Source organism: Amphiura filiformis, chromosome 7 (assembly GCF_039555335.1).
Source record: "Amphiura filiformis chromosome 7, Afil_fr2py, whole genome shotgun sequence".
Classification (NCBI taxonomy): domain Eukaryota; kingdom Metazoa; phylum Echinodermata; class Ophiuroidea; order Amphilepidida; family Amphiuridae; genus Amphiura; species Amphiura filiformis.
In genome coordinates this window covers 30,391,496-30,497,684 of record NC_092634.1, presented here as the reverse complement: position 1 = coordinate 30,497,684, position 106,189 = coordinate 30,391,496, and the positions used below count along the sequence as shown (strand labels likewise).

The 106,189-nt window shown below is 37.1% G+C and overlaps 3 protein-coding genes across 5 annotated transcripts; 1 reads left to right on the top strand and 2 right to left on the bottom strand.

Moving 5' to 3' along the window:
• Positions 1-7,534: 7,534 nt before the first annotated feature.
• On the bottom strand, positions 7,535-8,568 carry LOC140157786 (uncharacterized). The gene is made up of 2 exons (XM_072181034.1): positions 8,369-8,568; positions 7,535-8,321 (listed from the first exon to the last, which is right to left on the bottom strand). Exons 1-2 carry the CDS (start codon positions 8,566-8,568, stop codon positions 7,535-7,537), a joined length of 987 nt encoding a protein of 328 aa, XP_072037135.1.
• A 1,972-nt stretch (positions 8,569-10,540) lies between these two features.
• LOC140157006 (oxygen-dependent coproporphyrinogen-III oxidase-like) lies at positions 10,541-43,476 on the top strand. The gene is made up of 13 exons (XM_072180061.1): positions 10,541-10,669; positions 18,737-18,800; positions 19,372-19,518; positions 22,632-22,706; positions 25,085-25,203; positions 25,738-25,807; positions 31,366-31,488; positions 33,366-33,477; positions 34,246-34,325; positions 35,349-35,428; positions 36,055-36,081; positions 37,167-37,269; positions 37,967-43,476. Exons 1-13 carry the CDS (start codon positions 10,647-10,649, stop codon positions 38,051-38,053), a joined length of 1,110 nt encoding a protein of 369 aa, XP_072036162.1. The 5' UTR covers positions 10,541-10,646; the 3' UTR covers positions 38,054-43,476.
• Positions 43,477-45,653: 2,177 nt separating this feature from the next.
• Positions 45,654-86,230, bottom strand: LOC140157005 (palmitoleoyl-protein carboxylesterase notum1'-like). Of its 3 annotated transcripts, XM_072180057.1 has the most exons (15): positions 85,549-86,227; positions 75,488-75,792; positions 69,590-69,642; positions 63,358-63,453; positions 61,662-61,722; positions 61,158-61,216; positions 59,892-59,994; positions 59,143-59,337; positions 56,864-56,964; positions 56,225-56,369; positions 54,811-54,858; positions 52,898-53,043; positions 50,043-50,309; positions 48,826-49,041; positions 45,654-48,310 (listed from the first exon to the last, which is right to left on the bottom strand). In XM_072180057.1, exons 2-15 carry the CDS (start codon positions 75,772-75,774, stop codon positions 48,159-48,161), a joined length of 1,929 nt encoding a protein of 642 aa, XP_072036158.1. In that variant the 5' UTR covers positions 75,775-75,792; positions 85,549-86,227; the 3' UTR covers positions 45,654-48,158. The 3 variants fall into 3 exon arrangements, with proteins under 3 accessions (XP_072036158.1, XP_072036160.1, XP_072036159.1); XM_072180059.1 differs by lacking the exon at positions 50,043-50,309 and having other exon boundaries at positions 85,549-86,230; XM_072180058.1 differs by lacking the exons at positions 75,488-75,792; positions 85,549-86,227 and adding an exon at positions 74,730-74,785.
• Positions 86,231-106,189: the final 19,959 nt, after the last annotated feature.

Sequence of the window (106,189 nt, the reverse complement as noted above, 5' to 3'; positions counted from 1 at the left end):
TTTTTTCTTTTTTAATAGCGTGGCATTAGGCCAAATGCCGATTTTTTTAAATCGCGCAGAGTAGCCGTGCATTGATTTTTTTCGCTATAGGGCCTATCTACTGAAGATAGCATTTAGAATCTAACCCTGATTCATTGCATCTTTCTACTCTGGAAGTAACGTTTTACATCATTTTCTCTAAATTTAAAGCGATATAAGAAAAAATGTACACTCCAAATTTCAAGGGTTTAAAATAAATCCTAAAGTATTGTGAGCAGGGACCAATCAAGTATTCGATTTAAAATTAAATCTTAGGCCTACAGATTTAAAATTATTTTTTTAAATCTATTTTTACCTCTTCCTCTCCCCCCCCCCCTTTTTTTTTCTTTTTAATAGCGTGGCATTAGGCCGAATGTCGATTTTTTTAAATCGCGCAGAGTAGCCGTTGATTTTTTTCGCCATAGGGCCTATCTTCTGAAGATAACATTTAGAATCTCATCCCTAGTCATTGCATCTTTCTACTCTAGAAGTAACATTTTACATATATTTGTCTAAATTTTTACTTCATCATGTAGCGGCGAATTTTTTCTTTCTAATACATCAGTCCCGATCAGAAAGTTCAAAGCGACATTACATATTCATCACTTTCCGCATCTGCCTGTTTCTCTATTTTTACCTCTTTTTCCTCCCTTTTTTTTTATAGTGCGCCGAATGACGATTTTTTTAAAAATCACGCAGAGTAGCCGTACGCGTTTTAGGATTTTTGTTCGTTATAGCCTATCTACTGAAGATAGCATTTAGAACCTAACCCTGATTCATTGCATCTTTCTACTCTGGAAGTAACGTTTTACATCATTTCTCTAAATTTAAAGCGATATAAGAAAAAATGTACACTCTAAATTTTAAGGGTTTAAAATAAATCCTAAAGTATTGTGAGCAGGGACCAATCAAGTATTATATTTAAATTAAATCTTAGGCCTACAGATTTAAAATTATTTTTAAAATCTATTTTTACCTCTTCTTCCCCCCATGTTTTTTTCTTTTTTAATAGCGTGGCTGCCGATTTTTTTTTTTTTCGCGCAGAGTAGCCGTGCGTTGATTTTTTTCGCTATAGGGCCTATCTTCTGAAGATAGCATTTAGAATCTCATCCCTAGTCATTGCATCTTTCTGCTCTAGAAGTAACGTTTTACATTTATTTGTCTAAATTTTTACTTCATCATGTAGCGGCGAATTTTTTCTTTCTAATACATTAGTTCCGATCAGAAAGTTCAAAGCGACATTACATATTCATCACTTTCCGCATCTGCCTGTTTCTCTATTTTTACCTCTTTTCCTCTCTTTTTTAATAGCGCGCCTAATGACGATTTTTTTTTAAATCACGCAGAGTAGCCGTACGCGTTTGAGGATTTTTGTTCGTTAAAGGCCTATCTACTGAAGATAGCATTTAGAATCTAACCCTGATTCATTGCATCTTTCTACTCTGGAAGTAACGTTTTACATCATTTTCTCTAAATTTAAAGCGATCTAAGAAAAAATGTACATTAATTTTCAAGGGTTTAAAATAAATCCCAAAGTATTGTGAGCAGGGACCAATCAAGTATTAGATTTAAAATTAAATCCTAGGCCTACAGATTTAAAATTATTTTTTAAAATCTATTTTTACCTCTTCCTCTCCCCACCCCCCCCCACCCCCCCTTTTTTTCTTTTTTAATAGCGTGGCATTAGGCAGAATGCCGAATTTTTTTAATCGCGCAGAGTAGCCGTGCGTTGATTTTTTTCGCTATAGGGCCTATCTGCTGAAGATAGCATTTAGAATCTCATCCCTAGTCATTGCATCTTTCTACTCTAGAAGTAACGTTTTACATATATTTGTCTACATTTTTACTTCATCATGTAGCGGCGAATTTTTTCTTTCTAATACATCAGTCCCGATCAGAAAGTTCAAAGCGACATTACATATTCATCACTTTCCGCATCTGTCTGTTTCTCACCTCTTTTTCCTCCCTTTTTTAATAGCGCACCGAATGACGATTTTTTTTAAAATCACGCAGAGTAGCCGTAGGCCTACGCGTTTTACGATTTTTGTTCGTTATAGGCCTATCTACTGAAGATAGCATTTAGAATCTAACCCTGATTCATTGCATCTTTCTACTCTGTAAGTAACGTTTACATCATTTTCTCTAAATTTAAAGCGATATAAGAAAAAATGTACACTCTAAATTTCAAGGGTTTAAAATAAATCCTAAAGTATTGTGAGCAGGGACCAATCAAGTATTAGATTTAAAATTAGATCTTAGGCCTAAAGATTTAAAATTATTTTTTTAAATCTATTTTTACCTCTTCTTCCCCCCATGTTTTTTCTTTTTTTAATAGCGCACCGAATGACGATTTTTTTTAAAATCACGCAGAGTAGCCGTAGGCCTACGCGTTTTACGATTTTTGTTCGTTATAGGCCTATCTACTGAAGATAGCATTTAGAATCTAACCCTGATTCATTGCATCTTTCTACTCTGTAAGTAACGTTTTACATCATTTTCTCTAAATTTAAAGCGATATAAGAAAAAATGTACACTCTAAATTTCAAGGGTTTAAAATAAATCCTAAAGTATTGTGAGCAGGGACCAATCAAGTATTAGATTTAAAATTAGATCTTAGGCCTAAAGATTTAAAATTATTTTTTAAATCTATTTTTACCTCTTCCTCTCCCCCCCCCCTTTTTTTTTCTTTTTTTTAATAGCGTGGCATTAGGCCGAATGCCGATTTTTTTTTTATCGCGCAGAGTAGCCGTGCGTTGATGTTTTTCGCCATAGGGAAAAAGAGATTATCATCTGCCTGTTTCTCTATTTTCACCTCTTTTTTTTCCTTTTTTTTTATAGGCCGAATGCCGATTTTTTAATTCGGGCAGAGTAACCGTGCGCGTTTTAGGATTTTTTCGCTATATCTACTGAAGTTAGCATTTAGAACCTCATCCCGATTCATTGCATCTTTCTACTCTAGAAGTAATGTTTTACATTATTTTCTCTAAATTTTTACTTCATCATGTAGCGGCGAGTTTTCTCTTTGTAATACATCAGTCCCGATCAGAAAGTTTAAAGCGATATTACAGACTGGTCACTTTCCGCATCTGCCTGTTTCTCTATTTTTACCTCTTTCCACACCCTTTTTTCTTTTTAATAGCGTGGCATTAGGCCGAATGCCGATTTTTTTTAATCGCGCAGAGTAGCCGTGCGTTGATTTTTTTCGCCATAGGGCCTTATAAAACAGAGATTATCATCTGCCTGTTTCTCTATTTTCACCTCTTTTTTTTCCCTATTTTTATAGGCCGAATGCCGATTTTTTAATTCGGGCAGAGTAAGCGTGCGCGTTTTAGGATTTTTTCGCTATATCTACTGAAGATAGCATTTAGAACCTCATGCCGATTCATTGCATCTTTCTACTCTAGAAGTAATGTTTTACATTATTTTCTCTAAATTTTTACTTCATCGTGTAGCGGCGAGTTTTCTCTTTGTAATACATCAGTCCCGATCAGAAAGTTTAAAGCGATATTACAGACTGGTCACTTTCCGCATCTGCCTGTTTCTCTATTTTTACCTCTTTCCACACCCTTTTTTTTCAATAGCGCGGCATAGGCCGAATGCCGATTTTTTTTATTCGCGCAGAGTAATCGATCGTGCGTGCGCGCGTTTTAGGATTTTTCGCTATATCTAGGCCTACTGAAGATAGCATTTAGAATCTCATCCCGATTCATTGCATCTTTCTACTCTAGAAGTAATGTTTTACATTATTTTCTCTAAATTTTTACTTCATCATGTAGCGGCGAGTTTTCTCTTTGTAATACATCAGTCCCGATCAGAAAGTTTAAAGCGATATTACAGACTGGTCACTTTCCGCATCTGCCTGTTTCTCTATTTTTACCTCTTTCCACACCCCTTTTTTTCAATAGCGGGGCATATAGGCCGAATGCCGATTTTTTTTTATTCACGCAGAGTAACCGTGCGAGTTTTAGTATTTTTTACGCTATAGGCCTATCTACTGAAGATAGGCCTATCTGTATCTGTATCTGTAGCAATACTGCTCAACGCTTCAGGTGAAGCCAGACGAACAGGAAATGGTTGTGCACATGCGGAATGCTATTTATTGTAGTTGCTTTAGGTGGTTGGTTGCTTGATTCTTGAATTCTTAGCATTTAGGATCTCTTATAGCATTTAGGATCTCTTATAGTCCAAAATTAACGCCTATAGTCCGAAATTAAACCAAAACAAAATATCGCAATATTTGACATTTTGATTTGATTCTTAGTAGATATAGGGCCTAGCACCAGTAGGCCTAATTCGATTCGAAAATATACCCCGGTAGGCCTATATCTCGCGCAGGGGACAATGAAAACATAGGCCTGCATTTTATTTCAGCTATAGGCTACTAGTATTCAGTATAGGTAGAACAAAAAACTACATGCAATTAAAATTATAAACCAAAACAAAATGTAACAACATTTGAAATCTTAATTTGATCTTCAGAAGATAGCACACCAGTAACCTTCTATAAAATATCGCTTTAAGCTGAATTTATACTCGATCGCCGAGCGATGCGATTAATCGCTTTTGAAAAAGCGATTTGCAATCGCCGAATTTTGCGATGCATCGCCCGTCGCTTTTGCATTTATACTTATCACGGCGATAGCGATTGCAGACGACAATTAAAATATTCTAAATGCCACAAAATACATTTTTAAAACATCAGTTGCTGTCAATAATTATTGCTTTGAATTAATTCATGATCAAAAGTTAAAAATCGAGAAAGGTAAATTAATTAGCAAAATAATAGATCCAGTTGGTTGTATATGATTGGTTGACGCATTCACGTGTCAAGCGATATCGCTGGGAAGTTGAGATTTCTTCAACTTGCAAAAGCGACGTCGTTTTTGCCTCCGCGATTTGAATCGATTGATCGGCTTGACGCTCTGGAAATGTAAGTAAACATTGAGCATGCGTGAAAAAAATCGCTTTTCTGCAAAAGCGATTGAGTATAAATTCAGCTTTAGGGTTCATATACCATTAAATCCGCCTGTGAAGCGGTTTCCGGTAAAAGTTTATCACGCCATATATAGTCCCAAACTTTGCATAAAAATTTTAGAAAATCGGTACAATATTAACAATTTTAGTGTTGAAAATCGTGTTTTACTGGAACTTGTGAATGTGATCTCTACAAATATGATAAGAAAATGCGAAAATTTGAGTGATATTTACGATTATGTGCGCATGATGAACAAACGAGGTCAGAACGCGGTTAGCAGTCAGATGTAAACACGCGGAAAATATGGTCTTTTTATAGCACTAATTTTCTCAGTCGGACCTAAAATGTGTAGTCTTTTTTCAGAAATGTTATGCAGAATTTTGTTCTAGTTAAGATGATATTAAATATATATTTCAAAGTTGGACGTAACTAGACTTATGTCCAAAACGCGACCCATATTTAGCACATAAAGTCTATGGAAAGCTTTTTTGTGGTATGTACCCTCTATCTCATTCAGCAGACAAAAACGACAACCAACGGGCATTTAAATTTTAGCTATCTGCAGTTGATAGCAATATCACACGAATCCGACAAACACCAAAATGACATAAAACAATATAGAGAAACGTAAAAGCTTTATTTCAAAGTTTGTTTCAGCGTCATACGGTATTCGGTTCTTGAGATATTTCAATGTTAATATTACCCATGTAAATCAATGCAGGAGCTCTATAGACACCGGCACCAGAATCGAGCAAATTACGGCATGTCTCGTCACATTTTCTTTTAGTATAAAAATCGGCACTAGGCAGAATGCAAAGCTATAAAGAAATGTTAAAATGACGAAGCTGACCAAAAATTGCTATCTTCAGAAGATAGCAAGCAAAAAAAAAAAAATAATAATAATAATATTTAAAAAGAAAAGAAAAAAACATTGCCTAGCACGCGTTGTAGATGATGATTCAGTACGGCGCGAAACGGCAAAACTGCATTGAACGGGGTTCATTACAGAATGAATTTGGAGAAACCTTCTGATAATTACAAACACTCGCTGAGCAGCAAGACCTTCCCTCTAAGCTTTTAATCCGATAAGCTGATTATCTATTTGTTTTCATGAATTGGAAGACATTCTTTGATGTATATTACTGAGCTCAATCATCTGAAATTACTGGAGCGTGAGCTCAGCATAGTATTTTATTAACAGAAGGTTTTCTCCCATGAGATTTTCTCGGAATGAGATATTAAATGATATTATTACATTAAAAGAACATATTTTACAATAATGCATCATTTATATTGGAGCATTTGGGCATTATTAACAGAATTATACAAATAATAATAATAATAATAGGCCTACTATCATTATGGTTATTAATTTCATCTGAATAGGCCTACACGAGGCAGACCTTTTTTCATATTTTCTTGGTTTTTAGTGACAAAACCCAAAAAAAAACACGATTTGCGATTTTCAGTCACAAAATCAAAAATCAAGTCATTAAACAGGCGTGTTCAGTATTAATTTAATTTTTGAGCTCGTTGACGTCATTACCGGGCGTCATTATAATGCAATTTAACTTAGTAATTTTGCTACTTTTTGTTTCAAAAATTAACTTCAAGAACCACTGTCCCACCTACCCCAAGTGGATGGGGGTAAGTGGGACACCCTACCGGTACTAAATAGGCTCTAATTGGCTCATTTACCGTCATTTTGCATAATTTCATCACTGATTTTCTGATCAGGCTTGTAAAAGGCATTCTTTTTTGTGTATGAATAGTATCTCTCAATTTTTCCATAATTCTCAACAAATATTTGATAATAAATAAGTATACCCCGGGGGGCACTCCAACTTTGGAGGTGACGCGTATGTAGGGCTGTTAAGACCCCCCTTTTCAGCATCGCTGTCACCCAAAGACCCCATATTTTTTACGAACACATGCTCTGTCACCCGAAGACCCCTTATTTTTCAATTTGATCTGTCACCCAAAGACCCTTACAAGTTCAATTTGAACAGCAACTTTCATTTTTCACTGAATTTGTTACTTATTTTGAAAAAACAATGAAATTTGAAGCCGTTTAGAACTAGAAATTCGCTTTTCGAGGTTTTGTGGCGCTGTTTCGGCTCTCACCCAAAGATTCCATTTAAAAAAAGGTCATGTTCTCACCCAATGACCCCCATATTTTTTACATTTTGCTCTCACCGAATGCCAATGACCCCATATTTTTTACATTTTGCTCTCACCAAATGCCCCTTAGTGCGAAAGTGCCAGCCCTGCACCTAGGCCTAGGGCCCTATATCCATTTCATATTAAAGTGCCCCCCCCCCCGGAAGTATAAAGTTGTTCGCACGCCTGCGCCACATCAAGGTAGTGTTGGTCTCAAGCATCTCCCGCAGCTCAAATACCAAATTAACTCCAATATTGGGCAGTGAAACTATAATATACACATTGGTAGAGTTTAAACCTATACACACAATTAAAATTGTTCACTTACGTGAGCTTTCGACACGACGACTCTGTGTCTTTTTCAAACTGATGGTGATTGAGTTATTGATCTGGGATGTCACATGACGAGCTGACGATGTCATGTGACAGAACAGGTTCATAGACCGGAGGTAGCTGGTGGCGGCCTTTGTCCTTGTTGAGTGAACTGGGGTGGCGTCTGATGTTGATGGCTTCCCTTACACCACGATTAAACCAGTTGGAATCCTGATCGAGCACTTTCACGTCCTTCCACGCGATGGTGTGTTTCGCGGCTTGAGCGTGTTGAGCGACCGGCGAGGAGGCATTGCTCTTGCGTTTATGTTCCGTCAGCCTAGTGCTAAGCGTGCGTTCAGATTCACCCACATATGCAGCGGGGCAATTTTCACATGAAATGTGATAAACAGTTCCGGAGCGTTGCTCAGTTGCTGTCTTGTCCTTGGGAGCGACGAGGTTCTGACGAACGGAGTTAACCGGCTTGTAGTGTGTGCGAATGCCCTTGGCTTGGAATAGGCGAGCAACAGTCTCGGAGACCCCCTGTATGTAGGGGATCACCACACTACCTTTGGCCGGTGGTCTGTTTTGATACTTAGCTTTCTGTTTGTCCTTTTCTTTGTTATCACTGACAGCGAAAACCCATGGCTCATAACCACACTGGTGGAGACACTGTTTGATGTGGTTCAACTCATGTTGTATGTCTTCGTCGCGGGTAATGATCGTGTTGGCTCTGTGGGTCAAAGTCCTGACAACACCCAACTTATGTTGCAAGGGGTGGTGTGAACCAAAGTTAAGATATTGGTCCGTGTGGGTAGGTTTACGGTATACACCACACGTCAAGGACCCATCTGGCTGTCTAGTGATTAGAGTGTCTACATAGGGATACAGTTATTAACTTCCGACTCTGTGGTGAATTTGATGGCACCATTGATGCTGTTAATGTGATGCGTAAACTCGTCTACATGCGCACGCTTCATGATGCAGAAACTGTCATCCACGTAGCGGTACCAGATCTTGGGTGGATGGGGCGCTGTCTTGATGGCACGCTCTTCAAAATCCTCCATGAAGAGGTTGGCAACAATGGGTGAGACGGGGGAGCCCATGGCCGCCCCCTCACGTTGGCGATAAAGACACTCGTTAAACTGAAAGTATGTTGTCTTTAAACAGAAAGTCAAGAGTTCAATGACCTGGTCCGGGTTCAGGTTTGAGCGTTCGTAGAGAGAGTCATCATCTTCTAACAAAGCACGAATGATGTCAATAGATTGATCGACTGGCGTGCTGGTGAATAAAGCCGACACATCGTATGAAATTAAAACCTCATCCTCCTCAATCGTGACTGTGCTCAGCTTTTCAACTAACTCCTGAGAGTTCTTGAGGTGGTACGGGGTGTTCCCTATAATATACACATTTGCAATGGGGGGTAAGTTACCATTCGGTATCGTATTGGTGGATTTAGTGCTGAAATGAAAAGTGTGAGTAAGTATCCCACTTACCCCACTGTCCCACTTACCCCATCTTACCCTAGATAGCGACAAAAACATAGGCCTAACAAAAATCAAAATTTAGACTTTCCTAGCACGCGTTCGCTCTGCGCGAATTAATAAATAAAAATATAGAGACAGTAATCATGAGTAATGTATACTCATGATGCAGTCATGTCTACAGTAGAATTCATCTCGACCTTTGCAGGACTTAACCCCATTAAAAGCTATTAAACCAAGATAACACTCATTGAAACAGCTCAACTGATTAAATCGGATCTTCTCTGGTTGTGCACAAGTGACTGTTTTCATGTGCGATATCGCAATAAAGATGGTATTCATAGCTTCAGTTGGGTAACCGATTATAAAGGAAACGAAAGGAAACAATGTTATGTGTGGCTTTGTTCACGAAATCAGACAATGTCGTGCTTTTTGTAAACCAGCATTCTTGAAAATGAGCAACATAATGATTTTTGACTTAACACGGTTTAGAAATAATTTCTTCATATTTTTGGTGTTATCTGTCGTTTACATATCCTTCCTAAAACACCAAAGTACGAGTATTTCCAAACATCTAAATTTGCTAAAAATTTAGGACATGTTACAAAACTATATTGTCTAGAATTTTAGAAGAGTACTTTTAATATTGGCCGGTTATTTTTCACACAGCGACGTTAACTAGGCAATGTACTATTACCTATAACATTAACTAAAACACCAAAGTACGAATATTTCCAAACATCTAAATTAGCTAAAATTTAGGACATGTTAAAAACTATATTTTCTAGAACTTTAGAAGAGTACTTTTAATATTGGCCGGTTATTTTTCACACAGCGACGTTAACTAGTCATATCCCCATACTGTTAACGTAGGGCTATTTGTAAAGGTCACGCGTCAATGGGAAAGAGCACTGTGTATTGTGTATAGGAAAACGGACAGTAACTGCAGTATGTTTGATCAGCTCGTAATCGGCGGTAATTATTAGGCTACGCCGGAATGTAGACCCACGTTAAGAGTGATGTAGGCCTATGTAGGCCTACCGTAGTTGATCTGCCTGATCAATATTTTGAGTGTTAAAGAAAATAGACAAAGTAGGCCTAGGACTTCAATTAAAAATTCGTAATACTTCTGGCGAGATGTCACAAGACAATTCTCCAAATAATATTGATATTAATCCGCGATGTTATAAGGCCCGCCGATTAATATGAGCTGATCAAACTATAAAACGTGCGCGCATTTAAAAAAAAAACCGTTTGGCCTAAATGTCGAGCTATTAAAAAAAGGTAAAAAAAAAAAGAAACACGTCCTAGATTTCTTTATCTAGTTTTTAGAAATGAATACAAATTTTACGTGGTCCGAAAATTTTGCGGCAACCCCCCGTTTTTTGGGACCATTCAATCAATCAATCAATCAATCAATCAATCAATTAATCAATCAATCAATCGATCAATCAATTAAATCATTCAAATGCAAACGAAACACAAACGATTAAACAAACAAATCCAAACAAACAAAATACAATAATATTACAAAGTAGGTCAAAAGTTTGAAGTTGGCGGGACTTTTCTCTCGACCCGGAAGACGACGAGCTGTCAATAGAATCGAAAAGAAAATTGGATGATTGGATCAGCTGTTGCCTGTTGAGCGAAAATTTTGTCTTGAAACAAGAAAATACATGAAGTAGGCAGTCAAGAAAATCATGAATGCGTTCGTCAAGCTGAGGTAAGAATTCAGAACTGGCCATACACACGCCATGTAGGGCCTACGCTTGTAAACATTGCAGGGTCAGGGTGACTTCTATCCAGTGCATGATTATGATAAAAATTGTATTGCTATGGCTATGCCCGGTGGGTTCAGTTTGTATTTTAAAAGGTAGGACGTATGACCGTTCCAGGATTTGAAAATGACCCCTATTTCACGGAGAATCAAGGAAATTTGCAGCAATTTTACCCCTATTTTGCGCGAAATCAAGGAAAATTTGCCCCCCAAATACCTCCCCTATTTTTATCATTTTGAGGACACATTTTCATTTCACCCCCTTATCACGAGGAATCAAGGACATTTTTCCAAAATAAATACCCCTATTTTTACCATTTCAAGGACGCTTTTGAATTTCCCCCCTATTTCACGGGGAAATGAGGACAATTTTATCGGAAAAAATACCCTATCAATTTTTTGTGTGGAACTACTAAAAAACGGACAGAAAAAATACAAAAAACGAAAACTGTAGTGGTAAAACGTGGATGAAAGTCCTAGAAATGCACCCTATTTTTCATTTCAAGGACAATTTTGCTCCAAAACACCCCTAATTTGGACAATCGCGAACAATTTTGTCCTCGAAAATTCCGCGGACATTTCTTGAAAAGTACCCCTAATTGGAACCATCATGCGTACACATTGTCAGTGAAGACTGAACCCACCGGGATGTCATGTCAGTCACAGTGGCAGTGCACTGACTGCAGAATTTGGCAGTCTTGTTGTATCATTCATGTACAGTATCATTCGTATGTATTGAGGTACGTACGTTCCGACGTACGTAGACATAATATATTTACTATATGAAACATGTTTAAGGGCATGTCATACTAGGTATAAATCGCTAGGAGTACAATCGGATCACGTCACATTCACATTGCATCGGCAATCGCTTTTCTGAACTTACTGAAGAAGGCAGGGCCCAGGGACAGATGTACCCTGAGTAAAGATAAACACTTGTGCTGAGCATCAAATTGGTCACTTATCGCTCACTGTTCAAAATGTGACATCTACACCAATTACAGTAGGTATCCCAGGCAAACCTTAGTTAACACATTTGCTAGTCAGCCAAATTCGCCGACAATGTCAATGCATATTTACATAGAAATTTAAAACAACTGGCCGAAGAAGGAAAGCTACATAAATATGTTTTCTATACTTCACTTGACCCAAATATATGATTTTTTATGGTGATAAGACAATCGCACATGGAATTTTAGAGGGATTTTGATAGCAGTTCCATTAAAAAAAACTGCTATCATGATGAGACTAAGATCTAGAAACACTCCTGAAATGCCGTTTTGGGGAATTTTGCTAGCTGAATCTTTTTGATGAAAGTCAATCTTTGACAAGATGTATATATTTCAGGTATATTTTATTAAATGTCATAGCAGTATTAAAACACTGAATTGCGACACAATTTACAATTTATAAACATCAAAATTTACACATTAAATAATACACAACATAAAAATATATATCTATGTACAATTTCAAAGTAATATATTACTACATCAAAAAAAAACATATTTAAAAGAAAAAGGAATTATAAAAACACAATTTAAATCAAATTCATAAAAAGAGGTAAGAGTAGTGCACTGGTAGGGAGCTCAATTATTGCACACAAAAAACAACTTTCATATTGATTGAATTTTATAATGATACATGAATATTGCACACTGTTTTGGTGAAAGGTTTTTACTGAGAATATACAAGCTATTAAACTGCACTTTAATAAAAGTTAAAGGACACGGATGAAAATAATGCAGCTAGCACAACAAAAATTAGTAATTTAGGAAGTATAGGAGGGTAGTTCATTTAAAAGACTGGTAAGATAGGGCAGTGGGCTGTTCTTGAATCGGTCAGTTTTGAATCGGTATGGTTTGAATTTTGCTTGTTTCGGAGTTGCATACTTGATCTGAACTTAGAGCAGGGAACCACCTTGAGAATCTTTCAGAGCTGCTAGCTTTGATAGCAAATTCCTTGCAGATATGAATTCTGCGGTCCACAAGAGATTGAAGGTTGAGGACTTCCAATGCATCAGAGTAGGTTGTATAATCTGATGAAAGGATGCAACGGCATACACGCTTCTGAATCTTCTCAAGGTGGTTCACCTGCTGCTGAGTGAGGCCAGCACTCCAGAGTGGTGCAGCATACTCTAGACATGGGCGGACATAACCTTTGTAAACGGTAAGGAGATCTTCTTTGTCAAGCCCGGCTCCTTTCAGTTTTCTGAGCATGAACAGCTTTCTGTTGGCCTTAGTGTACATTGTATTTACCTGACCTCCCATTTCAAATCCTTATCAATGATAACTCCAAGTAGTTTGACCTTATCAACAACCACAAGATTCTGACTAGAAATACGGACTTCCATGTTGGGAGCAGGTTTTCTACCAAAATGGACTTGCATGACCTGACATTTTGTAGGATTGAGCATCATCTTTGCTACGGAAAGTGCTATGAAAAAAAGGTTTTCAGTTTTGGCTTTGTTTACTCAAGGGCTTTAATTTGATATTTATAAAATGATGCAGTTTGATGGCAAATTTGAATTCACCTAGCATACCTAATTACAGTCCCCGAAACTGTCTACTTTTTAGCCGACCGCAATTCCGAAACATTTAGTGATAGTTAAAAATGCGATCCCCAACCCTTTGGTTACCGTTGGACGAATTTGCAGAAATCTCCGCGGAGTCTCCGTGTCTGAAATTCCCTGACGTACAAACATCGAAAATGTCGCATTTCTCAGTCCCGGTGATGATACTATATCCGCATCGCTGTTTTCATACATGAATATGCATATCTCTTACCCCTGTAAGGTCAAAAACGTGGCGTTAATTTCAACCAATCCGATCCACCGATTGTGACCTTTTCATGAATATTTAATAAGCAGCTTGATACTGACGTCATATCTGAGGTGACAGGAGGCAGCAGATACCATCAGGCCCGCGACACTCCGGCACTTGTTGGAAGACATATGGTACAGCAGACAGTACATGTACAATGTGATTCTCTCATTTATAATTAGGATTACGTCATTGCCAGAGCTTGTTTATTTGTTCATTAGAATGATTGACAGCGGTGGGCGGACTTATACTCTAAAAATGTGATTGTCGGATAAATTATAGGTCACTAGGTCAATTCGGACCGTCTCTTCCTCAGATCTCTATGTAGGACTCTATGGTATCTTCTCATTACACGATCGTAGTACAATGTAAGACTTGGCGGCGCATTTACGCTTGCGTAATTGCCTGTCTTCAGCTGCGGTATAGCACGGTATAGGCAGTTTGCAGAGAGTGTCGCTTCTCTATCTATTTTTCTCGGATACCATTTTGGTCAACTGAACTCGACTCGTGCGGTCTTTTGGTTGACATAAATCGAACATAATTTTCAATAACGGGTAATAGTAGGATTTCAATTTTTTATTAATGAAGTTACTTGTAGTTTTGAGGAATGACAAAGTTGTTTTTGGAAACTTAGATGTTTGTTTCAACTGATGATATAGGATCGCAAGGTGAGTGAATTCGTGAAGAGATTTGCTTGTTTGAGTGATAGTAGGATACAGGATGTAGGCTAGTCCTCTGTGTTTGACCGGCTCCGACGTCTCAATTCACGCGGCATTATTCGTACCTGCTAACCAGACAGCAATACTGCGTATTGCTGTATGGAACCAGACATAGGACAGATGATGTTACGGCCCCGGTGGGGTTACGGCACAAAAAATGCTACCGGCCCGGTCAAAACCGATAAATCTGCAGTATTTTCAAAAAATCGTGTCGCACACATTGAATTATAATTTTCACGAATGCTTTTAGTTTAACTTCCATTGTTAATTTCTTTACAAACAACCAGACACTCAGAAAAATGGTAACGTTTTTTAAAGCCTTAATTAATGTACGATCTTTTTAAATTTTTAGATTTTTCTTTTTTTCTTCCAAAATGATATATGCAATCAATCATTATGAAAGTTCCCAATACATTTGGACGCGAAAAACATTGGGAATTTGCAAAGAAATAACATCATATAAACTTCACCTCTATCACTCGAAACATCTCGCACTATTTGGATTAGGACAGCGAGTGCGGCCTCAGAGTTAGTCTCCTACGCGGCCAGTAGTGGTATACGCTCCCTCCGCATGTGGAGGGAGTGTTACCAAACTAGTTTTGTTGGAGACTGCGGTTTGCGATCGTGGCCGACATAAAATCATAATCTAAAAAATTATGGTTTGATCCCGTTTTACTACAAATAGGGCGAATTTGACAGTTTGCTCATAGATTTAAGTTAGAACATGTGTAAGTATTACAAATATGCCAAAAAATCGGGTTTGAAAAAAATAAAGGTAAATTCTGAAAAAAGATCGTACATGGCTTTAATCCTTTTATAAACCACGGCAGGTTGTTTGCGGGATTTATGGTCAAAACACTGTGTCGCAGGTGAAATATTTTTAATATTTAATGTTGCTCATTCTTAACCAGACGTACATTCAGTTGGAACATGCTCGTATTTGAAGTAACATTGATCTATACTGATACAAACCAGCAAAAATTTCAGGTTTTGTGAAACCCAGATGTGGCGTTGCCAGGAGTACAGCTGACCCCTGTGTGAGAAGTCTTTTCCCTTCTTGCCCCCCCGTGAGAGACCTTTTTTGTAATTTTTAGCCCATTTTTGACCATTTACATCAAAGTTTCCGCTGGAAATTTGACTTTCCCCCTCCCCCTTTGCCCCCTCTGAAAAAGCCCTGTGTACGCCACTGTGTGATGACAATGCATTGAGGCAGCTGTTTTGCATGCGCATCTAGATCCAGTGTTTTTATGAGCGAATGCTAGCAACTTAAAACTGCACCCAATGAAATGCACTGATGTCACTGTGCAGTGCCATGACAGTGTGATAAATGGTATATAGTTCCAAGGGGTTTTTTTTTTTGGGGTGGGATGGTGGGAACAAAACCAAATGTTGAAAATGCACTAATTCCCCCTCCTGGTGTTGCCAATTATTTGTACACACATATCATACAGGGTGTCCCATAAAAAGATTTCATGTAGGAAATGAATCACATTTTTTTCGAAGGTACAACAAAACACCGTCATTTATTTAGGGATTACTTATTCATCCTCTTGTAATTGTCCTCAAAGTTTCAATTCCGCATCTTAAAAGCAACTTAACTTATGAGCGCAAGATGACAGGGGTGCCAAGAGTGACTAACCATCCAAATATCGTAACAACGAAAATTGAACACAAGCACATCTTTTATTTCATATTTAGTCTAATTACCTTTTTTTTCCTCTTATTGTTTTCATGGTTGAAAAACTTATTGCACTAAAGAACCATATTGACAAATTAAATATTGCACATTATAGAGCTTCTTGACTCTTGGTGGTATAAAGAATAAAGCAAGATGGTCATTAGAGAGGAATTTTTTATGTTGACGGCATTTCTGCACGGTATCTCCTGCCATCAACATAATGGCTCGGTTTGGGTTTTGCTGAGTTGAAATCGCTGAGCACTGTGTTATATGCTGTAAAAATATTGTCCATTTTCTCACTTAACTCTTTGAAATAAAATTGAACAAGGATCTACATGTATCGGTGTAGAAATTTTCAGAAAAAAAAGGGGATCATTCGGTGTGGCTTTTGTCTAACACACGCGTTGCGTCACGTCACGTCACGTGGCGTCGCGTCACGTCACGTCACGTTGATATCTTCTTAAAAGTTACAAACAAGTCATCAGTTCACGATTTCGTTTAGTTTTTCCCGGGGTGTTTCCGCATCGAACCCGTCATTAACCCAGGCCCACAGTGAAATGGTTATCGGCGTGCGCGTGGCGATTGCTGACGGCCGCACACCACCAAATAAGCCCCATCGAAATGCACGTAAAAGGGCAAACAGATTCGCGATTTTACCTTCCATGAATTTCCAGACACGATCATTTATTTAAAAATGACTTTTTTCTATGGCAAAATATTTACTTGTATTTGTATGAAAAAATATTCCTTTATTTGACCTTTGGCCCCTCAACGGTAGATTGCACATCGGGTCACCGTGGAAACATTTTTGGTAACATTTATTGTTGACCTCTGTTTTCAGGTCAAAAGTCATACGTGGGTCAAGGTCATTCAACATGTCAGGTCAAGGTCAAGGTTAATTAATTCGGACTAGGTTTGGATCAAATCCATTGAGTCTGGAGTGAGATCAAACTTTTAACACAAATGACCCCTCAATGACCTTTGACCTTGAAGCCATATAGGAAACTTAGTAGCCACTTACCCACTTGTGCTTCCCACAAGGTTTGTGGCATGTGAAAAAAATGTCGTGAAATCACATTTTGGCCATATTAAAGGTCAAATTAGGGTCATGGTCACACAACATTAATGGGGGTGGTCAGTGATTATTGTGACCAAGCCTGGTCAAAATCCGATGTAGTATACGGGTGCTAGACTCATTTTGAAATGTTGCCAGAAAGAAGAAAATGACCTTTGACCCCTTATTTGTGTACATCCTATATGAAGCATGGGTAGGGGATTCTTCTAAAATATTTTGGTGGAAATCGGCTTAATCGTCTAGAAGCCTTAGTATTTTTTTTTGATAAAAATCACATTTTCAACTATATAATCAAGGTCAAAGGTCAAATTGGGGTACAAACCATAAATGGAAGTGGTCAGTGGTCATTCTGACCAAGTTTGGTTAAAATCAAACTTAGTATGTGGATGTTATAGCGATTTGAAATGTTGCCAGAAGAAAGAAATGCGGGTGAAAGAAAGCATTCGGCAACATTTGTTGCCAAATGCAAAAAGGAGCAAAAGACAACCGAGACGAGAGCAAATATCCCCTACTGCGAATTATATGACCAGCTATTTACACCGCCATCAAAGAAGACCAAATAATACCGCATCATATACCTCACAGATTCAGCAAAAATGGCTAACATGTTTTATAAGTCTGAAACACGCGAATGAGGTAGCTTATTTTGTTTTGATAGGCCATTTTCACGTGTGTTTCAGTGGGAGCATTATTTAGTGGTGTGCGCACTGTACATAGCCTCCGTCGCAGGCTACTCGTGTTTTTATCACACTCATAGTTTGAGAAAAGCGAAAACGCACCGCCTGCAAAAGAGGCTACACTAAACTAGGATACGGGCTGTGGTTTAAAAGTAGTTCCAGCAATCCCGATTATTTTATTCATTGAAGCTTTGCTGTGCTTTGCGGCATTGATGAAAAGCTGGAATTCCATGGACTATTTCACGGACTATTTATCACGTGGGGAGATAAGGGTAATTGTGGAGTTAATAATTTATTATGAACTTTTGATAACATTTCAACGTGACGCGACGTGACGTGACGCGACGTGACGTGACGCGACGCGACGCGTGTGTTAGACAAAAGCCTTCGGTGTTGGCAACATCAAAAATGCGGTGATTTTATATGTGAGCGCCCAAAATTTCACATCATTGACAATCAAAAATACCCTTTTACCCAATTTTACAGTACAAAGTAGACAAAACTTGTTGTTCAAAAAGTGTAGGCTGCTGAAAAAACGGGGTCTTTGGGTGTAGGATTTGCCAAAAATACTGGGGTCTTTTCATGGGCACATGACGTATGTCAATATATGGGTGTACCCCGGGTTATTATCTGTTCAACAGAATAATATACTGCGCCTGCCATGCTATGGCTGGCCGCTGGACCTACTCAAATGATCCGCCAAATACACTGTGCATTTTGTACGGACAGGGAACCTCATGTTGCATAAATGTCACATACATGGTAAACAGCTTGCTCAGGAATATTGCATGGAATGCAGGCTAAATATGCATGTTTCACACTAGTAGAGGGTACATAGATTATGTTATGAAAAGGACATAATATTTGTTAACATTAACTTCTACATATGTTGACTCCCGGTACTTGTAGCCTTGTCTCACAACCCAGAGGTTTTTGTCAGAGTACCTCAGATTATTTAAATATCTACACTGGATAGTCGTGAAGTGTGAAATGTATTCAAGGTATTTTTTTAATAGTTATATTTTTTTTTTTCATTTGCCAGGACTTTGTCTGTGGGTGCAGTGACTGTTGGTGGGATCTTTGCATGTGGTGTCTATAATCATCAGGTAAGGGTGTACCATTGGCGTAACTGGGGGGATGGCAAGAGAAAAAGTTAAGGAGCTTTCCAAATTTTCAAGTTTGAGACTTTTCATACAGGTCTGTTTTCAGGCTTCTTTTTTATCTGTGGTCACTCATACCCCTGATCCTATCAACCTAGAGAATTAAAGGCCCATTCAGTGAGTGATCCCAGCATAAGGGTAACAAAATTAAAAGTGTTTATAAATTGTCTAAAAGTGAAGGATAATTCATTCAAGTTTTCATTCTAAGGTCTTTCTGAAATGAATAATTTGGCAAAAAAACAAAGGAAACAGCAATATTGACAAAGTTGAAGCCCCATTCAAATACCTGTAGCTAATAATTACAGATTTGTTTAAAATGTCTCATCTATGACAGTAACAAAGGTTCCAAAACCTTAATTTTGATAATTTTTATGATCCTCCTGATGAGTAAATCACTGTATGGACCTCTAAGTATAATAATTTCATTCAGAGAATCTATTCTTGCAACAATTTAAGGAAAACACAAAATAAAAAATAACATTTCTAATGCATTCCTTATATTTTGTTTCATCCAAAGTCCAAGAAAAATGTAGTGATAGCAAAAACAGTGGAGGCCAGGAATGATACTGGAAAGTATATGGCTGAGCCTGTCACCCCAATGGCTAAACTAGCAGCAGATAGCAGTATGCAGTCTTCAATGGAATTGTTTATAATGGGAGTACAGGTAAGCTAGTACATGTACTTTGGGGTCTGTCAAAATGCACAATTCGTCGGGTGCATTACATAGTGACGGATGTTGATTTTTGTCATTTTTATGAAAATTGACCAATGTATTTTAAATAGTGAGTAGTATAATATTACCAAGATTGGAAGCTCAAGTTTGCATAATTAATTAGTTAAATAATTATGCAAATGACGGATGTTGATATATTACATTACCCGACGTTTTACATAGTGACGTATCGAAACATCCGTCACTAATGTAAAACGCCGTTTACTCGGAATAACAACTAAATTGTATGGCGTATCTGTCACATCCGTCACTATGTAAAAACATTATTTTTCAATTTGAACGTACGTAATTCAATATTGTTCATTGAAACCTACATGATTTCTTGACGGATGTTGATAACTGGGTATAAACCAAAAACGTTTACGTAGAGCAGATATTCAATGGATCATTATTTTAGTAAAATATCACTTTTAATAAATTTTTAATGGTTTGAGTTGATTTAACAATTATTTAGAGACATTATTTCAAAGCTTTACAATATAAAAGGGATGATTAAGTAATAAAAAATGAAAATATGATCCTTTTTAATGAGTAGGTTATTGAAAGATGATCAAAATATGTTTGAGGTGTTTAGAGGCGGCTCCAAATTGACAGATAATACAGTGTAAATTGGTAAAAACTGAATACAATCATTGGCGTTTTGTAAAAAGAAGTTACAGCTTGTGTGATTAGCTATATCATGAGAGTGAGAACTAGTAAGATCAGGAGTAAATACTCAAATACAATATGCCATGTATGTCGTGGGCACTCTTGACGAGTCGGTTTTATCATGAAAAAAGCGTTTAATAATAAGCGTAAAGAACCGACGGATGCTTGAAGTCCTTCCTTGATCCGACTTTTATGCGCAAGACATAGTGACGGATGTGTGACGGATGTCCATAGATCAACACGAGAGACCAGATAAGTGTGCGCGATATTGGCGCAAGACATAGTGACGGATGTTAGGGTGCAACGTTTTCACGTTTTTACATACTGGCGTATAACTTTGTAATCATTTTACTGATTTAATAGCGAATAATTCTTCATGTGATAGATGTTTCAAGATACTTTAGATACTAGTTTTTTAAAATACAGCAACTTTTGGAGGATTTTACTTGTTAGTGTTCTGCTATGGTTGATCACAAATCGGCGTACTCTTTGATCATGTCTAACTCAAAAACTTTTTTTCTGGCGAAGTTTAACATCCGTCACTATGTAATACACCAGACGAATTTTAGAGGCCAAAAACATACCCAGATTAAAAAAAAAAAGTGTGATATCCCACCAAAACCACGCATATGAAAATTATTTCCCTCCCAATGTCAAAAACGTATTTGGAGCCAAAAAACTAGGATTTCTTCTTCTTCCTTATTAGTGCCTCCCTCATATGTATGAGTATTATCGCACTGCGTACAGACAAGCTGTACTTATTTTTTACTCTGGAACCTAGAGTAGATGAGTATATTTTTGATGTACAGTCAACAGAACCGGGATGATCCCCTGCTCTTGTCGAATAGCATGTGATGTTCTTTAATAAATGTCAGAAATACATGTACACGGGACCGGCAGCTTAAAGTGCCCTCCGAAGCACTAAGCAAGTAGAGTGAAGTGCCTTGCTCAAGGACACAAAGAGCCAGCCGAGCTCAGTCGGACCTGGGATTCGAACCCTCAACCCTCGACCCTTGGATTCACAATCTAATGCCTTAACCGCTAGGCCACGCTCCCCTCAATGGATTTGTGCCACAAATAATGCAATTGTCTATTTTTTTCCCACCACATTATTTTTAGAATTATCCATCATACACAGAATAAAGCACAGCTTATACATATATGTGCCATATCTGATTGTAAAGCCTAGACCGCTGCTGTTTAATGCGCTGTGTGCTAGCCATAGGCTTCAACATGAAAAATTTTGAGATATTTTCTCAAAATATCAAGACCTATCTCAAGAACCACTGAACCAATACTTGGCTTGTTTGTACTTATTTTTAAGCATTTTTCATGCTCATTCCAAATATGGTCATGAAAATGTACAATTCTGAAATTTTTGAATTTCTAAAGAAATTTGGAACTTGTCGTGTGCAGTCGACACCCGTGTGGAGAGAGTTAACTGGAGTGTGACGTTGTGTGACAATGCTTTCAATATCATGGAATAAAAGTGTGACCTTGATGCAACATCATTCAAGCAGTACAATTTAGGTTCCATTGAAAAGCATTGTGACACATTTTGGTAGTCCTGTATAAACCTTATTTAAGAGTTTTCAATTTGCCAATACAGCTGACTGATTTTAGTTTATTTTGAAAAAAAAGTGCAGTGATTTAATATAATGTGCTAGGCATAGACCCAAGCCTCAGCACACTTTACAGGAATTCTCTCACCACTGTGGCCCACGGCACACCATATAAACCATCAACAATCAGGGAATTGCAGCTAAGAAGTGCATGCCTTATTTAAACCACAATAAACCATCACAGCCAGGATCAGCTCTCAGGAGTTCTCATACGGGTCACCAAGACAATTAAGCAGTTCCTTGCCCAAGGGAATTATCAGTTTAGCTTAATTATTGCACAAGAATAAACAGAGACTGCACAAGGGGTAGAACTCGCACCATTACGCATCAGTGCACCGGAGTCTACAGTTTGATCAGCTCGTAATCGGCGGGCCTTATAACATCGCGGATTAATATCAATATATTTTATTTTGAGAATTGCCTTGTGACATCTCGCCAGAATCATCACAAACTGTTAATTGAAATCCTATACTTAGTCTACTTTCTTTAAAACGCAAAATATAGACAGGTCAACTATATCACTCTTAACAGTAGGTCTACTTTTCGGTGTAGTGGTAAAAGCCTAACAATACCTGCCGATTATGGGCTGATCAAAGTATAATGCCTTACCAATTGAGCTAACACCTTACCAATTGAACTTCTTTAAAGACAGGAATTCCACAGTTATTGCTAATACAGTTTTGCCCACAAGTACACATCAAAGTCCTGCCACAATAGAGTTGATAATGAGCTTTTTGATCGTTTAAATCTTCTTTTTTTTGATAATATCTGCAGGCTGATTTGTGTCGTGCTCTGGAAGAAATAGAAGGCAAGAGACAATTCACAGTAGACAGATGGGAGAGAAAAGAGGTAAGCTTTTGTTAGAATTAATGATGGATATACAACTTCCAAATGTTAATCCTCTGTGTGTTGCCCATAGGCTTCAACATAAAAAAGTCCCAAGTTTTGAGATATTTTCTCTAAATACCAAGAGCTATCTCAAGAGCTACTGAACCAATACTAGGCTTGTTTGTACTCATTTTGATGCATTTTTCATGCTGATTACAAATATGGTCATACAAGTGTACGATTCTGAAATTGTTGAATTTTTAAGGGGGTATACCCCTGACCAATTTTGGGCCTATTTTTGGATTTTTTCTCAAAAATTATAGCACATTGGTGACAAGTAAGATATACATATTATAGGGGCAAGGACTACTGCACTAAAAATTCAGCAACTCAAGGTAAGTAGATATTGATTTATTGATCAAATATTGGTTTCCCTCATTTTTGACTGTAACTCCACAACTGTTGTCTGTGCTGAAATAAAATTTCCAGTGCAGTAGTTGTAGTCCTTGCCCCTATAATATACATATCTTACTTGTAACCAATGTTCTATCATTTTTGAGAAAAATGCAAAAATAGGCACAAAATTGGGCAGGAGTGTAGTACCCCTTAAAGAAAATTTGAATCTTGTCGTCTGCAATCGACACCTGCGTGGAGAGGGTTAAGTGGAAAAATTACATTTATTTTGCCTGACCCAGGAGCAAACTGGATGTCTGCTATCAAAGGCACTGGTATCAAATGCTTCTAACCAATATCTGACAGGAAATGGGGCAGTCATATTAATAATGTCACAAACAGCTGCAAAAAGGTGCTTCGGGTTGTCCACAGGCAGGGTTCGGTTTTTGCCGGCAAAAACCTGTTTTTGCCGGCAAAGTGGCAAAAACCTGGCAAAAACTGTTTTTGCCAGTTTTTGCCTGGTTTAAACCGGCAAAAATGGCAAAAACTGGCAAAAACTCACATATAGTCACTCAAATATTAAAAAGTGACACAGGAAGCTCATAAACAGTAACACACAACTTTTAACGAATCATTCAACATATTTTTTGTCTCATTAAGTCCTTAAAATGAAAAAGTTTTGAATTTGATACATGCCACATTTCGGTTAATTGCACTTGAGCAATGAAAACGCATGCCTTAATTTCTTAATATATTGCTTATAATTACAAAATCTGGCCTTGTTACACTCGGGAACTTATTTTTGTAACTTAATTTTGCCATTTTTGCCGGCAAAAACTGGCAAAAACTGTTTTTGCCAAGTGGTTAAAACCGCGGTTAAAATCGCGGTTTTTTCCACCTGCGGCAAAAACCTGCGAACCCTGTCCACAGGAATATTTAGGTCCTACTCTTGTGATATAAAGTCAAAATTGTACCTTTCCTTGGTACAACCCAAGTATGACTCTGCCACATGTCATCTTATCACAAAACTAGATTCTCAAAGACTAAATATGTGACTCCTCGCATACAACTGAGCCCGGATGTAGCCAATCATCATTTTTGAGATATTCAACCAAAATATTCTGCTTGAAATTAGCTTTAAAATGATGTATATCATGTCTATAGTACTTGACATTTAAGTAGTGAAAATCAATAAAACAGTCAATAAATCCTTTCTTTCCTATTGTTTATTGTTAAGTTCGATGGAGCATATCTCAATAGTGGCACTGGCGACATCCGGGCTCAGTTGTGGCAGGAGTCACATATGATCCAACGGTCTGCAGCTAGGATGTGTATGAATGACTATTCAAGGGAGTCAAGCGTCACTGAAATGCTGAATGATTTGAAGTGGAAGACACGCAATCATGCAACTGATCTGGATAGTTGAAATTTCCCACAATCTTGTAGATATTGTGTGGCAAGAACACCTCACCAAACCTCAATGTTTACTCAAAAACACACAAGAACTCGCATCCACTAACTAAGTTTCTTCCCATGGACCACCAAAGCCTTGAATGACTTGCCCCTTGGCATATTGGCTTCAACAAAACTAACCAGTTTTAAGACCGAACTTGTCAAAGTCTTGGACAATCAATTCATAGCCCACAATTAGCCCAGTCATTCTAAACACTAAGGTCAATTGGGTCAATCTCTGATGTGATGCAGTAACCTGTTTAACCCCCTGAGCATTACCTACCAATCTAACATTGCCTTTGATTGGTCAATTACATGATATCTTCATTTTAATCTCCAATCAGAATGGAGCTTTGCAAATTATTCACCCTAAATTTTTGGTTTGGTAAAATAATTCAAACAATGTTGCTGATTGGTTCAATTAATAATAAAAACTTCCTTTTTGACCAATAGGCAGGTAGTTCTCATGGGGTTAATTTGAGCAAAAGATCCAGATCTTAAAATCTCTCACAATAATACGTTCAGATAACATATACAGTTTATTCTCTCCCCAGGGTGGCGGAGGCATCACATGTATCATGGACGATGGCAAAGTGTTTGAGAGAGCCGGTGTCAACATCTCAGTTGTCAAGGGCAACCTACCACCGAAAGCTGTTGAGCAGATGAGAGCTAGGTATGTGGGATCAAAGGTCGACAGGAAATGCATATGTATAGGTTCCTGTGTACAGTCATCTCAAAACAAGGCTCTACTTGCTTGGTGCATGCTATTTATTTGCGTACCTTTCATATGTATGCCATAAAAGATGATTGCAACGAAATTTTTTTGTACCTCGCATTGAAGCCTAATAATCTGATTCCCAAGTTTTGATTTAATTGCACCAGTGGTTTTGATATGAGAAATAAAAAAATGTTTTATACATTTTGTAACGGCCCATATAAAAATATGGGTGAACATTTAAATGAAATATATTTCAGACCTAAGTTTGACTGGAATTATGAGAAAAATATGAGCTTTTTTTCTTATTCCATTTTGATATGATAAAATGGGGGATGCATCTGTAGATCTTTTTACACCACTTTAAATGCATCAAAAACACCCTTCCCATCTCGCCATGATGTAATAAAGACAGTTATTTTGAGGAGCATTTGGAGAGAAATGCTTGGAAAAGTTACAAAATGTATGTTCTGTTTATTGTTCCATTTCCAGAGGAAGAAAACTGGAGCAGGGTAAGACATTACCATTTTTCGCAGCAGGAGTAAGCTGTGTCATTCACCCGGTAAGGATTATAATGATATAGGGTAATTTCGGGTATCTCATACCTGCCAACTACTCCGATTTTTTTTATTGATTTTTTTATTTAATTTTAATTTTATTTCTTTTCGTAAGTTTTCGGCGACTTTGGAGAACCACTGGACCTATTCTGAAGTGCTAGGATCATTCACAGTTAATTTGAAAAAAATTAGAAAAAAATTAGAAAAAATTACAGTTTGTTATCCTTAATATGCAAACCACTAATTAATGTTTACCTCTTCATCTAGCACATATTATAAATGCATGGAAAACCAATGCCTTGTTCACTATGTTCTTTATGGATGTTTTTCTATAAAATATGTCTTCTGTGAAGGGGCTTATAAGGGTTTTTACAGTGTAGAAACTCTCTAGCTTCAGGGGGCTTGGCCCCCTCAACCCCCACCGGGCTGTTGCCCCTGGACCCCACCAGGGGCTCTTAAGCAGGCCCCTGGACCCCCGCCATTGGCAGGTATGGTCGCTACAACATAGTTGCGTTAGACAAATTTCAGCTGAGAAAATTTAGTTCAATGGAGCCACACAGCATCGTCTTGTTCCTAGGGATGCCATACTTTCAATGAAGGTATCTGATTGGTCAAAACACATCTTCATCCCTCTAAGTTGGTTAAAAAAGACAAAATTCCACCAATACTTTTTTGGATAAGATCACTACCCGTTGGGTATTTTCGTCACCCAGAATATGACACGCCCTCTGCTGTCAAGTCAATGTGAGTGACAGTTGGGTATAAAGGCGCTTATAATAAACATGGTTGATTCACTGCAAGAAAATTTGATATTTTAACACATAAATAAGTCAAGGTGGAGATGAAAACTTTTACTTTCTCATGTTGACAAGTTTTTATTCAAAGGTAGTGTCGTTTATGTGCATTTTTATTTTAATACACAGGGTAACGAGCATACCCGAAGCGAACGTTCTGGTGCGGTTGCTATCTTGTCAATACTAAATTACTTTGTGTATAAAGCAGTATCAGGTACGGTCGTTAACTTTGACGTGTTTATGAAATAATTTCATCCAGGACATTCGCAATAAAATCCCCAGAACTCAACAAATAAACGATGTTATGTCGGGTACGTTCGCTACCTTTCACGGTTTTAAAAAAATACACAGACAGGGCAAAAAGTCCTGTGTTACCAACTACATTTTTCCTTCCTTTCTCTCCTCTGTCTTCGAACATTCTAAATAAAAACCAACATTTATGTGCTTTTTACCTTATACACATGACCATTGGCTTCAAATGATAACAACACTGATCTTAAGGGTTCACGACACCGCATGGACATTAACAACACTGATCTTAAGGAGGTACGACACTGCATGGACCTTATTTGAATACATAATGCTATTCAGGTTACATTTAGGTAATATTGGGTGAAATAATGTATGGATCTGACTATAAATGTTCCAAAAATAACATTCTGTGGCAATGGATCAGTTGGCTCAATCACTCTGCTAGCTACAACCACTTGGTTGTCAGTTCCACCTCCATTATGTTGTAATAGTGCAACAGGGTTAGTTTTTGATGTGCTTGCAGTTGTATCTGCTGCATCTGGAGACGCCAGTGGCCTATTTAAGGCGCATGAAAGTCGATTCCGAGTTTATCGTCCCCCGCCCACGTCACTTTTTGGAAACCAAAAATACCCTCGTCAAATTTTCAAAAATGCCAAAATAATTCATTATTTTCAAAGTATCAGTGTTTTCACCAGTTTTAGCAATTGGAAACATATATTTTTGTTTGTAAAACATATATTCATAACTTGGAAGCAAAACCAGGCTCTTTTCCAACTTTTCTAGTCCTTACCCATATGAAAAACATGTTTATAAATCACATAAATGAGTTTGGCTTTAAATCAACACACATTTTAGGTCAATAATGAAATCTGGTGAAATAATGAAAAATGAAAAATGAAAAAGTCACCTCACCAACCTGGCAAAAAAAAGTGACGATAAACTCGGAATTGACTTTCATGGGCCTAAGCACATGGCTGGTGATAGTGTCTTGTCCTTTAAAATGTCGCTTAAAGTCAGTCTCTTGAATGGTGCGATTCCAATCCTACAATGTAATGAAACCATTTGACACTGTTCCTAGATTGGCTGCTTGATTCCACGCTTCTTTGAAGATCTGAGCAAACGTATGCTTGGTCACAAACTTTCCGTTGTTGTTTCGACAATATTCTTCGTTTACTCTGTCCCACTTGGATTTCAATGATTTAAGGAAGCTCACATCTAGTGGCTGAAGCAAGTTAGTTGTGTTTGGTGGGAGGCAAATAATTTGAATATTATTTGCCACTCCTAGCTCCAAGGTGTATAGTGTTTTGTGAGATTTGTGGCCGTCTAACAATAGTACAACTTTAAAGTCGAGGCATGTTACTGGTCTGACATCGAGTGTTGATGTAAGGAATAAAATGGTGTTCAAACCATTGCTCAGATAATACACTGTTGATCCACCCGCTCGCACTAAATTTAACCATCCAACCCTCTGGTGTGGATGCTGTTAAGTAGTGGTTGATCCTTTTTCTCTTATAAATTACTATTGGGTCCATCATAACTCCACTAGCAGAGCCACATCCGACCCATGATGGTAATATTTGTTTTGTCACCTGAGTTTGTAGACCATATTGATCTTTGCTTTCTGCTGGCGACCACTTTGTGTGGTCTTAAAGGTACCCCGCATTCGTCACAGTTCCAAACAAGGTTGATTGACTTTCCCTGAAGATAGGGATTCAATACATCATAGAAATTGTTCAGTATGCTTTCATTGGTCATTTTTGCTCTACTTTTAGACAATTTCTTGGGGTTCTTAAACTGAGTTCACGATGTCTGGTCATGAAGGCGTAGTACCAACTATTACCAGCAGCCTGTTTTGTTAACCTTTCAGCATGATGACTCCTACTGGGGTCCCTGTAGATACACATAGGCCAACTCCTTCACCTGTTCTCTTGACTTGCCCACTCCAAGCTCAGCGCATGAGATTAAATATTGTTTTAATCTCAGTTCCTCAGTACCAGAAAGACATTCTATTTCAATCGGCCCTGATGTGCGGTCCCACAGTGTTGAGTAAGAGATTTTATATATTTTTGATGCTCTATTAATAGACTGTGAACCAGATAGGATTTTTTCAATTGCTATTGGTATTTTTGATCTATCATACTGACAGTTTATTCCCTTGCTAACTCTTGGCATCCTGCAGTTACTTATGTTACTTATAAACACATCAAAAGAAATAAGTTCCCCTCTGAAAATTTTGTCATAACATCGTAAAGTAAAACTTAGTACCAATAAAACTTACTTAGAAATAATTATATGATTGTTTACTAAGTGTTTTGTGAAAATGAAAGATGTCCATGACTTCATGGCTGAATGAACCCAAATTGAAGACAAACTGCCCTTTCCAAAAGTCACAAAATAGGCCTATGCTTGTTAATTGCGAGGCGTATTGGGACAAGGAATGGAACTGGCCATCTTACAACTCACTGTGCTGAACTCTGCACCAAGGGGATTTGCATGGCTGAATGCTCAAGAATTGGTACACATTACAGTAAATGTTCACTTGGTGAGGATTTTAAATTGCACTCAAACACATGGGGTTTTCCATTAGTAACAAGCCATGAATCAACTTTTGTGACAAGCATAGGCCTACTTTGTGACTTTTGAAAAGGGCAGTTTTTGTCTTCAATTTAGGCTCATTCAGCCCTGAAGTCATGGAAATCTCTCATTTTTACACAGCACTTAGTAACCAGTCATATAATTATTTCAAAGTTAGTTTTATTGGTACAAAACGAAACCTTACAATGTTATGACGACATGTTCAGAGGGGGACTTATTTCTTTTGATGTGTTTATATCAGTAAAATCTACATGAAAAAAAAATTAAGCCAAGGCCGGGATCATTGGTCATTAAGCACGCTCTAAAGTCCAAAAACAATTGGCGTAGCTCAAAGATATCAATCAATCCAAGTCTGAACAGATTGGAAACAATGACCAAGGATGTCAGTAATTCTTGGAAATCTTCTTCATCGCCATCTAGACATAGTTGATCAATGGGGGAGCTCTTCCGTAATCTTCATTCTGTCTCCTGATCAAATCCCTGTTTGTTTAAGTAGAAAAATGACAATTTGCTAACTTTTGTAGAAGCAAAAAAACAAACAAACAAACAACATTTTGTATCATTGCAGTGTTTTTAGTACAAATGTTTTAGATGTGTATACCACTAAGGCCTAAAAAAATCCCGACCTACCCTAAAAGTAGGCCCGACCCTAACTTTTTTTTTTTTTTTTGCAAAAAAAATAATAAAATTAAAAAAATAAATAAAAATAGATAAATTAAAAAAAAAAAGAAGAAAAAAAGTTCCAAAGACTTTATCAAACGAAATTTACAGCTTAAAAAGTAAAAAAAAAAATTCCAACCTACTTACCCTAAATTTTTTTTAATGTTATGCCAATCAAACAATTTTTCTTTTTTAGGCCTAATTCTAAGACAGTCATGGTCATCATTTGTCAACACTGTGCGGTGATTTAACCATGTCAACTATTGCAATATATATGCTTGGCTATACCCTCAAAAATGGAAGCACATGGTCGTTTACATTTCATCGCTTCATGCTTATGACATGTTTGAAAGATATTAATCCGCGATGTTATAAGGCCCGCCAATTACGAGCTGATCAAAGTATAGTTGATGCGATCTGATTCTGATGATTCACCAGCAGTGAAATTACAGCACTTTGAAACCTCTGTAAAAATGGGCTGTATAAATGCAAAATTTATTCATTAGTTTTTATTTATACTAACTACAGATTAATAGGGTGTGCTTCAGAAAATTATACAATATATTTTGTAGAATGAATTTTAACTTAGGCACGAATAATTTTCTGACTATAATTCTAACAAATTGAGTATTCAGATGTGATTTAATATTTTTGTGCAGTGTTTGGAGCATACTTTATGCAGATCAGGCCTTGCCGTTTGAGGCAAGCGATCGCTCTTGCTCGCCCATACTCGATTTGTAGTGAGCGTTTTTCCACTCGCCATAGGCACTAAATATCACTCGCTGCGAATCTCCCAAAATCAGCCATCGAATCAGCCAATTCAGCATTTAATCGATTCTGTACCCCTCCAAGCAGAGAAAGTCATAAATTTTGGCGCGCTTCGTGCGCACTTCAACATAAATATACATCGATACCGTTTTAAGACGGAAGCTCTACTTGATTACTAGTAGGCCTATACCTAAATAAGTGGTGAAAATTCGACCTCTCGCCTAGCATCATGCTAGCGAGTGATTAACTACTCGCCTTTAAAATCTAGATGACAAGGCCTGCAGATTATGCATTGTTATCAAAGTGATGTGTAAAAAGCCTACTATGGATTAATGCTGGTACCCTCTATCACACTAGTTTACATCTGAACTATTGTTACTCTTACATACATATCTGTGCTTTGCTCGAAACACTTGTAGCAGGTTAATTTTTCAACAGCTCTTTTAAGAGCCACCAGATTTTCAAATCTTCTCTCACTACTGTTTTACTTTCAGAGAAATCCTATGATTCCCACAATGCATTTTAATTACCGCTATTTTGAAGTGGAGCAGGATGGGAAGAAGATATGGTGGTTTGGGGGAGGAACTGATTTGACTCCATACTATTTAGACAAAACGGTAAGTGGCTAAAAGTGCACTTGTGCACATACATATACACCCCTAATACAGACAGTCTGTGATTCCCAGCACAGATAGCAGATGTCTGTGTGTATGCTATCAACACAAGGATGTCTGAATCAACATTCACACCAACATTTGCTTCACCAAAGACCAAAATGGTTTGTTTTTAAGCTGTGGATTTTCTGAGCAAGTTGAAATTCTTGATTTTTGTTTAATTTTCAGGTCCTGCTCTTTTGCAATATGACCATACATCTTGCCAGAGGTGGGATCAGTATTAATTTGTGGGTGTTTTTTTTTGGGTGGGCATTGGGGGTCAATGTGAATTTAAGGGGGAATCAACAAATATTGCACAAAATTGGTGCAAAAAGTGGAAAAGTTTGCTAATTTGGGGTTTTTACTTTGGCGGGAGTAAGAGTTCTGAGGGGGGGGGGATCATTTTCCCCATGCCCCTTGCACACCGACATCACCTGGCTAATAATTACTTGATACAGCAGAGATACTAAAATCAATACCCGGGATCGATACATGTGAATGTGCTATGCACGATTTGATATTCAGACGATAAATCTTTGGATACCGGGGTAGAAAATGATGAATATCTCCCATAATTTATTTATTCTAAAGAAGCCAGATTTTGTTCCTTGCACTTGAATATATGTGTTGAACGGATATGATAGTCGTTAGCTTGCGTCTTGAGAAAGAACTGTGCGTCTTGAACTAAAAAACTGACAAAAATTCTGATTTTATATGTGCCGAACTATAGCGCAGCGTAGGCTAGCTGCACTCACTCTTGGAGGCAATCAGACGACCTCATGGCGTATACATGCTCACTCACACACAGAGAGGTCAATTACCAGGCTATTGTCAGTAGTCTTAGTCGGATGTCCCTCGGCTCATTATGCGTCTCAAAACTATTAAACAGGTCGGAACAAAATGGCCATGCGTAGCTGTGGATTCAACCTACCATTGCGATTTCTGCCATGAAGATATCGGGCGATGACACTGTGCCTTGTGGCACTGCCACTGCATCTTGCTTTTTTAGTTTTTAGTCATAGAAACTGCACAGGCATGCAAACATTTAAGGTTGGTCTGAACCCTGGAATTATGAAAACTTTCGGGCCTCATAACTGCTAAATTGTTAGTCTAAAGAATATAAAAGTATACATTTTTAGAATGGAAATGACTTGATGAATTCATCTGTGAGGTCAAATTTGGGCCAAAATGCTCATTTTTGGAGAAAATCCCCAAAAGCGGGTTTTTTTAAATTTTTTTTTAGTAACGTAACAAAAAAATTGTGTGGCCAAAATTTTTTTTTTATTAATTTTTAAAAACTAGATAAAAATATCTAGGGACTGTTTTTTCATTTTTTTGAATTTTGACCAACTTCACCAAAAATATTTGAAATTTGGGTGAAAATCAGACTTTTTTATGATTTTTTTGAAAATTTTGCATTTTTTGACCATTTTTGTTGGTCAAAATTCAAAAAAAATAAAAAACCGTCCCTAGATATTTTTATCTAGTTTTTAAAAATTAATAAAAACATTTTTTGGCCAAACAATTTTTTTGTTACTTTACAGCGAAAAAATTTGGGCCAAAAAACCCGTTTTTTCGGATTTTCTCCAAAAATGAGCATTTTGGCCCAAATTGGACCTCACAGATGAATTCAACAAGTCATTTCCAGTCTAAAATGTATACTTTTATATTCTTTAGACTAATAATTTAGCAGTTATGAAGCCCGAAAGTTTCCATAATTCCAGGGTTAAGACCACCCTTAAAGGACATGGAATTAGCAAGCGGTATGCCACCTCAATTTACTATGACTTGTGTTATAAATTAGATTTTTCATCATTATGTATATTTCTTTCTGTTTGCAGGATGTAACACATTTCCATAGAACACTAAAGAGAGCCTGTGATACACATAATCTTAGCTACTATGGTAAATTCAAGAAATGGTGTGATGACTACTTTGTCATCCAATTTAGAGGTAAGTTTAGCAGCCAATTTAAATTGCTCAGTCACTCGGGTACCAGACTCGGGTATGTCTCACTCACTCACTCAGGTACCAGACTCATCATGGGGGTGGGTCGCAGCCAGTTTTGTGATGAGCCTCCATTTGCATCTGTCTTGTGCGGCTTGGGACGCAGTGTATGTGGTCATTCCCATTCAGGATTTGATGTTTGATTCCCATGATGTACGTGGACGTCCGCATCATCTGCCTTGACATCCTTTGCCTTGGTTGCCTTTTGTTGATCCAAGCAGCAGGGTTCTAGCAAGATATCATGCACTGCCCCTTGCTATGTGACCAAAGTACTGGAGATTGTGTTTTCTTACAGTTGCCAAGAGTCTTAATTTTGGATCAATCTGTGCAATGACCCATTCATTAGTGTGTTTTTCTTGCCAAGTGACACACAAGATGCAACGGTAGCACCATAGTTCAAAGGCTGTGATTTTTTTGGTGTCTGTATTCTTCAGAGTCCAGGCTTCACAGCATAGGTTAATATGGGGAATATGAGTCATATTGAAGTCATATTCCGCCGATCAATGCTGAATCAATACAATCGAAAATTATTCAAATTATACTCACACATGGTAGCTCCTTCTCAGCCAGCTCATACTTCAGTCAGCGAGCAACACAAAATAGCGCAATAAACTTCAGTGTGCTCGCAAAATAATGCTTAATTGTTGTGCCATATTACTTGGTCGTCATCTCTGAATAGTGATATCTGGTATTTGTGTTTTCAAATTTGTTTAGGAGAGCGTCGTGGAGTTGGTGGTATTTTCTTTGATGATTTGGACACACCGTCACAAGAGGAAGCATTTGCATTTGTAAAGGTAGGTCATGGAAATGATTGTAGCATATAACTGGTATATAAAATTCGTTAAAACAAGATTTGATAATTAATTTTGTTAACTAACTCATTTGACGAACAAATTTTAATTGTATCAACTCAGAGAACTAAGTAAATGTGTTCTGATCAGGACATGATTTCCGTTGCTTGGGAATATCAAATTTAACAAAGATAATTCAGATGAGCTGCTGTGTGAACCCACATCACAGGCTCACAGACTCACAGTCCACTTGTGTAAAGAAAGACTGCACTTGAAAAACAGTGGCTTTTTTTGACGGGAATAAGCAAACTATGATGCATTTTTATCATGTTATGTCCCTGTAGAGTGAGGACGGCTCTATTTACGCTTGTCAAGCCCGAGCCACATTGGGATGACTTGCGCGAAGGAGGTATGGTTAAGTGACCGCTTATAGGTTGAATTCCCAGTCTGCCTATTCATGAAGCTCCCGTGGTTAAGGCGCTGGTCTCGTAAACCAGAGGTCCTGGGTTCAATTCCCGGGCTGGATCACTTTTCCTATTTCCTCCTTTAATCATTGCTCGATGGCGAAACTGATAAAATTACATCATAGAAGACTGCACTTGTTTACATTTTGATAGCGTGCATAGCGTGAATATGGAAGTGGGGTTCTGATCGGCTGATTCAGTTGTCTGACCATCAAAACAGCGAACCGATAATCTGATTGGCCAATTACACGTAAAAGCGTTGGTTGGCGCTCTTGAAGGGAACACAAAGCTCCGCGTATGTTGCTTATTAACAGGGCGCTCGCATCAACATCAATCAGAGTAAAAAACTCCTGTACTTCACTGAAAGCTAGTGTAGTCAAGATAGCTGAGTAATAAAATGCTAGACTGTGGTGCATTAATGAGTCGACCCCCGGTAGTGTTGTTAGTCTGCATGTGTGGAAAAAATACCCCCAATTTTCTCCCCATAGCTGATGGCGCGATTGTATGTGGCAGTATAGGGAGTCCCGGTTCTCCTTCTTTAATTCTGAGGTTATCTTTGCAGGAATGTGCCAATGCAGTGGCTCCATGCTACCTTCCTATTGTCCTCAAACACAAAGATGATGGATATGGATATGCTGAAAGGTAAATAGATCATCGATCAGCAGACGACCCAATCTTGTATTGTCTCCTAGTGGTATTCACATAATTTACAGCCTAATTTTCATAACTGGTTGGCTGCATGGTTGGCTGGTCTGTTCAGCCGGGCAGAAGCAAAACCATTAATCCACTCTGTACTTTAAACACAATGACCGATCAACATCAAACTTGGAATGGTGATAGTAAATGGTGGCCTGATGTGCTGTATAGTTTTGTGTCATGTTATTTGCATATTTATGAATATTAATGAGCTTATTTGCATATTCCATTTTATATGTATTTTCAAACCTTACCTTATGAACCTTGTTATTTATATACCATTGTGTAGAGACCACCTTAATTATGAACCGCATAATTCTAGTCATAAATTGAGTTTCTTGAACTATTTTGCTTAAACTGAAACTGTATAAACATCTTTGCATTCAATTGTAAAATTTTCATTTGGAGAAACTGAATTTTGAAATGACACCTTGGATTGAAAAATTAAGATATACAATACAAATTATTAAATTATTATTATTTCTATTTCCATTTTTTTTTCTGTAAATTTTGCAATATGTTGTAACCGTGTTGTAACCTCAATAGCTATCTTTTTATACTTTGTTTTTCAGACAGTGGCAACTTTTGCGGAGAGGAAGGTATGTGTCAAACTTTGAATCCAATGTCACAATAAAGGTGTTGAGCCTCCTGTTCTGTAGGCCTATATCTGAGGCTAATTTGTATGTGACTCATTTAGCCAGTGCCCAGGGTCTTAGCTAGAAATTGAGGTTTGCCCATCAATTGAATAACATTGCCTGTCCTAATTTGACCTTTAAACTTAAAACATTTACCAGACTTCTGCAGAACATCGGGGGTTCAAAGAGTTCAAATATGTGTTGCAAATCTGGTCCACTAAGAAGGTCAACAGCCTTTCTCAACACCTACAATTAGAATGTTGCATCTGTCAAAAGGCATTCACTTTGCCCGTCCCAGGAGCAAAGTCCCCGTCTAAAATGACGGGCAGACAGGTGGCTAGCTAAGACACTGCCAGTGTAATGTACAAAATGGTCTGTAGACCCACCACCTCTTAAGCCTTTAGTTTACCGATCGGACCTTATACCAAAAGGCCAGTTCCACTACAATATTTTCATCAAAAAGTGTGATCCATAAATTGATTTATTTAAGCCAAATGTGACCATCCACCAGAAATGGGCCCAGAAGTTGGAAAATGTGATTTTGAGCTACAGTGCAAAATATCCAAAAATTTCATATTTTGAGAAAAATTAGATTTTCACAGATTTGAAATATTTCATACTTCTCATACAGCTGCAGAGTGACACAGCTATACAAAACTAAAAAATAATTAAATATTGACATTTTATGGAGCTGGTTAAACAGAAATCACAGAATTTTGATAACTATAAGTGCAGTTTTTTCAGTGTTGTGCTCTGTTGTAAGGCAAATTTTGAAGAAATGTAACTTCATTTCAGGATATCATACAAAGTTAGTCGAAGTGCCATTTTGAAGCTTCGGGTGTGGTCTTTTCGAATCTGTAAAAATCTAAACTTTATGAAGGGCCGACTTCTGGGCTCATTTGCGGTGGACGGTCACAAATAAGAATGCATTCAGACTTAAATGATGGTAAAGGATAAAATTGTTGCCCCCAGATTGCCACATAGCATTCAGTGTTCAATTGTTTGATGTGTACAAAGATATACTCTGTTTCTGTTTGATCTCTTTTTAGATATGTTGAATTCAACCTAGTTTATGACAGAGGTACCAAATTTGGATTATTTACACCTGGAGCCAGAATAGAAAGTATACTCATGTCACTACCGAGTTCAGCAGTAAGTATACCGTGTCTCATCTCAAGTTGAGAGTAACGCCATGTTGGATTTTGCAGTGGTAGATTCAAGTTAGTGTGTTTACATGGGTGCATCACCAGCGTGCATATAAATCACCCTTCTGCGCATGTGTTAGGTTAGCACACATGACTATAGTATGGATATGGGAGAGGGCGTGGGTGTGTGGGGGGGGGGCAAGCCCTGTGTAAATCATGCATAATCAATCTAGACAATTTGTTACGGAGTATTATTAGTGAAAATTAAGGGAAAAACACTGATTAAAAAGTGACAGAACTCCGAGAAGACTTGGTTTTTTGTTATCATAGGAACATTATACCACACGGTAGACTGTAAAATCGCACCAGCTAAATTTGCACGCTACAGAGCCTGAAAAAAAGATCCTGCGAACCACAAATTGCTGCCATGGGGTGCTAATGGGTGCTGGGGTGCTAATGAACGCGTCGCCAGCACAAGCATCCAACGCGATCAATAACGCATATAGGGCGCATACAAGTGCGCCTACGCGGCCGGTAGTTCCAGGGTCAATGGCCGCTTCCACGCAGTAACACACTTCTGAACTGAGTGTCAGGGCCCTGATAGGTGATGTATTCTGTAGGTTTAAGAAATCCAGTATAAATCCCAGGGTACAAATAAGCTGTTTTTATGTTACAATGTTTTGTTTCATTCAATCTTATTTCAGAAATGGGCATACAAGCATACACCAAAGGAAGGCAGCAAAGAGCACGAGCTGCTACAGGTATTGAAGAATCCAAAAGACTGGGTCTAAAAAAGTGCTACATCTCATCACCATGGAATGGTATCCTTTACCTAGTAAGGGGTGAATTGGACATTTCACACAACAATATGGATCTGCTAACCTATCCAAACTATGTTCAGACACTATTCTCATGATAGTGACATTAACAGGTTGAACTGTCACACATCACATATATACATAGATGGGAACTGACAATGAAGTCTTTGTTATGGGCTGTATCAGCCTATCTATTCAAGGGGAATTGCTAAGAGAGTGATAACTGCAGAGAGTCAGCATAATTATGGTTTCTATGTAGCTGTCGTTCATGCATATTCATGAGTGCTGAGTGTTCTATTGCTCAACAAATTCCCCATGGCATCCAGTGTTCCTGCACTTATACTGTAATGTTTATGGTACACTTTGGAACTCAAGTTTGGTAGTGATGTAGATGTGTATTTCGCTGGCTGCAGTATCATATTGCACAAGTTAAGTTAATGGCGAAGAGAGTGCACACATATGTGATGCGATCAAGCCAAATCAGTCGGAACTTGGAAATATCGATTTTGAGATATAGCTAAAGGTAATATTTCCTTTTTTTTTCTTGTTTTGGAAACTCTTAAGTTGCTCATATCTTTGGAATTGGTTGCTCAATTTAAATGGGGTTTTCTGCACAATGCATCTTTGTAAATGATGTTAACTAGCATATAAGAAAATCAAAATTTAATATTTCTGAGGTCCAACTGATTTTGCTTGATCGCATCACATATGTGTACAAGGGCAGTTTGTTGAGAAGCCTGCGTTGCAACCATGGTAAAGCATTGGGTCACTGCCGAACTTGAGATGAACCAAAGCATAGAGACAGTGAATTTTGCAGTAGGCCTATGTATCATACACTTCATGGGAAGATATAGACCCTCATTGACATGACTTTGTGGTCTATTTCTACCTTTTTATTATCTCTGGATAAATTAATACTTTTGTGTATGGTATATATAGACCAAGACCGAGTGACTACTCTCTCTTTCTCCGTCGCATCACATTAGAACCCAGTAAATTGCTAGTGTGATCTTGTACATGGATGGGAACTGTTAGGGGAATCTTTGTTATGGGCTTTATCAGCCCAGCTATTCAAGTGGAATTGCACAGGATCATACTAGCAATGCAGACTTGTTTTACATTAATCCCAGGTCTGTTTTACAAAGTACCTTGTACTCATCCTTACAGCCGCTATCAGTGATTCATGACCGCAAAATCAAACAAGTAGACCGCCTAACGTGTCTTACACTATTTTGCGTGCTTAGTATTTCAAGGAGATCACTGGCTTGTGCAATACTATGTTGTGCAGTTTGTATTGGAAGGAGATAGGTGGCTTGGTGATTATCTTGGGGAATAGAAGGTATTATATTATTGTAGGCCTGATAGTGCTAAGAATACGCAATTCCATTATTTGCAGTGCAAATCGTGTATTTTGACTCCAAATACATTGCAATTTTTTTTTCTGCGGATCTGGAGAGTCCCAAAAATAATGAATTTATGTTGGTACATAAACATATGCTGCATATATTTAAAAAAAAACATGAACAAATAATCAGTGCCTCATCAGTGTAAAAAAGACATTAAAATGTCTTTTTTATACATATTTAGAATATGTGCCTCATTGTTGCAATGATAATTTTATTCATAAATCTTCTTCAATGTATTATTATTTTTACTCAATTTTTAAGACCAAAGAGAAGAATAATTTGTTTCTTTGTTATCCCTTATATAGTACTAGATATGATGAGTTTTCTGTGTATGAAAATATTTGTCATTCTTATTCAGTGGGAGTGGTCTACTTCATAGGAACATAATGTGATTGGACAATCGCATGATATCAGGTGTTGTCTATCAAGCTGCAGATGAACCTAATGTCATCAAGAATATTGATAACGCATAACACACTTGCAGAGGTGTGCATATATAGTGCATTGGATGCGTAGACTTAGTTTGTAATACTCACTTGCAGTATACGCAACTGAAGCCGTAAAGTTGTAAGCAAGTTTCTTTCATTTTAGAATAAGGGGAGTTTTTATATTGATAACTTTTTTTGCTCTATGAAATAATTTATAGTTATTGAAATAATATTTAACTGACTAAGAATGAGAATAAACGATATAAATTTTTGATAAAAATATAAATTTTTGTTTTTGTTGTCCTCTACCGTGTGATAGACGACAGGTAGGTCCAATTATTTATAACAGTGGATACTACACAAAATATTGGACCTGCTTATGGTCTGTCACATGGTAGAGGATAATAAAAACATTTATTGTCTAAAATTTATTTTTTAAGTAGAAAACCATAAATAATAGTGTTGTTTTATCACCCATAAAATGGGAATGCTGTAAATTAAGCAGTGTATAGTAATGTTGAATATGATGTACTATAGTCCATTTGGCTTCCAAAAGACAGCGACCGTGTGTGATACACACACGATCAAAGGCGGTGTATCTGCTGGGCGCAGTCACTCTGCGCCATATTGCTTGCTACAGATGCACCCCTTTTGATTTCGCACAGTGGCGTAGCGTCATAGGTGCACATGGGAGGGAAACTTGCCCCTCAGTCAATATGAAAATTTAGAAAATCCCATAGGAAAATTGCCGAAGAAAATGGTTTATGCTCCCCCTATCAGGGCCGGTGCCCCCAATCATGGTCGGTGCCCCCCAAACACTATGGCACATGTGTAACACATGGACGCTACACTAGTGTAACAGTAAAGTCTTAAGGAAGCCAAGTTGACTAAATGCCTGTTTTGACATGTACTACCATCTACTTGTATGTTATGATCATGTGGAATTATTTGATATACCAGTCTATGTCTATTTGCTATTATAATATTGGGTGTATATGCAAGTATTTTATAGTAGGAACATTAGTGATTTACCAAAGTGAAAGGATAAGTGTCAAAATAAAAATGGCATGAAATATTGTGTTATTATCCAACGCCTCCGCTCCTGTTGAGGGACTGTTGTTCGGCTCGTACCCACACTGCTTCTTTGAGTCCCCGTTCAAACCAATTCAAAATGACAATGTTGTCAATGTTATACTTTGATCAGCTCGTAATCGGCGGGCCTTATAACATCACGGATTAATATCAAAATATTTAATTTTGAGAATTCTCTTATGACATCTCGCCAGAAGCATCACAAATTATTAATTGAAGTCCTGTACTTTCTTTAGCACACTAAATATAGGCCAGACAGGTCACTGATAGCACCCTTAACGTGGGTCTACTTTTCGGCGTAGTGGCAAAAGCCTAACATTTCCCGCCTATTAAGAGCTGATCAAACTATAGAGTTAATCAATCACATGGTTGGGATCGGGTCATCAAGATAAACTTCCTTGCTGGTTGACCTCGGACAACTAGGTCATCCACCCAGCTGAAGGCCTAAGGTTTTGGCTGCAACATCAGTGATTTAATCTAATCAATAAGTGAGTTTTCTAGTTGACCAGATTTAGTTAATCGCAATTTGAACCTTTCGCAGATGACTGTACAGTACATGTACATCATTATAGTCACCGGCAGAGATAAACTCAGAATGCTGGTATCTGATGTCATCCATGAGGGGCGTTGCAAGTTTTGCACTTGAAGGATACCACACGTATGGTAACCCAGATTCCAATTTATGTATCAAGCAAGACAGAAAATTATAGCATGTTTCTACTTTGAGTGGGATGGGATGTCAGATACAACAAAGTTATCTCTGCTGGCGAGTATAGTTTTAACCCTAATGCCCCAGGCCTATTTTGGCAAGGGGAGAGAAAGAAGGAAGGAAGAAAGAAAGAAGAAGAGAAAACTTTTTTTTTTGGGTGCAATTTTGAACCAGGGACCCCTCGGGTGCCAGATACGCGCACGGCTATACCTTACAACAGGGTCTACCTTGGCCAACCAAGCTTTCCATGCCCAAATGACTGTTTGCATGATGATGCAATCGCATCACTTGGGATACCCGCGCTTGCGGGTGCTTTGTGAGTTTAGCTGTTGCATTCCTCTTTTTTTAACACCCTGTTTTTTATAGTTTGAATTATTTCTTAAGTGCCTAATATATGATTATATGCTAATGAGACCAAATTTATATAAAATTATAACAAAGAAATCAAAAACACTATAAAACAATTGAATTCAATACTGTTAATCTTAATACTTTAATTTGTAAAATCTTAACCAAGTACACTGTACAACAGTTACGTACACTTAAATAAACAAAATAACTTTAAGCTTAAATCTGCGAACAAAATATGTATATGATGCTTTTTTATAACCAGTTGATACACTTATAATATAACAAATAAATATCAACACCAAATATTTGGTGGTGGAAGTAATTTTAATTGACAGGTATTTTGGTTGTGTGATTTATGCAAAGAAGTTAGACAGGAGAGGTTTTGTCTCCTCCGCAGTCAGTTTGATTCTGCTCACTCTCCATACAAATTTGAGTGTGGAGCCAGCGGAATCAAACTGGCTGCAGAGGAGACTAGGAGAACTTGGGACTCGATATAGCCCCTATGCAGGAGGCTATGGCCCCTATGCAGGAGGCTATGGCAAGTTCTTTGTCTTGTATTGTCACTCATGGGACCAAAAGATTTACCTCTGGTATATTCCACTAAAGGCTATAATCAAACGATTTAGTATCTTGAAACAGTGTTTGTAAGGTTTTATTTATATTGTTTAGTGCATGATATTAGCACATAACAATTTTGGGAAAAGTCAATGTTTGCTATAGTCTATCTCGTCTCAAGTCACGAGTAACTCTATGTTGGATTTTGCAGTGGCAGATTCAAATTGCGCACTTACCTAATCCCGCAGGGCATATACACATAATTATGTAAAGGGCGATTTGTCCATACCCTGGCCACACAACCATATAAATGCACGGATTCTAATATAATATGCCACTGTGAAATCCAACAGGTCATTATTCTAAACTTGAGGCGAGACACTATAGGCACATGGCAATACAGAGATACACTACATTCTCCTCCAAAGGTAACTTTGGATTTCATGGCCTCCCAGTCTACTTCTGTGACAAAATTTGATTTGTGTCATTTTCTCTGGTAATTGACAAACATTTACACTTCCCAGAAGTGTAATATTTTGAAATGTTCAAGCAATATTGGTCTGTGTTTAGTAGGAAGTCCATTTTCACTTTTATTTATTACCCAAGCTAATAATTATGCAGAAATCAACAGTAGTTTTGGTTCCTGAGATGTATGATTGATGCTGAAAATTGTCAATGGGGCTATTCCATTTGAAATCAACACCCCCTGTGGAAGATATCAATGCTATCTCAATTGCTGTTGAAAGATAACTTCGAAAATCATGTTTGTATATTTTGTCTGTATAATACAATCCTGTATTGTCATATGAGTGTGAGAAAGTTGTGATTCTAATGGCTGCCTTTATAAAGTTCAATTTGAATATATATGACATCATTTGCATGTTGCAAAACATTAAAATCTTAAAGGCAGCTATTTATGCTACTAATTTTCTAACATTCACATGGCAATTTGTCTTAGTCCATGTCTGCACCCAAAACCTTGCTCTTAAACCAAGTAACCAGCAGCTATAATAGGTCTTACATTTGTAATTTGTCGTAGTCCTTATATGCGCCCAAACTTTGCCTTGCTCTAATACCAAAATAACCCAGCACTTTTAGCAGACTGTACATTGTAATATATGATGTTTTAGTACATGTGTGCACCCAAAACCTTGATTCTTTACCAAATAACCAAGAAAATGTAATAATTATGTACACATAGGTGCCAATATGTCTTGAAATGTGTGTGTGTGGGGGGAGGGGGAACATGTGACCTTTCAGTCAAAAAGTGACTTAAAAGAACAAAAAAAATGGGTTATTTTGCCAAAAGGTGTGAGGGACACATTCCCTCTCCAGGATTGACGCCCATGGATGTACATACTGTAATATGTCTCTTTCCATTTGTCAGGCATAAGAATGTTCAGGTTTAGTCTGAATTAGGCTATTTTGCATTTTTACGCATTTTTAAAGCCCATTTTGGGAATTTTAAGCTTGAATTCACACACTTTTTCTGGTTATTTAAAAAAAGCCATTCTCATGCCTGATATGTGCACCAAAACCTTCTCTTAAATACCAACTAACCCGTCAATCATTATAAGGCTGTACATGACAACATGTGACCTAATCTATTCCACTCCTGCTGATGTCAGATAACTTCATCAGCTTTGAGTTACTTATCATTCATCATAAAGTCTTGAAATTTCATTTTAAGGCTTAAAATCCAAATGAATTTTTGTATTGTATATTTGGTGAAATTTATACACTGGAAAGAAGATGTCTTTGAAGTTGTTTCAACTAATATATTTTATCAACATAATATCATTGTCAACATCAGACTGAGTAGAGTAAGTGAGGTCACATATACAGAACATGTAGCATGCCAGTCAATGTCATAGTACCAGTGGCCCATTCCAGTTGAAATCTATACACCCCCTATGGAAGACATGACCTTAATCTCCGACACAGGGAGTGTGAAATTCAAATGGGATTACCTGAATGGATGACTCTTTTTGAAATTTACACTCCCTGTGTGGGAAATGAAGATCATGTCTTCCATAGAGGGTGTATGGATTTCAACTGAAATAGCCTTTTGTTTTCACCAAAACCCAGTTTATTTGTACAACTTTTAATCATTCCAATTTGTGCAAATTTGTGACATTTTGTTGATATCAGTTATATAGCTCACAAGCCAATATCCCAAAGACTCAAAATACATGGGAAGAAAATGTATTCCCATGTATTATAAAAAACAATGAAAACTTCTGACCAATTGAATACCTGAATACAAAACCCACCCAAGCCAATACTTTGGCCAATTGAGTTAAGCATGGGAAATCGTTGCTTATACATAGACCTATTATATGCATAAAAGTTGAATCCAAATCCACCTTCTATGTGCGTCTACTGAGCATGTGAAACCCAGCATGTATGATGCACATGTTTTTTTTAGTTTTCTCGAAAATCACTTTCCATGGACTTGGGTGGGTTTTGTATTCAGGTATTCAATTGCTTGATCGCATGATGTCACCTCATCTGGTCCCATAAACTTTGAGTCTATAAATCTGAATGTGTACTATTATCTATTATCCAACTTCAGTTTAACCTCATGCATAATTATAGTCAAATTAAGTATTTCTTGGCCAAACTGGAACATGTGTGTTGCGTCCATGTAGTGTACTAAGCGTGTACGCAGTGTAAGGCGCGTGTATACTTTCTTCTGCACCGCGCTATATTAGTGTGTGTTTATCGCGGAGCCACTAGCGTTCACAGTGTTCCAATTTGGCCAAGAAATACTTAATTTGATTATAGTACAAATGACCATACAGGGACATGCCGCAAACATGGGTAGCAATTTCAGCCTTTTGGTATATCAAGGATCCCCCTTTCAAGCCCAATTTTGGTATATGGATCATCGGTGTCCTTTTTTCAAAATTTTCTCAATTTTTTTTTCCAAAAACACTAAAATAGCCCTATTTTGACTTACTGTAGCCAAAAAAATATGAAATTTCAGGGAAAAGTTGTAAAAAATCAAGACAATTTATGTTACTTTAGCCGAAAAATTAGTATATTGATGGGTCCTCTTTCAAATTATCAGTGGCACACCACCCCAGGGGGTTCATTTGTCTGTTTTTGACCAATGAATTAGTCAGTACATCCAGGGAAGATGCATCTTCTCTGGTACATCAGTATGTGGATGAGTCATGATCACCACGTAGACCTATGCTTTTTGTGCATATGTACATATTTACAGTATTTGTCATAATTTACAGTGCAACATTTACAAAATTGACATAAAAAATGTTTGATCTTACCATGATCAAATGTTTCATTTTGGGCTATTCCATTTGAAATTCACTATCCCCCTGTTGAAGATTTGGCTAAAGTCTTCCATAGAAACAGTATGGGTTTCAAATAAAATACACAAAATGGGTAACTTCCATTTGAAGCCATGATACATAGGGAGTAAGGGCCTCAAAATAATTAACCATAGATAACTTCATTTGAAAAGCATACCCCCTCTGTGTGGAAGATTTTCTTAAATCTTTCACAGGGGTATGACTGATTTCAAATGGAAGAGCCCATTTCCTTCCCTTGGTAAAGTTTGTTCGGTTTATATAAGGCAGAAAATATAAGACTCATAACACTGTGTATTGATATAGAATGGCATGCACGCAGCTGGGCACCATTGAAAATCTACAGTGGTAGGGTATTCCAAAAGAAATGTGTTTACTAATGGTTGAATGAGGTAAAATTTTATGTATATTCTACACAACTTGATATTACCAAAAAATCATAAAATACTGGTCCCATGATATCGTTATCTTATTTCTTACAGTCACAGAAAAGTCACTATGGACCACAATAGCCTCATCCCAATGTCATAGTCCAATAACCTCAATTACATAATCATAGTGCAAAATGTGACCTCAAGTTGCAGAGTATGAGTTTTTGTACCCAAATTTTCTAAGGTCATTCAATGAATGTACAAATGTATTGGGGTTTAAGAACTGTGCCCCTGATAGATGAGCATGTTGTGGATCCTAGTGAGTGGCAAACTTCAGCAGCTGAGTGAATACTTTCAGTGGTAAGCTTAAAATTGTTTTCTTTGTTTATGTATAAATAATATTAATGATTTTATAAGATAAATATAACATCATATTTTTGCATTTCAAAACAAGGCACATAACTTTCCAAAGTTGCCCTGAGTAAAATATATACAGATTGAATACAAAACAAATATTATTACAAACTACAAAAACAAAATTCACAACACTTTCTTCTCTTATCATGTACTGACAAGATCTCTTTTAAATTAACCCCATGAGAACTACCTGCCGATTGGTCAAAATGAATATTGTGTCCAATTTTGAACCAATCAAGGAGGGTATTAATAAGATCATCTGCAAATGCAAGTTTGACAATAAATAATTTAAAGCCTAGTCATAATTGGCAATTTAAATGAGTATTTCAAGTTATCCACCAATCAGAAATGCTGTTAGATGACCAGTAGTGTCCAGGGGGTCAACAGTTTCTTTACAAAATATATCAGATAAATATTTTCAAAGAAATGTTGAGTTCTTGTTAACTTAGTTTGTAAGAGTCTTTGTAAAGAGTACATAACTCTTTTGTGAATTGGATGTACATTCGCCTAAGCATGATTAAAGATTACTTTGCTCTTAAAAATTAAGGCTATGAACACATTTTTTTTCTACTCCTTTAAAAGTAACTCCTAGAGCATGGAAACAAATGTTGGTAATTTTATTGTTAATTTTGTTAAAAAATACAGATGGATTTTTTTGGTCAATACAAAAATAAGCTATTTGTATGCCAAGGTTTTATTTTGTTTACCTTGAAAATAAGTGTAAGGGAACAAACCAAATATTCGATGGCATCCTGTAAGGGAAAGTGGATTTGGTCAGGTAAGGAGGCTGACCCCCTCCCTGTAACATAATATTGTTGGACAGGAAAAACCTATGTGATTGTGGCCCCTGAACATGTTTAAAACAAAACTGCCAAAAGGTTACATAGGAGGTTTTGCTTTAAACATGTTCAGGGGCCAATGACACATAGGAGGTTTTGAAATGTTGAAAATTCCAACCGGAAAGATCAACCGTAACTGTTGGGCTATTCCAGTTGAAATCCATACACCCCCTATTGAAACATGTTCTTATATCTTCCACACAGGGAGTGTGAATATCAAATGGGGTTCCTTGAATGGGTGATTTGAAATCTACACTCGCTGTGTGGGAGATTAATTTCATATATTCTATAAGGGGTATATGCCCATTTTTCGAATAGTGCAATCTTAACCCCCTGAGCACTACCTGCCGATCTTACATTGCCTCTGATTAGTCAATTACATGATATCTTCATTTTAATCACCAATCAGAATGGAGCTTTGCAAATAATTCACCCCAATTTTTTTGAGTGGTGAAATTATTCTAACGATGTTGCTGATTGGTCCAATTGATAATGAAAACTTCTTTTTGGCCAATCGGCAGGTAGTTCTCATGGGGTTAATAAACAAAATAATAATAACTCTGTATTTATCCCTGATTTCATGGTCCCCTTACAGCTGCTGCTAATAGTTCCATCGCTGCTGCTGGATCAAGGAGAGCTAATGACTGTTCATCTAGACCCATCTGTGCTGCAATGGCACCTAGATCAAGCCCAAAGAGTCTCATGAACGATAAGAACTCCATATCTTCACCTGCAAATCAAGTGGATATGAACAAATGTGAGTAGAAAAGTTTATATTCTTTGGAAAGAAACTAAGGTGATTTTTGATGAGGGGAAGGAAAGAAGGAAGGAAGGAAGAAAGAAAGAAAGAAGAAGACCAGGAATACCTTGCCATGGAGGTGTCTATATGACTGTTCACATGATGATGCAATCGAAACGTAGGATATCTGGGCTTGTAGATGCTTGTGAATTGAGCTTTTGTAAAGTTAAGTTCCAGGGATGTAAATGGGCAACATATCCATTTCCTGAAAATCCATCTGGTCCTTGGACAGGTGGCTGTTGGCTTGCGCGCGGTATGGAACATTTTTTACATTTCCGAAATTTTTGTTTTTTATGGCCAAATTTCCGAATTCCAGAAGATTTACCTCCCTGTAGTTCGGTTAGGATTAGTGAGGGGGAAAGAAAGAAGTAAGGAGGAAAGAAAAAAGGTTCATCCCTTTGGTATTTCTAGATAGTATTTTAGGTGTTTCTAGATATAATACATACCTGTGAATGGATTTGTAAGCTTTGGACACGTAGGATTACAGTGTGGACATGTGGCATGATCTACTAAACGGAATTGACATTTCAGTTTCCCAGAATTCCTCCTGTCTGGTTCATCCCCTTGTAAATTTGTTTGTCGTCTGCTATTTGATTGTCGTCTGCTGCTGCTGCGACGAGATTTCTTCCTTCTGTTTTTCTTCTGAGCTTTTACTGTTGAATCTATGGTTTGCAGGAAAAAATATTTATGATTAAGTAAAATAGACCACTCTCATAAATGACATAAATAAGATTTACTTTATAGTGTATAAATAATCAAACATTTGGGCACAGTTCAGTAAAACATCTTTTGAACTGAAGGGTTAAATTTTGATGAAGTTATCACTATTATGGATAAACTGAAAATTGATTTTGCTAAATAAGGAACATATTATGTTCTGAAAGTATTATTACATTTGTCTTGACTTTAAATTTCAGATGATGGGAGTCTTAAAGGAAACTTTACAAATGTCAGTGATTTTTAGGTTTGTTTGTTGTTATGCTTTAAAGGACTCTTCTCACAAAACTAGAACTAAGACACCCATAAATTGATAGTGTATTTTCTCTTTTTAAAGTGTATGCTGCACAAGTTTCTGAACCAAGGACTTAAAAAAATGGATAAACTGCACGGCCTATGGATCTGGTATCTTAACCAGAAACCTGATTTTTAGGTGTGTGAGTATAATATAATGGCTTTGAAAAAACAAAATGAAATATAATCATGAAGGAAATTTTGAAAGCAAGAATATATGGTGATAAAAATGTTATTTCATCATGCATTATCAGCACATGAGGGTAGTATAAACTAGATTCATGATCAGTACAGCACATCAGAAACATGCACAGCATGATTATATATAACTGAAGTTGGAGTTAGGGTAAGGGATCTGTTATTGAGTTAAATTCTCAGGAGGTACGTGTTATGGATTGAAATGAAAGCAATAAAAAAAATACAATGCTGTTATCTAAAACATGCAAATGTCACTATATACTCTAGATTAGTATCAAAATGCAAACTAAAATTATAGTAAAATTATAACTATGCTAATGTTTTATGTGGGGTATTTTGGTTCCAGCTTGATGCCATATATATCTGCATCTTGTTCAAACCTTTTGTCACCCTCTTTAAGTAATAGTTGTTGCACCTCTTTTAGACACCAATGACCTTCGACCTCTTAACTCACCAGAACTTCGTTTCCATGGCCACCACCATGCCTGACCTGGATCTTGCGTTTGAGCTTGTGCGTTTTCATCCAGGGTTGCGGTGGCCATTGTGCCATCATCTTGTGCTCGAAAATCATCCTCATCATCGTCCCATTCATCATGAAACACACTACTTCCTAAACCGTCCATTTCAAGATCATACTGACTCCCATCAGACATCAGCATGGAGTCCTCATCATGATCATAAGCCCGCATCTCTTCAGCAGGCTTCAACATTGGAGGAAAAACTGGAGTATGATTTGAAAATGATGGAAATAACAGCAAAGAGCAAAGGAAAGGCAAGAGGATTGATCGGGCTATTGCAGGTCAAATGCATACACCGTCTATATATGATATGATCTTCATCTCCCACACAGGGGTGTAGATTTTAAATGGAGTCACCCATTCAGGTAACCACATTTGAAATTCATACTGAAATTAAGCTCATATCTTCCATAGGGGGTGTGTGGATTTCAACTGGAATAGTCCCTTGTAAAGCAAGTACCATAAAAACTCGATAGTTAGCACATGTGCTTACTGTCGAGCGCTTTTGAAAACATGAAATTGTACCAAAGTCCGGCGCTTTATCCCAACTGAGCTAATGGGGTTGAGGCACACATTTGCAGGTTTACTTGTTCGTATATAACTAGGTGTATCGATGATTTGCTCAAAACCCTTCACAGCTTTGTGGATGGGGCTTTTCATGTTTGCATATTTTAAAAGCACTCGATAGTAAGCACACATGCTAACTATCGAGTTTTTACGGTATCATGTAGTATCAGGAGATGATTGAGACTAAAAGATTTGATGGTTTGCATTCCTTCGTACATCAGCTACACTCCAGAGATGGTGATCAAGGCATCAAGTCCAGAAAAATCATGATGCTGCTTCCTCCTCACGATAAACTCTTTCTCTGTATAAAGCATGCTTGTTGTGGGAATTATTATTGAATTAATTCATGCTAGGTTGTTTCTATTAGCTACGGGTAGGAAGGAATGCAAAGCAGGGTGGATACTATTTAAGAATTGTAACTATTTCTAGTATTTATGTAAAATTAATTATATAAATAAAACTTGCACTAAAACTAGAGGCAGTGAGTGACATCATCAGTGTAGAGTATGAGATGGCTTCAAAACATAGACTTGGGGATGCGAACAATAGAATACGGCTAAACTGTCTGTTCTGCCAGGAAGTTGGTGGTTGACCAGCAATTTAGTTTTGATACCATCCCTAACAGTAACACAAGTGTATAAGTGAAACGATCTGGTCCATGGCATTTTTGAAAATTGGGTTACTATAATTAATAACCTATACAAACATCATGCTATAATATACTGAAAACACCAAAGGTCTAGCATTCTTGATTATAAGTTTTGTGATGTATTTTCTTAGTTATTTCATTGGTTTTTTACTCCATATTTTTTGCTTTTATCTCAATTTCATATTTGGTGCCTTTGACCTCCATAGACCAGATCATGTCACATATTATGAGCTTTTTAGAAAATGCAACTACCTCACCTCGATCAAGCTAAAAGCTCTGTAAATTTTATTATATATTATGTGTTTAATCATAACACTTCAATCTTGCTAATAAATATTGCTAGTGGAAGTTACACATGCATATTCAGATCACATCATTCACTCTTATATTCTAATATAGAGGTTATCCACTTCACTCATGTGTGACGTCTAACAAAAGGCGCTGGTTCCCATAGTATTCCTCATTCAAAAGGAGTTACCTGCATGACTTTGGCGGGCTATTTTGAAACAGTCATGGTTGCACAAGCATGTACTTCTTTTGAAAGTCTTAAACAAGGTATACGCCGTAGAAGTGACGTAGTAAATCGGATTAATTACCATAGCAATAGATGAATACAATTTTGGCTATATCGCCCCGCACTACAACGTTCATGCGGTACCGATGCATTGAACCATAGATTGCACCTGTAAGATTAGTCTATTTGAAAAGAGCGGTATTGTATTCAATCTATTATATGATTGAATACAGGTGATGAGTGCAACCTGCTGCAGTGCAGCGCGGTATATTCAAAAATTGTATTCATCTATTGCTATGGTAGTTAATCCGATTATGACGTCACTTCTACGGCGTATAGCAGTCGTTGATAGGATATGCAGCTTATAGAACATGGATAACCTCTATTAACAGGGTCTTGAGGATGACATGCATATTATGGGGCGAAATTCTTGTAACAATATCCTGAGTTATATCTTAAACAGGCTGTATCATGGAGGTAGGAGATGCTCTTATATATGTGTAAATCTGTGACATCTTGGTAGCTGTCATTATCTTACGATGCATACGCTGGGCGAGTCTTTGAATATTTGTATGGGGATGTGCCACACAGACTTTTGGATGCTGGCTTTCTCTATACCTACTTTTTGCTGTTTTTGCCACCCATTAGTGTACCAATTTTTCACAAAAAGTGCTCAAATTTCCCCTAATTGGGCATTTTTAACCAAATGCGCCCAATTGCGCACATTGGTCTATACTGAAAACCCACCCATCAATATACCGAAATTGCTGAAAAGGTACCCCAAATCCATGGCACATCCCCATATACCTTCAGCCAGGAAGAACCTCCCCCATGGTATCCGCATTGGCCTGGATCACAGTTACACAACGGCAATGCGACCACACAGTACATGGAGGTTTATACATAGCTATACAAGCCTCTAAGGTATAAGTTAGGATATTGTTACGAGAATCTCCCCCAGGTTGCTATCTATTATAATAAGGTTATCCACATGGTAGTGGTGATTCCAGATCAATATGCAAACTTCTTTAGTCTGGATCAAAATTTGTGTCATGACTTACTTGTATGTGTATTTCCATTACTTTGAGGTATTTCAGTACTTGTTTCTTCTTCATCTTTTTCTAGTGCTAGTGCTTTTTGACTTTTCAGCCAACATCTGAGGGCTTTGTGTAACTTGACATTCCGTACTTGTATTTGTGTCCACTCACTGAATTACATGGGTATCAAAAGATAGGGAGTTGGTAAAACATCAGTGATTCTATTAGAACTTTTTGGTCACATTTTAAAGAGGAAGCCCTGCCAGAGCAATTCTTCTGGGGTGAACCAAACCTGTCTGGTTATCAAATTAATCAGTGGCAAGGTTATCTCTGAATTTAACAGGTGATAACTGCTAATTGATGCAATAACATTAAAACATCAATTAGCACCTGTCAAATTCAGAGATAACCTTGTCAGTGATTAATTTGATAACCAGGCAGGTTTGGTTCACCCCAGAAGAACTGATCTGGCAGGGCTTCCTCTTTGACAAATTATGTTCACAAAAGGGGACCTTTTGGAAGATGGGAGGACCCTGGCTATGGACCTGTCTTCACTTCAAGACAATAGATTGAGTATTTCAGGACAACGAGGACTAGTGTCTGTAAAGGACAAAATATGTTTCCGAGAAAACATGTTTAAAGGATATGTTACTAATAACGGAGTTGATTCTCTTTCACCTTGTAATGTCTATGAATGAAACTGGCATACTGCCCTCATACATTTAGTTAAAGCAATAATAATAAAAAAACAGTTAAAGGTTACCAAGATGGCGATCATGATGTAGAAACTGCGACATGATTGTGTGAATTTATATCCCCAAACATTGGGCTTTGGAGCTCTCATCCAAACCCCAAAACATACACTGTTACCTCTCGGTGGCCCGATTCCATTTGAAATTGATGTTTAAGGTTCAAATTATTAAACTGTATCATTACTAGTTAAAAAGCTAGCTCTAAACTTATACGTCACTATGTGAAACAGTGAAAATTTGGAAAAATCACTCTACACCACTATGTGTTGCGACTGACAAATTACTTGGACTTGGACTTATTGCTTTCCTCCCTCGGATCCTGGGAACCTTGGAGCTAGCAGCCGTTTCACCATGGAAGTCCATATGCCTCTGTTTGTGACCATACTCCTTGCATTGTAGATTGATGTAATCCCAAGTTCTTGGCAGCTGCTTTTTATGTTGTCAAGCCAGTGCTTTGGGGGTCTACTTCTAGGCCTGTGTCCAGGTATTCTACCTTCAAGGGCATGTTTAGGGTATCTGTCCTTTGGCATCCGTACGATGTGTCCAAATTACAATGAATCAAAATTCTGCTATCATTTAAGCATATTGACTTACTAAGTATAATATTCTCCTGACTTCCTGAGAGCAAAAGTGTTTTTTAAAACAAAAATTACCTTTTATTATTTAGAGGTTAATAACTGCGCATCGGTTATTTGGAGGGCATTGTGAAAAATCTAAACATTTTGCCTTTGGAACCGAGGAATATTCCGAGGGGCTATGCTCCGAGGGATATTCCGAGGTCCAAAGCAAAATGTTTAGATTTTTCACAATGCCCGACATATTACTGATGCAAAGTTATTAACCTCATTCATAACCGTCACTTTAATCTCTTCACCTTACAAAATAACGCAAAAATTGATAAAAATAGATGATTTTTACATCTTCCCTATCCAAAATTCGATCAGGCTAAAACAGGACGACCAATAACAAAAGTGCGATCACAATCCGTGCAAATATGGTAGCGCGCAATCCAAATACGGCAGCCAGCGCGCGCGCAGTTTGTTCGACGAAACAACCACACGCAAACGCCGGTCAATTGTGTGCGACATTGGAACATCGCATTTATTATTGAGGTTATGAATATCTTTTAATAACTTTAGTTTATAAAAACAAATGAACTAGGATTTCTATATAATTGTGACATACCTTGTTGTGAGTACCAAATGTGAATAGCATGCTGGAGCAAAAACAACCCTGCAAATGAATTTGAAAAAAAAAATGTATTTATAGACCAGTGCTGATCCATGTAAAGTTATGTACACACCATGAGTTACATCTTATATTTCAAATCTAAATAATATAGATTTTTCTCTCATCAATGTGTAATCCAACTTAACAAGATAAGTTACATGTAATTTGCCAAATTAGAAACAAAATACTATAACCAGGGACCAGGCTTTGCAGGATCTTCCCCGTCGTTTGTCACGTGACCAATCAGATGCCTGATGAAGTTCGGAGTTACCGGACGCAACTGTCGCATGTAAGTTGCAAATTTTATTTCCAGAATTCGATTTAACTTTACCTTATATTTATAAAATACTATAAGCTTAGGTTGTTGAACATACTTGTCGGCAATTCATGACTATTCAAAAACTGGTTCAATTTGGAAAATGTTATTAATAAATGGGTGACTGTTAAAATGAGAGTCAAACCAGTGTTCTAATAAGAACTTCCTTGTATGCTAAGGATAAAATTATGGGAATATTTTACTGATAGGAGGCGGAAGTAATAAAGTGAAACAAAACAAACAAAGAGATGAGGTGGAAATTTACCATTAAGAGTGAAAATGCTAGGATATTTTCTTGTTTTGATTTCCATGCAATTCATCAACAACAAAACTACTCTCTTAATGTAAAAGAGTGAAAATTCACTCTTTTAGAGTGAATTCTTCACTCTTACAAAGAGTGACTCTAGGGACCAGTCCTTGAAGAGTGAAAATCACTCTTTGTAAAGAGCGAAAATATTTCACTCTCAAAAGAGTGCTTTCTCACTCTTAAAAAGACTCTCAAAAGAGTGGAAATGAAATGACTATCACTCCAAAAAAGTGGTAATTCACTCGTAATTGAGTGAAAACTAATCAATCTTTTAGAGTGAATTATATTACTCTCTTGTCACTCGAAAAGGAGCCAATTTTACTTGATAAGAGTGAAAATCAGTTCACTCTTGACAGGGAGTGAAAATTTCACTCTTTTACATTTAGAGAGTACACCTCGCTAAAGCAGTTTGCTTTAAAGGAAAAGGTTCATTTTGTTAATGTAAAGACAGGGTTGTTTCATTTAAGTGGGTGTAAAACATAAAAAATAGGGGTATTTAAAAAAAACCAATTTTTCCCTGGTTTTGTGTAAAATGCAAGTAAAAAGTGAAAATGTGTTTAAAATGTTCTTGAAATGCATTGAAATTTTTATAGAATGATCAGTACATCATGCTCATGCAACCTTGAATTTGCAAGACTTTGCCCCCCCCAAAAAAAAAATTCCCCTCCCTGAATCCCTATGGAAACCAGTCATTGTGCCACCACTGATATTACTGTAAGCATTGGTAAGAATTTGTGTCTACTTACGATGCATTCCGTAACGACGCCCTCATATCTCTGCCAGTTTTTTGCATAAAATTCCAATGTTGTAAATTGATTGGTGGACTTGCCATACCGCTACCAACTGTTAATTGTGCTTCATCATATAACCATTGAAATAAAAATATAGGAGCTGAAAGCAGAGAGTGAAATGAAAAACACCTGTTAGTCATGAAAATATACAAATGAATACCGTTCATACTTACCATAACATTTTGTGATTCTTATTTCATCAAAATAATAACCAAAAAAAATAGCAAGTGATATGGACTAGATAATGCATGCAAAGTACCTGTATATTTAACCAAATTATGGCAGGTTTGGCAGATTTCTTTCATTTTGTGATTAACCCTAACCGTACTAAACCTGAGACGAATATTCGTCTCAGTACTAAACAACACAAAACCACAGTTCAGAAAGCATGGGCAGGTATCCCATTCGATTGCATCATTATGCGAATAGTCATATGGTCACGGAAAGCTTGGCCGGGCAAGCTACACCCCGTGGCAAGGTAGGCTTGTGCATGTGTCTGGCAGCAGAGGGGTTGGTGGTTCGAAACCGCACCCAATCGCTTTCCACCATATCAGTAATAATAGCACTTTAGTTTGACCTTTAGCTAGCACTTACATTTTATACTTTCATAAATTCTGAATCCAAAAAAGCATCTCCATCTTTCATTGACGCTGTATGATTCCCTGCAAGACTTAGGCACATTACTGTTCCATAATCTGTTGAGTGGAAGTAACATAAAAATAAGGTAATTGTTAATGATGATGAAATCAACACAAATATTATGGTAATGGTAATAGGCTCTGTTGGTCTGTAGTACTGAGGAAAATATTATAGACCACTTGCCATCATTGTTTATCAACAAAGGCAAGGGACTGGTCTATCAATATGCTTAAAAAACGAACCGCTACACTGTTCAATGGCTTTCTTGCACTATATGAAATGTGGTGGACGATTTAAAATGCACATGCCCTAAGCAAACTATGATGCATACACACACTGCAGGGCAAAGAATGGTATGCATAATTATTTACATGTTGATTTATGAATTATCCGAAGTTGTAGCTCATCCAGTCTTATGAAGTGTCACATATAAGTGGACCAGTATAACATTACATAATACATGGATGTGTCAGTTAGGCCTAAAAGTGGAAATTTGTGTGTGAGAAATTTTTCACACTTTGCCAATTTTCAACCATTTCCCATGTTTTTAAATTCGCGATTCTAAGTTTCCTTACATTTACCTAAACACAAGAGGAATATATTCGTTATTTTCGTGGTAGAAGCTTGGAACGCAAATGCATGAAAATAATTTTCCACTTTTACAGCAAGTTCAGGTCCGTACAAATTGATGAGGGCTCATAGATTTCAAAACCTAAGGGCCTTAATAGCCATTGAAAATGTTGACTTATTTCTAACACTGAATAAGGGCAAAGGTAAAAGGTCTTGGCTTAAAACTGATGAAAATGAGGATCAAAGGACATTGCGGGTCATTGTTGGGCAAAAGCATTTATAATTCAGTGGCTGTGACAATAATGACATAACTAACATGAACCTTGCACCTTACAGTAGAGTGTGGAATCATGCATTTTTGCACCATTGGAATCTCTTATTTTGTGTGCACCAGTGGCGTGAGCATCATAGAGGCACGGGGGGCAAATCCCATAGGAAAATTGATGAAAAACAGTTTGTACCCCAAGCAGACATGGTGCCCCCCAATCATGGATGGTGCATCCCCCATATGATGACCTATCTTAAGATCTTAAGGGATATTTAAACGGTCACATCAACATCATTATAAAGTTATATGCATGTCTTTTTTAAAGATGGTTCTTGTTTGAAATCAGTTTATATCTAACATTGGCCTAACTGCTAACTCGGTCAATCCATATCCCATGGCAGGGTAGTTAGTACTCAAAATATTCAGTTTAAAAAGTCATTCACTCAGTCAGTTCCTTGAAATAAGTTTCTTAGTTATCTTTTTCCTGCCATTTGTTAACTTTTCTGAGACTTAAACAATATTTAGCCTATAAACCATAATTAAAGTTGAAGATTGCACCACATGTTAAGTATTGAAACCATATGACTGTTATACATTCTCTCTTAAAGTATTTGAGATTATTCATCCAGTAGCTCTGTGAGTTGCCAAATTATATTTCCACTATTTAATTCAATTCCACAATAATATCCCCATGAGCAAACACTACCTGTCTAATTATTGGTCTGTTCGGCCTCTAAAATTATTTGACTGGTTACAAAGAGGGGTATTTACCCATTGCATGATTCTGCCATGTGCGAGGAGAGCCTCGATCTGGCAGCATGCATGAATGGAAATTGAACTAGTCATATAACATTGCGTAAAGTTATGCAATTCTTCCTTTCATGTCATTCCAGGTTGAGGCTCTCCTTGCATCATATCATGGCGGAACCGTGCAATAGGCGAATATCATGTATTAAGCCAATCAGAGATATGGTAAGAATAGTCAGTAGGGCTAAAAGCGATCAGGCCAAAAAAAAAAGTTTACAGTTATTAAAATAATACTTGACTGACTAAGAATGAGAATAAACGATAAGAATTTTTGTTTTTACTATCCTCTACCTATGATAGACGACAGGCAGGTCCAATATTTTTGTCGTAGTAGATACCGGTTGCGCCTGCATCCACTTCTGACAATATTGGCCCTGCCTCACATCTAGACTATCACAGGGTAGAGGACAGTAAAAACAAAAATTCTGTTTATTCTCCAAGCAAACAATCTTTTTTTTTTGGCCTTTTAAGAGTTCTAAAAGCTCTATTTTGATTGGTCACTCAGATGATTATATCACATAATTAACCAATCAGGGGTACTTTTAGAAAAACAGTGGTGCCCATGGGGATATAAATCTTAGTCACTTACTTAGTTCCCATTTGTATGGCTACAGAAGGGTTGCAGTAAAATGCGTTGCTACAGTCGGTCTGTTGCGATACAATTTGTGGTGTTTCTAGAAACCAGCCTGAATCGGCCAACCCCAGTACTCGTGCTTTGCTACCGGCCGCTGCCATGAACTCTGATATTCTGTCTAAATTCATCAGTACTGCAGTTCCTCCTGCGCTGTTTGGTACAAAAAAGAAATTAGATGAATTTCTGTAGTTCTTATTTATCCTTTTTATTTTACCATAATTGTTTTATTTTTTCATGTTCTTAAAAGGGTATTTCATGATCCACAGCCTCATTCGCCACATTTCTCAAAAGTTGAGTTTTTACCACTTGAAACCTCAGGCTACATCTTTATGCGCAAAAAATTTCTGGCAGATTAATTATTTTAGCAAAGACATTGTCAAATTTGAATTACGTTCTGGTGTACCAGAACGAAAGTACTACAGTGGCCTATGGAGCAGTGTAATACACATAATCATACATAATTTGTAAATGCACAATCGGAATGAACTATTATTTTCGGAATAAGCTATATTTGTGGATATCTACTGTAAAATATCATAAAAAGTGGATGCTAGGATCACAAAATACTTCTTTAATAAGTTGCACATAAAACTATAATTTATAGTTTTGCTCTTGCAACATATAACATTGAAACGAAAATGAAAAAAAAAATTCTGCTAGTGACTCAAACCCAGGACCTGTGGTTTTCTTGACTTGTTATTTACCTGCTTCCTGCTAGAACCATCTCTTTAGCAGACATCAAGCCTACACTCATCAACTCTTGTAATACTTCTTGAATGATTAATGCACCCATAAATGCATAACTACCTGCAAAATAAACAAAAGAAAGAAATGTTTTAGTTCTATTCTGCCTCTTAAAGTTGTATACATGTGTACATCAGTGTTACAGGACTCAAACTTGAGTCCGCTTTGCAGTGGACTCGGACTTGACTTGGATTCGGACTTGATTGACCCCAACACTGATTAAAATCACACTGTGGATTATTGCTTGCTTGCTTGAATGTGTACTTACTTGCTTGCTTACTTATTTTCGCTGATCTTTTTTTCATATCTTTATAGTTTGCCTGGACTTAACTATATATGAGGGCATGATAAAACATGCAGATAAGCAAATGTTATGGTAACGTGGTATTTGTGACGAAATACAGGTGAGTCGATAATTTGGTTCATCTCGAGTTCGGTAGTGACGTACGTGCGTATTTTGCTAGCCGCAGTATTGAATCGCGCACGTAAAGTTACACGCCCTGAGTGTACGCGCGTACAGGGGCGGTTTGTCGGCACGCTTGTGCCTCAACCGCGAAAGAGCATTGATGTCACTACCGAACTTGAGGTGAACCAAATTATATGTGATAGGGTAAGGATTGATGCTTAGCCCATGTACTCAAGTTTGATTTGGGTAAGGAATAAGGATGTGCCTCAGAGAATCTGAAAGTACAAATGTAGACCCATATTTATAACAATTTTTCCAAAAAAATTGGTGAAGGAGGGTGTATTCATGTATACACTAAAATTATAGAGTGCATGTGATTTAAAAGGTAAAGGTGTGTGATTACTGTCCCAACAGCCATTGTATTTGTAAGTCAAGCCTTAAGTCTGATTCTTACTCCCCATCGCTGCAACGATGCTGCGATGCTTTTAGAACATCGCAGCATCGTGCTATGAAATGAAAATGTACATTTTAATTTCATCGCGCGATGCTGTGATGTTTTAAAAGCATGTGGGGTCTGCATCTCCTTTTATGGTCATTCTGCCAACCTTGATTTTCCAGCAGCCAATCAGAAGCGTGCACGGCTGCGATATCGCAGCGCGATGCTATAAAGTTGAACAAAATCCAACTCCATCGTGGACCGAAATTTCCATCACACGATCAGAATTTTCACCGCTGAGCTCGTAAAAACCTGGCTCAGATTACAGTTTTTATAGCATCGCACCGCGCTGCGATGTGGAGTAAGAACAGACTTTAAACATACCCGTATCAGATGCAGAAGCTGTACCACTCCACACATCACTGGAACAATATGGAATATATCTGAAAAGAAAAATGGATAACAAATATATTTACAAATAAATAAACTAATAAATCAATAACTTGAAGAAAGGAAGGATGAAAAGAACAAAAGAAAGATGGAAAAAAGAAAGAAAGAAAAAAGAAAGAAAGTAAAGAAGGAAAGAAAGAAAGAAAGAAAGAAAAAAAAAGAAAGAAAGTAAAGAAGGAAAGAAAGAAAGAAAGAAAGAAAGAAAGAAAAGGCAAAAAGAAAAAAAGAAAGAAAGAAGGAAGGAAAGAAAAGGAAGAAAGAAAAAAAAGAAAGAAAGAAAGAGAAAGAAAAGGCAAATACAACAACATGTAAAGAGAAGAATTTTGAAACACATACAACTGAAGGAAAATATGTTAGAATAAATAATATTTGTATTCAGAATTGAAAAATAACTGTAGAAAGACCTTACATTTCTAAATAATTGTTTGAAACACTTACACTACATTAGCTTTCCACCAAACCCTATTTTCTTCAGGATCTGCTGATAAGACACCACTGCCTGTGTGAAAATATAGTGAAGAAATAAATATGTTATCAAATCAGGGCAAATGTTGAAGATGTACATTGTAGGATGGTGCATAAAATTAATGAGCATGCATCAGTTTGTGAAAAACAGAAAAAAAATTACCAAGTCACTTTTCACTTGTGTCTCGATCAGGGGAGACTAAAATTTTTTTGACTGTAAACATGCAATTTTCCAGTAATCATCGTCCTGCACTTTGTTACAGTTGATGGCTGTTATCCACAGGAAGTATAATTCATTTCCCACAATCCCTTGTGACATTTAGTACTGGTTAAAACATACATGTGTATCATTGCTTGAGAAGAGGTATTTAACTATAGAGGTGACGGACATGTGTAATAATATTGGTTTCACCCATGACCTCCTTTTCATTCATTCATCAATTTTAAGTATTTCCTTTTGGTCTAAAATTTTACAAAATGCAATAAACTTGAAGAAATTAACAAAAGATACAAAAGATTGACAATCTGACAGATATTCTGGTATCATACCTAATAGCTACCTGATGGGTATTTTTTATTATCAGTGTTGGTCTATCCAGTAGCATAGCTAGGATTTTAGTTTTAGTGTGAGGGGGCAAAGCCAAATTGTTCTCATTTGTCAATTTTTTTTCCTTTACTTTTTGCCATCCCCATTTCATCTTGAAAAAAATCGGGGGGGGGGGGAGGGATCAGACCCCCCCTGGCTACGCCCCTGGGTCTATCCAGTTGAGCTCATAAGTCGAACCTGCTGTTTGCACAAGTTACTCTTAACAAACACAAAAATGTTTTTAAACATTTTGTTTCGTTTTTGGACAAAATGTTTGATGTATGAACGCTACAACAACATTTTCAAAAGTTTAATATTTTTGTGCAAACATTTTTGCTAAGTATTTTTGAACACTTTTAAGTGTTCAAAAATACTTGAACACTTTTAAGTGTTCAAAAATACTTAGCAAAACTGTTTAAAAATAACATTATGTTCAAATGTTATGCAGCAAGTTTTGCAGCAAATCTTTTTGAATGTTATTAAAGGTTTTTTTTATTCCTATATACCCTTAAAACCTACTATAGAAAAATTATCAAATTCGTGTACATCGTGGAACATACTCTTTGCATGGCTGTGCGTAGTAAGCAGTTGTACGCACGTGTAGTTAGCATGATTAGTCACGGAGTAACAAGCGTAGTTGAATGTTCCATGATGTACACAAATTTAATTTTTTCTATAGTAACATTGTGAATGTGTTCAGAAACGTTTTGTGTTTGCTGGGTATACCAGATCATGAAATACAAATTATATCGCCGTTGGGCAGGAAAAATCTCTTAAGTGTCATTGACCCCTGAACATGTTTAAAGCAAAACCTCCTATGTAACCTGTTGGCAGTTTTGTTTTAAACATGTTCAGGGGCCACAAGCACATATTGTCATTGGGCAGGAAAAACCTATGTATCATTGGCACTTGAACATGCTTAAAGCAAAACCTCCTATAGATATAACCTGTTGGCACTTTTGTGTTAAACATGTTCAGAGGCCACAAGCACATAGGAGGTTTTTCCTGCCCAACAATGATATGAGGTTTGCAAAGCATTCTGGGATATGTGTAAACAATGTCTAGTTTGTACATGTATCTCACCTGTTTTTGTTTTGGGCCATTCTGTTGAGCTCATAAGTCTACTACTAGATGCCCATCTTGCCCTGCAGCTTGGTTCATTGTAGCAGTACCATCCACCTGGTAAAGTGACAAATGCAGAGGAAAACAAGATGCAAGTTTCATCAAAATAGGATTGTCAAGTCAATGAAATTGAATTTTTTGTAGCAATCCAAAGAAGTAAACATACAACAAACTTTGAGGGTTCAGTAGAACACTAAAGTTTGTTCGACTTATATAAGGCGAAAAAAATAAAGATTCATGACACCGTATATTGATATAGAATGGCGTGCACGCAGTTGGGCACAGTGCTTTAGCTAATTGTGGGATGCGTAATGCGTAACTAGCACACGCTTACGTTAATTTACGCAAGTGTGAGTTGAGTTGGGACTTTATTGATGTGCGCAGTAATAAAAGCCTAAAAAGAATAATTTTTGCCTTATAAGCCGAACAAACTTTACCTCATCTCTCTTTTTTGGTGAAAATGAGATTTTGGTACCAAATTTTCTAGAAAATAATGGGCTTTTAAGCAATGACAAATACTTATCTCCATTACAAGTGTCAATAAAAGCAAGTCATGGACCATGCAGTCAAACTTAGCCTTATATATATAAAGCCCTATGAGACCCAACTTGATCCCCGATGATGGTGTTTCCCTGATGTCATCAGGTGTTTCCATGTTGCTTTCCAAGTTCAAGTTTGATCAGTTTTATAAGCAACATGTTTGATTTGATTTCTCAAAATACATTTTTCAAATAGGTCTGCTATCTAGTTTACATGTCATAAGCATCTCTCAAAAGCTTCCCATCTGTCAAGAGGAACAGTAGAAGAAGAGGAAGCCCGAGAGAGGAAGATCAAGGCAACATTGGTGTAAGGAGCCATTGTACCCACTACCATCAGAAGTGTAGCATAAGTCATTTGATGGGGGCACCAAGCCTGATTGAGGGGCACCGACACAGCTGATCTACCCTGCTTCGATACCCATACATGGTTATACATGTAAGAAGAAATTTGAAGAATACAAAGTATGTGAAGTAAAGTAATATGTTTGTGTCAAAGTCCTCATTAATTTTATTGGCATGGATGTTAATTCTAATGTTACCTGCAATAGGTCTGCATTAAGCAATTTTATTTGTGTAGCAAAAATGCTCACCAAATTTGGGAGCGAATGCTTATGAATGGTACAAAATTGCTACACATTCCAAAATTGTGTAGCAAATGATGAAAATTGTGTAGCATTTTGCTACTGCTAGTCTGCTATACACTTATTGCAGACACTGATAGGCTATTCCAGTTAAAATACATACCCCCTATGGAAGACATGACCTACCTTAAAGTTAATCTCCCACACAGGATCTAGGATGTGTATTTCAAATGGAGTCACCCATTGAAGTAACCCCATTTGAAATTCACACTCTCTGTGTAAGATTAAAGTCAAGTCTTCCATATGGGGTGTAGGCCTACAGTGTAAGGATCTCAACTGCAATAGCCCAATAGATTTCATTATAAGCTATTAAACACATAATTATTTGATTCTTGGAATATGACATGCAAATCGGTTTTCAGATCTTATTCCACATTATTGCCTGCCGGGGGCATAGGATTCAATCTTCTTTTAACATCATTGCCAGCCAGCCGGCAGGGCGGACATCATTGCATCAAAGCTAAGTCAATGGCTTTACACAATGGCATGTTATTCTTAACATTCTCAAAGTACACACTGTTAGTTTGTGTAAGCATTATCCTGACATTAGTGGAGGAATCTCACTGAAGTTTTATCAACAAACATTGAGCACTTGAATCCATGAAGTATATATTCAGGGTTGCCATATCCCTGATTTAGTAGCTCAATTGGGTGACTTTTGAAGATTTCCCCACAACTTTTGACTATTACCCGTCCCATAGAAGCTAATGGTTAAAACAAAAATTGTGTGACTTTTTCAACATTGGCTCCTGCATCATCTGGTACTTTCCTGTTACATAAAAACCAATGGTTAAGAGGAAAAATTGGGTGACTTTTGGATGATTTTACCCGTGATTTGGGCTGAGCTTTTTTGGCAACGCTGAGTATATCATGAGATCCGATGTTGGATAAGGGATTTCTGGTAGTTGGTGACCTTTTGTGATGGATGGGTAATCCCCGCTAGTATAAACAGGGAAATAGTTTTTCAACCATTTGGCCTTTGTTGGAATTCTAAGTGAATGAAGTTTTAATGAGTGTACTTGGTTCTTTTTATGGAAGGTTCAAGTTAAGTGCATATTCGTTCATCAGGTTTAGTTTAAGCTTACATGTATTTACTAAAGCTGTTTTCAGACAGGGTTGAAGTTATGAACCTCCAAGGTTTTGCATCTGTGTAGAAATGAAACACTAAAGATACTCTGAGTTGTGCTCAGTTGTCAGTTGAACCCCCTGAGCCAATCTTAAAGGGATGTGAGCCGATCAAAAGCCTCTACCCCCATTTTTCTTCATCAAAAACTGATTTTGGTATTAGAAGAAAGCATTTTTTTATTACCCCAGTAAAATTTAACACCCCAATGTAAACATGGTGAATTGCGGTAACCATACCAGAAATGTATGTACTATCATTTTGGTGCATTAATTGTTAATATACACGTTTTTGCTTCTCAAAACCACTGCAGCTATACAACTCAAAATTTGGAAATATATTGTTTTAATGGCACACACCGACATCGCCTGGCTAATAATTATTTGGTGCAGCAGTGACATTAAAATGAATACACGGGATCGATACACGTGAATTGCTATGCACGATTTTGATATCAGACGAAAATCTTCGGATACTGAGTTAGAAAATGATGAATATCTCCCGTAAATGAATTTTCTCAAGAAACCAGATGTGGTCTCATACACTTGAAAATACGTGTTGAACAGATATTATAGTCTTTAGCGTGCGCTTTGAAAATTGGCCGTGCGCTTTGAACTCACAATTTGACCAAAACTCTCAATTTTATATTGCGTTGGTCCTATATGGACTACAGCGCGCAGCAGGCTATAGCGGCACTCACTCAAGTGGAGAGAGTATAACCATTGACCGCAATGTCGTATACAAGCTTGCTCACAGAGCGAGAAATCAATTACCCGCTTTGTCAGTAGCCTTAGTCAGGTCACTTAAGCTAATAATATGCATCTCATAAGGTCCGAATAAAATGGTCATGGGTGGCTGTGGATTCAACCTACCATGGCGATTTCTACTATGAAGATATCGGGGCGATGTCACTGTGTGGCAGGCCTCAATGTAAAATAGACAACAATCATACACATACATGTTAGAATGAAATTTTGAATGAAACCTGAACTTGTCCACATGGCACAGTGTCATCGCCCCGATATCTTCATGGCAGAAATCGCCATGGTAGGTTGAATCCACAGCCACGCATGGCCATTTTGTTCCGACCTGTTTAATAGTTTTGAGACACATAATGGGCCGAGGGACACCCGACTAAGGCTATTGACATAGCCTGGTCACTGACCTCTGTAGATGTTAGTGAGCATGGTATACGCCATGAGGTCATCTGCTTTTAGACTGCTTCCACATGTGGCCTACGCTGCGCTATAGTTCGGATATAGTTTAGATATAAAATCAGAATTTTTGTCAGTTTTTGAGCTCAATACGCACGGTTCTTTCTCAATACGCAAGCTAACAACTATCATGTCCTTTCAACACATATATTCAAGTGCAAGCATCAAAGTATAAAAAAGTTACGGGAGATATTCATCATTTTCTACCCCGGTATCCAAAGATTTATCGTCTGAATATCATATCGTGCATAGCACATTCACGTGTATCGATCCCGGGTGTTGATTTTAGTGTCTCTGCTGTACAATGTAATTATTAACCAGGCAATGTCGGTGTGCATGGCACAAACCTCCAAGTTTAAGGTTCAATGAGACACCCTAAATATTGGTGTTCTGTTGGTTTTTTGGAGGGGGGGGCAGTTTGAAGTAGTTCAAAGCTCTAAGTTTCCCTAAGTGTGTCAAACCTCTGCAGTGTGTTTGCACAGGCAAAATTTCAAGGGTTCTGCATTTCTGCTTATTGTGTGGATAGCTTAGAAGTAGCAGGAAGGAGGCTGGATCAATTGGTTATACTGAAGCCAAGGTTTATTGTAATTGTTGGAAGTTCTTCATTATTTTAGGCAAATTTAATGGGCATGTGCAAATCAATGATGCTTGTGATCATCCAGCACAGACCCTAGAATTAGTAAGGGTCTGTGCATCCATACTGGGCCATCCTGTATATTATAAGACTGAAAATACATACATAGGGTTCACATTATTCTGAAGGGTCATCACACATGTAATCGCCTACAATAATAAAGGAGGCATGAACAAAATGACACTTCCATCTGATGAAGACAAAAAAGGGATGTTCATAAATGGATGATGGGATTCAAAGGATGAGCAGAAGCCTTACAGAGAGCCCCTGATTGGTCTAAAAGAGATTAAGTTAGGGTTTAGGAAATTTTATGTTAGGATTAGGGTTAGGAATAAGGTAGGGTTTATAGCATAAAAGTTACAGTGAGTGTTAGGGATAGGGTTAGGGTAATTGTTTAGGATTAGAGTTATGGATATGTTTTGTTTAGGGTTATGAAAATATGATTAGGGCTTAGGTTATAGGTTAGGGTTAGTGCAAAGTTTAGGATAAGGGTTAGGGTAGAGTCCGAAGTTTTCCGTTTTACGGAAAACGGAAGAAAATCACGGAATCGAAGGTACAACACGGAAAATGACATTTTTGTATGATGTGACAAAATTGTTAAAAGATAAGATAAATAAATGTTAAAAACAATCATGAGTTGTGTATGTCAAATTTTATGATAAAAATATTGTTTAATAATACCGAAATATAGGTATATTATCAAGGCATGAACCCCTATATCCTTGCAAACATCGCAATAGTCGGCCTATTATTGTGAGGATATTCCAATCAGTGCATATTGATCGCGATATTGAACACTTTATTGTAACATTAATATCATTGTTTATACATTTTAAGCTTTATTCATGACACAGATTTACAAATTTTACAACACGGATTACAACACGGAAAATGGATTTTAGAAAACGGTAAACTTCGGACTCTAGGTTAGGGTTTATAGCTAAGTTAATGGGTTTTCAAACTAAAGTAATGACTCTCGGGATATGAACCTGTAATCAGTTAAGGTAATGCAAAAATTAAAGATTGGAGTCATACAGTCAGAATTATGTTATCATCTCCATCATTGAGGTTTTGTAGACAATATTTTGATGAAAGTGGGATGTAGGAATTTGAAAACAACATTCAAAATCAAAATTGCAACTCAGAAGAAAACAATCTAGTTCCATGAAAACAACAGGTGTTTATTATAGTAAATCACAATTATTTTGCTACAGTTTCTGGTGGTGGTTACTCTTAATTTTTATGACCATATAGTGCAACCTGTTTATTTTCTCACTTTTCTTTCAGCTGTTTATTTTAATTCAACACATTTTAATATTAATTTTGAAGTACATGTAAGTATAGTTTGAGAATTACCTTAAAAGATAAAACAGTCACTTGCACAAAACTATAGCATCCTGATTCATCAGGTTTAACTGTTTCAAGATTGTTGAGGACATCAGCAATATTATGATCTATCAGATCGAAAGCCTTAGTACAATCAGTATAGCAGCAAGGTACTAATAATATGCACTAAAGGCCAGTTTGTTTGTTTCTTTGTTTAAACGGTCGCTCCGTATGGAGACACGCTTGGGTCCTGGTGGGACAGTTTAACATTTTTTAACAGGAAAACATCTTCTTTTTTTAAAATCTTAATGGGACAAGTATCAAATTAAAAAGAATTCTTCTAGTCAAAGTGCTATATATACAAGTGGAAAATCATGGTTGAACTGAATCACTGTTTTGTGATAAAACACCAAAAGATTGAGTAAATTACTTTTTTCTTTTTTTTTTTCCCTGTGCTTGGAACTGATGGAGGGAGAAAAGACATACATAATGAGCCATCAGTTCCCAACGATCATGAACAATAATTACATAATCAAAATATTCTTTTTGAGCAACAGGTACAAAGAGAGACAGACGAGACAAAGACTATGGACGAAGACAACGAACACTCACACTCATACAAAACATACAAAAAGACAAACAAGAATAAAAAGGATTCATATTCTACTCACACACTTAAAAAAAAAAAAAAAAAAAAAGATTGAGTAAATTCCTACCTTCTAAATATACCAGCCACTTTTTGCTTCCATATGACTTTCTTAAGTAGTAGCTGAAATTAAAAACAGAAATGAAGATTAATACTTTGTAATCATGACATAATGATGAAACTTTGTAGTGATGTTTCTGTTTTACAATCATGATCATGTAACTAGTATTATACTATACTATTGTGTGCAATTATGTGCAGAATTATTATCATCATCTAATCTGCATCATACAAAATACAGTATTTTAAAGGTATGTAAGAAATATTACTGCATCATGGAAGTTGCTTTTCTTGTTTCTGATTTATTTGCAGCAGAAATAAAAAATAATGCCATTCCTCACTTACCGTACACACGTAATCTCTTATTTTCTCTAAACCCCACTCCACACACATTCTCATCTTTTTTCATTTTTATCCTCAATTTCAAACACTTGTAGTTGTACATTGTGATCAATCACATGATAATTATGATTATTATGATGTCCTATATAAAATGAGCAGACCCGGTTCATGTTCATTTGCTCATATAGTTCAAACATAGAAGATAGATTGTCATTGGTAAATCAAACCACAGATCACAGAAATAACGTGAAATCATTAGATATGTAGTGTTTAAATGTTTTATCATTGCATACTTAATAATGTAAACATTGATTCAAGACAATTTGTTGGCATGAGGTGTTTCAAAAGTGTAATGTGTACATGTAGAGATTGTCAGTTTGAGCACAGAGGACAACCAATTAGCAGATGACCTTGTCCTCCAGTGAGGTGAACCAACCTCAGCACAGCTTCAGGCGCACAACATTCATATCATATTGCCAGCAGTGCTTCAATAATATATCTCTCTAGTCATCTTGTGTGCTACAAATTGTATATCGTAGAGTGTCATTACCAATCAAATTTTATGTCTGAACAATGCTTTAAGTAATATATACATTGTCTATACAATCATTTAATTTTGACACCGGAAACATACATGTAAGACCAACTAATGCCAAGTTGTGATTTAAAAACCAGACCCTGCTACAGTCATCTTCATATTATTATCAAATGAAAATAATGAAATGATCTATTTTGCTGGCAAAATGACTGTAAACACATTTAGTACTTGTTAATGAAACTTCTGCAATATTTATGTATATTTGAATTTATAGCAACATCCCTCTAAACATCAGCGTAACCTCACTTTACATGTAGATAGTTTCAAGAGTAACCTAAAAACTCACCTGTACTGATTGCTGCTGTATATATTACTATATAGACCTTTTAGTTTTTGTTTTTTTCACAATTCAGGTATTCTGTTTTGTATATATTTTGTATTTTTGTAAAGTGCTGTACATTACAGTAAGATGTTTATTATTATTATTATTATTATTATTATTATTATCATCATCACTATCATCTGTATTATTTAGTATTAAACTCATCACCCTGCTTTTTGTATTCTCTATTTCCTCACACATGCAGAGTTATCGCTGTTCAGTTTCAACCCCTGGTTTCAACATAGTGGTGAGTTATGATAACAACTGTTTAACAACATCCAAAAATGATATTTTAATGTGTTTTACTGTTTACCTATAAAAACTGTAGTTTATTGCTGTAATGAATTGAAACGCAACATAGTTAGTGGTCCCTTCTGACTTCCTTACTGTAACTGTTTTGGATGGTTAAAAGTTCAAATCAAAAGTTGTGAAATAATGATAAGATGAAAAGCCTTTTCCTTTTAAAAATCTTTTTGACTTAAAATAATCTCACTTTCTACATAAACGATTGTTTTTTTTTTTCAACTAACAAGGTATTAAGGGGTGGGTTATGAACGTTAGGGCAGTATTTTTTGTGTGACATGAGAGCACATCAGACATCGAATCGCATTCTGAATACGAAGAATGTCAGGAAATTAGAACACTTTGGCTACGTTTCTGACCAAAATTAATCAAGAATAAGAGGAATGTTCTTCTCATATCAAATAATTTTGATTTTTTGAAATTCGCGATATAATACATATTTTATGGCAAATGATTAAAATAAAAATTGATGTTTTGATATTTAACAGTCCTCAAGTAAAATTTATAAATCTGATGATATGTACTTAAAGTGTATGTAGCTCGGATGAAAAACCGACGATCAGTTGAAAATTTTGACCTTTCGTATTGAAGATATGGATTTTTTTCTCCAAAACACCAACAAAATTGAGGTCTTTTTGGGAAAAAAATACGGTATATCTTTAAAATGAAAGGTCAAAATTTTCAATTGACCGTCGGCTTTTCCTCCCAGCTACATACACTTTAAGTATATACCATTAGAAAAAGTTTACTTCAATGACTTAAATATCAAAATTTAGAAAATATCAAATTTTAATAATTTGTCATAAAATTTGTATTACATCGCGAATTTCAAAAAATCCAAATTATTTGATATCAGAAGAACATTCCTCGTATTCAAAATGCAATTCCATATGTCTGGTGTACTCTCAGGTCCCACAGAAAATACGTGAAAACGTCGATAAACGTTAATATCAGATCCCTTAATCGTTTTTGTTAAATAGATTAAGTTTACATGACGTTTCTCTGAACTTATTCTTGATTAATTTTGGTCAGAAACGTAGCCAAAGTGTTCTAATTTCCTGACTGACTGAACCTTTGAATATGCCTTAATAAGTTATGAACAGTAAAGAAAAATAATATATTCATGCGTAGTCGTCATGTTAAAGCTGCGGTTTATATAAAGGGCTTTATGATATATCTAATTTGGTAAATGGTAATAAAATGTGTAGATTTTATAAAATAATAAATGTCAAAGCCAGTTTCAATTTGAACATTACACAGTCTTCCTATGTTTTCTGCCCTGTGTGGTAAAGTGGCCCAACTTTAAACTGAAATTTTGTTTAAATTGTAACATAAATATGTGAATCTGGGTCATTCGGTAGAGAAATTATGTCAGTATGTCATTAGGTTAACAACATTAAACGTCATCTGCAAATTCTTTAATTATTGTCGGCACTTCTTTTATCCATGTGACAGTTAATACTGCAACTTCTCAGAGCACTTCGGATGCAACTGAAGTGCTGCAGATGAAAATATTTTGTTGACAATTTCATGATTTTAAAAGCCCAGGAATCATATCAAGTCATTTAACTTTATCCAAGTCTTATAGTGGGTTGAGGATGTACTGTTTTGTACTCTACAAGAAAATACTGCATGTACGGGCTCTGGACAAATTTGTCCAGAAAAAACGAGTCGATAGCAATCTGTTGCATTTGTTTAAACTAATCTAAATACCCATCAGATGTGTTTGATTTGTACACACTGACAGTGACACGTTCCAATATGTTTTAATAGTCTTCTTTGGAAACATTTATCCTGACATCTGTAGTATTTTCTCGGACAAGCAATATCATTGTCCACAACGATAAAGTCAAATAATAACTTGATATTATTCCTGGCCTTACAATGTACATGTACTCATGAAATTGCAATTTTAATCTTGAGCACACACCCAAAACGGGTCTGAGGTGTTCTGAGATTTTTTAGTTCATTTTGCTTTCCATAGCATAACACCAAAGGGGTATATAATATATTCTACTTTGCATATAAGGCCATCTTAATTAAATCTTGTGTCTCAAAGCTGCCGAGCGTGTTGAAAATCAAGAAATTTAATTTTTTATCTCTTTTTATTTTATTTTTACAAAAAGGCGAAAAATATAACTCAAAATTCGTATTTGATTTCAAGTTTTCGATTTTTTCGCTAACTTTGGACACGAAAATAATAAAAGAGAAGAATCTTAGTTTGTAGCAGTGACTTTTTTGTTTGCTATTCCAACATTTGTAACATTGGATATTTTTTGTAAATTGTACAAAATGCTTGTCCGAAATCTTGTACTGACAGTCTGACACATAAAAAAATAAATAAAAAAAACAATAAAAAACACCGCATTCTGCATTAGGTTTTCAATTTCTCACAAGCTTTGAGACACAGGATTTAATTGAGATGGCCTAACATGAAATGACATCCATCTGAAAGCTAGAAACTATTATCAAGCAAAATGGATCAAGAAACGCACTGTGAATAATAAGCAGAAACATGAATGGCGACAAGGGCACATACAATCTGAACATCAATGATCACCAAAAGCACTAAACATATAAGCATCTTTAATTCTTGATCTTTCCAAAGCATTTGACACAATTGCACGACATTATCATCACTAGAATACTTACCCTGCCAGAGAACCATCATTACAAGTTACTGATCTATTCCTAAGTGATATATAGCGTCATCATCAAAGCACTAATTAATAAATACCATGATGAGCATCTTTCTAGATCTGTCCAAAGCATTTGATACCATTGCATGACATTATCATCACTAAAACAAAAACTTACCCTGCCGGAGAACCGTCATTACAAGTTACTGATCTATTCCTAAGTAATATATAGCGTCATCATCAAAGCACTAATTAATAAATACCATGATGAGCATCTTTCTAGATCTGTCCAAAGCATTTGATACCATTGCATGACATTATCATCACTAAAACAAAAACTTACCCTGCCGGAGAACCGTCATTACAAGTTACTGATCTATTCCTAAGTAATATATAGCGTCATCACTATAAGCACTAATTAATAAACACCATGATAACCATATTTCTCGATCTTTCTAAAGTATTTGATACCATTGCACGACAATATCATCACTAAAACAAAAACTTACCCTGCCAGAGAACCGTCATTACAAGTTACTGATCTATTAATTCCTAAGTGATATATAGCGTCATCACCATACGCACTAATTAATAAACACTAGAATACTTACCCTGCCTGAGAACCATTATTACAAGTTACTGATGTATTAATTCCCAAGTAATATATAACGTCATCACCATAAGCACTAATTAATAAACACCATGATAAGCATATTTCTTGGTCTTTCTAAAGCATTTGACACCATTGCACGACATTATCATCACTAGAATACTTTACCCTGCCTGAGAACCATTATTACAAGTTACTGATCTATTAATTCCCAAGTAAAATATAACGTCATCGCCATAAGCACTAATTAATAAACACCATGATGAGCATCTTTCTTGATATTTCCAAAGCATTTGACACCATTGCACGAATATCATCACTAAAACAGAAACTTACCCTGCCGGAGAACCATCATTACAAGTTACTGATCTATTCATAAGTGATATATGAAGAGCTTTGTTTCAAAACCCCTTACATCCACTTGCCCATTTTTGAGAACACATCAAAAAAAGTCATCAAAATATCTTGGGGTTTGCAACAAAAGCAGTTTTTGGCGGGATGCTTGGGTAGGATGAGCATCCTGCCAAAAACTGATTTTGTTGAAAAACACCTTGTATCAGTGATTATCTTGATGATTTTTGGATGTGTTCTCAAAATTGGGCAAGTGGATGTAAGGGGTTTTGAAACAAATTTCTTCATATACATGTAATAGTGTCATCACTATAGTATAAGCACTAATTAATAAACACCATGATGAACATCTTTCTTGATATTTCCAAAGCATTTGACACAATTGCACGACATTATCATCACTACTTATACCCTGGAGAACCATCCTTACAAGTTATTGTTTATTCCTAAGTGATATATACATGTAATAGCGTCATCACTATAAGCACTAATTAATAAACACCATGCATGATAAGCATATTTCTCGATCTTTCCAAAGCTTTGACACCATTGCACGAAATTATCATCACTAGAACAAAATACTATACCCTGCCGGAGAACCGTCATTACAAGTTACTGATCTATTCCTAAGTAATATATAGCGTCATCACCATAAGCCCTAATTAATAAACACAATGATAAGCATATTTCTTGATCTTTCTAAAGCATTTGACACAATTGCACGACATTTCATCACTACTTACCCTGCCGGAGAACCATCATTACAAGTTACTGATCTATTCCTGAGGTGATATAGCGACATCTGCTGTAATTCTCCATTAAAACCACACGTTTCTAGTGCTGAAGCAAGGTGTCTTATATGGTCCATTAAATTATCAGGGTCCGCATTTAATTTATTCAAGTCTAATTCATATTCATTTTGATTAGCTGCTCTTCTTCCTGATGCAAAATGTTGTGATTCACTGCAGAGTACTAGTATAAAGTATAACGTGGATATTATGTGTGCGGTGATGTTCATAGTTCTATTCATTGTGGTTCTGAGATAGATCTGCGGAGAGAGAAAAGAAGATTCACAGTGCAATATTAATGAGCATAATAAACGGATACAGATGCGTCAATTGTTGGCTGTCACCAATAAGGGGTGCTTTGTCCAACACTCATACACTCTGTCACACACCCCCTTGCAATACGCATATTTCCGAGGACCATTAAAATGATGAGTCCAAAAGTCCTCTGTATGTCAGTGTGTTTGGGTATCATCAAACAATCGGTATAATACTGCAGGTCCTCACGACGTAAACGCTCAGAGGACGTTAGCTAATGGGATAAACTGCCGGGATAATAGGACTTGTTTTTCGACGTCGCCGAGGACGTACGTTTGGAGGTCCTCGTTATGTCCGTTGGTAAGACTAAGATTCCTTGGAAGTAATGTAATGCAAACATACACGTACACAATATACACAGACTTAAATCTTGCATCTGTGGTCTTACACGTCTTGTTTTTAGTCGCTAGAAAGTTAGTGAAAGAAACCCCCTAGTAAAACTTACAGCAATTACAATTTGCCGTCGCGACGTCACCGCAAAAGAGAATGTTGCAATAGTAGCTCAAAATGTTAGGACAAAATGGCGCGAATGTTATACTATAGCCTTTTGATTGGGAGCAGCCGGTAGAATGTTCTTACAGTTCTACCTGTTGCTGATATCAGGACTGCTGAAGCCTGAATCTCAGGATAATTGTTCCATCATGATCATGATCGACACCTGCAACCACGTGAATGGTCGTCGTATTTGAAGAAGATAACCACTTAAGTTAAGTTTATATCATACTTTTCATTTCAAATGTATGTTCCACCTGCAAGAGGCCCCATGACACAAGGGAAAAAGCGGTAAAACGAGCAAAATCGCTAAGATCGCCAAAATTTTCCACAATTTCTGTTAAGTAAGCTTATAATGTGAAAAAAGAGGAGAGATTCTGCAAATAATGTGAAATAATGTGCGATTTACCGCTTTTTCCCTTGTGACATGGGGGCTTGCAAGTGCGCCAATGATCATGATCGTTGCATCGGGAATTCACTAATCAGGTCTTGAGGATATACATTAATTGGAAGGTGAGCTGAGACCTACTTCCTCCTCTCTTCTGACAAATCGGTGAAGATGAAAAGCTGAAATACCATGAGGGTGAAATCAAACATGTAGATATTACCTTACCAGGGCGGGTTGTGTTAACGTCGGAACGAATTGCCCGGGCTAAATTCTCGACGTCGGGCTCCTAATAGTACGAGTAAAGATACCCTGTCTCGTTTTGTTGCTTCAGCTGCGACATACGTTCGGCGTAGGTCACCCCTCGGGTCTTTTCGTAAACCGTGGGGGACTTTATCAAGTAAACATTAAAAACTACATCATTTTCAAATCAACTTTGCGGACCGCAAGAAAAACTATTGGATTTAGTGTACTTCCCATTGGTTCAAGGAATTAAGAGGTTTCGGATCATTTGTTGTATGTGATCTGAAAATGTGATGATTGGTTCAAATGATTTCAGCAGACCGGTGATTTTATTTGTGGTGTAGAATGGTTGAGTACCCACTTTGAATCAGAATGTATGGGTACTTCATTTGGAAATTAAACTTTCGTTCCAATGACTGCTCACTTTGCAATACTACTTAGTATTAACGAATTGCATGGCATTGCTGTAACCATGGTAACAAAAGGTTTATACTAAGATCTTTTAAGAACTTGTAATACTACCAAATGCCATAGAAATTTACACTTTTGTAATTCCATCACCCTTAACTCCTTTTCCCATGATATTTATTAAGGAGAACGTGAAATTCAATACAATATTATTTCACAAAGTTGATGTATATTTACAGAATTTGTAAGTAAGCGGCTATTTAGTGTTTTGGTATGATGATTCTAGCCTCGCAATATACACGTGGTCAACTGTGCTCCAGTAGGCTTCAAATGTGCCGCTTCTAAGCGGTCCCTTTTGATCAAGCGGCCCGACGTTTAGCAGAACCATGCGCCGCTAGGCAGGTGTGCTTGCCTAGATCGGACCGCTGACTTTACAGTGGTCCCCGACCCGACACTCTGGACAGTGGGGGGAGGGAGGCTGGAAAAATGGAAAGAAAAGTCCGTAGGAGTCTGAAAAGAACCCGTCTGTCCGACCACAGCTTGTCCCGGATACATCACCAGCATGTCATCGTGACCAATCCCTATAGAAGACGTAATTAGGAGTGACATTAAAATGGGTCCTTTTGTTTTTTGGTGCGTCCAGGTGATGCCCGGTGGCGGGAGGTATGCCGCAGCAAATCAAATAGATGCCGTATGAGAACCTCTCACCTAGTCATAAATGAAATAAGTGTACATGATGTTAAGTTATTTATTATAGCTACTGCTTGATGACGAGCAGTTTTTGTTTTTTATTAGATGGATTATGAATTCTTAGAAGCAGAGGTACATGACTCCACGATTCTGAAAATTTACGGCAACTTGAAGTGCGCATAAAAAGCGCTATGAAACTTTTAAAAGTTCTTGGAGACTTGAGCATCCGGTTTCCTCTTTTACGTGAAGCACCGATAAGCCACGGCGCCGACACGGCAATATAATATTGTTGGACAATAATCAAACTATTATGGTCATTAACATGATTAACAGCATAAAGAAGATGTGATCATAACACAGAAAAAAAAAAGCTTGCTGTTAAATCGCGATACACTTAATTTTTTATTAGCAATAGCATCGTATGTTTTATAGTTGGATAATTTGTTTGAATGTTTCTAGGACCTACATGTATGTATGTAAAATAATACTTTTTTTTTTTTTTTTGAACTTTGAGGTTTGATATTAATCATGCATCGTGATCCACTTTGTCAGGAAGATTGGCGTGGCAAATTAACAAACGAATCTCGGCACCGAGTAAATAAAAATTCCTTTTAAAAGGAATAGGGCGAGCAAATGAGCTCAAATGAACTGTCACGATAAATGTGTAGTACAGTGTTATACTTCGATTTTCATTTGGAGTAAAAAAAGGTTCTTGTGAAAGCTTTTGAAGTGGAAGTTATGGGCAATGTTTCTGCACATTTCTAGCTCTATATGTCTGCATGCATGCATGCAGTTTAACTTCAACTTGACAGTGGCCGGCAGGATCTATTTTCATCCACCTATATCATAGCTCTCATTACACATCACAGCTGCTTAAAGTGAATGAGATCCCGTTTTGTAAAAGAGGCACCCTTGTGAGATGAAATAGCGATATGTCGTGGTTAACTTATTGAAGTTATTGGCGCCGCGTTATTAACGAGAATTGACACTTATGATGAAGTTCTCACACAGGTATGGTTTTATCAAAGCCGCTCACGCAGACTATGTAAAAATATACATGTAAATAAAATATAGGCCTGCATGTACATGTTTTTATAAATTCTGCTTAATTCTTTACGTATTAGACATGTATACTATAAGTTTAGCCCGAAACACTCCCGGCCCGAGGTCTTCTTTACTACGATTTCCACTGACATCTCCGATATGAAGGATAGGAGAGGAATGATACTGTGATAGTTTCGGACCTGTAAAGTACATGTACAATGTATATCGACTTCCCACTGCCAGAAGTGGGTAAGTGCAATAGCTGCCATGTGTAGATGAGTACAATATACTGTGTGTAAGTTGCCAAATGTTCACAGGGCAGCTATTGCACTTACCCAATTTTGCAGTCTGCACTGATGAGCATTCGGTATACATAAGTACAAGCTCAGTTCATCAAATCAGAACCATGTTAAAGGTTGAAGTCCTTTTATCATGTTTATCAGCGTGAGAACTCTTCTTCACCGTGACCAACTGAGACTAAAAACAGCAATTCTTTTGATTTCTTGGGAGTTGCTATGTACATGCTACATTGGGACTTTCCGCAGGGGGGGGGGGGGCTGTAATGTAATCACGAATACAGCGATTAAACTGCCGGTATTTATACTCCGGATGACGGATCTATAATAGTGCTTCGGGAGGAAAAGAAACGGATACTTGGGGAAGGGGCATTCTACAAAATAAAAGAAGAGCGATAGTAAATGCGCTTCTAAACCATCAGAATAAGATTCACAGCTTCCGATGTACGAAATCGTGTCCCCGACTGTGTCCTACAATAGGGCCTGTTGTGTCATACATGTCCTATATACTCAATACATGAAGTAGCCATGATGTAGCTCATCTGAACTTCAATAATTATAAAGAGAGCCTTACAATTGAGTTTGAAGGGCAATGGTGAAGTACAAGGGCTCTAGGCCCCGTGATGTGAAACAGAGATCTCCTATCTGCCATCGCCAGATCGTTTCGTTTACCTGCACATGTATAGGCCTTTTATAGACGTAATTGGCAATTACCGATAATTACCGGTGTTTACCTTTTGTATGTAAAAGGTGTCAAATATTAAGGTAGCATTATCAGGTCACATTTAAATCAATTTAAATCAATTAGTGCAAAAACACCGATGCTCACCGTAAATGAAAGGCCATGAATATTGGCCATGAACTTTTTAAGGCAAACGTCTTAAAAAGTCAAAATGCCTTAATTTGTACACCTGTATAGTCTACATGTACAAAAAATGTGTTTTGATTCGATTTGTTCGGGTTTTGACAACCCTGGATAGCCCAAGAAAGCCTCTATTGAAGCTTTCCATTGGGGTCCATTTGAACACTGGGACGTGTTGGGAACGGTCCGGGGGAACAGTCAGGGGTTAACACCCTTTGACGGTTTGACCCTACTCTTTTCGAAACTGGCTGCGAGATACATGTACGTATGGCTCTCTGTACACGGGACCGACGGCTTAACGTCCCCTCCGAAGGACGAAGTATACTTTTATGATTGATTTACCCAATTCTAAATGAACCATCAGAGTGAAAGTCTGAATTTAATCTACAGCCTGAGGTTGCCAATTAATTTGAAACATTTCCCCCAAGCCAATATCCCATCCAATCTCCACCGCCGGGAATTGGACCAGGGAGTTGAAACCTATGATCAGAAATAGCCTAAAAATGTCCCATATAGAGCGTAGTTCATGACCGTTTTTTTTCTTTGAAAATGAAAAGACGTCGCAGTTCTCAAATTATGCTAATTATAAACTTTTCAAATAAACTTTATGGCAAGGAGCTGCGCGTTATGTCCGAACACTGCCGAAACTATGGACGATTTTGACGAAGGGCTTTTCTGAAAGTTCTTCGAGTTAAACCAGAGAAGAAGATCTCCCGCTTATATATAGCCTATACAAATGAGAAACGTTAAAGAGCGGGCATTTCTTATGTCCTAATAAAAAGGACATTCGCCATAATGACCTAAAAACTGTTTGTCAATACCACTACCAGACCATACAGACCAGTCCATCCCAGACTCTGAGTCCATCCATTGGTATTGGCATTGGTATTTCGACCTTATTTTCCCGATGTTACCATGACACAGATACACTCGGCTCTGATCAAAGGAATCCTATAGGTAAACGTAGGAGGACATCCTCCATCCACAAGTATCTTAAACACGCTCATCCCCATGACTCAGTTCCATAACCTCGGTATATTTCTTCATTCAGGTAATGACCTTTGAATGTGTTGAAGACTATTTCTGATTCCCCACAACTCGAGGTCAAGTTTGAGCTGTGTCTTATTGAGTGGGGGTTAATGAACTGCGTCGTTGTACATGATACTATTGTGGCTGATATAGCGCAAAGTTTTTTATGTGCAATTTGATAGGGCCCTTTGGGTGTATTTGAGGACACGGCGCACGCGACCCCCGCCTGCCAACCGCGATCTAATCACTCCAGAGTCCTTGAGCGCCGGTTGGGAATCCAATGCGTTGGTTTCATTCATCACCAATACCAACTACACGAGTTGGTCATGATAAAAGTTAAAATAATTATTTCCACTTCAAGTCACTTCAGTTCAATGTCATTTCTCGACTCGTCCAACTTCAAAAGAATTATGTGATTGTTGTAATGCGTTGTGGATCATCAGCATGCAAAAACGCGGTTTACAAATACGGGCCTACAATCGATCATGGTTCAAACCTTACCCCGGGGGTGGGGATAGTCCTACTCAGTATAAATCAGTATTAGTATAATACTTATAATAGTGAAGAGTGCTGTTTTGGTATCAAAAATGTCTTGATTTTGTAGCCCAATTGAGCGACTTTTGAAGAGTTTCTCGCTATACCTGATTTTTTAAAGCCACACTAGGTTCTGTGTACATCATGATGAAGGTAGTAGACCAAATCACTTGGATGAACCGCGAAAGTCCACCAACCGCGAAACCCGAGGAAAACTAAGTTCCTCGGGTTTCGCGGTTAACCGTTGGTGAACTTGAGCGGTTCATCTTTATTGAGCAAAATAGATGGTCTGTGGCTTAAAAAAATCAGGTCCTACTGGTCAGACTACCGATCGACAAGAAAACTTTTCACGTAACTACTACCAGGCACTATGGACCACAATAGCCTCATCCCAATGGCATAGTCCAATAACCTCAATTACATAATCATAGGGCAAAATTTGACCTCATGTTGCAGAGTATATGAGTTTTTGTACCCAAATTTTCGAAGGTCATTCAATGAATGTACAAACGTAATGGGGTTTAAGAACTGTGCCCCTGATAGATGAGCATGTTGTGGATCCTAGTGAGGGGTCAATTATGTTTCAGGTCAAAATATACAGGTCATGACACAAAATATTGAAAAAAAGTTTCTTTAACTCAAGTCGTTTTATGCTACCCCGGTATGCTACATACATGTACAGTTTCACGTAAACTAAACTGACATGTTAGCACATCTATAAAGACTCTGCTATATATACTAACAATTAAAGGGTGAAAAAAAAATGAGTTTTGATAATTTTTAAATCGCAGAATGATTTCAAATAGCTGAATGGGCTTTTAATAAGAGAAAAATTGTGCGACTTTAAATGATTTGACCCACGATTCGAACTGAAAATGATTGTCAGTGGTCAAATAGGGTTGTGTTGTGAGGAGTGAGAGTTTATAACCCTTTTGGTTCGACCTTTGATCACGTCCGTCATGTTGACTTAAAAAAACAAGAGAATTACAACACGACAATAAGTATGCCTTTTCATCACTTGTTTGAAATGTACTAAATATGAATAGAGCATGTCAACACTTCACAACACAAAACATTACAAAAGAAGTTTAAACAATCTTCGAACGTAAAATACCGCTATATCAATATCTCTTGTTTTGCTGAATGACTTATATAATAGATTAAGGAATAAAATTATACAGTTATACTGTGCACCTGTATCGCCGATCGAACTTGTAAAGGAAGTTATAAAACTTTACGAGTATGACTTCCGAAATTGAAATAAATAAAATCATTTTAGTGATTGCTACAACTGTTGGCATGGTTGGTGAGAAAATTATTGATGTTTCTAATTATGTGGAAATAAATACTAACCACTCAAGCTTATAATTTAGATTAACTCGAGCAATTTTGTGTGATGAAATTAAATAAAATTGATAAAAAATGGTTATTTTCCTGTATGGTTAAATCAGAAACAGAATTAAACTGCTTTTTAAGTCCTTCGGCATATTCCTTTGACGCTCTAACGTTTTTGACACACCGCTAACAAGTGTAACGAGTCAGTGTTATCATTTCTTTACGCACTCGATGAATAGAGACCCTTTTGAAATCGGACAAGTGGTTCATAACCGATTCATCGTTTAACTCTTTATTGTAGACTCTATCGAGCATGAAAGCAGTTATTATTCAGTCTTTTGTGTCGGCATTTCTTTACCTCGTTGTAGTCGGTATCGAGTTAATTCATAATACGTTTTGTACAGGGGATGGAAGCGCACGCTACACTGACGGATTGGTAAAACATGTGTTGCAAAATGTTGAATGATTTTCAATACTAGATGATAAATTGGAAAAATTAATGTGCAAATTGGCTAATTTTACGAAATTAGCTTTTCTAATTTAATGATACACAAGAGACAAGTGTTATTTTTTCAGTAACTTTCAATAATAAAATGTGTAGGCCCATATTAAATTTAATAAGGGACTATAGGGCTTATATTTAAAGTATCTTAGGCCTACTTGGAATAAAGGTTTGTGTTTACTTAAAGCACCGCGGTATTTTGCTATTTTGTTATTAAATATTTTGCTTTTGCCATATAGCTTCAGGTTTTCCAAAAATCCTGAACTTGAACAAACACTAAACGCGACGAGAAGAATACATGATGTTGTTATACTAATATACTATAGATATCTGTGATACACGGTATACATACTCCCAGGCGGCATAATAAAGGAGAGTGTATAATTGAGGAACTATCTGATAATCAAAAATAACCACGGTGTCATCTACATAACGACGACCGATCTGAGAAAATTTTGCACATTCGATTATTATACGGCAAATCTGTTATTAAATTTTAGCTTTAGTACATTTTGATATGAATTTATAGCTCCTAAAAGTTTCAGTACAGCTTGAACTTGCCCCTTCACCTTTGAGAAACTCCAGAAACTATTCGAACTGCTCTTGTCGCGTGTCAAAAGTTGTGCCCTTGTCCGAGGACGGTAAAATTAATGAGAATTTAATTGCGAATGACCATGAGTTTCTTTTGCGTTGGTCGGCTGGTCGATCGACCTGACGTCTGTGCTCACTTTACAAGACTCGTTAATAACCGAATAAAACTTGAACTTGGGCGAAGTGACATTTGTGTGTAGCTGGCGGTTGATATTAAACAGAGAACAGTGCAGGCTGCAGGCAGTCCTTCAAGCATCTAATCACCGTGGGTCACATCAATGTCGCTAGTAATCGTGGGTTACATGGTTCAAATATAGGGTATTCCCCAGCCTGGCCACGCGTGAAGTATACCTACTCACTGTGCCTTTGAAATTCTACCGAACACGCTGATAATAAAAGCACACCGTGTGTATACCGATATCATAATTTTGGCAGTTCTTATAAACAGATTAAAGTTGTGTTGGTTTAAAACCGTGGTCTTGATGGCGAACCGATGTCAGAGCCGGCGCCGGCCAATATAATGAATATTCAGGAAAATAAAATTGTTGAACATGTGGACTTCAATTCAAATCACCATTTTCCCCTCCCCTACTCAAAACTTGCCTTTTTCTGGGCCTGAAGTTCCCCTCCACCCCACAAGATATTGTCTTTTGGCTTTGCTCGCCTCTTTCGATATCTGGACTCTCTACATGTATGTCGTATGCTTGTTTCAAATGGTAGGCCTATTTCAAAATATTGATCACCAGATCATTAATTATTCATAAAGAAGCCGATTTTGATGACTGCCATGCCATAAAATAATTTTATCCTCAAAAGCAAAATAACACAACAAAGAATGTTTACGGAAGTCAAAGTCATAAAAGTAGATGAATGGAATCGTCGAGCATGTGTAGACTTCCGATATGCGATATGCAATTCGTAGAAAAGATGACGAAAATGCCTTTGGTTTAAAACTTTAAACAAGCACTTGGGAATCTAAATCAATAATTTATTGTAAATTATTATTATTAGTATACGGATGAGAAAATGTGAGTTACATTTATTATTTTGGGCCACATGTTATGATATGTTACAGTTGAACTCCCTATGACAGGTCATGCTAGATGAGCAAAATCTTCGGATTTAAACAAAACATATACTTTGCAGCTGCTGAAACTTGACTTTGACTTTGGTTATTTGACATTTATAAAAGCAATTCATGTTGAAATTTTAAGAACCCTACACACAAAAAGAAAAAGCAGTAATTTCTTTCCAAATTTCAAATTGGATTTTAATTAAAAAATCTCTTACCGTTTTTGGTCTTTTTATGCAGGCAGCCTGGCAGATAGGAGATGATGGGATGTTGAATTGCACGGATAAATAAAGCTGTTGATGTGCTATGCTCCAAGTTTAATTCATGACGTAGTATAAGTCATCCATGATGAGGACTTGAGATTTCACAAATATATTCAGGATAAACACTAGTGATGGAAGATAAATGATGACGACGGGTCCGGTGACAAGGGACTATATACTATTAATCCAATTGAGAGAAAACTATGGCCTAGATGACATCATGGTGCTCCGCGTTAAAGTATAACTTTATAGACGGTGAAAGGAAATAAATAATTCCCAAATGCTGTAAATGAGTAATTCCACAGTACTGATGTTGACGTTGGAGAAACTCCTGTGTGCTAAAATCAAAACAGTCGTTGTTAAATGTCAGCGAATTGTCAAAATTATCGGCAGAAGAGATGTAAGCTTCAAAACTGTCGTCTGCTAGCTTTTATCAACTCCTCTCAGTGCAAATTACAGAGAAATTTTGCGGAAAAAAATAATTAAGTAAACTGTTCTAGCGAGAAAGGAGTCCGTTGTCACGTGCAGATTTGTCGTGGAGTAAGATCAAAGGCAGCGCCACTTGTTTGAGTATGTAAGCAAACTGAACTGATTGTCATAAGCGCCCTATCATTGGCCTACTACCGACCCACTAGTGTCAACCGCGGCAAGATCAAGGCAAACTTTTAGCTGGTACTCGTTGTCTTCTTGCATATCGGTGTATGGGGTGTTGATGTCGAATTAGTGACATGGAACCGAAATGAATATGTATTAGGGTTGTACCATTCTTTAAATGGGTAGTGTGGGTAGTGATATTTGCATATTAAACTTTTTGGAAACAAGCAATGTCTTTAAAAATGACATACCGATGAAAACTGTTGCTCAAAAAGTGATAATTATATTAACACTTTTTAGAGTGTATACGGGCAGGCAGGGCAAGTTGTTTTCGGTCCTTACTCCGAAACTATTCCCAAATAATATTTAAAACCTTTATATTAGCAGATAGGCGAGATCTGCTTGTTCTCTGTTGACAAGGGGCAGTCTTCAGTGAACGACTCTTTTCAGAGTCATCAGTAGACAAGGGGCGGTCTACATGTTTCATTCTTAGGTACTTTTGTCCTGAAGAAGTCAGAGCTACTCCTGACGAAAGCTTGACAGTTCTAAACTTGTCCGACGGCGAACCCGCTAAAAACCCACTAATTAATATTTATCCAACGGTTTCAATAATTATTCCAACAGGTTCGCCTTCTATGGAGCATTGGTCCAAAAATATCATAATTAGGGTTGCTCTTCCGAAAAATAAATGAGGTTCTTTGGAAAATACCCCAGAAATGCGTGAGGGAAATTACCGATTGGGGCCAAAACCCTCCCTCTGGAAGACGCTGTCGAAGAAATGCCTCTTCAGAGAGAGAGAGAAAAACCTTTTGGGAGTAAAAACAATATCTTTTCGAAACAATGAAATTCGGCATAAGAATTCTTAAGGGTACTGAAGTTCTAAGTCCCGTAAGACTTTAAAAAATAAATCGTCTATTTTGTATGGAATAATTTAGTGAGTTACAAAATAATATTGGTAGCCTACAGTTTTATATCTGGTTCAATAAACCATAATTAGGCCTATAAAACAGGGAAATCTGTTCCAACTGACCAGCGGGGAACCAAAGGATGGATCCAAAAGGATACAACAGTGTCACACTAGCAAAAAGAAAAGTTTTGTCTTTTCGAAACGTCGGATTTTAACTTTGTTTATATGTTTTGTGTTACCCCCCCATTGGATGTTGTGTCATATGTTCCCTGTTTTTAATCAATAACAGGCCATGTCAGCAGCTTTAGTTGCTTCTCATTATGTAAGAAAATGAGATGCAGTTTTGAATGTTGCACTTCCATCATTGCTCTGTGAGTTTAATTGTACCGAAAAATATACATTTTCTAGTTTTCCACCCTACCTATAGCCTTTATCGTAATAGGTTTAGGTCTATTTTTAAGATAACATGTAAATTTAATATTTATGATTAAAGTTCTATTATTTTTGTGCTCTATAATTCTATAAAGTATGATGATGATTGCCTTAGATACATAATGTAGGTGTCATTTAATAAATGACTTCAAATCCGCTGAGATGAAAAGATTATACCGTCAGAAAAATTCATTTGCCCAGGTCTCCAGGAAAATTAAATGCCTTGACAGCTAATAGCTGATTCACAGCTATGTTGCATCCCCAGCGGAAAGTATCAATGTGTTTATGCTGCCAAAACTCACGCTGCTTGAAAAGGGTTTTAAAAAGTCATGACCGTTTTAAATTCCGTGCATTTAATGTGACCGTGAATCGCAAGGGACAATAGTTATTATATTCATTACATGTTTAGTGGTGACCAACATTTTCACTCATGCAATGGGCTATTCCAGAAAATAAACGGCCACCCCCTAATATAGGGCAAATCTGTGTTTAGAAAGATTCCAGAGCACATTTTCAAAATTAGTCTGAAATTCCAGTGGTTTCTGTTTCGCGAGTCGTTTCGCGGCTCGTACTCGCCGCTTCGCGGCTCATCGCGGCTTCGCCGCTCACCCCCCCCCCCCTTGATCGCGAGTCCGACACTATCGCGAGTCAGTCTTTGACAAAGACTATCTATACTAGGGGTGGTCGTTTATTTTCTAGAATAGCCCAATATAACCCTGACCTGCTTTTGAAAGTTTTTGAGCAGAGGAGATGTCTTGCCGGGGATGTCTTACACTTCCCATAATGCATTGCTTCTATTTCAATGTTCTCTACTGATTTGCAATCCAGTTCAACATGATGAGTTGATAGTGACTAAAGGTACCTCAATGAATAGAGTACATCCAGATCTTGGAAAATGTGTTTATTTCATGACTATGTCGACCCATTTAGTTATAGGCTATCTACTTGAGCATTTTGAAAGCAAATGGAACATGTTCAACGGTAATAGGAGTGTCATTTGATGAAATGAGGTGGTGTTTCATGTTGCAAAGGATTCTGGGAAGTGTAAGATATCTTTTCTGGTTTTGAGATTCACATTAACCCTCTCCACGCTGCATGGTGTCGACTGCTGACGACAAATATTTAAAAATTCAAAAATTTCAGAATAATGTCATTTTTATGACCATATTTGGAATCAGCATCACAAATGCATTAAAATGAGTACAAACAAGCTTAGTATTGCCGGTTCCGTGGTTCTTCAGATATAGATAGCTCTTGATATTTTAAGAAAATTTAGAAAAAATTATGTTGAAGGCTGTGAGCATTAAGAATGCGACCTCCATTTGAAATGAAGGGTCACAAACATGCTCATCTGTCAGGACACAGTTCATTAACCCTGACATGTTTGCACCGCGTTAATGAGAAAGACCTTTGATGGGTACAAAACTCATACTCAATAACTTGAGGGCTCAGTGGCGACGCCGGGGGGCAGGGGGAAAATTCCCCCAGTCAGAACTCTTGCCACTCTCCTTGTCCCATTAAAATGCCAAAATTACGAAAATATCCACTTTTTGCGGCAATTTTGCGCAAAATTTGTTGATCCCCCATGAAATTCACTTTTCCCCCATGCCCCCCCCCCCCACACCCACCCCCGCCGAAAAAATTACTGGCCGCCACTGCGTGAGGTCAAATTTTGAGATATTCAAATGATCAACGGTTTATACAGCTGGTTTCATTGGAAATGAAACAATTTTGGCTCCGTTTTGTTTGCTTGTGTTTAAACGGTCGCTCCGTGCGGAGCACTTGGGTCCTGATGGGATGAAGCTCAAACAAAATTCTCAAGCCAGGCTAAAGCCCAGTCGCGGATTGGGGGGGCGATTAACCTCCGGACCGGAACATAGACTAAGTGTTCATCAACTTCGAGTTACCTTCCAGCTAAGTAAAGGTATCATAGTAGTTTTTAGCCCACGTTTACTACATATCCATCTTCATTTCTTATATCATTATAAGCTTTTATAAATGGTGTAGCAGCATGACATCTCATATTCCACCAAGTACGATCATGACGATTTTACCTATTCTTAGTTTTGCTGTAATAAAAAGAAAACATATACACCTGAGACTAGTAAACCAAGCTAGTCTCAGCATACACTAATGTGCTACCAACTGCTTTCTTTGAATGTCGAAGCATGTGTGATTTGTCCACTTATCTTTGTTTGTATAACTTTTAACATACGATAAATGCGTGACACAACCTAAAGGAACTTTGTCATGTTGAAATGAACAGCGATCATGAGTTATACGAGCTCGTAGAAAGCTGGTTCGTATCTAGTCCTAAGCCCAGCATATTTCACAAAACGGTTTTCAGAAAACGTTCAAATGTCGGGTTACATGTAAAAGGTATATATAAGTTGACCTTTTAATAACATTCAAAATATTTTTGAATACTTGCTGCAAAACATTTTAACATTATGTTATTTAAAAAGCCATATTATAACATTTCTGATTAGATTAGTATTTATTTTCCATAAAATGTTAACTTTTACTGTCAGATATGTCCCCTTTTAATTTTGAGCCGAACAAGTGAGGTAAAGCATAGAAAATTGGAATTTAGCGCCCATGCATGTTACTCTCGCGGTTGTAATACGGTACGATCCTCGGAGTGTGTGTATGTGTATCCCGCACGCCGTGTACGTACTGTGCATACGTGTTCGACTTATTATTTCCATCGTAATAATAAAACGCCGGTTCCATCGTTTTATTCAAAATCTCGGATTTTGACAAAACTACAGCACCTAGAGTCTTGATTTTTGCAGAGTATCTTTATTGACTAAAGTAGGGGGCCTACATTACAAAACCAGAATTTAAAAAACTTTCGAGGGCGTTCTCCTCAGCAAATGTTATAATATGGCTTTAAGTGTTGACAAGATATTTTGCCAAAATGTTTGCCAAAAATATCATTTTTACCTTAACATTTTGACACTAAACATTTTAAAAATGTTGTATTGTATATGATTTTCATATAAAACGTTTCAAAAATGTTTACATGACCTTGTTTATAACCCGATAGTTTAACACATTTTGACCTAAACAAAACGCGATTTACAACATGCAAATTTACCCCGTTTAAAACATTTAAAAATTATTTTTGCTGGAAGAGTCGCTAGTTCGAAATTTCGGTGGTACCTGAAACCCTAATCTTAACGCTGTCCTAACCCTAACTTTCGGACCTTTTTTCTTTGAACCTTTTTCGGACCAGCAAACCTTTTTTCGAACCTTACGACTACCACCTGCACATCGATATAGGAGGGGATGGCAAGTTGGGAACAGGGCGATTTTCCGGCCGTAATGTTCCGAATGTTTTTAAGGGTCGTCATTGTCCGAATATGCTTTATAAGGTCGTAAACCCGAAAGGTTTATTTTTAATCCGAAGGGTAGTTTCGGAAAATGTCGACCAGCACTCCGAATGCAAGTCCGACAAGTTTTATTCCAAAAATCTTTCGGAGCAAAACTTTCTCTGAACGATTTTTTTTGGGGAAACGACCATTCGGAGGAAAACCTTTCGGAGAAAACATGTCATTTTTGTAGCAATCCTGGTCATTTTTGTAGCAGTCCTGGTCATTTTTGTAGCAATCCTGGTCATTTTTGTAGCAGTCCTGGTCATTTTGTAGCAATCCTGGTCATTTTGTAGCAGTCCTGGTCATTTTGTAGCAATCCTGGTCATTTTGTAGCAGTCCTGGTCATTTTTGTAGCAATCCTGGTCATTTTTGTAGCAGTCCTGGTCATTTTTGTAGCAGTCCTGGTCATTTTTGTAGCAGTCCTGGTCATTTTGTAGCAGTCCTGGTCATTTTTGTAGCAAACCTGGTCATTTTTGTAGCAGTCCTGGTCATTTTTGTAGCAGTCCTGGTTATTTTTGTAGCAGTCCTGGTCATTTTTGTAGCAGTCCTGGTCATTTTTGTAGCAATCCTGGTCATTTTTGTAGCAGTCCTGGTCATTTTTGTAGCAATCCTGGTCATTTTTGTAGCAGTCCTGGTCATTTTTGTAGCAATCCTGGTCATTTTTGTAGCAGTCCTGGTCATTTTGTAGCAATCCTGGTCATTTTGTAGCAGTCCTGGTCATTTTTGTAGCAATCCTGGTCATTTTTGTAGCAGTCCTGGTCATTTTTGTAGCAAACCTGGTCATTTTTGTAGCAGTCCTGGTCATTTTTGTAGCAGTCCTGGTTATTTTTGTAGCAGTCCTGGTCATTTTGTAGCAGTCCTGGTCATTTTTGTAGCAGGCCTGGTCATTTTGTAGCAGTCCTGGTCATTTTTGTAGCAATCCTGGTCATTTTTGTAGCAGTCCTGGTCATTTTTGTAGCAGTCCTGGTCATTTTTGTAGCAGTCCTGGTCATTTTTGTAGCAATCCTGGTCATTTTTGTAGCTGGTCATTTTTGTAGCAGTCCTGGTCATTTTTGTAGCAATCCTGGTCATTTTTGTAGCATATGGTCATTTTTGTAGCAATCCTGGTCATTTTTGTAGCATATGGTCATTTTTGTAGCAATCCTGGTCATTTTTGTAGCAATGACATCGGACATTTCGGAATAATATGAACTATTCCAGAAAATAGATGTAAACCCCCTGGAGGAGTTCGGATTTTCGGACTTTTTGTTTAGTCATGATCGTTGGAAATCCAGACTTTAAAAATCCAGCAGAATATAGGTCAAAATCAGATATCCTCAATTTGAGAGCTCATTTTGGATTTTTTCATGATTTTTCATTCATTTAATTGCCTTTCCAGCTTTTTCCAATAACATTGTCAATTGGAATTCGTCTTTTTCAGAAAGCAAAATCTCGGAAATCCAGACATTTCTTTTATTGAAAATTTACTCCTCCGGGGGTGTGCACTTATTTTCTGGAATAGCCTAATAACCGTTCGGAGAAAATTCTGTTGGAAAAGGCATATCCGCTCGCTATGTCGAAGGTTCGCTGTGTCGGAAAAAAGGTTCGCCATGAACATGAAAGTGCTATATCGAACATGAATGAGGTTCGCGGCGTTATAGGGCTAAGGCCAGGGTTAGGGCAGAGAAGATGAGAATTCTCATCTTCTCTGGTTAGGGTTAGGGCCGTTAGATTCGACCAAAAAAATGGAACCTTAATTTCATATTCAACATGGCGAACTTTTTTTTTTTTTCGACCGCGTAGTTTTGAAATAACGAACCTTATTAAAAGCGGGCTGTAAGTTTGCGATTTTGTAACCGATATTATTTTTGCATAAGCTTTGCGGTAGCTAGAAGATATATATTATATCATTATAGTTTGTTGAATTATGATCTTGTGGTATAACATGAACCTAGCACATCTGTAATGGCATATCATTTATCATATAGCCTAGGCCTAGTTGTAAAATATAATATGATAACACAGCAATCAAAGTCTCCTGCCAGGTAACCACTTAATTTCACAAATATAGATAATCATATCTAAATATTATTCGATACTCATTTGGGACGTGATATGTTTAGTTGAGTTCAGAGTGAGAAAATAGCCCGAAGTTGCTTCGCAGGGCAGGGAGAGACATCTGCGTCGGATAATGTCCGTGTAACTTGAAATGAAATGATTCGCAGAAGAGCTTTTGATTCGCTGAGTAGGAAAGTTTTCTTTCTATCTTCCTCCTTTTCTGTCCTTCTTCTCTCCTTCCCTCAATCCTTCCCTCCTTCTTTCTTTCCTTCTTCCCTATATTGTTGTCAAAGAAATAAGACAGGCCTAATATATTTGTTTGCATTGTTAGTCTTTCATTCCATCTTCCCTCTCTTATATCTGTAGTCATGCCGTTCCTTTTTGGAGATCTTCCCAAACTCACGGATAAGATCAGAGAAAAAAGAACGAACACGCATGGACAAGTTGCTTCAGAGATCCTCTTGCCAAAGTGATCAATATTGAACATGATCGTGGGGTTTAAAAACCATTGGGGGAGGGGGTGAAATTGCCAATTAGGGATAAAAATGTGAAAAACAAAAACAATGCCAGATTGAAGCTTCATTTGAGAGAGTCGGAAGTTATGGGGTAATGAACCACCCGCTCCAATTTGGCTGCACAGACCACCATGACCCTGATGGACACCCAAGCATGGATGGAGCAAGATATTCTGGTGGACCATCAGTTACATAATTATGTAGACACGGTGGTGGACACTAAACTAGAAGCATCTGACCTGGGAACTGCGCTGCAGGACAGGAGGATATGGAGAGCTGTCCTGGTTCAGTTGGGAAAACCATCAGAAATTAGCGGTAAGTAAAGTAAGTATCTGAATAATCACATAAATATCTTGGTGAAGATTATTCATCCAGTTAGTAAAACGAAAGTACATAAATAAAAATCAAATACTAGAACTTACGTACGACGTCCGAACCAACCAGACATCAGGACTGATTCTGGGGACCAAGCACTGAAAGGAATTGATTGCCGTCTCTCACGTGACCAATCTACCTGTGCTAAATCAGTTTACACCTAATGATGTCCGATGGTTCGGACGAAACGTAAATTCCATTTGACTTAAGGGCTGGGGTATGAAAGTTTGGACAGTATTTATTGTGGGACATTAGAACACATCAGACATATCAAATTGCATTCTGAATACGAAGAATGTCCTTCTGATATCAAATAATTTTGATTTTTTGAAATTCGCAATGTAATACACATTTTATGGCAAATGATTAAAAATTGATATTTGTGATATTTAACAGTACTCGAAGTAAACTTTATAAATCTGATGATTTATACTTAAAGTGTATGTAAGTGGGATGAAAAGCCGACGATCAATTGAAAATTTTGACCTTTCGTATTGAAAATATGAATTTTTTCCCCAAAACACCAAAAAAATTGGGTCTTTTGGGAAAAAAATCCATATCTTCAATATGAAAGGTCAAAATTTTCAATTGATCGTCGGCTTTTCCTCCCCCAGCTACATACACTTTAAGAATATATCATTAGATTTATAAAATTTACTTCGAGGACTGTTATAATTATCAAAAATGTGAAAAATATCAAATTTAATAATTTGTCATAAAATTTGTATTATATCGTGAATTTCAAAAATGAAAATTATTTGATATCAGAAAGACATTCTTCGTATTCAGAATGCAATTTGATATGTCTGATGTGCTCTCATGTCCCACAAAAATACTGTCGAAACGCTCATTCCAGATCACTTAATCTGTACTTTTTAATCACAGAAATAATTTTGTAACAATTTCATTAAATTGTTACAATTATTACGAGCGACCTGTAGTCCTAAATGACTCACGGTCAGGTTTTGTTCAACCAACAATTAACCAGATATTTTCGAGTTCAATGCCATGCATAGATCTATGTCGGGCTGCACACCTGCGCGAAGTAGCATCTTTCCCGTTCCAGCGATACTTATCAGCAGTCGCTCCCTCAAGCGAAAAATAAGAAATTTTAAGCTCGATTAAGTACGCAACTAACTGTGGAACGAAATGTTCCCATATATGCAGAAGATGTGCAATGTCAAGTACATTGAAAATTACTAGTTTCGCTTATCAGATGGTACAGGTCTTTTTCTATAGAGGCCTACAGGGTTCCCAAAAAGAAAGTCCCCCCTTAAGACATTTTGGTATTTCCAAAAACCAATCAATAATTTCTCTTGTATTAAAGTTTGGAACACAGACTAATTAGTTATGCATCAAGTAAATGGGTTGCTGCTACTGTTATACTTTTATTTCTTCCTAAATTAAATTAGAATGAAAAACGTGATACATTTACGCGTGCTAAACTGCTAATGCTCAGGCTTACAAAAAGCTAATGTGGAAAATTGCAACTTCTGTGAAAACATGTGTGAAAACTAAATCATGAACACCATAAACTATTTAAATTAAAAACAGAAACATATCTTTTTGATTAATTTGTTTTAAATGAACGAGGTCTCAAACAAAAAGTGATGCATCAACTCGTAAAAACACTTGGGGGCGAAAATTTAATAACTAGTGACTGTACTCAATGAATATAACAAAAACCCGCTCATCTTGATGCATAACTAATCAGTGTGTTTTCCAAACTTTAAAACAAGAGCAATTATCGATTGATTTTTGGATCATACCAAACTAACTTGCGACGAGTTGCATTGAGTTGCGGCAAAAAGAAATCGATATATCGGCAACGCACGGACCTTTAGCATGTTTAGGGGAACTTATACTTTATGGGAACCCTGTATTATTTGTTCCGACACTGTGGGATAGAGAGGAGTGAGGGTTCAGATGGTTGTCCTCATCCTCCGGGGTTGGGCTTCGCTTCGTTACCAGGGTTACGCTCATTTTGTTTGATGAACTACCTCTGATCTTAAATATCCTAAAATAAAATCCTCATAAAGAAGACGAATTAAGATCCAGACTTCGACAAAAATTGGTATTTTTACTAGAAGCAAGTTTGCATATGTCACAATTATGATAGAAGCGACCGTCCTGGTATTTTCATGCCGTGTGCCGGTAAACTTCACAAGATTTTCATAGTTCAAGTTGGCCGCGCCATTTTTGTCATTTTAAAGTTTATCTTCACGCAATAATACTGCAGTGGTTTGCCGCTCAGGCCGCTAGCGTGTTGACGTTATAGTAACTTCCCCTCCAGACGTGTACTTTTTTAGGACACGCTTAGTTTCACACAATATTCTATGAAATATTTTAGCTTCTTTTGAATTTTTTGTTGTCATGCTGACGCTACAAGCGTGTCATGAATCCGGCCAAGTGATGCAGCCGAAGAAGATAGAGATAACATTCTTGTCCGACAGAACACAACTTTTTGGCGGTACTTTCATTTACTTTTTTTGAAACAAATTCCATGACTACTATCAAATGAATTTTCGGCGTCTGTAGAAAGAAGATAAGTTGCCCTTGTGCGATATGACGCGATTGTAGGATCCAGGGGAGAGAAATTGCTGAATTGATTTAAAAAGAGTGGCCGATGTTATTTTTGGCTCTAGGTTTTGTTGTTTCAAATCAGCAAATATTGTTTGAGTCGAAGATACCAACACTGTCATGTAAAAGAGTGAAAAGTTCAATTTTTCGAGGAATAAAATACACATAATTTTCCTGGTTGGCATCATTTTGGGTCGTATACACTTTTTAATAAAGGTTCCAGATAGAACCTTTCTTGTCCTCTCAGGAGAACCCTCCCTCTTGAACCTCTTCAAGAGGTTCTTTACTTATGGAGAACCCTTAAGGTTCTCTATATGGCCAGTGCCAGAAGTGAGTACAGAAGTGTAATAGCTGCCATGTGTAGCTGCCATGCGGCCGAGGAGTATAATGGGCCTATACTTTGTGTAAATTGCCAAATGTTCACAGGGCAGCTATTACACTTGCCCACTTCTGGCACTGAGTAGGCCTAGTATTATGTGGCGTATAATAAGGCCACATGTCACTTGCGGGAAGTGTGACCAAACACGGTAAAAATTACCAAAATTGCACACAATTGCACATTGACTTAAAGTTGCGCAAACTTTGCACAGAGTTGCATAAACTTGTGCAAAATTGCAGAAAGTTGTAGCCTACATTTGGATATCAACTTTTCATCGGGCCTCCACGGTCCAGATCGTGTCATAATTGTGCACTACTTCATCAATACACATATCTTCAGTAGCTAGGTACAGTAGACCCGGGCAGTAGACATGGTAGATTTAATCAATGCGCTTTTCATGGTATCTATGTAAATAAAAGAAAGGATAAACAAAGTTTTAAAAACTATTTTGGCAAGACTGAAATAACATTATGTTAGAATGTTTTGCAAAAATGTTTTGTCGAACAACTCGGAGACCACACTGCGCGCTATGCAATTCTGACATTTATTTTGAAATCTTGCTTTGCAGGCCTATCAAAACGATTGGACCCATCAGCTTTGTTGTCTAATGAAACATCTGCTATTTCTTCCCATTTTCAACATTAGATTCTCTTGAAATGACTAAAAATAACATAGTTCTATGATCTTTTATAACATAAATCTACAAATAAGGCGGATGTTATGTAGTATGCTGCATTTTGATGTGGCAGTCTTGGCCATATACGCACTGGATTGATGGGTACCAATCATTTTGATACACCCTGTAGCAGTATGAACAAAACAGGCACAAAAATGTTTTTAGTTTTGGTCAAACGTTAAATATTATCAAATGTCATGAAAACTTTCTGTATAAAAAACACAGCAACAATTAACATTTTCAAAATGTAATTATACAATATATTTTTGCAAATGTTTACAAAAATATTTTGTCAACAGTAAAGATTTCTATTCGGCAAATCTGAAATAAGTGACGTTTTGCTAGAATATTTTCAGTAACTTGTTTTTTGTGTGACTTCTACTCTATAAATTCCTAAGATTAAAAAGTTAATCTATTAAATTGCGATGAGAGACAAATCCATGCTCAGATTAAATTATTTTAATCTAATAGATTAAAATTGAACAAAATTACCATTTTTAATCTTATAGATTAAAATTCAAATCCATAAGATTGATTTTAAATCTTAGCACGGGTTAATCTTGGATTAAAATAGATACTAATCCAAGACTAATCCAAATTAAGATTAAAAATTCAATCGAATGGATTTGAATTTCAATCTATTAGATGAAAAAAGGGTAATCTAATTCAGATCAGCTCAATTTTAATCTATTAGATTAAAACATTTTAAAGCTTGGATTTGTCCCTCGTCACAAAATAGAATAGATTAAGTTTTTAGTATTATGAATTTAGCGAGTAGCCTACTATGAGACTATTATACGCTATATAATGCAACTAAAAATGTGAAACCCTTCATATTGAATTTGAACACGAAGACTAAAAATACACTCTAAATAAAAACGATTCATTGTTGAGTAAAAAGGGAACATCAGGCATAGTGTAACACAATGTTGATTAAATTGTACTGAAATTGAGTAAAAATGTAATTAATATTGAGTTCCATTCGACTCACTTGTTGCTCTGTTCCCTTTTTACTCAACATTGAGTAGCCTAATTTTTCCTTTTTTTTGGCCTTATTTTGAAATTTTAAAACGCTTGAAATATCACAAACAAATAGGCCCATGTTAATAAATAATATAAATACAAGCTAAAACCGTTGGGGTTCGATAATGAACCTCACATATTACCGAGTATAGTATATGGAAAATGCCATACGGCCGAGCGGTTTTGCCGGCTCTCTCCGACCATCATGCCACTCGCCGCCTGGACATATCAATGTTTTGTATGGCGCCCTCTTGTAAGTGATCGCGCTTTATGCTTACGTGATTGGTCAAAAGTTTTTCAGTAAACTAGACACCAACTTCCTTTAAGGGGGCGCAGAGGGAATTGTCAGTCTCCTGATTTATTTAGAATTTTTTTTATCTTTATTTTTTTACATAATAGTAGTATAAAAAGAACTACATGGATGTTATCAAAACGAATATAATAGCACTTCAACTTTCTTGACAGGTCTATAATGCATGGTATGGGCCGCTGCAAAACTGTCACTTTTGTCAAGTGGTAAAGAAAGGGGGTGGGGAGTGGGGCAAAGTGAATTGCGGGGAAATCTTAGGATAATAGGGGGTGGGGGTAAATTTCTCCAATATTTTCATGGGGGGATGGTCCATGATACAATCATCCCCAATATTGATGCCTGTATATGTGTTTCTGACCAAATTAACCTCATATTGGCTATTTTAACCTAAAAAGGGCATATTTTTGCACGCTTTGTGTGGATTTATTCCACATTTGTTCTATTTCACCAGCTTAGCTTCAATGTGGCAAAATTTTTCAAACGTCAAATGACTTCCACCTACTTAGACATGTTTGTCACTCAAAGTTTATAGTATACAAATATTGACTGCTTTATATTCATGACATGGTTAAAATTATAGGCCCGCGGTGATCTCAAAACCATGCTATGACCCGAAGCGCAGCCAGCGGTCATATGTGACCGTACACCACGAATGAGCCGTAAATGTCCTCAATTGTATTCTGAGTTACAGTGTAAAATGGGCATGAAGGTCATATTCATAGGTATTTCAATTTGGTGCTACGTGTATCTCATTAAATGAGGTACACGTAGCACCAAATTGAGGTACCTATGAATACGACCTTCATGCCCATTTTACACTGTAACTCAGAATACAATTGAGGACATTTACGGCTCATTCGTGGTGTACGGTCACATATAGCATGGTTTTGAGATCACCGCGGGTCTATTTAAACCATATCCCGAATATAAATTTGTTTTATATACTGAATCGATGTACGTGGATGATGCGCATGGGTATTGTGATCGGGATGCATGTGACCGGTCAATAGCTCATTTCCATGACCGGTCAATAGTTCATTTTGATGAAATTCTTACCATAGTTAAAACAATGTCCCCACTTTTAACCAATCAGATGACAGGATTCTACATGATGTATATAATAAACAATATCAATACAAAAAAGAACACAAAAACCATTTGCAAAAGTCATGTTATCAATCACGCATCATTTATTTGCAATATTATTGTATCATATTGACACAGATTACACATTACGATGAGTATGCAGCTCTGCCCTCCCAATTCTCGCTATTCACTATAAGGGCGCCACCAGCGGTTTGCGATGTAATCGTGATGTATCATGGGAAAAGGTCGACATCCAAGTCCGCGCAATACGAATATTACCATGCTATTACATAGGAACATGTGACAATATTTTTTTAGTTTGTCAATATAAAGGTGTTACACGCAAATCGATAGAGAAAAAATTAATTGTGCACATTTCAAATCACATTATTATTGAGTATCGATTCGTGTGTAACACCTTTATTTTGACAAACTAAAAAAATATTGTCACGTGTTCCTATGTAATAGCATGGTAATATTTGTATTTCGCGGACTTGGATGTCGACCTTTTCCCATGATACATCACGATTACATCGCAAACTGCTGGCGGCGCCCTTATTGTGAATAGCGAGAATTGAAAATGAGTTATTCCAGATTAAAGCCATACACCCCCTATGGAAGACATAAGGCTAACCCTTTGATGATGTGCACATTGTTTAGCAAACATCGTTATTGCATATTTCAAACCATGAAGAGTGCAGTAACGATGTGTACATCGGCGTGACGCCATCACAGGTCTGCCCACAAAAACTTCGGATTTGCGGAAAAGGTCAATTATTACTTTCAAATTCTTCCAACGTAACACACAGAATCTGCAAGTTATTGCCAAAAATAAGTACCTTTTAACTTTTACAGGGCAGAGCTGAATATGTGTGGTAAATACATAATAATTCAACAAAAATCTTTGAGCATGTCCAATGTCACACAATAGAATACTTAGGGCACACAAACCATTATATTTGAAGCAAGGGACTCCGGCTACACCCCTTCGTCATACAAGTTTATCCCAGTTATCACCCAACACTCACCATGTCCCCTATTGGCCCTTTGCAGAGATCTGTCATCTTGCTCTCAACAAGGTTCTTCCTGCAAATGTATGCACAAAAAAATCTGTGTTCGCTTTTTGTGTTTTTCTAGAAACGCACCAGAGGCTTAAATTATAAAGCATATACTGTAATTAAACATGCGTATGAAAGGCATAAACCAGTGGCGTGCGCAGCACATTGAAAGATGGGGGGCCAGGTTGTTCAGTTCCCCCGAATGGAGTCTGATTAGGAGTGTAAGGTGCGGCCATAGCCCGTACTACGAGCGGCATGCCACAAAGCCCCTCACGGGTGGGGTCCAGGGGCCCGCCTGGGGGTCCAGAGGGCAGTGCCCTGGAAGCTCTGGGGTTTTAGCGTTTTAAAAGGCCAAGGAATCCTATGATGTTTTTGACGTTTTCCCCGAATGACCAACAAAGTGTGGGGGGCCTGTGCCCCTGCCCCCCTTTGTGCACGCCATCACTGGCGTAAACACACATAACCAACACTTGAGGGGTAGAACCTCGTTTGAGCAATGGCTCAATATACACAATCCCGATAACAAAGCGTGCTACACAAGTGCACCTTGATCTGGAATTCAGATGTGCGTACCACATTAATACAGATTGGGCTAATCCATCTCAAGTCCACAAGCACCGTGTGGACGATTTTGGAAATATCTTCACAGGGCAGGGGAGTATGAATTTCAAATGGAATGAACACATTAGCAGCTCCATCCGAAACTCACCCTCCCTCTGTGGAAGATTCAGGTTGAATCTTTCTTCAACAACTCTTCCTATACCTTTGTACAGGAACCAACCGTTGTTAAACCGTGATGAACCCACACTTTTACTGTAGCGTCTACGCGAACGAGACTACGCGTTACGCGAGAGCGCGGAAAATTCGTCATGCCTGGAACCTTTGTGCGTATGCCAGCTAACAAGTTGAATTCAGTATTTTTCAGGTAGCGGCTAAACATTGCCGTTTTATTCTGTAGTTTTATTGCTGATATCAAAAGAGAAATCGAAGTTTTTGTAAGGCTGAGTGGCAATGATTAACTGACATTCCTCGTACGATATTTAGCTTCTTTTCGTTGTTGAAAGGAATTCAATCATGTTTCACCGTTGTTCATCACCGTTTAACAACGATGCGGCCGCGCGTCTGCGTGGTTTACTTCACTCGGGCAGCTAAAGCTGCCCTCGCAAAAACCATGCAGACGACGCTGACAACCGCATCGTTGTTAAACGGTGATGAACAACGGTGAAACATGATTGAATACCTAATTAGAGGGTGTATAAAATTCAAATGGAGCTGCCTGATGTATTCATTGCATTTGAATTTCATACTCCCCCTGTGGAAGATACTTCCAAAATAATCCACAGGGGTAGTGTGGAATAGTCCATTGTGTATTTCATGTAGATTGTCTTAATAAATCTTGCACGACTGATTTTTTTATATCATAACTTAAAAGTAGATTATTTAGTACTTCTGTGGTCTGGGTATGCGCCGACAACCAATGGTTCAATTTTCTTGTTGTCAAGACCATTGATCAGCCATTCACAGTGATTGTTTATCACTTCTATGTTTACACTTGTGTACGCTCGGTACACAGCACAGACCACGTAAGTAATAATTACTTTCAATTATGGTAGTCCAAGATCTACTTGATACCCTCTGATTACAAATATTACAATCCATCAAAAATATTTGACACAACTCAAATCCTTTAATTCTTTCACCTTTTTATGAACATGCACATTTTCCAAACCATTCTATCATGCAACCTTCCCATATTTACAGGGATAGAAAAATATATAACTTCAACATCTATCATTCATACATGATAACTGTTACCACAGATTGTTAAGGTAGAGTAAAGGTTAATTTTCCCACTTTATTTGGTAAATTAGGCTATATTCAAAAAATCTGTTGTCTCAAAGCTCCCGTGCGTTAGTAAAATTGTGTGCATTAGTGCAAAAATCATCATTTTTTTTATTTCCCTTTTTAAAATTTTTTTTTTCAACAACACCTGAAAAATAAAGCTCAAAGTTATTGTTTTTTATTTCAACATTATTCAAGATTGCAAGTTTTACGCAAAACAAAACTGAGCAACTAAAGATATGGGCTGTATTTGTGATTTACTTCTTAACAGTCGTACACCATATCGTATATATGGATATCACAGTATAAAAATGCATAACGGTCACCTTGACAAGCATTTCAAAATTCTATATTAATTTTTTATTTAATTTTTTTTCCGCATTAGGTTTTCAGAACCTGAAGAGCTTGAGACAATGAATTTTCTTTAATATAGCCTTAGGGCAAACTTGTCCATGCAGTGCAAAAGGCCCATTATTCCAAACCCACTGAATTTTTGGGATATCGGACCTTCTGAATTGCGGGCAATCCACACAAGTTACAACACGTGTCATTGATATCAAGACCCCCTGGAATTGAGCACTGTGTTTAATATGGAAAAAATAGGTTTATTTTGAAGATACTTTACAATATTTACATAAAACATCACAAAAAGATGTAGTTGTTGATGGTTAAGTTTTTGAATAGTTTGTTTTTGATCCTTATATTAGCAATACGTTTTAGAATAACATGCAACATAATATACAATATAACCTAGGGTACCCTTGTCAGTATTTCAGAACACACATCCGCTTGGAGCTAAAACTAAAGAGTTGACAGAACATTATTAAAATACTTTTTCACTACAACAGGAATACTTTTAAAATGGATATAAAATATATTTTTACTTATCCTGCAACACATGTCACCCACATAATCTCAAATAATCCATAAATCGCTTTCTAATATGTGACGTGTCATGTCAAAAGGAGACACTTTTGGGCAGGATCATAAATGGAGAAATATCCAAAAATCTGCCGGTGGGTGATTTTTTCACAATTTGGGTTTGTTGCGAATTTGTGATGTTATTAATGTTAAAAATATTGTCTGATAGTTTCAGACCGGAATATAACTGGCATCTTGTATTTTTTGAGACATTTTTCAAGTTAATTCCTACTCTCAACATTGTCAATACTACTTTTAAAGACCGATATCTCAATTTCCAATTTTATAATACCATAAGTTCCGAACTCAATATCTTCGCTTAGGAACGTCCGATTTCATTGGGGAAAACGGCGTTGTGGAGCAAAATATCTCTATACTGTAAAAAATCTCAAAATTGATAACCTGCCCAAAAGTGTCTCCTTTTGACATGACACGTCACATATAGTAAGTGACTACTATCATTCCCTTTAATTAAAAATATGGGCTTAAACACAACTGCAAAAAAAGAAAGTCCACACTGAAACAGTTGAGTTGTCATAATTCTTGACATAATTAAGAACAGTGAAATTCTTATAAATGTGTGAAGAATTTTGTTTGCTACTGCTTGATACCTCACTTGTGTAGAAATAATTTCAAATCGTCCAGATTTTAACAAGTTTGTGAACACTGATGCGATTTGAAAAATTGTCCTATTACCGTACTTTGTAGAAAGATACACTTTGATGGGTGTCAACCATGCACAATGCTCTCCAATTTGTAAAGACCACTGTCATTGTCGGTTCTTAACCAATCGATGACACATGTTCATGGCCACTCACTTCAGGTGAAGTAAAACATCTCAGGCTAAGCAATTTCAAACAGAGTGATCCAAATAAAGTTGTAACTGTTCAAATTGCACCAATTATCACAAACTTAATAAAATCTGGATGAATTAAAATTCTTTTTAAATGTGAGGTATGAAATTCAAGCTAGTAAAATTCTCACCATGTTCATATCAATTTTCATGTTCTTAGTCAATCATTTACAGAATTATGACCCCTCAACAAGTGGGGACTTTCTTCTTGTGTGCAGTGTTTCTTGAAAACAACTATAAACCAGCCTCTTCAGATACATACAAAATAAAACCTTTTCCACACATTGTGACTTCATGATTATGTTTGTGGCATATACATATTTTGGTTTCTAAAATTATACATCTACAAGAGAATTAGTTAACAAAATACTTCTGTACAAGACACAAGAAACGGTAAGAAGATTATTTTACCTGGAACGTTAACTGTAAATTGATTACAAAATTACCACCTCAATGCTCTGTATGCTGGCCATAAGCTTCAACATAAACAGTTTTGAGGTATATTTGAGACAATTCTGAAACTTTCAAATTTCTAAAGAAAATTTTGAACTTGTCGTCTGCAGTCGACACCTGTGTCAAAAGGCATCAACCTGCAGCCCATGGCAGGTTTCCATGAAGACCCATAAATCCCTGTTTTAAATCATAATCATAAGCAAGAATGCATTGTGGATCTCTTCTTAAGCAGCAAGTGCATTTTAAGCTTTTAAAAAGCAAACAAGTCCAATCCTTAGCAAAATACACATCATACTGTTAATATATTTCCTCAATACAACACAAAACAATACGTGGTGTGATCAAGCAAAATCAGTCTGAAGTCGGATATAATTGATTTTCAGTTTTTTATAGCATTGTGAACAGCATTTGCAAACCTACGTTTTGCAGAAAACCCCAATTGAATTTGGACAACCAGTTCAAAAGATGTGAGCAGTTAAAGATTTTCCAAAACAATAGGAAACAAAAATACTTCCTTTGTTTGGCTATATCTCAAAATCAATATTTCTGACTTTCAACTGATTTGGCTTGATCACATCACATGTGGCTACCCTAAAATGAGGCCCTGAAATGTCATGTACACTGTATCTTGAAGGCTTAGAACCAAACCAGTAAAGTCCAAACTGAAGTTTAAGAAAATACGACTTAAACTTTCTGAAACATTAATCAAAAGGTCAAATCAGACACACATTTAAACAGTAGAGAGTAAATACTTGACATATTTAATCCCTTTTCTGGTTCTAAGCCTTTGAAATTTTCAAAAGTATATCACCATACTTTTGTCTTGTAAGTTACCGGCCCTCATGTTTTGGATACAAGCATAGCTACTTCTTGAATATAATAATTTCATAACTTTCCAACAAGAACATAGCATCGATATAATAATAATGATTTGCATTGCACGGCAAAAGGCGTAAGCCTATACGACGTAATATGAATGCACACATAAAGGAAAAGGATACCGATATCCATCCTTATTGGTTTAATACTTCAATTGTGACACACTCTGGTCCATGGAGGCCAAAGTAGACATTTCTTGAAATTGAGTTACTGTAATTATTGCCTTATACAAACATTAGGCTATCATATACTGCAAACACCGAAGGTCTAACATACATGGTGCTGAAGTTAAGTTTCGT

What these genes read in the sequence shown, in the direction of transcription:
- LOC140157786 (XM_072181034.1), bottom strand. Translation starts at nt 8,568, where the DNA reads ATGGGCTCCCCCGTCTCACCCATTGTTGCCAACCTCTTCATGGAGGAT. An exon ending in GCCATCAAATTCACCACAGA is followed by an intron (nt 8,322 to 8,368) that starts GTCGGAAGTTAA and finishes TCTAATCACTAG; the next exon opens with ACAGCCAGATGGGTCCTTGA.
- LOC140157006 (XM_072180061.1), top strand. Translation starts at nt 10,647, where the DNA reads ATGAATGCGTTCGTCAAGCTGAG. An exon ending in TGTTTATAATGGGAGTACAG is followed by an intron (nt 19,519 to 22,631) that starts GTAAGCTAGTAC and finishes TAATATCTGCAG; the next exon opens with GCTGATTTGTGTCGTGCTCT. An exon ending in TAAGCTGTGTCATTCACCCG is followed by an intron (nt 25,808 to 31,365) that starts GTAAGGATTATA and finishes TTTTACTTTCAG; the next exon opens with AGAAATCCTATGATTCCCAC.
- LOC140157005 (XM_072180057.1), bottom strand. Translation starts at nt 75,774, where the DNA reads ATGAATAGAACTATGAACATCACCGCACACATAATATCCACGTTATAC. An exon ending in AATGATGGTTCTCCGGCAGG is followed by an intron (nt 69,643 to 75,487) that starts GTAAGTAGTGAT and finishes TTTTAATTTCAG; the next exon opens with CTACTACTTAAGAAAGTCAT. An exon ending in GCCATACAAATGGGAACTAA is followed by an intron (nt 56,965 to 59,142) that starts GTAAGTGACTAA and finishes TCCACTCAACAG; the next exon opens with ATTATGGAACAGTAATGTGC.